At 43.2% G+C, this 144179-nt stretch overlaps 3 protein-coding genes across 5 annotated transcripts; 2 read left to right on the forward strand and 1 right to left on the reverse strand.

The window, feature by feature from the left end:
* Positions 1 to 18699: 18699 nt before the first annotated feature.
* LOC144604547 (dnaJ homolog subfamily C member 5) lies at positions 18700 to 51554 on the reverse strand. 3 transcript variants are annotated; one of them, XM_078419098.1, is made up of 6 exons: positions 51153 to 51554; positions 37356 to 37528; positions 33169 to 33285; positions 30972 to 31185; positions 28710 to 28884; positions 18700 to 23833 (listed from the first exon to the last, which is right to left on the reverse strand). In XM_078419098.1, exons 3-6 carry the CDS (start codon positions 33273 to 33275, stop codon positions 23742 to 23744), a joined length of 588 nt encoding a protein of 195 aa, XP_078275224.1. In that variant the 5' UTR covers positions 33276 to 33285; positions 37356 to 37528; positions 51153 to 51554; the 3' UTR covers positions 18700 to 23741. The 3 variants fall into 3 exon arrangements, with proteins under 3 accessions (XP_078275224.1, XP_078275223.1, XP_078275221.1); XM_078419097.1 differs by lacking the exon at positions 37356 to 37528 and having other exon boundaries at positions 51153 to 51546; XM_078419095.1 differs by lacking the exon at positions 51153 to 51554 and having other exon boundaries at positions 37351 to 37528.
* Positions 51555 to 52139: 585 nt separating this feature from the next.
* On the forward strand, positions 52140 to 75008 carry LOC144604548 (glucose-induced degradation protein 8 homolog). The gene is made up of 5 exons (XM_078419099.1): positions 52140 to 52325; positions 65926 to 66053; positions 66346 to 66542; positions 68806 to 69003; positions 70292 to 75008. Exons 2-5 carry the CDS (start codon positions 65936 to 65938, stop codon positions 70463 to 70465), a joined length of 687 nt encoding a protein of 228 aa, XP_078275225.1. The 5' UTR covers positions 52140 to 52325; positions 65926 to 65935; the 3' UTR covers positions 70466 to 75008.
* Positions 75009 to 77370: 2362 nt separating this feature from the next.
* On the forward strand, positions 77371 to 118338 carry slc17a9b (solute carrier family 17 member 9b). Its single transcript, XM_078419358.1, has 13 exons — positions 77371 to 77784; positions 81594 to 81791; positions 89336 to 89475; positions 97755 to 97854; positions 100008 to 100138; positions 100262 to 100358; positions 103282 to 103378; positions 104596 to 104683; positions 107062 to 107096; positions 107177 to 107292; positions 108378 to 108433; positions 112446 to 112475; positions 117688 to 118338. Exons 1-13 carry the CDS (start codon positions 77663 to 77665, stop codon positions 117828 to 117830), a joined length of 1353 nt encoding a protein of 450 aa, XP_078275484.1. The 5' UTR covers positions 77371 to 77662; the 3' UTR covers positions 117831 to 118338.
* The last annotated feature ends 25841 nt before the right edge of the window (positions 118339 to 144179 follow it).

The following is a 144179-nucleotide window of genomic DNA, read 5'->3' on the forward strand; positions in this document are numbered from 1 at the left end:
CAGACTTGCGGGAATGTATCCTTCTCTTGTTGCTCCTCTGATATCTGCATTACAATCTTCCATTTTAAAACCAGCATCGCACAATGTCTCATTTGAATCTTCCACTTCAGGAAGCTTATCCGAAACACCTGGAAACACAGCACCTGACCCGTGTGTTGGTAGGGCCCAGTCAACAGCTGGGGGAGATGCAGCACTGGAGTCTTCCATTGGAGGGACGTCAACTGTAGTCACCTCTGACTCAGTATTAACCACCTCCTCTTCAGGCACATCATCCACAGCGCTTGCAGTTTCAACATTGGGTTCTCCCATTGTAGGGACTTCATTTGCAGTGCTCCATGTCTCAGCACTGGAATCTCCTTCAAGCTGAGGTCCTAAAGATCCAGAGGCAAGTTCTTCCTTTTCGTGGATGTCATCCACAGGGTTGGAGGACTCAATATTGGCTACATGAACCACAGGTACTGAAGACTCAACACTGGGTACTTTCTCTTCAGGACTGCCAGACACAGAAGCCAAAGACTCAGCGCTGAGTGCTTCCTCCAAATAAACTTCATTCACAGTAGTGGACGACTCCAGATTGAGACAATCTTCAAGTAAATCATCCACAGAACGTGACAACTCAACATTGGACTCTTTCCTTTCAGGAGGTTCAACTGAAGACTTGACACCAGACTGCTCTTCAGTGGGTTCAGGACCAGCGCCATCAGACTCCACACTGACCTCTTCCTTTACAAGATCTTCTCCAAGATGAGTGGAAGACTTGGCACTAGGATCATCTTCAAGTACATTAACCACAGAGCTTAAAGGTTGAAGACTGGGCTCTTTCTTTCCAAGAGTCACAACAACCAAAGACTCAACACTGGGATGGTCTTCCATAGTTTCATCCCAGGCATCACCGGACAAAGCACAGAGTTCATTTGCAGGAATGCCATCCACACCAATAGATGGCTCAGTATTGGGTTGACCTCCAGGGACATGAACTACAGAACTTGAAGGCTCAATGCTGGACTCTCTCCTCTCCAGACCACCAGCTCCAGCAGCTGAAGTCTTTGCCCTTGCCTGCTCCTCAGGAGCTTCAATCCCAACACCATTAGACTCAGTACCAGGTTCTTCATTCAAAAGGATCCCACCCACAGCAAAGGGTTCAACCTTGAGCTCTTCAATACCAATGGGCGATTCTCCATTGAGGACCTTGTATTCACAGGCTCCAATCCCGACAACTGAGTATTCATCCCCAAGGTCTTCCTTTTCAGGGATGTCTTCAACAGCATTGAAGAACTCACCATTGGGATCCTCTGCAAGGACCTCATCCCCTGCTCCTCCAAACTCCATAATGAACTCATCTTTTGCAGAAACCTCTTCATCAGCTTTGGAAGGCCAAGCTCGGAGGTCCCTCTCGGGAGTGTTTCTCACAGCACCTGAAGATTCAGCACCCAGATCTTCATTTTCTGGAACATCACCCACAATACCAAAGCGCTCCGCACTGACACCTTCCATGGCAGGGACCATACCTACAATATCAGGAAGTCCAGGGTAAGGCTTTGAGGATGAAGAAAGGTTTTCTTCCAGGGCAGGGACATCAACAAAAACTTCTGAAATATTAGTAGCAGGCAATTCTGAGAATTTATCTTCATCTTCACAATCCTCCTTTCCATTTGCTGCAGCCTCTTCATTTCCTGTCTCTGATTTTTCTTCATCTTTAAATCAACAAATTTGGTATTAGCACTTAATAAGATTCAGATAAACCAATTTTATTAAGAGAATAATGTTGGTATCATGCATGTAGTTATGTACCTTCACTTTACTCATGTGTCGTGCTTTGTCAGATATGTTAAGTTGTTGCAGTAAGAATTTCATTGTTCCGTTGTCAGTATATATGACAATTAAACAGTCCTGACTCTCTTGAAAAAAGTTTGAAATCAATGATAACTTCTGATTGTCCTGAATATATAAGTATTTAGAACCTTTGATAGTTTTTCAAAAATTTGGTTTTAGATTTAATAAGAGCAATATAAATTGGATTGATTGATGGAGAAGCAATTATCTACTGTCTATGAACATTATCTGATGATATTTTAAGTATAATAATGAATGTTCATTATTAATTTCTTCCTACAAATGCATGAATCGTTTAGATCCAGACCCTTTTGATCGAAAAGCAATTTAATCAACATATACCAGGAGTTTAGTTTAGTTTGGTTTAGTTCAGAGATACAGAGTGGAAACAGGCCCTTCGGCCCACCAAGTCCTTGCGAACCAGCAATCCCTGAATATTAACACTATCCTACACACACTAGGGACAATTTACATTTATACCAAGCCAATTAACCTACAAACCTGTATGCCTCTGGAGTGTGGGAGGAAACCGAAGATCTCGGAGACACCCGAGGCGGTCACGAAAAGAATGTACAAACTCCGTACGGACAGCACCCGTAGTCGAGATCGAACCCGGGTCTCTGGCGCCAAAAGCGCTGTAAGGCAGCAACTCTACTGCTGCTCACATTGTCTCTCATAATGTATCACAACAATTTCAATCCATAGAAAAGCCGGTCAATAAAGTGACTGGGATATTGAAAACAGTTAGCATTGTAATGTAAGAAAATAACTGCAGATGCTGGTACAAATCGAAGGTATTTATCCACAAAATGCTGGAGTAACTCAGCAGGTCAGGCAGCATCTCAGGAGAGAAGGAATGGGTGACGTTTCGGGTCGAGACCCTTCTTCAGACTGATTGTAATGTATTGTAAGGTATGAACAACATACAATGTATTGTAATGTATTGTAATATAACAGGTATATAACAGAGCTTTATTTGTCATTCGGTACCGAAGTACCGAACGAAACTACATAGCAGTCATAGAAAAAAGAACACAAGATACATGACCCCAACACAAACATCCATCACAGTGACTCCAAACACCCCCTCACTGTGATGGAGGCAACAAAACTTCCACTCTCTTCCCCACGCCCACGGACAGACAGCTCGTCCCCGACCGACCCGCACAGTCCCCGCAAGGGGATGGAAGTCCCCGCGGCCGAATCGCACCGAACAACACAAAGACCAATGTTTTCTCTCAGTGTAGGTGGGTTGCTTTCAATACAGAAACGAGGTCACATTTTGCCTTTGCCAAAAGCAAAGCTCAACCGAAAGATATCTTTACCTTTGAGGAAACCAATGGCTTGGAGAAGTCGCTGTTCTTTCTCAAGATCTATATTATAGTGATCCATGTTTTCATAACCCTGCTCCAGTTCTCCACTAGCTGAGGCTCCAGTGGCTTCTGAAACTCTATAAGAAATAAGAAACTTCACTAACCGGGCCCAGCCCAGCTTCTTCAATTGTTAAAATATTGAATAGTCACGGATACTTACTTTGCTATCAGCGTCCTTGCATTCTATAAAATAAATAACAAGACGAAAATTAACTGGGCTTTTTTTTTGCTCCCCCGACCGGAGAACTTGCAAGTATTTTAGTTCAGTTTATTGTCACGTGCATCGAGGTATGGTGAAAAGCTTTAGTTGCCTGCTAACCAGTCAGCGGAAAGACAATAGATGATTACTATACATTAGTGGCGGGGGTCGGGCAAGCCGCCGAGAACAAAGGGTGACCCGGCATGGTAGGGTCACCATGAATAAAGGGGGCCCATTGGGGACTAAATTGAATACTACGTCGGCGCCCTATATGTGGCGACTCTTTGCATACCTTGTGTGTGCAAAACAAAGAATCTCACCGTGAGCCATCACATGTGATAATACGTGTCATTCATTCATTCATTCAAATGATCCGTCCACAGTGTACAGATACATGATAAAGGGAATAACGTTTAGTGCAAGGTAAAGTCCAATTAAAGTTCGTCTGAGGGTCTCCAGTGAGTTCCAGCTGCTCTTTAGATGTTGATAGAATGGTTTAGATGTTGATAGAATGGTTCAGTTGCCTGATAAATGGTTCATAGAGTCAGAGTGATACAGCGTGGAAACAGGCCCTTCGGCCCAACTTGCCCACACCGGCCAACATGTCCCAGCTACACTAGTCCAAACATCTGCCGGTGTTTGATCCATATCCCTCTAAACCTGTCCTATCCATTCACCTGTCTAACTGTTTCTTAAACATTGAGATAGTCCCAGCCTCAACTACCTCCTCTGGCAGCTTGTTCCATACACCCACCACCCTTTGTGTGAAAAAGTTACCCCTCGGATTCCTATTAAATTTTTTCCCCTTCACCTTAAACCTATGTCCTCTGGTCCTCGATTCACCTGCTCTGGGCAAGAGACTCTGTGCCTCTACCCAAACTGAAGAAGGGTCTCAACCTGAAACGCCACCCATTCCTTCTCTCCAGAGATGCTGCCTGTCCCGCTGAGTTACTCCAGCTTTTTGTGTCTATCTTCTATCCCTCTCATGATTTTTTCCAGTAGTTCATGAGTAGTTCATTTGCCTGATAAATGTAATAAGTGTAATGTTTGAGTACCTGTACAAAGACTGCCATTTGGGGTTCCTTCATTGACTGTAGCACAGATTCTACAAGCTTGGACATGGATTGTATGTGTTCACTGTGACTTTTTATCAAAGCCTTGCACTGGCTTATTTTCCCATCTTGTTCATTTGTGATTATTTGCTTCATCTCTTGTTTTTTCCCTTCTAAAACTCCAAACAGGGAATCAAATTGTTCATACAGTTCTTGCCTTTGGCCTCTGCAGTTGTCCTGAAAGACAAAATGGGTTCAGTAGATTGTCAAGCAAAACATATTTTGTACAGGTTCACTAATGCAATTCCGATGCCACACCCATTTAGGACAAGTAGCTCTGAGATATCCCAGTCAATTAGCGTAACATTTCAACAGAATGGTCGATGCATTGAAACGACTCATCTGTAATACATCGGTCCTGTTGTTAATGTGGGAGGCTTTTCTGAAACCTATTTCAGGTATTTATAAACTATCCTGAGTACAAAAAAGGTTACACTTCTTTGAACGAGTGGTAACTGAGTTTTCAGATGATTTAATAGCCATAATTATACCGTAACCCCCCTCTGCTCTAGAATAAAAATAATTAGTGTCATCAACATTACATTATTTTTCCAACAAGGCCCAGATTATGATATAATTTGAGAGCCTTAAGTCTCACTCTAGAGCAACTGAATGGTGGTGCAGCGGTAGAGCTATTGCCTTACAGCGCAGGAGTCCCAGGTTCGATCCTGACTACTGGTGCTCGCTGTACATTCTCCCCATGACCTGGGTGGGTTTTCTCCAAGATCTTCAGTTTCCTCCCATGTTCCAAAGACTTACTGGTTTGTAGGCTAATTGGCTTGGTATAAATGTAAAATTGTCCCTAGTGTGTGTAGGATAGTGTACGTGTGCAGGGATCGCTGGTCGGCGTGGACACTGTGCGGCCGAAGGGCCTGTTTCCACGCTGTATCTCTGAACTAAACTGAAAACTCTAATCATTTTTATTTTGCTCTGGGGATTGATGTGACAGCCGCTGACTCTCTCTCTCTCTCTCTCTCTCTCTCTCTCTCTCTCGAGCGCAGCCAAATTGGAAGTCTTCATTGCAGTTGTTTCATAGTTATAGAGTCATACGGCACGGAGCCAGGCCCTTCAGCCCAACTCATCCAAGATGACCCATTCAAGCTAGTTCTATTTGCCCACATTAGTCCCATATCCCTTCCTATCCACGTACCTGTCCAAATGTCTTTTGGATGTCACTATTGTATCTGCCTCAACTACTTCCTCTGGCAACACATTTCGTCTATCCACCATACTCTGTGAGAAAAGGCTTTGTCCCCCAGGTTCCTACTGAATCCTTCCCTCTCACCTCAAAATTATGTCCTCACGTTCCTAAGTTCATAAAGTATAGGAGCAGAATCAGGCCATTCGGCCCATCAAGTCTTCTCCGCCATTCAATCACGGCTGTTCTACCTTTCCCTCTCAAACCCGTTCTCCTGCTTGATTCTTGATTCCGCTACTCTGCAAAGAAGACTCTTTGCATTCACCTATCTCTTCCCCTCATGATTTTACACACCTTCCCAAGATCACCCCTCAGCCTCCTGCACCCCAAGGAATAGCGTTGCTAGCCTGCCCAATCTCTCCCAGACGCTCAGGCACCTCGAGTCCCGCCAACATCCTCACAAATCCTCTCTTCATTTTCATCTCTGAAGGCATGGATTAGAGACCAAGAGTGGGTCAGCTGGAAAACGGACTCAAGTAAATTGTTACCTCAATATTTTTGCTAGTTTCTTCCAGATGTGTGATAAACGCTTCGATGGCATCATTGGCTGAAACAAGTGCTCCAATTCCATCGCTTAGTTTGCACTAGGACACAAAAGCAACATAAATGAGCTCTAATTTTAAATTCAAGGCTAGCTGTAAATGATTAAATATTTTGGAGATTGGAGCAACGATTGTTTAACATGCGTCACCACCTTTTGTTGTTTGTAGACAGTTAGAAGTGGGGCAACTTCACAAGCCTTGTGTACACCAAACACTTTGCATAATGAACAGGTTGGTATCTCACATGAAATGCAGTAGATATTAATATTTTCCTCATCATGCTCTTCGCATGTTGGTTGTTCCGGTTTTGCTGTGGACCTAGATTAATTGGTTAAAAATCATTACATTATTTATTGCAAAGATCAATCAATTTAAGCATAAAGATCGAAAAGCTTTGCGAACGGCTAATAATTAAAAATACCTGGGGATTTTTCCATTAATGCCATTGATTATCATAATTAATTGCTATCTTGTATACACTGGAATTTAGAAGGATGAGAGGGGATCTTATCCAAACGTATAAGATTATTAAGGGGTTGGACACGTTAGAGGCAGGAAACATGTTCCCAATGTTGGGGGAGTCCAGAACCAGGGGCCACAGTTTAAGAATAAGGGGTAGGCCATTTAGATCGGAGATGAGGAAAAACTTTTTCAGTCAGAGTTGTGAATCTGTGGATTTCTCTGCCTCAGAAGGCAATGGAGGCCAATTCTCTGAATGCATTCAAGAGAGAGCTAGATAGAGCTCTTAAGGATAGCGGAGTCAGGGGGTATGGGGAGAAGGCAGGAACGGGGTACTGATTGCGAATGATGAGCCATGATCACATTGAATGGTGGTGCTGGCTCGAATGGCCGAATGGCCTACTCCTGCACCTATTGTCTATCATTGCCACAATAGACAATAGATGCAGGAGTAGGCCAATCGGCCCTTCGCGCCAGCACTGCCATTCACTGTGATCATGGCTGATCATTCACACAATGATAGCAAACTAAGTAGTATAAACCACAATTTTTGAACTAACATTAGGACATTTAAGTTGAAAGTAGAAATAAAGAACCGCAGATGCTGGTTAACACGAAAAGACACAAAGTGCTGGAGTAACTCAGCATGTCCAACAGTATCATTTTGTGCTAAACATTATTCCCTTTTTCCTGTATCTGTACACTGCGGACGGCTTGATTGTAATCATGTACAGTCTTTCTGCTGACTGGGTAGCATGCACCAAAAATGCTTTTCACTGTAACTCGGTACATGTGACAATAAACTAAAGTAACTAAACTAAACATGCATAGGGAAGCATTCCGACCTGAAATTTCACCTAAGTTTAGTTTAGTTTATTTGAGAGATACAGCGTGGAAACAGGCTCTTCGAGTCACCGAGACTGCACCGACCATCAATCACCCACACACTAGTCCCATCATGGAACAATTTACAGAATCCAATTAACGTACAAACCTGAACATCTTTGGAATGTGGAAGGAAACCAGGGCACCCAGAGAAAACCCACGTGGTTACAGGGAGATGTACAAACTCTGTACAGACATCACCCATAGTCAGGTTTCTACCCTGGTCTCTTCTGCTGACTGGTTAGCACGCAACAAAAGCTTTTCACTGTACCTCGGTACAGGTGACAATAAATTAAACTGAACAATACATGATTACAATCAAAGCTGGAGTAACTCATGAAATGAAGAAGAGGATGAAGACACATGGCATCCTAACACATGGCATCCCTGTGTGGTACCTCAGCTGCACGGAGGCAGAAAGGAAAGCTCTTCAGCGGGTAGTCCATGGAGCTCAGAGGACCATCGGAACACAGCTACCAGCCTTGGAAGGCATCTACAACACACGATGCCTCAGAAAAGCCACCAGCATCCACAAAGACTCTTCACACCCCTGCAACAGTCTGTTCGAACTCCTTCCATCGGGCAGACGATACAAGGCCTTCGACTCCCGCACCTCCAGACTCAGGAACAGCTTCATCCCCAGGGCCATAGCTGCTATGAACCGGTCCTGCTGAGCCGGATGGTTACATCGCACAGTGATCCGGCACAGATCTACTTGCACTTAATCTGTCTTAAAACTGTTACAATTTGTTTCGTTGGGTTGCTGTTGTTTAAATTAATTCAATTATTGCATCGTATGGGAGGCGCATTCCCAATCTCATTGTACCCCTGTACAATGACAATAAAGATATATTGTATTGTATTGTATTGTAAGAAGAAGTAGAGGACCCGAAATGTCACTCATTCCTTGTCTCCAGAGATGCTGCTTGTCCCGCTGAGTTACTCCAGCATTTTGGATCTATCTTTGGTTTAAGCCAGTATCCGCTGTTCCCTCATGCACATATGATTACAATCAATATGCCTACAGTGTAGAGATAGAGGATAAAGGGTATAACGTTTAGTGCAAAATGAAGCCCAGAAAAGTCAGATTACAGATAGTTTGAGGTTCTCCATTAAGTTAGATGTTAGCTCAGGACTGCCCTCGAGTTGATAATAGAATGGTTCAGTTGCCTGATAACAGTGGGGAAGAAACCGGTAACATTGATTTGACGTTTGCACAAAAAAAAAAGAAATATCTTTCTTCAGTGTTACTGACTTTATGTAAGAGTATAACCTACCGCAGGGAGTCTTGTTTGTAAATGTCAATGATGTTTTCCACCAGCAAGTTTCTCTGGAGTCCATAAACTCCATGCCTGTCCAGAACGATCTCCTGGCGACACGTTGGACACCGGAAACTACATCCCGAACCCAGAGCCGTGCCACGAGACTGTCAGCAATAGAAAATTCACAGTCGGTAAGGCAAGCAATTTGTCAGACACTTAACCAAAACGGAATACTTTTTTTTCCTAAGGCAGAGATAGATAGATTTTTGATTAGTACAGGTGTCAGAGGTTATGGGGAGAAGGCAGGAGAATGGGGTTAGGAGGGAGAGATAGATCAGACATGATTGAATGACGGAGTACACTTGATGGGCCGAATGGCCTAATTCTACTCCTATGCCCTTATGGGTATAATAAAGTATAAAGGATTTTGGCATCAATTCATAATTTCAGAAGTCATTGGAGCATAATGAGGCCATTCGTCCCATCAAGTCTACTCCACCATTCAATCATGATTGATCTATCTTTCCCTGCCAACCTTATTCTCCGGTACCCGTACTAATCAAATTGGGCCGTACCGTATCAAATGTTAATTTTCAATGATTTTTTTGTAATCTCTGAGCACCAATTTTGTTCAGTCTTCCACCATTTAAGAGAGTTCAATAATAAATCTGGTGACCTGCACTGCATTCCCTTAATGACAATTCAATCCTCCCGCTATTACCAACACCTCCCAGTGATAAAGACCCGTGTAGTGCTGCCTGGAAACAGGCCCTTCGGCCCAACTTGCCCATACCGCCCAACATGTCCCATCTACACTAGTCCCACCGGCCCATATCCCTCTAAACCTATCCTGTCAATGTGCCTGTCTAAATGTTTCTGAAATGTATCATATGTCTTACTAATTGCATATCAAACCCAGCATGTTCATTTTAATGATTTTTGTACAAAGTCCCTCTGAACACCAAATTTCTTTTTCCATTAACCACTTAAAAGGAGACTTATCTTTCTTTTTCCCTGCCAAAGTGGACAACTTCATATTTATCCACCTTATATTTCATTAGCAATGTCCTTGTCCATTCACTTAGCCTATCCATATCCCATAAAATCCAGATGTTGATTGATTCTTGTGTAAATGTCCAGCGACTGAAGTTCCACAGCCTCCGTGGATGGACAACTTGAGAATTCACCATCCCCAGTCGTACAAATTTCTTCTCACCTCAGTCCTGAATGGCTGGCCCCTTGTTTTGCAACCATGATATCCTAGCCTGGGGTTGCATTAGCTTAGTATCAACCATTGTTGAATTCCCAGCCTGAAGTGTAAGTTTAGCTGAGTTTAGAGACAGAGCAGGGAAACAGGCACTTTGGCCCACCAAGTCCACGCCGACCAACGATCCCCGTACACGAGTTCCTTCCTACACACTAGGGGCATTTTTACAGCAGCCAATTAACCTACAAACCTGCACATCTTTGGGATGTGGGAGGAAACCGGTGCACCCGGAGAAAACCCACGCAATCACAGGGAGAACGTACAAACTCCATACAGACAGCACCCATAGTCAGGATCGAACCTGGGTTAATTGACTTCTCTAAATTGTTGCTAGAGTGTAGGGTGGAACTAGTGTATGGGTGATGGTTGGTTGGCATGGACCCGGTGGGCCAGAGGGCCTGTTTCCATGCTGTATCTCTAAACTAAACCAATATACTCATCACCCTATCTGTGAAAACGTAGCCCCTCTGGTTCCTGTTGAAACTTTCCCCTTTCACTTAAAAAAAAACTTGGATTAAAGGAAATAGCAGCAAATACAGTAAGCTCTCATGAGGCCAATATGTTTCAGAGATCTGGTCTGATGGTTAAATATTTATCAGGACACTGGGGTTAACTCCACTGCTCTCCCTTGAATTTGCATCAGGGGATGTGGTAGAATGTTCGTGTTTGGCAAATCAAGAGTTAAAACTTGGTACACTCTTGTAACTCTTGTACAAACTTGGTACACTCCATTGAGCTTGGCTGTATGTTCCCTCACTGATTCTGAATGTACTTATCAGCAGCTGCAGATCACCACCCCCTGTATATTAAAAAAACGAATGAACTAAAGGAAATAGCAGGTTAAAGGTTATCAGGCTGGTCTTGGTTTCCGTACTTTGTATTCTAATGCAAACCAAAGCATGACTTCAGTCACGTAGACTTGTATGTTCTAAGGTATTTATTCACAAAATGCTGGAGTAACTCAGCAGGTCAGACAGCATCTCAGGAGAGAAGGAATGGGCGACGTTTCGGGTCGAGACCCTTCTTCAGACTGAGATGCTGCCTGACCTGCTGAGTTACTCCAGCATTTTGTGAATAAATACCTTCGATTTGTACCAGCATCTGCAGTTATTTTCTTATACATACTGTATGTTCTAAGGTGTGCGGTACAAGACATCGCTGAACTACCTGTAGGAAGGTCTGGCTCCAGCACACGTTAATAAAACCTTGAAACCTCAAAGTCTGGTTCCGGCAGTGTTTTACTTTGATTAAATTCCCTGACTGGGGATCTTGTACATCCATCCAGCAGAACAAATGGAAGCCTGGTTGAACATCTGATCCAAAGGCCAGCTTCTTTGAATGCTCCCTTCCTGCCACCACACTGCACTGGAATGTCAGCCAAGACCTTTGCCCATCAGACCTCACCCATACACTAGTTCTGTCCTGCACACGAGGGACAACACTTACAGAAGCCAATTAACCCAGGTTCAATCCTGGCTATGGGTGCTGTCTGTATGGAGTTTGTACATTCTCCCAAAGACCCGCGTGGGTTTTCTCTGAGATTTTCGGTTTCTCCCAAACCTACAAACGTCCATTCCCTTCCACCTGTATTCCTTCCTCTGGCTTCACTTTTTGCACCTCTTCTCTGCTTATGCTTTATCTCACACGTTTTGTCTTTTCATTAGTGGCCTTTGTCCACCCATCTGACAATGATCCCCCCCCGGTCCATCTGTATCCACCTATCACTCGGCAGGTTTGTTCCACCTCTACACCACTCCCAACTTCCTTACCCCTACTACAATCAGTCTGACGAAAGGTCCCGACCCGAAACATTGCCTATCCATGTTCTCTAGAGACGTTGTCTGACCCACTAAGTTACTGCAGCATTTTGTGTCTTTCTTTGTAAACCAGCATCTGCAGTTCTTGGTGTCTAAATGCTAACTACGTGGAAGAAGGAACTGCAGAGGCTGGTTTAAACCGAAGGTAGATACAAAAAGCTGGAGTAACTCAGCGGGACAGGCAGCATCTCTGGAGAGAAGGAAAAGGTGATGTTTCGGGTCGAGACCCTTCTTCAGTCTAAATGCGAAAACTACTTTGGATTACATTTGGAAAACAATGATCTGAGGGCTTGGAATTGATTGAAATGTTAAAGACTCCACGGGCACGTTACACATAAACCCTTGGATACTTGATGTGCTTCTGTTTTTACTCTTCATCCCATTTCCAAGTTTGTCTCACTTGCAAATGTTGATATTTTGGCTGGAGTTCAAGCTATTCATATGGCTGTGAGCAGTAATTTCAGCAGCCAACACTGGGGGCAGTATTCTCCACTTCCCTCCCATTCCAGTAAACAACCGTTCAGCTTCACTCTGCTAGCTAGCTAGCTGTCTTATGACCAGTTTCACATGTACTCTGCTAATACCCCTTTAATCCCATGAGCTTTGATTTAGCAAACAAGTCTGTTACGTAGCACATTCTTAAAGGCCTTTTGAAACTCCCAGTGTACATCCACCTTTTGTTACTTCATTGAACTCAAACATTTGTCAACTATGATTTACATTTAATAAAACGGGTTCATAAAAGATAAACAACAGTAGAAACAAGGAATTGCAGATGCTGGTTTATAACAAAGATAAACACAACGTGCTGGTGTAACTCAGCAGGTCAGGCAGCATCTCTGGAGAAAAAGGACGTTTCGGGTCCAGACCTTTCTTCAAACCTATTTTTCGGGTCAGGCCTGAAGAAGGGTTCCGATCCAAAACGTCACCCATCTTTTTTCTCCAGACCCGCTGAGTTACTCCAGCACTTTGTGTCTATCTTTGATAAACAACAGTGTTCTTCCCAGATGCAATTTTGTCTCCTTTTAAAAAAAAAAAGTATCCCAACTATTGAAGTCATGCTGACTGGTTTCTTATTACTACATATGTTCTCCACACCATCTGGTAAACAAGGGTTCCCTGGAAGAATTGTTGCAAAATCAAGTATCCATTTCACTAATACTAAAGACAAGCACATTCTGCCAACCAGTCATTCAAAACATGTGAACTATATTAAACTCAGCATAAGTCCTTCAAAATGAATGGATATAAAATAATAAAAACCCACTAGAATTTTAAAAAAAACTTGTGGCAAAACATAGGAGAAATGTCAATCAAATACGAGGGGAACGTATGCAGATATTAGGACAAGTTAAAAAAATAAAGCTTGGTGAGAGAAAAAAGTTTGAAGGAGTTTCTTGAGATAGAAGAGAGGTAGTGAGGATTAAGAAGCAAATGTTATGTCTGAGTAACTGAAGGCATGATAACCATTAGTGGGGATATTAAATCTTGAGATGATCAAGATGTTGCCAGAATATTCCAGAGGAGCTATCTCAGTGCACTCCAGGGCTGGATTTTATACATGTATAAGAATCACGGGGTATATTTAGACTTTAGAGATACAGCGCGGAAGCTGGCCCTTCAGCCCACCGGGTCCATGACAACCAGCAAACGCTGCCCGACACACGAGGGACAACTTAGTTTTAACGTTGCCAATTAACAATAGACAACAGGTGCAGGAGTAGGCCATTCGGCCCTTCGAGCCAGCACCACCATTCAATGTGATCATGGCTGATCATTCTCAACCAGTAGCCCGTTCCTGCCTTCTCCCCATACCCCCTGACTCCGCTATCATTAAGAGCTCTATCCAGCTCTCTCTTGAAAGCATTCAGAGAACTGGCCTCCACTGCCTTCTGAGGCAGAGAATTCCACAGATTCACAACTCTGACTGAAAATGTTTTTCCTCATCTCCATTCAAAATGGTCTACCCCTTATTCTTAAACTGTGGCCCCTGGTTCTGGACTCCCCCAACATTGGGAACATGTTTCCTGCCTCTAACGTGTCCATCCCCTTAATAATCTTATTTGCTTCAATAAGATCCCCTCTCATCCTTCTAAATTCCAGTGTACACAAGCCTAGTCGCTCCAGTCTTTCAACATACGACAGTCCCGCCATTCCGGAAATTAACCTAGTAAACCTACGCTGCACGTCCTCAATAGCAAGAATATCCATCCTCAAATTTGGAGACCAAAACTACACCGTACTCCAGGTGCGGTCTCACAAGGGCCCTGTACAATTGTAGTAGGTCCTCTACAGTTAATTAACCTACAAACCTGCACGTCTTTGGAGTGTGGGAGGAAACCCACGCGGTCACAAGGAGAACGTACAAATTCTATACAGATAGCACCCATAGTCAGGATCGAACCCGGGTCTCTGGCGCTGTGAGACAGCAACTCTATCGCTGCGTCACCCATCAGGAATAAAAACCTTGCTTGACTGAGAATGTAGCAAAGGCATTTGGGTGAAAGGCATTTGGGCCAAGTTACCACTCTCAGTGGAATTTGGAATGGTTTCAGATACATGAACATTATTAAATAGGAGCCTATTCATGGAAATATTTAAACCTATAGGTAAAAGATGTTTATACCATGAAAACCTGCCATTAGGTTAATAACATGCATCACCAAGAGACTTAAGAAATCCTGAACAATTATTATGAAGAATAATAAATAGTGGATTTCCACCCAGAAATGGTGTCTGACTTGGACAGGTAAATATTAGTCTAAAAAACCACAACATCCTAGAAATCCTTAGTTTCAGAGTTTTTAATTTCAAACAGTATGTCTTACCTGAAAGATATCATTGGCACATTTTCTACAGAGGTTATGTTGACACGGTAATATCACAACAGGCTTTGAAAATATTTCAAGACATACTGGGCAAATTAGCTGTTTCTCCAGATTATCCATGGTTTGCAAATCCCTGTATATTGAACTGTACTCCATTGGGATCGACGTGACAAGGAACCGATTATGCAGGAAGACTTCAATACACAATCGTGGCCTTCAGCAAGTAAATTTTCCTGTTGCTCTCTCGGGTTCTCCCCCTTAAAATAAATATTTTTAGCAAAGGTATGGAATTAAAAGCTTCGTGGTGCGTTGCTGTGCCTCGATCTGTCATTATGTTTAAATTTAAATCACAGGCATCATATGTTGAGCAAGACGACATGCCATTGCCCATATATGAAAAGTCTAGAATAGTGTTTAAGAAACACTCTGCTCGAGTTACTTTCATTCATATCACAAGGGACAAAAACATTTAACTTCATGACAAGTAAGCTCACTGGTTTTAGACCTTACTCAGACCTGTATTGAGAACGTTTAACTCCAAATGAAACCAATATTAAAGGGGTTAGACTCTTACACAATTTAGATAGCTTTTACACAAGTTTCAAATCCCAGTCTGTGGTGAGAAAGCAACAGGAGGTTCTTAAAAAACTTTTAAATTAGGCTGTGATCTAAAGGAAATCAAATCTTGTTTCTTTCTCTGATCTTGTGGGCTGTCAGTCCATAACGCTAACAAATGCAGAAAGCAGCAGCAACCATGTTTTTCAGTCTGGATTAACCCTTAAAGCATTTGGAAATGTTAATGTTCAAATTGTGGTTTATCATCTTCTCATAAATAAAACTGCTCCGGCACCCATGAGGTTTTGGTGCTGCTGAATAGCAGAAATTCCTGGACCGTTGGATGTTGCTGCTATTAATACCCCAGCACAATTTTCCTTTTACATATCACAACAGTATAGACACAAAAAAGTTGGAGAAACTCAGCGGGACAGGCAGCATCTCTGGAGAGAGGGTCTGAAGAAGGGTCTCGACTGGAAATGTCACTCATTCCTTCTCTCCAGAGATGCTGCCTGACCTGCTGAGTTACTCCAGCTTTTTGTGTCTATCTTCGGTTTAAACCAGCATCTGCAGTTCCTTCCTTCACAATAGTATAGAGTAATTTTCAGTGAACCCAGTAAGTTTAAAGGGAGCAGCAAATAGAATCTGGTAATCTTCAGCTTGAATGTTTCTGTTTGTCAATATCTCAAGGTTACAAGCACTCTGGTTGACCAGGGACAAAATAAACTTACAGCTTTTGTAAAGGGCTGTGCGTTTGAAAATCCTGTGACTGAAATTCTGTCCCCAAAGTGTAGAAACAAGAATGCTGATGCAGATGCTGGTTTACTCAAAAGGACACAAAGTGCTGGAGTAACTCAGCGGGTCAGGTAGCATCTCTTGGGAACATGGATAGGTGACGTTTCAGGTCAGGATGTCTGAAGAAGGTTCCAACCAGAAATGTTGCTAATCCATGTCATGCCTGAAGGAGGGGCCCGATCTTAAACATTGCCTGTCCACATGCTCCAGAGATGCTGCCTGTCCCATTGAGTTACTCTAGCATTTTGTGTTGTATGAATGCTTTATGTTCTATAAATATGAATGTTGAAAATCTAATTTTAAGTAACTTCTACTAACATGCCCATCCCTTTCGTCCCTCCTCCACCCTAGCCATTTAACCAGTCTCACATTTCACCACATTGTACCACATCACATCTTCCCTAGCCAACAATTGGCCTACCAGGGCACCTCCATACCAAAGGTCATTTGTTGCCAGCCCAAATTGATCCTGGTCTTTGCTCGCCTCCGGCTCTTCACCCTGCCAACCCCCCCCCCCCGACTTTTAGTCTGAGGAAGAGTCCCGCCCCGAAACATCATCTATCCTTTTTGTCCAGAGATGTTGCCTGACCCGCTGAGTTACTCCCACATTATGTTTCTACCATTAATACAGAATTGTTTTGGCTGGGCATTGGACAATAAATTGACACAGAAATCTAGCCTGGTATTTTTCAGAGTAAGAATCTTGTTACAATTGTGATTAGCTGCCAACTGATCAAACAATTAAGAGAGTTTAATGCCGAACTTTAAAATTGTTTTTTTGATTTAGGGTGGTTGTATAAAATAAAATTGTTGTTACCTCTGAATGGGCAGTGAGTGGAAATTGATTCTCTGAATTCAATCCTTGCTACATGTGTCAATCAGGGGCAGCACAGTGGAGCAGCAGTAGAGTTTCTGCTGACAGCGCTTGCAGCGCCAGAGATCCGGGTTTGATCCCAACTATGGGTACTGACTGTACGGAGACTGTACATTCTTCCTGTGACCGAGTGGGTTTTTTCCGAGATCTCCGGTTTCCTCGCACAATCCAAAGACGCACAGGTTTGTAGGTTAATTGGCTTGGTATAAGTTTAAATTGTTCCTAGTGTGTGCAGGCGTTCTACCAATCGGCAGTGGCCAGTGCCATCTTCTTTGCTGCTGTGCGCTGGGGCAGCAGGGCAAAGGCCGCGGACCCTAGCAGGATTAGCAAGCTCATGAGGAAGGCTGGCTCCATCCTGGGGGGCGGAGTTGGATTTATGGGAGGTGGTTTTGGCGGGGAGGATGCTCCTCAAACTGTAGAGCATCTTGGACAATACCACCCACCGCCTCCATGACACACTGGTCAACCTGAGGAGCACCTTCAGCAACAGACTGGTTCCACCAAGATGCATTACAGAACGTCACAGGAGATCCTTCTTCCCTCTGGCTATCATATCATATCATATCATATATATACAGCCGGAAATCGGCCTTTTCGGCCCTCCAAGTCCGTGCCGCCCAGCGATCCCCGTACATTAACACTATCCTACACCCACTAGGGACAATTTTTACATTTACCCAGCCAATTAACCTACATACCTGCACGTCTTTGGAGGTATCAAACTGTACAACTCCTCCCCCTTCTGTCATGGGGTAGATCGACTCCCCTCCTCCCCCCACCCCCAACCTTGCACATCCCCAATCCTTTCCACTTGTCACTTAATTTCATGTTTCATGTATCTTGTGTTTTATGACAGTTGGCATACCAATTTCCCTCCTGGGACAAATAAAGTTCTATCCTATCATATCGTAGGATCATGTTAATATGCGAGGATCGCTGGTCGGTGTGGACTCGGTGGGTCGAAGAGCCTGTTTCTGCACTGCATCCCTAAACTAGACAAAACATTCAGCATTGGTTGAGATATCATTTGCTCACCAAGATCCGTGATGGTGTTGTTCTCACTGCATATTTTCAGTTCAATTTCAGCAAGTTTCTGAATCTTAATAGTCAAGGTTTCTTAAGCATCAAATGCTGAACTACACACGTTTAAGCAGCAGTATCAAGAAATAATGAAGAACAATGGAGGACCTGTTGCTGGGGAGAACAAAGGATGCGCCCGCAGGGGTACTTTGTAACTTTGTCTGAGCCCTTTATGTGGCAACTATTTGCATACCCTGGGTATGCAAACAAAGAATTTCACTGTGACTTGATACGTGACAATAAAGTATTCCGTATTCCATTCCAAATAACCAATCCAGAAAATCACAAAACCCACTGCAAAGATTATTTACATGCCACAAAGCTTGGTCTTTACATGGAAATGTGAAACTAGAAGCATTTCTTCCCCGTGGTTCCTCAAATGTCTACAAGAAATTCCTGTAGAGAGAATAATAGGATGGATTAATGAGTGCAAAATGATACCTCGTTGAAACTTTTAAATGAATCTATAACTAGCTACACAATCTCTACTCTATCAATCCTAAAGCAAAAAAAAAAAGTCAGAGGAGTGACTTAACAATGCACAAAACTATAGTATACAACCAAAATCTTGGAATATAGAAGCCTGCTGGCACACAAATAAAGCAAATGTACACAGCCAGTGTTTTAAGCGTCGGAAACATTTATTTTACAACTGCAAATCAAATAAATTACCAATGATTTTCAGCAATACAGTACATAAATAACCATGCTAAAAACATTACAATTTATTGTATGTACAGGAGTCCATGGGCTTCAAGTCCTGTAGTTAACATAACCACATCTACTTACATAGAATTTCAACTATGGTCCTTTTAAGAATACCAAAAAGGTTGCATAACAATATTTGATTCTATTTTTACACTAATAATCAGAATTTTAAGAGTCTATCAAATTTTGAAGACAGTTCACGCAATGCATTCTGGCGTTACAATATTTTACCTGCAGCCAAATCCAAGTTTCTCAAATTATTTATTGTTCAGTCGGTTTAGTGTTATTCCTGTAACATGCGAGAGCAATGTGCATTAAATAAATTGCAATATTATTCAATTGTAGTAGTTTTTAAAAATAATATGATACGCTCATTTGATGACTGGCACAACAAATGTACTGAATGATAAAAAGCATTTCTGTAAATTTCGGCAATGCATCACATTTGAAAAGTATGTTAAGGTATCTCTGTTTTATTTAGCTAAGACAAAATTAATCTCTGGTATGTCAGACTGACTTTTAGACAACACATTCACAATCCAACTTGGAGCTTGACACTGAATTAGTAGGTGCAGTGGGGAAACAAAACAACAGAAGCATTAACATTCGATGTAATAGAAACAAGAGTTGTTTCACTATCCAGTTTTGTTTTTCCCTCAATTAGTCACTATTATGAAAATGTTTAACAAAATAGGGCATTTTATCTTGCACCATTAGTAAAATAATTGTTTACAAAAATGGCAAGTCTGAATTCTATCTTCAAAGTTGTAGTGCCGCAGAAACAGCAGTGGTCATTAAATTGAAACCATATTAAATTAAAACTAAATATGGCAACTTGCAACGATGGACAACTAAATATACTAAACTAAAAACAATTTTTAATAGCATTCAAAACCACGTGAATGTTTGACCATTGGAGAAATCAAGTGGGTTTCAACATGCTGTGGATTTGAACAGTACCTTGGGTCACTGTGTTTTACAATGACCAGAAACACAGAACTTCCAGAAAATCCAAAACTACAGACAGCATCTGTCCTCTTTGTTCAGACACACATCACTATATATAATTGAAGTCTAACAGGGAATGCTTTAAATGTATTGCAAGATTCTGTGAATCATTTAAGTTCATAAACCAATGAACTTGTAAAGTACTGTTCTCCTTCACTGTACCAATAGTTATTAAAAAAGGTAGTTTAATTCAAATTATAATACCAAATATAAACTTCGCTCATGAAACTAACCATATGAATGGAACATAATTTACAAGAAGTATCATTAAAAAGAAAAACAAATGACTTCTATACAGTGTGTACAGGTCACCCAGATTCATTACAGAACAAAGCAATTAAATTTTACATTAGCCTTACATTTGCACATTATTGGAATAGGCATTATTACTGTGTGGCTGATGAGACACTTATCTACTTGACCAACCCAAGCTATGCTAGCATTGCAAATTCCACAGATAAAACTTTCATTTTGATAAGTAAGTTATTCACAATACAAAAAAAAATGGAGTTGATGTTACCATACCAGTTTTATATGGTAAATATCAGAACATGGAGGAATGTATGTTAAAGTTGGGACAAGGAGTTTTGGGGTCAATACATTCATGATTCTGCAGGCATAGCTTTGAAAGTTGTATTGAAAATGGAAATGGTAAGCCAATTGCCATGCCTCAACCACATTAACACTTCTCAAGCATAGAAAATAGAAATTATCTTTTACTCAAGAACCAGCAGCATCAAAAGATCTACAAAGTTTGCAGCCATCAATCCATTGCAAATATGAAGCGATAGGGGATAGAGTAGGAAGTTCTATTCTGTAGAATAATCAAATAAGGAAAGCTTAGATAGTTATCCACCAGGGAGAGCGAGCTTGGTTAAGTATTTCTTAATTTTACTGGTTTTGAATATTAATTCTATTTCTGTCCCTTAAATCAGATACGGCATATATTTTTAATTCCATAGGTGTGATGCCCACAAATATTATTCTACCTTGGGCATTACACCACCAATCAATCAAGCAATCTGGCTGGCTCAATCAACTCAATTATACGTTCATGTAATTTCTTGAAACCGGCTTTCACTTCCTTAATTTCCCTCCGGGGATGAATAAAGTTTTATTGTATTGTATCGTAAATTGTAATAAGGTATTCATTCAGATGTCAACTGTGAAAAAAAATCTACAGACTTTACATATGCACTCTTGGGCAGAACTACTTCAGTGATTTGCACATCAGCTCATGAGGTTTGCATGCATGTTGAAGAAAGGAGTAAATATCAGAACCACTTTTTGAAAATCTTAATGCTATCACGAAGTATAGTTAAGAAATAAACTGGATGTTAAATCAGGCTCAAGTAGATAAAATGGAGGTTAGGATAAAAATTCAATAATTCATCGTTTCTTTTCAACCATGGGAACAATATTAGATTTAAGGATATGTTAAAGGAAAAATAATTATTCATTAATGCTTTCTGACTGAAAAATGACAAAATATAATCCTTATGATTTAAACACTGATATACAAATAATAGAGCCTTCAAAAACACAAAATTTGGGTTGGTAACAAATGAATTGCAGTAAACCAATTTCACATTTATCCAGCATACTATCTAAAGTGCTAATTGTAGCACAAATGATGATTGTCTATTTAGAGATTCTATATAAATTAAGTAACTATTCAGTGCAATAACATTGAATTATCTATCCATCCTAAACATGAAAATTCTTCATAATTTTGAAATTAAATTGACATCACCTTTGATGTTTGAGCTGCATTTGTCTTCTTGTTATCAATTAATTGCTACCATTCTGTTTAGATCACCCTACACTGACTGAAAACTTGTTTTTGATCTTAGGCTTTCCTACCTTCCTTGCCACAAATTCAACAATTAGTGAATTAGTGAACACTTGTGGTTCAGCATGGAATGGGACTTGGGAAAAAAACCTCTTTCAAAAGTACACTTGATTTAACAATGGTTAGGGTGCGATTTTCAAATATTGCAATTTGTGTGCCTCAAAGCGTAGATATAATATATAATTTACAAACCAAAGGACCATGAAAGCTAAGGATCACACCATATACGTGTTAGCATTGACTTTGATGGGAAACATGAGTGAACGGTAACAGAAAGAACCATGCAGTTCAATGAGTAAACTAAAATTGACAAAATCAACTTCATAACTTTATATTAAAAAAAGCATTTAGGCATTTCTTCATTAACTTCTCTTTAAAAGGTAAGGGTGCTCCAATACAACCATTCCTTATAATTGCAGCAAGTCTAATGTTTCAATCGCAACAATTGAACAAAGAAGGAAATGAATTTATAATCTAGCAAAATGGAGGAACTGTAAATGAATTTCTTCCCTTAAAAACATTAAAACTTGGTCCACTTCTAAAACTGCCAGTTAATGTAATTCAAAGCTTTCCACTATCAAAGCTGATGGCAATCCAATCACAATATAATTTTAACCAACATGTATTCCCAGTTATCTCAAGACTGCCACGCCAATAAACCCCAGCCCCTTAATGTTCAGCATGAATTATACTATTCTACACTTCCAGTAGTTGTCAAATTAAGTTTGTCAATCAGTTTCTTCCAACACTGCATTCAAGGCAGCGTTAGATCTATGCCACTATAATTCAGTTGAAGGTATCCATGTTCATCCAGTTACTTTGTAAAACAAAAAAACAACCACAGGACGTTTGCAAAAGGCAGAAAATGGGTATGTCACCTCCATCCTGGGCAGGGATCAAACCCTGGTCACAGAAATTAAAAACCTTTTGGAAATTATCTCAATATTTGGAGAAAGAAGAACCTTAATAAATCATTATTAGCCAATTCTGGACTCTAGCAATTTGCTGCCTTTGCTCAATTGTTTCTTCATTGTATAGTTAATACCTTGCACTTTAAGGTTCACTACTACTCGAGTACCACAGCGAAAAAGAAAATTAACACAAAGTGGGTTAATTGATTATAGAAGTGGTTTATAGGGCTGCTAAGAGCCACCTCTTTGAACCTGTATTTGTCAAAGTAATTAATCTGAAAATGCATTTAGAAAAGTTCATCTTTTCTAACAATGAAATAAATCATGGAAGTGTAAACAATTTCAAGCAAACCTACTCTTACAATGGTTATACTGGCTCTCTAATCAATAGTACTACCATGTTTATTATTTTACCTGTAAAAATATTTGAATGCTTTCTAAATCATGATTTTTTTTTCCTGTAAGTCTGTGGCAACGCAGTATTAAACAAATCGACCCTTCAGGTGGGTGGAGGGGAGGGTTATCCATTTGAATATTACATGGATGTCAGAAATTGGCAGTGAGAAACCATCTCAAAATACCACATTTAATTATACCAACAATGGGCAGTAATTCTGAGCTGCATTGGCCATTTCACCATAACTGAGAACTCCTTTCATGTGGATAGCGCACTGATTCCAGTCGAGTACATCTCGTGATTGCACAACACAATGACAAAGACAAAGTTTACCACTTTTGACTTGCTTCCCCATTAAATTAAAAAAAAAGCACTATAAACAAACTCATTATTGGCAACATTCTACAAAAGCCAATAAAACTACAGGTTAACATGACTGTCACTGAATTTCTAGCCATATTTAGATATTTATGTGGTAGTTTATGTGCACCGATTCTATTATTAACCAACAATTACATGACGTCATTCCATTCACACATCACAATATGTAAATAAAATAAAAGTGTCAAATGGCTTTAAATACTGTTTGCTACAGTACTTCGTTGTGACGTTAAATTACAGTGGCAAAAGGCATGATAAGGGAAGGTGGTCTTCTCAATGTTGGTGGCTGCTCTCGACAGGGCATGACATCTTGTGAAAATTCTATCTATAGCTTTAACTATCCCAGTGTTGAAATGAATTGTAAATATATTTTTTAATTACAAGAGCAAACTCGGTTAAATTAAATCATTCAGTGTGGTAGCTGGGGTGACTGTCACTGGTCAGCTGGGTTGTTTCTGTGGCTGATGTTGGCTGCACCACAATTGCTCCATCTCCCTCTGGAAGTGGGGGTGGGGGTGTGGGAAGGAAGAGAGAATAAAGACTCCGTTAAGCAAAACACTTTCAAAACTTCAGAAACATTATCTTCACTGCATTTTTTTAACATTGGCTAACCAAAATAATGTTATTTTAGTCTTTGGACTTTTACTTTAAACGTTAGAGATCCAGCACTGAAACAGGCCCTTCGGCCCACCGAGTCCGCGCCGACCAGCGATCACCCTGTACACTAGCACTATCCTACACATTAGGGACAATTTACAATTTCACCGAAGCCAAATAAGCTACAAACCAATATTTCTTTTAGAGTGTCGGAGGAAACCAGAGCACCAGACACACGCAGTCACGGAGAACGTACAAAATCCATACAGACAGTACCCGTAATTAGGATTCAATTCAGGTCCCTGATGTTGGAAGGCAGCAACTTTACCGCTGCACTACTGTGCTGCCCTGATTTTCGTTACGATTCTTTTCATTTTGACACTTGAGTTTATTTACCGAAAGGTAACACCATTTTGGTTCCAAGATATTAAATCAGCCATTTTAAAATATTTAAAGCAAATAAATCAAACCTGGTAAATAATGTTTCATTTACACATTTAAAATGCATTTACCATGGGCATACAATAAAAGGAAATATTAATGATGTATATAAAAAGAGAGCTACAAAGCAAATACTCAAGTTTACTACTATCAGCAGAAAATCCACTCTCACATTTGGACAAGACACCAGCAGAAAGAAGAATTTTGCATGTAGAAAAATATAAACCACAGGGATGGATCACAGGTGCCCACCTCTCTGAAAACGTGTCAATACATTCTCGAGTCCTACCTGGACCTGAAAATCCCTCCAGCTATGCGGGAGGAAATAGGATTTAAGCAGCATATGACCAAGAAAAGCATGCCATTACAAATTCACTCTCATGATGACCCACGGAAAATTGCAGGGAACGTTGGAGGTAGATGCGATAGTGGTGTTGATGAGACTTTAGGATAGACACATGGATATGCAGGGAATTGAATTATGTGTAGGCACATACGAGTTGGTCGTGGTATTATGTTTGACACACATTTTGTGGGACAAAGAGCCTGTTCCTTTGCTGTGATGTTCTGAAGTTATTGAGAGCAAGTTAGACATGCTAGGTGGCTAAAGTTCAAGTAATTTTAACCAACTTGCTGTAGAAAAATCTAACCGTGATAGTCAATCAATTATGGGACAATACACATTAAGAAAAATAATTTGAGGAAAATAACTCTCAAAAGGTATGAATTTTGTGTTCTACTACGACTACGAGAAATAGAAAGGGAAGTATATAATTTGGCCTCTCAAACCTGCTCGATGTCCCATCTCTTCCCACCCCATTTCACTCCAGCCTGAAGAAGGCCCCGACTCAAAATGTTGTCGGTCCATTCACTCTGCAGCCTGACCTGTAGCGTTCCTCTAGTCCTCTATATTTAGGCATAGTAAATTAATTGCTGTCATGCTTAAATTTAATTTGTCTGTTTAAACAACCGTTTAAGTGTTTCCCCCCCCAAAAACGACAAATATCAAAATTCAAGAAAATATAGCTGTCATTTGAAGGAGACTGATTTTGCAAATTCTTGAGCTTTCACTTTATATTCACATTTAAGTTACAAAATGCAGCCATCGAAAAACATGGATCGGCGGCACTCCAGTACTTCCAGCATGTGGACTGGACTATTTTTTTCCTTCTTTGTAAACGACGCCAAAATATGGCGACTGTGCATTTGTGGGTTGTGCAAAATAATTTCACTGTGCTGTGCATATGTGACAATAAAGAACCATTGAACAGTTCCTGACTTTTTATTGTATTTAGAATCCTTAACGTTGTTTTATATGAAGTCTTACAAATGACGAGTGAGGTGTATACATCAGGATTGTGTGCCTCAAGTTTTCTTTTGAAGCCAACAGATGCAGAGTGACATTACTAGACTTCAGTATTCACGAATGACTGCTCAAGAGACAGCAACTGCTAAGGTGGTACTGAAAGATGCACTGATCCAATTGTTCTCAGTCTGTTCAAGTTAGGAATCTAAGGATTAGTACTTGATAGATCATGTGGAACTGGTAGGTTTAAGGTCTTGTTTCTGTGTTGTATAAATCCAGGACTTTATTTTTTTTTGTGTGTAGGAAAGAACTGCAGATGCTGGTTTAAATCGAAGATAGACACAAAATGTTGGAGTAACTCAGCGGGACAGGTAGCATCTCTGGAGAGAAGGAATGGGTGGTGTTTATGCGAGTTTTGTCATGCATTTCACTGAAGAGATCCAAAGATTTTAAAATCTCTTCTTTTCCCTGGGCATTCCAAATTGCCAAATGGCAAGAATGCTTCTGCATGATGTGATTAGAAATGTTCCATTGCATTTAAGATGCAGTGCACAGAATGATTTGTGGCAACTTGACTCTATTTTTCATATTAACATTGTGTCCTGAATACAACATTCAAGAATTTGAGAAATTGGTCAAGGGTATTATTTGAAACTCATAAACCATTGAAATCTATAAATTAATTGTTAAGTGTCAGCTTCCACAACTTACATCAGTGACATCTTGTATTTTTTAGTCTCAGTGGAAATGTTCACACAGTTATGACAAAGGTCACGAGCAGAATAGTCCAAAAGTCCAATAAAGCTGCATCATGAATTGCGTATGAAAGCAAGTGCATTAAATGCTGCCTTTACCATTCTATCCACTTGTATTGCCACTTTCAGGGAGTTATTAACATGGACCCCACAATCCCTCTAGATATCAATGCCGTTGAGGGCCATGCCATTAATTTTTCCCTTGCTTTTGACCTTCCATAGTGCAACACCCAACACTTGCTTGGTTTAAAACCCATATGCCATTTCTCAATCCCTGGAATATTTTGTTGATTTGAACAGTAAGGTCATCAATACTGCAGCTGTCGTCTTTTGTGTCTGTGTAAAACTGTGAAACCAAGTAGGCTGTGGTTTATTTAAGGGATAGAATGAACTAAGTAATCAATTTTTTACTTTTGCCAACACCGACAGCAGTTATGTGGCTAAGATCAGAAAGGGTTACTAAGCCAGTCATGTTTTAATTATGATGCAAGCCCAAACAAAATGTTGAAATCATTAACTTTGAACTTCCTCTAATGACAAGACCGGATTGTACCAGTAGTTCCTTTTAACCAACGTTTTACAATAACTAACACTCCAGAAATCGAGAGTGGGGCACAGACAGGAAAGTGCAGAAGTTAGAAAAAAAATAATTGCTCAAACATGCGATTAATATATTTAGGAAGTCTATTGTGACCGTTTTAATATTAAACGGGTCCAAAAATGTAAGATTTTGACAACTGGCAGCATTGCTTTTCCAAGTGTCACAATTCTTCCACGCATTTTATGAACAAAGGTGGTGCTGACACACATGCATGTGCACACGCAGACACGTATGTACACGCATAGAAGGCCCTAGAGTCACATCTATGTGTAGTTTAACAGAATAAGCTCGAATGATTTTTATCATTGGAGGTCATTGGCGAGAGTGAATGATGTTGCTAACTGTAAACTCAGACCACCCGTTCAATATAATACTATATTTATTTTAAAATGTATGCTTATACTGTTGAGGGCCTATTAAACATTACCTAAATTGCCCATGCACCAATTGGCAACAATTTCATAGCCTGGATTCTGAAAGCACAATGACAAAACTATTAGGTTTTGTTGTAATTAAACTATAAGACTGACACCATTTTAGGTCATGTCAGTTTACTGACAGCGATTCAGCCTTCCAACACAGTGTTGCTTTGCAACCTTCCTCTCACTCAGGGAAAATTAGATCAATGGACAAAACATTCAGGTATTGAAAGATATAATTAAGATGTTAATTATTACTATGTGTGCTCTGAAATGTTTTTTAATAGCATACTGTGCCATTTCTGGTTAACAAATTTTTCCACTAAAAAATTATCTTTGTGGATTAAATGTGATCTACATTGAACAATACAGCTCAGGAACAGGCCCTTTGGCCCACAATACCCATGACAAGCATGATGCCAAGTTAAACTAATCTCCTCTGCCTGCAGGTAAATTGTTATCCCACCATATCCATGTGCCTATCTGAAATCCTCTTAAATGCCATTATTGTATCTGCCTTCACCACCACCCCTGGCAGCACGTTCCAGGCACCAACCACACTCTGTGTAAAACAACTTGCCCCCCACAATTTAAAAAAAAGTATTTTTCAATTTCCAATTGAAGTTTATTTTAACATTTAACTGTGCATTTGTAATGAATTTGTACAAACAGGAAAACAGGTGATGAGTTTGGGAGCTAAATATAATGGAGCCTCTGCAAATGATATCAACAACAAGCCGACAGAGGCCACTGGGTCTTTAAGGGCAGCCTTCGTTAGAATCAGTGCCAAGAGTTAGTGTGCTGCAAGGACCAAATCTATGCGCAAATCATATTCTTTGCTGAAAAAAATCAATTCATCTTACAACTTTTTTAATACTTTCACTGATTTTAGTTTGTTTGTTGTGGAAAAAGGCCCTTCGACCCACCGAGTCTGTGCCGACCAGCGATCCCCGCACACTAACCTCCACACACATGGGGCAATTTACAATTATTCCAAACCAATTAACCTACGTCTGTGAAGTGTGGGAGGAAACAGAGATTCCAGAGAAAACTCATGCATGTCACGGGGAGAACGTACAAACTCTGTACAAACAGCACCCATAGTCAGAATTGAACGGACGCTGTAAGGCAGCAAACTCTACCGCTGTGCCACCATCCCTTGTCATAATGTAACATTTTAAAAGTGCAGGAACTAAGTCTTTCATTGACAGAAAGACTGCATCTGCTGTGGTGCGAGTTACATGTCCCATTTACCTTTCTCTATGTCTGACTGTAGCTGTGCCTCCAGATCCTCTGGCGAGACATAACATTCTTGCTCCTCCCCTTCAGGGGGCTTCGGTTTACACTTGCCACAGCAGCAATTACAGCAGCAGCAGAGGCAGCAGCAGAAGTAGCAACCAGTGATCACTCCGCAGAAGACAAACAATGCCTAAAATTAAAAATTAAAGAATTCGTCATTAACCACGGAGAGCCCCACTCAAAGAATGCCAACTGAATGCTTATGTAATACAAAGTCAGGTACAAATTTTACATGAAAAAGGGCAGACATTTAGAATAACATTCAAAAACCAACCAAAATGCATAAATTCAGTCAATTGTAAAGCAATGACTAAAATTCAACGAGAGATCATATATTGCCTTTTCTTAGATATGGGGTGGTTGGAGTTAGGGAGTGGCAGCAAGACTCGATCCACAAAATCAACAGGAGGATTCATGCCCAGAATACGAGCCATTAAAAATGAATGCAAAATCCAGCTATTTTAAATTGTCTTAGTTGGTGATAGAAACATAGAAAAACAGGTGCAGAAGTAGGCCATACGGCACTTCGAGCCAGCACCACCATTTAATATCATCATGGCTAATCATCTAAAATCAGTACCCCATTCCTGGTTTTTCCGCCATGTCCCTTGATTCCGTTAGCCCGAAGAGCTAAATCTAACTCTCACTTGAAAACATCCAGTGAATTGGCCTCCACTGCCTTCTGTGGTAGAGAATTCTACAGATTCACAACTCTCTGGGTGAAAATGTTTTTCCTCATCTCAGTCCTAAATAGCCTACCACTTATTCTTAAACTGTGACCCCCTGATTCTGGAATCTCCCAACATCGGGAACATTTTTCCTGCATCTAGCCTGTTCAATCCTTTAAGAATTTTATGTTTCCAGATTTCCTCTCATCCTTCTAAATTCCAGTGAATACAAGCCCAGTTGACCCATTCTTTCATCATATGTCAGTCCCGCCATCCCGAAATTAACCTGGTGAACCTACGCTGCACTCCCTCAATAGCAAAAATGTCCTTCCTCAAATTAGGAGACCAAAATTGCACACAATACTCCAGGTGTGGTCTCACCATAGCCCTGTACAACTGCAGTAGGACCTCCTTGCTCCTAAACTCAAATCCTCTGGCAATGAAGGCCAACATGCTGTTAGATTTCTTCACTGCCTGCTGCACCTACATGCTTACTTTCAGTGATTGATGTATAAGCACACCCAGGTCTCGATGCACATCCCCTTTTCCTAATCTGACACCATTCAGATAATCATCTGCCTCCCTGTTCTTGCCACCAAAGTGGATAACCTCACATTTATCCACACTGTACTGCATTTGCCATGCATCTGCCCACTCACTCAATCTATCCAATTTACCCTGCAGCCTCTTAGCATCCTCCTCGCCACCCAACTTTGCGTCATCTGCAAACTTGAAGATGTCACATTTAATTCCCTCGTCGAAATCATTAATATATATTGTAAATAACTGTGGTCCCAGTGCCGATCCTTGTGGCACCCCACTAGTCACTGCATAAGTGTGGAACAAATTGTGTTTTGCATAAAGGGGGCTTTCTATGTTTGACTTCAGTCAGACTGAAAGATCACCTTTGTTCTCTTTTTCCCGGTTCCTTTGTTTATTGAAACCAGGTGAACAACACAGAGTTCATTTAGATTTAAATATTCCAGAGGAACCATTAACCCTCAGAGACAATCAATCTGCTATCTGGACTTCACTGAAATCTGGTACATGAGCCTGATTGACTTGTGATGGAGTAGGAGTAAAGAACCAGAGAAATAAAAAATCCAACATTTGAAATGGCCGATTGCTTTCTGGGAATCAAATCTTTGCTTACTGAGACAAACGGTCGAGTTTGAGGGGGGGACTGGGGTGGAGGGCCAGAGACACATTGAGAGAAGAGTAAATGGCATGAGAGGAACAGCGTTGCATTTACATACCTGATGTTTATAATAAATCCCATTATCTTTATTGGTTGAGAACTAAATAATAGCAATGAGAATTCCCCTGACCTCTGAATAAAGTAGGATGGGATTTTGTTTCTAAGCAAGGGCAGGCATGATTAATACATCATCAAACTGATTGCTCTTGACTTTGTCAACCTTGACTTTACGTTCAACTCCCTATTCCAATTACCTCAGTAATGCAGTTATCACTTGTCCATGATGAGAGAAAAAAAAGTTAGAACTGAATGGTTTCTGCTGAATATTTTAGCACCATCAAAAATCCTCACCTTTGCCCACCAGCTGGACAAGACGAAGTATGTATTTACGTTCTCCTCGCCAAACTGCTCTGCCACGTAGAGACCCAATGATCCATACTTGTCATAAATATTCCGCTTTGTGGCATCATTCAGAATTGCATGAGCGTTGTTTATCTCCTTAAATTTATCAGATGCTTCTGGATTATCTGGATTCTTGTCAGGATGGTATTTCAACGCAAGTTTTCTGCATGATAAGGAAACATGTTAGAATTGAGGTTTGTTTTTAAACAAGTGCTTAAAAACTGAACAGTTTCCACGTCATAGCAGCCATGTTAAAACGCCCATGTCAAAGTGCAATGTTAAGGATTCTTTCTGGAACACAACTTCAGAATACTATCCAATTTTGTTGTGCATTCTTGAGTTTTTGGCAAAACCTTTACTAAAACGGCTTCAATTGCAGTATATCATGTATGAGCGGGTAATGTCAGGGTTTGTAAGAGTAAACTAAACAACTTGTATTTACACGTAGTCACAAAATGCTGGAGTAACTCACTGGGACAGGCAGCATCTCCGGAGAGAAGGAATGGGTGACGTTTTGGGTCGAAACCCTTCTTCAGACTGATGTCAGGGGAGTGGGGGGGGAGAGAGATAGAATGTAGTTGGAGACAGTAAGACTGGTGGGAGAACTGGGAAGGGGCAGGGGATGGAGAGAGAGGGAAAGCAAGGGCTATTTGAAGTTAGAGAAGACAATGTTCATGCCGCTGGAGTGTAAGCTACCCAAGTGAAGTATGAGGTGCTGTTCCTCCAATTTGCGCTGGGCCTCACTCTGACAATGGAGGAGGCTCTGGACAGGAAGGTCAAATTGGGAATGGGAGGGGGAGTTAAAGTGCTGAGCAACCAGAAAATCTGGTAGATTAAGGCTGAATGAGCGGAGGTGTTCAGCGAAACGATTGCCGAGCCCGTGAACAAGCAAAGGAAATATTAATGGTGATCCAAAGCCCGTTCAAGGAGCTGCATATCATGGAGAGGAGGAGGGTATGAATTCTGAATCACATCAGCTTTCCAAGAGGAGCTGAAGGAAGGGAATGCATAAATAACAGAGGAGTTCAGAGCAGGATGAGGAGGTGGTTGAACAGATCCAAGGAGAAAGCATTTGCCAATATTAGGGAATAAAAATAATCAAGGATTTAAAAAAGTATATTTTTGAACATAATTGATGCACAGGACACTTGGGAACTGTGTTATGAAATAAACAATATTTACAGATAAGGAGAGAGGTAAGATGCACAGAATTATTTACTTTAAAGTGACTGGCATGAATAAATTTGGAATTAATGATGTCTAATGATTCAGAGAAGAGGCTATCTTTGTATTGTAAAGGATACAGGACCAGATGTGAACAAATGGCACCCTCTGGTGTTAAGTTTAATAATTTCAATACCCAAGATCACAAAAACATCCTGTAGTAATTGAGGGGTTTCTAGATGTACAAAATAGATACCAAATTAACAATTCTATTAGAAAATGATTAAATCTTTACTTGATTAATGAATCACTTCAGGAACCTTAGAGATGAAGTTCAACAGTGTTAATCTGGCAGACTCAGGACTTTGGTTGTGCTGGACTTGCAAATTTGCTGGACTCTTACATGTTATTCCAATTACTACTCCCATTTACTTTAAACAAAAAGGATGCTAAATTTTAGCATGGTAAATTCCAAAGGTCTTGGTGTGGTTAAAGGGAGCACGAGAACATAGGCCCTTAAAGGGCAACTTTTTTCCCCACACGAGAGTGGTAAATGTTGCATAGTATAATTATAATGTATAAAAGGCATTTAGACGTGTAAATGGACAGAAAAGGTTAGGGATATGGGTCAAATACAGGCAAATGGGACCAGCTCAGATGGACTCGGCATGAACAGACTAGGCCGAAGGGCTTGCTTTGAGCGATATACCTATGACTTTTCTGATCTCTGGAAAACATAGATAGATGACATTTCGGGATGGGTGCCGACCTGAAATGTCATCTCTCCGTGTTCTCCAGAGATGCTGCCCGACCCGTTGAGTTACTCCAGCACCCTGTGTCTTTTTCTTACAAAGTGTGGCATTAGAGGCCAAACTACCTGGTATAAAGGTATCACAATATATATCATGACTGCCAAACACATAGCCAGTTCTAATCAGATACATGTTGCAACACAATCTTCAATGCAGTTCTGTATACACACCTATATGACTTCTTAATGTCCTCTGGAGAAGCATTTTTGTCAAGTCCCAGAACAACGTAGAGTGATTCTCCCGAGGTGGATAGCGAACGCTGCCGTTGATCACCCATTCTGCACGAACTAAAAGAAAAAATAAATAAATTGATAATTAGATACCCAGAGGTTGCTTTTCAGAACACAGAATTAGTTAAATTAACTTTTTCCCCCCCCAAGGCGCAAGATCGATAGATTTTTCAGATTATAGGGAATCGAGGGATACGAGTGCAGGAAATGCTAGTAACCCAACACCCTCATTCATGTGTTAGTTAACAGCTCTCACATAACAGTTCCACTCAGATTATTTTAATAAACACATCAGATTATTTCAGAGAGACAGCATGGAAATAGATGCTTCGGCCCAACCAGTCCACACCAACCATCGATCACCTGTACACTAGTTCTAGGTTAATTGGCGTCTATAAATTGCCCCTAGTGTGTAGCACATAGAACTAGTGTACAGGTGATCGATGGTTGGTGTGGACTGGTTGGGCCGAAGCATCTATTTCCATGCTGTCTCTCTGAAATAATCTGATGTGTTTATTAAAATAATCTGATGTGTTCTTGCTGAATTCTGTATTCCTTAAACAAATCCAGCACAGACTCTCTATCATCACATGCTCGATAACCCAACTAAAACTCCAACCAGTCATAATCATTGTAAGTAAATGAGACAAACCACATTTGGTCTTTTTTTTTACGACTGTTCAGAAACTACCAAGGGTTTTCATTCACATTTTTGGATATTCAACCCAACTCCTTGCAGTATGTTAACAATAAAAACCACACGCATTAATTTAAAACATTAACCATATGGTGGCTCATATTCAATAATACAGAAGTAAAGGCCAAATATTCTGCATGCTATTATAGAGTCTAAAGCAGCCAGTAAGTGGTTCATTTTCCAATGGAGCTGCCAAAGAGATAACACCCAGCAGGGTAGCAACAGCGGAGAAATAGAAGCAATGCTTTAAACAATCAAATCCCAAGGGCAAAATCCATAACACGCAATGATTTCAATGAATAAAATGAGAGTAGCTCTTGATTGAACAGATCATGCCTCACATGCAAGGCCCAGCCAGGCATCAGATCATTAAAAGGTTTGCAGACAATAAAAGGAACAAAGCAACTATGAACAAGAGGTGTAGGAAGGAACTGCAGATGGTGGCTCACACCGAAGATGAACACAAAATGCTGGAGTAACTCAGCAGGTCAAGCAGCATCTCTGGAGAAAAGGAATAGGTGACGTTTTAGACCCTATTTCAGGCTGAGAGTTAGGGGAGAGGGATACTAGGGGTACAAGGCACCAATGGCCAAGGAGCCCACAGTGGCCCATTGTTGGCTGTGGAGGAGGTGATAGCGAAGGGATACGAACAGTGAAACTAGCAGGTCGACTAGGGTGGGGGAAGGACGGAGAGAGAGGGAATGCAAGGGTTACTTGAAAATAGAGAAATTGCAGAAGTGCTTGGAATTAACTTCCACAATGCATTTAAAAGTTGCCTTAACTTCACTTCTTTAAAAGATCGAAATACACTCGGCAATAGTGTCCCTGGAGTTCTTGCTCAATCTCTCCGAAATCGCAATTTAAAGCTACAGCTCCATAAACAGTGTGAACCCTATTATTCAAATGAAATATCGGGAAATAAAGATTTTCAGGCAGTAGACTGACAGTACAAGTCTGCAGATGCAAACACGTACAGCATTACCACTGTGCTTCCTCAGATTTCATCCTCCAGATCACCAAAGGACGGCTTTGCCTTACGTTGTTGCCTGCATTCTGGGATGCCTTGGCGATAGTGGAAGCCGAGGTTGGCATCTTTCATAATTGCATGAATTCTGTAACATTTCCCACAGGTTGAAAGACAGCAAATGTAACTTTACCACATAGGAAAATAAGGAACTATGGAGGAGTTAGCCTAATGTTGGTGGAAGGGAAAACACTGAAAGCTATTATCAAAGATGATTAAAATTACAGTGCATATAACAGTAGGGACAGGAAATTACTAAGGATTGAAGGTCGATTCATGGACAGTAAACAGAACAAGAATAAACAAATCAAGAGAAAAGCTCAGAAAATGTATGGTTAAAAGTTCAGTGCTTTGCTTGTTGTAAAAGCAATAGTGGACCTTTCTTACTCTGTTCATACCAATGCAAACTGTTACAGGGGGCTCAATGATTAGATTGACAAAATTCTGAAGTGATAGCTATAATATGATCACAGAATTGCTAAGGAAAAGCTTTAAAATGCATAAGACTTAAAACTGTGTATACTTTTCTTGAAATCGTCATCTTGCAATTATTTAAACTTTGTAGCACATACACACTTGACTCGTTATGTAATTCGCTGTTAGAATGGCTTAACTTAAAATAGAACAGGCTTACCGCCTAATTAGAATTAGAGACACTAACACTGTTAGTTAATTAATGTGCAATATGCAAATGTCCATGATCACCATCATAGTCTAACGTCAATCGATTGCAGGTCACTATCGAGTACTAATTTGAAATGTCTACTTAACTTGATATGAATCAAAGTAGCAAATTCAACGAGTGAAGGGCAAGAATCCAAAGCAACAAGTAGAAGATAAGTCACAGACACAAAGAATTACAGAGGCTGGAATCTTGAGTAAAATACACTGCTGGAGTCACTCAGCGGGTCAGGAAGCATCTCTGGAGAGAATGGAGAGATGACATTTCAGGTTGGGATCCTTCTTCAGACTATGACTTCAGATTCAAGCTTCAGAGTCTGAAGAAGTCCCAACCTGGGATGCTGCCTGACCCACTGTGTTACTCCAGCACTTTGTGTTCTACAGAAGACTGGGACCATTACTACAAAAAAAAAATGGTAACTGGACAATTGGTACAACTCATACTTGAATTGTGTGGGACTGGCATTTCAGCAAACTACATAACCAGGGAAGGAGAGAGAATTATAAATAGGAAAGGCAAGGGATTAAGCTGGGATGATGCGATAAACAAAAGAATAAAGGTTAGGAAAAAATGGGAAATGATAAACAAACTGACAGGAAGGGAGAGTAAAAATTTTAAATCAGCAGAATGTATTGAAGAGTACAAATAAGTAGAAATAAATATAGCTGGATAACTATTACAGACACAGCAGCAGGACCCCACAGATCTGAATTTTGAGGGTACATGAAGACTTTATAAAGTCAGTGGAAACAGATGGAGAAGTGGTTCTACTAATTAATAATGATTTTTGAGTAGTGTAAACCGACCGGTTACTCATATTAAAAAAAACAGGATGCAAAGACAACCTAAGCGGCAAAATAATAAAAGAAATAACTCATTTAGGGAGTGGTGTACAGGCCCTCCTTAACAGTAAACAGAGGATATGAAGTATAAAGGAAGTTTGTCAGAAACGTTTGCTAATAATCAAAATAATTTAAATCTAAATATGGACTGGAGGAAGAAAGAAAACCAGAAAGACCACACTGAGGTCATAGGTTTTTCACAATAGTTTATAGAACAGGGTGTTCTGGAGCCAGAGAGCAGGCCATCACAAAGCTCATATTGTGCAATGAAGGGATTAATTAATGACCCCTGTGGAGGAATGGTGAGCTCGCAGGGGTCATTAATTAATCCCTTGTTGAAGTGCAGCAGTCCTTCCAGTGAAAGACTCATGGCGTTGTTGGTAGGGAGTAAAGTGTATTGGATCATTCAAGCAAGTCTAGTGGGTAGAGATGATAGAGGTAGGTTAGAGAGCATGGGAGGCCTGACAGGTTCAATTGCATTTATTGCAATGCAACAAACCTCAGGTAAATCAGGTGCGCTTAGAGCATGGATCCGTACTTGGAATTACTATATTATTACAATCATGGAAATGTTTTTGAGGAAGGGCAGGCCCATATTCCAGGGTATAGAATTTCCACACATGCCGAGGGTAATGCAAAAGAAATGGGGAACATGCATTGCTGATTAGAGAAATATAATAGTAGTACTTAGATGGAATATCCTGGAGATATCAACCAGCAAGGCCATATGGGTAGAAATTAGGAATAGAAGAGGGCTAGGATCTTGCCGGGGTTATATTACAGGCCTCCACATAGTCAGTGGGTATCAAAGAACCCAAATCATATAACAGATATGCAATCCAGTCACACAAATGTGCGAGAGAAGAGAAGCAAAGACCTTGCCTGACGAATCTGCTGGAGTTCTTTGAGGATATTGATCACTTTAATTCTATGTAGTAATGGATATGAAACAGCATCTAAGAAATATTGATTTTCCAGTTGGTTTATAGAACATCCTTCAATATATAATTTAACCACAAGGAAGTAGATTTGTAATTTTTGATACGGGGCTTCCGCTGTATAGTACAAAAGCAAAAAGAGATCATAATTTAACTTTGACCAGCAGAAAATTGGCAAACACATTAGTTTTAATTTACAATCTTTTAAAATGTCATTGCCTTCAATGGAAAATTGGATAAGAATGAAATTGGCAAACCAATAGATCTGATCAGATACCCTAGCTTACTTAGATTAAAATTGCCTCTCAACACCACATAAATATTTAATCGAATGAACAAAAAGAAAAAATAGAATTCAAATAACAATCTTTGTGTAATGTTGGCATTAACAAATGACCAATCTGTAGAAAGGAACTGCAGATGCTGGTTTAAACTGTAGACACAAAAAGCTGGAGTAACTCAGCGAGTCAGGCAGCATCTCTGGAGAAAAGGAATAGGTGACGTTTCGGGTCAGGATCCTTCTTCAGACTAGTCTCCCTGCTCTAACAAATACACAACCTAGACAACACAAGCAAAGGCCATTTGGGCTCAAATCAGAATTAAAAATTGAATAAGGAGAAGGGTGTTCCTTCTGCCTTACATTTTCTGATTAAAAAGACAGATCAGTAGAACAAAAATGGAGGCAAAAATCCAAACATTTTCATGTGCAAAAGAAGGTATTCATTTTTCAAAATGAAAGCAGTTGGTGGTAGAATTTGAAAGGTAAAATCAAGTCACAATTATTTGCAATTTATGGATCTCACCATTGGGCTTCCGTTTACAACTTGGGTACCTTAGCAAACGCTATAATAAACATAACTTCTAAAAGGTTTCATAGATTGTTCCAGTCATTGGTGGAATTTAAAAAATCTTCTAAAATAAACTGCAACCTTGCCTTTAGAAAAAAAAGTGATATGCATTGGAGTTAGGCCTCACTTGAAGTGTGTTCAGGAAATTAACAGTATTTTAATGTATATCACTGGAAGGTTGTACCAATTGGTGGAATATTACACACGATAGAAAAGCTGCACAGAAGTGTGCAAAGCTGAGGGTGGCCTGTCACACACACATATTATATATATATAAAAAAGAAAGTGAGAATGGGTGGATCGGGTATAGTAACAAGAGTTTTCCCATGTTGTGAGTGTCTAGGAAAAGATGGAAAGGTTATGGTGAGTGGTAGAAGACGGTAGGGATATCGGGGGGAATATTTTGCAGAGGGTGGTTGGAGTCTGGATTGCGCTGAAGAGGTGGTGGAGGCGGATATTGTCAGGCCATTTCCGCATCTAGACAAGCACTTTAATCACCAAGGCCACCAATGTGATGGACTTGATGCAGATAAATGGGATTTGTACAGATGGGAACAATGACCAGCATGGACATGGTGGGCTAAAGGTCCGTTTCTGAACTGTATAAATCTATTTCATGGACGCGATTCGTGTGTATTTCTAGGATTTTTACAATATTGATCTTTTATCCGGTTGCTCCAAAAATGCATAATTTCAGCAAATCGGTAAAACTTGACCGAAGGATACCAAGCATTAAATTGTAAACAGAAAGATTAATCACAAAATAGATTAGAATTATCCCAGCAAATATTATAAAAACAGACAATGCAAGAAATACCTGGGTCACGTACTATCCAAAAAGAAGCAAAGTTAACATTGATCGTTCTCCAGCGCAGGAAACATTCAGAAACTGGCACGTTTAAACTTGCAGAGGGTGGTTGGAGATAGGAGAGAACAAGACTCCAAAGACGTACAGGTATGTAGGTTAATTGGCTGGGTAAATGTAAAAATTGTCCCTAGTGGGTGTAGGATAGTGTTAATGTACGGGGATCACTGGGCGGCACGGACTTGGAGGGCCGAAAAGGCCTGTTTCCGGCTGTATGTATATGATATGATATGATATGAAGATGGCGACCAAAAGTATATGTATGATAGGGATTGGTATAGACTAGGAGTGTTTAAAAAAAACATTTTTAGAGATATAGCGTGGAAACAGGCCTTTCGGCCCACCGAGTCCACACCGATATTTTCAATTTTACAATTTTTACTGAATCCAATTAACCTACAAACCTGTACTTTTTTGGAAAGTGGGAGGAAACCTCTGTGGTCACGGGGAGAACGTACAAACTCCATACAGACAGCACCCGTAGTTAGGATTGAACCTGGGTCCCTGGCGCTGTAAGGCAGCAACTCTACTGCTGCGCCACCTTACTACCCCGAGCGTACCGAGGCTCGTCAGCAAGGGCAGTTAATCTGTCTAGAGGTAGTGTAAACAGAGTACAGACGAAAGAGGAAAAATGCATCTGCTGGGACAAGGATGCGCAGAACACAGCAATTGCTGGAAATCAGAAGTGAAGGGAAGCACAGGGAAAGTCCAGCAGGTCAGATAGTTTCTGTTGAGAGAAAAACAGCCTGTAATAGCACAGGCTGATAAACCCATGTTGCCACTTTACTTCCTTACAAGACAAAAATAAATAGCAGGATTCTTTCACCATCTTCCAAATGTTACTGAGTATCAACATGCACAGCAAGAATAAATTTAACTGATTTTTCACGTGCAAAAACATAGTTTACTGATTTCATCATGGTTTTAAAAAAACAAAACTTTCTTCTGCCCTGTAATACACAAATACGATTGCTCTAGCTCTCTTTACAGAATACACATTCTCATTAGCTAATGGTGGACAAAACACATGTTTCAGTGTTGTGCTGTGAATATATATACATTTTATCCCAATTTATTCATTTAGGAGAGAAAAAAATGTAGGGTAAACTGTCACAAATTTAAAATTCATCAATAAATGGACTCCCAGGTTTAAAAAAAACCATTTGCATCAAGTTTCCTGCAGAAACAAATCAGTATAACTGGCATGGATCCAAATTCTGCAAAATACAGCCTAAAATTGCCAATACCATCAAAATAATGGAAGTTATCGTTTTGATTTTATTAAAGAGATGCTTGATATCATAACCAGTTTATCTTCTAGATTTTTCATGTCCAACACTTATATACATTTGAATTATTTATGCTTTCACTAATTTGGAAAGATTAATTCCTAACATATAACACAACTCAGGAGGATATGCAGCTCCATCCTTCCCTTATCTAGAAATGTATTTGGGAAATTATTATTCAGCCCTCATCACTCTTGTGTATATTGATCACAACTTGTGCACAAAAAATGTTCCTTGCATTGGGGTAAAAGAACAGAGGAATCGTGTTGATTACTATTGACCCATTTGCCACTATCTTCTTTTCTTTCATCAAAATCGTTGTTTGAAGAGGTCCATAAGATTTTCTCTTGACCATCTGCCTTCTCATAAAGGCACAAAGAAAGTTTTGAGAGCAACACTCCCAGAGGATTCCCGTACTGCCTGCTGGTTCAATTCATAGCCCTTATCACCCCGCTAGAGTTCAAGCTGCAGGATGACCACCTCAAGTAACCCTCTAGAAATTCCAAGGCTTCTGGATGCCCAGCAGTTACATTGAGAGTTGCTTCCCCGAAGGTGCTAGTTTGCTCAGCTGGTGGTTAACAAGGTTACATGAAACAGCCTAGAACCCCACATTGCATAAAAATTGCAGAAATGTGTCTTATCCCTTGGAACTCGTGCTTATAAACCTAATTTTAAATATATTTTTTAAAAGAATTGGCCATTGCCTCTGATGATTGATCTCCAATAACCACATGTGTGTGAAGCTACCTTTGATGTCTATTGATGGGCGTCCAGGAGCCATTGTCAAATGCTGCCTAAATACCAATGGTAGTCATTCTCATCTCAAGGAATTGGACAAGAAGCTAATACACCAGAAAAAAGGTCTGAAGAAGGGCTTCGACCCGAAACGTCACCCATTCCTTCTCTCCATAGATGCTGTCGGTCCCGCTGAGTTACTCCAGCTTTTTGTGCCTATCTTAGGAAAAACCCATTCTGGGCATCTGAGAATAAGTGCCACTTGATAGAGGTGTCAACTGCTTCCAAAACCTTTCAGATTGGGTAATAATTAATCATATTTGGTTTTGTCCACTTTTATGATTGAGGATTACTTGGGCAATATTCTACATTGTTATGTAGATGTCAGCGTCATAGCTATACTGGAATAGCTTGACTATTGGTGCTGATCTACAGTACTACAACTGGAAACGACGCCACCCATTACCTCTGCTATATGTAGTACTCTCAGCTGTTTCTTGATATCAGGTGGAGAAAAAACGAAGAGGCAGCGAATAGTTTATGATGGTGGGCATCCCAGGTGGAAGAGATCTATTCGACAATTCCGCTGAACATGGTCCGAAACAGGCAACACTTTAAAATTGGCAATGTTTTTCAAATCTATTCCATCTGTGACCCATTCTGCCTCTGTAATCCTTTTTAACCAAACCTTCAGATCTTTGCACTTTAATTCTGACCTCCTCTCCACATATCTTTTAAACAACTGGAGCAGCCTTTATTTCACTGACTCTGGGGTTCTCTTTTTTCTTTTGAATTACTCAATTCGGCCATTGACATCCATGCAATGTTATATGTAGCTTGATGTTTAGTTTAATTTGATAAAAGTTTGAGAGAAAATCCTCAACTTCCACAATCTTACAGATTGATCTCTTGGTTCAAAGAATTTAGCACACCCTTTCCCTCTCTGCAAATTTTCAGTGCCATTCCATATAACACATATTTCCAGGTTTGGCTACACAGTCTATGTGTAACAATTACCCAAATATAGTGTTCTGATGCTGAAAACAACCCTTCAATTCTGCCCAATAGCTTTATTTTTCTTACACCAAAACTTCCAAATTCAGGTTAGAATGGGAGGCTGCTGAGTAGAATAACAAAATTTCATATTTAGAGCTCCTTAATTCAGAATCAGAATCCATCTATGCTTTGCTCGCACATGGTAAAAACACAATATACAGCAGACATTAAAAAAACATTATAATTTAAACATGTAAAAAATAAAGTGCAAGAGTAACAAGGGGCAGCTTTGCTACATATTGCACATGGAGATATCTAAAGTGCACTTGGAGAGTTCATAAGTGCATGGCTTGCAGACCTGAAAGTCGTGGTGTAGTGCGACTGTTAAGTAGAACTACCGCTCATGGGAAGCTGTTTTTGTGTCTGGATGCAGAGGTTTTGATAGTCCAGTCACCTCCCTTTGGGGAGGACTTTTTGGGTACAGGAATAATAGTGGAGACTTTGAAGCAGGCAGCGACAGTGCAGAGTTACAGGGACTGATTTTAAATGTCTGTGTAGACTGGTGCCAGTTGTTCAGGGTAGAGGGGGAAACATTGTCCGGCCCTGGAGATTTCCGGCTTTTCTATCTCCTAAATAGCTTTTGCATCTCCTCCATTTCTATTGTTAGTGATGGGGAAATGACCAGACTGATGTTGGGCAAAGGAGAGGGTGAGTGGTGGAGGAGGGCTCAGCCTTTGCAGGCTGTAAGTGGGTGTGAAGAGGCGATTGGGGAGAAGTGGGTAGGGGAGGGGGAGAGTGTTGGGTTGTGTTTCTATCTTTTAAACCTGCAGTACAACTCATTCAGGTCGTTGGTCGGCTAACGATTGTCCAAGGAGTGGGTGGTTTTCCTCTTGTAGCTGGTGATTTCTTGTAAGCCCTTCCACACTAAAGACGAGTCATTAGCTGAGAACTTGCTCCTCAGCTTCTCAGCGTACTTTTTCTTGGCAGCTTCGATTCCTCTTTTCAGCTTGTACTTGGCCTGCCTGTAGAGGTCTGCATCCCCACTCCTGTAGCCCTCATCCACCTCCCCTCCCCAGGTACCTTCCCCTGCAACATCAGGAGATGCAACACCTGAACTCCATCGAGAATAAAAGAGGCAAATTCCCTCAGAGAATAAAAGGGTTTGCAATTTATAAAAAATGATTCCAGATTAGGAGAACAGTAGATACCGTGATATCGCTGCACCAACCCTGATTAGTATAGAAGCGTATTCCACCACTCTCAAAAAGAGTAAATGCACTCTCCCAGTTTTGTTAATTATGATTAACATAATTAACAAAACCTGATATATGCACGTACTCTCCACACGAGAACATTGGCATTTATATTTCCTACACATTAATTTCTATTAACAAATTGGTTCACTAAATTATTGTAGAAGTGAAAATGGGGAGGGGGGTCACTACAGACATACAATATGATCACAGTATATATAAGCACACATGATGCATCTTGGCAAAAATAACAAGGAAAACTATATAATTCAATTAACTAATGTTCACATTCAAAAAGTCATTAAATCACAGGAAACAATTAATAAGTGGTTGACTCATCCCTTTGGCGTTTTGCAAAACAATTAAACAACTGCAAAAGTGTTTCAATACTTAATTTTCAATCAATTCTAAGTTTAGTTTTGCGATACAGCATGGAAACAGGCCCACCGAGTCCATTCTGACAATCGATCACCTGTTCACACAATTTCTACGTTATTCCACTCCCTACACACTTGGGACAATTTATAGAGGTTGATTAACTTACAAACTCACACATCTTTGGGATGTGAGAGGAAATTGGACCATCTGGAAGAAATTCATGCGGTTATAGAGAGAAGTGCAAACTCCACAAAGACAAAACCCAAGATGAGGTTGGAATATGTGTCTCTAGCATTGTGAGGGAGTTACTCTGCCAGCGGTGCCACTGTGCTGCCCCTTAGGCATGCGGCACCTGGTATCCCCATGCTGACCCCCATCGATGTACTAACCAGGTCCAAGCCTATTCAACGTCTGATATCAGATGAGATATATTTTAAAATATAAGCATATTTTAAATGTGTTCCTCTTTCGTTTACTGCCAGGGAATTTGTGGATTAAAACAAAATAATTTTCTGTGGTTACTGTGACAAATAAGAACTGTAATGGTAGCAATTTTTTCCTTTTGGTTGAAAAATTAAACTGGCCTGTTGAAAGCCAGTAAACCCATGGTTATTATCACGATAGATCGCTTTAATATTAATGATTTTATAAACTGAAACTTCAGCTGACAACACCATTTCTGAAGAAAACAAACAAAAATTGACATGGTTTTATCAATTTATATATAGTAAGCTCAAGGGAAAGAGTGCCAAAAAGGTGGGTCATCAGGTACAAAGGGAATCACCTCCACACACAGCTAATGAAGGAATGCATAATATTTTGGTACTTAATGTGATTGATGTGGGTCATGTACCAGGCAGTGAGAAAAGATTAGTAATATGCTTTGTAGTGGAAGGGACAAGAGCAACAAAGAAAAAGATAATGGCACTCAACAGTAAAGGCACTAAAAGGCATCACAGTAAGCAAAAAAATGAAACTAGGAAAGAACAAGGTCGAGGTTAAAGCGATTCTTTTCAGCACATGCCAGCTCCTCCCTGAAATTAGTAAAGACTGACCAAGTGGACCCGTTGGGCCCAAACCACTCCTGCTTTGGTGCAGCACCCTCTCCTCCCTAGGGTTGCCTCTCCGGCATTGGTGCAGCACCCTCTCCTCCACCCTCCCTCCCTCCTGGGAGCAGACCTGCAGTTGCCAGAGCAACCAGCCTCCAGGCCCAGGCGGCCGCCATTGGTGGAGCGGAGGGGGAGGGGGGGAAGTCTTGTCCCGTCCCGGTGTGGGGATGTTCAGTGGTAAACGGCTGCGGCTCTCCCACTATTGCTGAGCCACTGGACACTGGGCAGCGTGGGGAAGGTGCTGAGCTGGCCGGGGAGAGGAGGGGGGACGGGGGAGCCAAGGGAAGGCCCAGCGCCAGGCCTCCACCAACGCCCGGCCTCAACGCCGCTGCTGCCACCTTTCCCCTTGGCCCACCCCAGGCTCGCAGTTACCCGGTCACATCCAGGCCCAGGCTGCTTCCCCCGGCACCAGGCCTGGCTCTCCTGCAACCAAGAGACAGGCAGCCAAGCCCTGCTCAACGGGCCCCAACTGCGCTGGCACGGACGCATTTGTTCTGCGCACGCACGGATGCGATGGCCATCTTACGCAAGTACCAAATCAACGGAGCCCCAACTGCCCATGCGCGGTTTTTAAACTTTAAAATGTGAATAACTTTAAATCTTTAACACCGATTTCAATGAAACTTCTTCCATATTACAACGGGGCAACAGTGAGTAAGGTGGGCCTAGAATTGTCGTGCTATCGCATACCGTTTTGGCTGCAGTTCAGGAACAAGCGAACAAACGAGAGTTTTAGTATATAGATGTCCAGTGCAGTTGCACTTGGTGAAGGTGGGGAATTGTTTTGGGCAAGGTTCAAAAGCAAGGCAGCAAGAAAATTCCCATCATCTTATTTTCAATTTAGATAACTGTAACCTTAATGACCCCTTGCTTCTGGAGGCACAAGAACATGCAAACATTGGCAGAATAGGAATATGCCAAGCAAACCTTTGGCCTACTCTGCCATTTATCATTACTGTTTTACCTGCTTAGAATATTCCCACTTATTTTTCCTTTATCAAAAAACCACTCCAAGTTTTGAACGTACAGGTTTTTTTCCCTTACACCCAAGAAAGACAACAATTCACTCCACTGAGTCTAAGTTGGCACTTAGAACAATTCCATTGATTACTGATGGTTTCTTTATAACCTACTCCTTCTCACATGCCTATTAAATCCATCCTGCTTGTATCACTCTCCACTTACACTAGAGACAATTTATCATAGCAAATTAGTCTTCCGAGTCCTACTACTTTGGCGGACAGCGATGCAGCTGGTAGAGCTGCCGCCTCAAAGCACCGGAATCCCGGGTTTGATCCTGACTTCGGTTGCTGCCTGTGTGAGGTTCTCCCTGTGACCACATGAGTGTCCTCTGGATACTCTGGTTTTCTCTGACACCCCAAAGACATGAGGGTTTATATGTTACTTGGCTTCTCTAAAATTGCCACTAATATGTAGGGAGTGAATGAGAAAGTGGGAAAACATAGAACTAGCATGGACAGGTGATCGATGGTTGGTGTGGACCTGCTGGGCCAAAAGTCCGGTTTCCATGCTCTCTCTAAAACTATGAGATTACCTTTATTGCACCTAAACCCACAAATAGACCAATCTGACTTAATCTGCCTTGATAAAATAACCTCACCCTCAAATATTAATCCAGTAAATTTCTACTGCATTGAGTCCACGCCTATTCTTTCTTGGATATTTCAACCAAAAATGCAGAGTCCTCAAGAATTCAACAAAGTCCGCAGCAATTGAAGTCTTCTTCACTAATCCCCTAATAATTAAAGGTAAAATACAACCATGTGTCCTAATTTCCAGTTGTACTGGCAAATTAGGTTTAAATCTTGACAATGTGGCACCCTCCTATGTGCCAATACTTATTAGTATCTCGATCAAAATGAATGATTTCATTTTCACACCCATCACACCCTTGCCACCCACTTGCCACTTCATCGTGCCTCACAGTCTCACCTCAGGGCTCAAATTTAATAGTAGTGTTTTGGAGAAAGTGGTCAGATATCTGAATTACTCACTTTCAAAATATGCCAAGAGCTAAAGGAAACTACTTAATCTAGCTTTATGATTTAATAAAATGCCAAGGAAAGATTCATTACTAAAGGAGCAATATCAAAGAAAATTTGTGTTGATCAAGGAAATTTAGGCAATCAAAGCTTCCTGCATTCACGAGCTTAACATGAGACAACCCGTCACTATTCTACTGAAATGGTAGTCTGCTTTCAAACCACAGAAGAGGATTTGAGCTCTTATTCTGGATTGATAAACCCGAATGTGTATGTAACCACAAAATAATCATTAACAACATGTGTAATACCCAAAGTATTATTTTTTAAATGATTTTGAATCAAGTACAAGACCCAAATTAAATCATGAAACATACTGATTGCTGAATTAATTCTGTATTAAATATATGTTGAACAAGTATTGTGTAATAAAGACATATTACATTTTTTACTCACTTCCTATCACATTCTTAACATTGTTCCCAAAGTTGCTTCCCTTTTCAAATAAATAAATATATATTTCATTTGGTGTTGCAATAAATAGGATACACAAGTTATTGGATTGAAAAAATAAGCAGAATAGCATGTTTGGAATCAAGTTAATTTACAGTTTGGTTGTGATATTATTCAGAATCACAATGGTTAAAGATATCTTTGACAACCTCATATTCAATTTACTCAGCAAATGCCGATCAACTTTTCAAAACAACGATTATTTAGCAGCAACATTCAAAAGACTTGGAATTAAAGTTGTTTGTTGACCTAAAAAATAATTTAAAATTATTGCACAGATATTATATTAGACACCAGCCTTGCACCCCAGATTCAAATTTTGTTTGGATACTGCTGAAAGACGTGCAAAATTCCTTACTGCATCAATAGGCATCTAAATTTTGATGTTGCAGTAGGTGGTTCATGCTTGTAATAATCTATTTGCTTCATAGTGTTAATTTGTGCCTTGCAATGATGCTGGCTCCAATTCTATGAGGGGACTGAATCCTCCCAAGATCAAAATGCTTATGTTAGTTAAGCAGAAACTGGCACATTTTGGATGTTATGCTGGAAGACAATGGTAAAGAAGATGGCCAAGCTTGGTGAAGAGGAAAAAGAGTGGACACCATCAAAATTACTAGAATATATGCATCAGGGCCAAAGTGCAGTTGCTGATAGATTGTCTTGGGAGGTCCAGTTGAATTAGATGATACTTGCTTGCACCCTGGAAACCTGTTCTTCCAGGAACCAGCCTAAATTGCAAATACATTTTTTTCTTAGGCAAGGCCTTGAAAACTGAACTCTCGGTGTTATCTCGCGATTTCTGTACTCGTGTGCTCAATGAATTACGTACCATGGCAACAAGATCTCTTTGAATATCAGCATTTCCCAATCTGTTACCATTTAAAAAATACTCTGTTTTTCTGTTTAGTGCACCAGATAGTTTCACGTTATATTCCATTTTCCACATTTTAGATGATCAATATCCCCTTGAAGCCTCTTAGTGTCCTCCAACAGCAAACTTGAAAACATGACATTTGGTCCACTGATCTAAATAATTTATTTAAAATGTATACATAAATAGATATAGGTTCCATGTTAGTTGTATATTAATCTTGAAAATCATTAAGAAAACATCTTGGTTAGCATTTCATTGCCTTATATTCCACATTCATATATACTCCTACACATTAGTGGCAATCAAAATACATTCACTTTGTCTTGTTCAAAAATCACACGGAAATGTGTGTACTTATAAGAATGTAGAGAGGCCTTGTGAGGGAATTAGGCAAGCCATGTTATTGGGCAAAATGGCAGATGGTGCACAATGTGGAAAAATGTGAGGTTTTCCACTTCGGCAGCAAAACTGAAGGCCATTATTTGCTGAAATGATGAGCGATTGGGAACGTTATGTTTAAGGGGACTGGAGTGCAGATGTCGACAAGTCCCTGAAAGCTGACACCGCTGCCGGAACCAGTTATGAACACCCGCTGTTCTTCACCTTTTTTACATTTTCTAGCTGATTAATTGATCTTTGTCAACCGTTTACAACATGAACCATGGTCTGAAGAAAGGTCTCAACCCGAAACGTCACCCATTCCTTCTCTCCAGAGATGATACCTGTCCTCCTGAGTTACTCCAGCATTTTGTGTCTACCTTCGATTTAAACGGGCGTCTGCAGTTCTTTCCTCCACATGAACCATGGTATGTTGGCCTTTAATGCTAGAGGATAATAGTTCAAGAACAAAGTGATCTAACTTAAATTATGTACGACTTTGGCTAGAGTAATCTGCAAAATGGTGTACAATTTTAGTCTTGTCATTTAAAGGATATACTGGCCAGACAGTTCCACAAAGTTTCAACACACTGGATCCTGGGATGACATATTTGTCATGTGGACTCATTTCAGTAAGCTAAGTCTATATTCCTTGGAATTTAAAAAATGAGTGGCTACTCCATTGAAATCCAAATTTCATAGTTCACAGGGCAGAAACAGAGAGGGTATTCTGCTTGGCGAAGTTAGAATCATACATTCATAAGTTATAGGAGCAGAATTAGGGCATTCAGTTCATCAAGCCCACTTTGCCATTCATTCATGGCTGACCTATCTTTCCCTCTCAACCCCATTCTCCTGCCATTTCCACATAACCCCTGACATCCTTGACAATCAAGAATCTGTCAATCTGCACCTTAAAAGTACCCAATGTCTTGGCCTCCACAGCTGCCTGTGGCATTGAATTCCACAGATTCACCATCAGGTGCCTGACCCTTTAGCCCACCATGTCTGTACTGAACATAACGCCAAGTTAAACTAATCTCCTGCCTGCACGTGATCCATATCCCTCCACTTCCATGTGTCTATCTGAAAGCCTCTTAAATGCAATCAGGGGTCAAAATCTTAAAGTAAGGGGCACGCCTTCTAGATCTTAAATTAGAAGTTTGCCACTTAAAGAGTGGCAAATCTATGGAATCTTTTACCCTGGAAGGCTTTGAAGAATCAGTCACCGAGTTAATTCAAAATTGATCGAGATTGCGGACATGAGTAAAACGAAGGGATATGGAGCTGGTGGGTGATATTCTCCCTCAACGTTTTCAACAATGCCTTATCCTATTGAATGGCAAAGCAGATTCAAGGGGCCAAATGTAAATTCAATTGTAACAGTTGGTATTTCTTAACTGGCAAATTTAGGAATAAGCTTCAAACAATGCATCATAAAACCAATGTCCTGTTTCTTCAACTCAGTAACACATTTACATATTGCAAATGAGCTGTAAAACATCCTCCAATCTCGACCACAAATTTAATACATATTGTAGCAGCAAGACTTCCAGAGAGCCTTATAACATTAGCAACGTAGTAGTTTTATTTTGGAAAGCCATTTCTTGTGTCATAATCTGGAAAGCAGAGAAGGCATATTGTGCTATATGTGCATACACGGACATACACAAAGCAAATATTTAATCTGTAAACTATTACATTAAGAGCAATTGAAATGTGCTTTAAAAATCCTTTAATACGATGATCAATGCTTAAAAATCGAGGGTGGCTAAGAAAAACCTTTACATTTGACAGACCATTGAGGGCAAATGATGAAACAACAACCCATTCGCAGCCCTCCCCCTCTCCCCAATAATGGATCCAACAGGGATTACTCAGCTCTCTGATGTTCACTGCTCACAGGAATGAAGGGATGCCCGACTCATCTGACCACTTGACGCATTTTTGCACCGTCTTATTCCAATCTCAACGCCGATCCAACAATTTGCAAGTGGCTGTGATCTGATTATAGTCGGGACTAGGGGCAGATTCGGTGCATGAGAGAGGGGGAGGGGAGGGAGGGAGGGAGGGAGGGAGGAGGGGAGGAGAAAAAAAAACCCTGCAATGCTGCTGCGTTTGATCCAGACCCTAGGGCTTCATATTTGCCCATTCAAAAACGAAAACCCTGTGTGCCATTTAACCACGGCTTTTCTCCCCCACTGCAATCAGGCTGGGGGGGGGGGGGGGACACACGAAGCGGGTCAAACCCCCCCCCCCCCCCCCCCACTGCATCCACACGGCAGATAAATAGGGGCAGGCTAAGCGGTTTAAAAGCCTTTCTGTTTGCAGATTTATAGCGCTGTCTGCGGCACTGCTGGATCAGACTCAACGCCATCATGTCAGCGGCCGAGACGGCGCATTGAGCAGCCGGCGCCAAGGGCAAGGCGAGGGGGGCGAGGGGGCGAGGGGGGCGAGGGGGGCGCGGACCAACGCGTTTTCTCGCCGCTCCTCTTACCTTTATCTCTCCCTCTCGCTCACTGGATGTCTTCGGTCGCGTTAGTCGGTCTTCCTCAACGGCTCGACGACATGAACCATCGCAGGCAGCTTTCCCTCACCCCCCCCCACCGTCGGCGCTTCACCTCCTCCTCCTTCTCCTCAGTGCAGTGTCGCCTTCACTTTCTCGTCTCTTCTCTTCCCCCCTCAAATGCCCGGTCCCACCTCCTCGCGGGAGCGCGCAAACTATGTCTCCCGGTCTCGCGCGCGCTCGCTCGCTGTCGATGAGGGATGGATGGGGGGAGAGAGCGCGCTCTCGCTCGATGGTTTACGAGCGCAGAGAGACGGGGGCGCGCACGCTGGCGACTTGAGGGGTGGGGGACGGGGGCGCGCGCTCGATGGTTCCCGAGGGGAGAGAGAGATAGAGACGGGGGCGTGCGCGCGCGCTGGGCTCTGAGGAGAGAAGGGGAAGCGCGAGCGCGCTCGGCGGACGCGTTGGTGGCTTTGAGGGGAGAGCGTGCGTGCTCGCCGCTGAGGAGGGGGGGGCGCGAGAGAGACGGGCGCGTGCTCGCCGCTGAGGAGGAGGAGGAGGAAGGGAAGGGAGAGAGAGCGCGCTGATGGGGGATGGGGGGGTACCGGCGCGCCCCGGAATTCACAACGGACAACCTATTCAGGGGAAAATAGCGCCGAGCCCAATCAGCCGCGGTTGCCAGGGGGTTGCCATGGGGTTGAGCCAATCAGGAGCGGGTGCCAGGTGGTTGCCATGGGGCTAAGCCAATCAAGAGCGGGTGCCAGGGGTTTGCCATGGGACTAAGCCAATCAAGAGCGGGTGCCAGGAGGGGGTTGCCGGGGTGTACAGCCAATCAGGAGCGGTTGGGCCGAAGGGAACTTGCAGCCAACGCGCGTGCGCTCCGTCTCCGGCTCTTCTCGCGCATGCGCTTGGCCTCCCCACTCAGTATCGACGGGTCGGGTGGGCGGTGACCGGCGATTGATTGACAGCCATGGACACCAACCGTGAGCCGCGTCGGGCGGGTCGCCGGCGTCCTGCGGCCAATCAGAGGTCTGGGCATGCTTGGTTGCACCGCGGCCCGTTCAACCGAACTTCCCGTCGCGCCGGCGGAAAGATCGCGAGCTTCTGCTGGCGTCCGCTCCGGGCCTCCCGACGCGCACCCACACACACTCTTCCACATTTGAGGTACGTTTCTTCTACTTTAAAGGCCGGTAAACTGCAGCTGACCTCCAGATATCGCGTTCAAATCAAAACCCGCTGACATCTGGCTGTCTCCGCGGCTCTGTTTTTTGTTGTAATGTTGTTTTCTGTGAGCGCCAAGTTGTCCCTTGCAAATAGGCCTCGGCGACGCATTATCAAAAATACTCTGCATGCACTTAAAGTTCTTTCACGATTTAGACAAACAGGGTTAAACTACTGGGTGTTGCTATCTTGCACTTTACGTGGAAACTTCATTTTGACCTGGCGTTGGGAGCCTCGAGCTTTTATGAAGCTGGAATTTTCATCTTGCGAATAAATTCACTTTTTTCCCCCCATAATTTCCACTACGTTAGCTAGTTTAATTGTAAATATAAACCCTGGATTCGTGTCGTTTATCAAATTAAGACTTCTAGGCTTGCGGTTTCGGGGTTCAGAAGTTTAAGTATTTTATGAAAGTGAAAATTGGCTTTAATTTCTGGAATCTAACGCTGCTAATCGGACACACCCGGTGATAATGAAGGGTTGGTAGTCGTATGTGTGGAAGCGAGACAATTCTTTCATCGCAGCAGTGTTAAAGATAAGCAAACCTTGCCCTAATTATAACAATATTTGGTAACTTCTTTTTCCCAGGCCTCCGTCTGTGTTTAAAGATATAAAAACACTAGTGTCAGAGTGAAAGCAATCCAAGAATGTATTGTGAAATGACAAAAGGAAAGCGACTGATCCTGATGGTTGGAGACAACAGCTAGTGTGACATTTATAGTTTAAGAAAATAACTGCAGATGCTGGTACAAATCGACGGTATTTATTCACAAAATGCTGGAGTAACTCAGCAGGTCAGGCAGCATCTCAGGAGGGAAGGAATGGGTGACGTTTCGGGTCCAGACCCTTCTTCAGGCTGATGTCAGGGGGGCGGGACAAATGAAGGATATAGGTGGAGACAGGAAGATAGAGGGAGAACTGGGAAGGGGGAGGGGAAGAGAGGGACAGAGGAACTATCTAAAGTTGGAGAAGGCAATGTTCATACCGCTGGGCTGCAAGCTGCCCAAGCGAAATATGAGGTGCTGTTCCTCCAATTTCCAGTGGGCCTCACTATGGCACTGGAGGAGGCCCATGACAGAAAGGCCAGACTGGGAGGGGGAGTTGAAGTGCTCAGCCACCGGGAGATCAGGTTGGTTAAGGCGGACTGAGCGAAGGTGTTGAGCGAAGCGATCGCCGAGCCTACATTTGGTTTCGCCGATGTAAAGAAGTTGACATCTAGAGCAGCGGATACAATAGATGAGGTTGGAGGATGTGCAGGTGAACCTCTGTCTCACCTGGAAAGACTGTTTGGGTCCTTGGATGGAGTTGGGGGGGGGGGGGGGGGGGAGGTAAAGGGACAGGTGTTGCATCTCCTGCGGTTGCTGGAGAAAGTGCCTGGGGATGGGGTGGTTTGGGTAGGAAGGGACGAGTGGACCAGGGAGTTATGGAGGGAACGGTCTCTGTGAAACGCAGAAAGGGGAGGGGATGGGAAGATGTGGCCAGTAGTGGGGTCCCGTTGGAGGTGACGGAAATGTTGGAGGATGATTTGTTGGATACGCTGGCTGATGGGGTAGAAGGTGAGAACGAGGGGGATTCTGTCCTTGTGACATTTATAGTGTTTAGTTAGCAGATTGTTATGATAGGCTGGAATGAGGATGAAGATCTTGCTATTAATACCCAGGCCACAGATTTTTGTTTTAATTGTTTTGTTTTCTGGTTATCACAGACGACATAAGTATTTATTATCTAACACCAGTGGTTTTTAAGAAGGTGTTGGTGAACTGTTGGAGTCCTGCATGTCTTGCCATCCAAGTGCCTGTGGGTAATGACCAGGACTCTCAGTTGATAGTTTCAGGGGAAGTTATTTATCATTGAAGTTTAAAATATGGTTTTGATGCTAGTAAGATAGAAGTGAGTTTGGTTATGTGAAGATAGTAGGTAATTATTAGTAGAGCAGTGTTTTTTTAGGGGAGGATCTATTCAGCGTGGTTTACGTTAGAAACAACGATAGAGAGTGGTGTCTGAAGAAGGGTCTCGACCAGAAACGTCACCTATTCCTATTCTCCAGAGATGCTGTCTGACCTGCTGAGTTACTTCAGCTTTTTGTGCCTACCTTCAATTCAAACCAGCATCTGCAGTTCCTTCCAGCACATTGAAGAGAGGAATTCCATTTTACAGGATAGATTTTGCCAGGACAACAGTTTCAGCACAAAGGATAAGTATGTCTGTCACAACGACTTATAAAAATGTGGGAAATGTTAGTAGTAGTTTAAACCTATCTAACAAAGAGAGCATTTTAGGGGATATTTAAGTTTCCATGGATTGTGACAAGTTGATTAGAATGTCTGTGAAACATAATGACATTATTGAGTTTACAATGGTTTCCTGCTGCAGTCTCTTATAACCAACATATTAACTTTATTTATGAATCTGACTTCATTGTCTAACTGCTTGTAAAGATTTTTCTAATTGTAATCTGATACTGATATAACTGAGTTCAATACAACTTTGAAAGGAAGAAGAGTGAAGTTGTTGCTGAGATTTTGGATAAAGGCACATTTCACAAATGTGACAAAAGATCAGTTGGAGCTGTTCGATGTGTGCAAATGATCCAATTCTGCTCCTTAACAGCTGATGATCTGAATGCCAAAAGAAGTCATCGATTTTCAAGTCTAAAACTATTGGAAAAAGGCGCAGTTATAACATAAATTGGTCATGCAAAAAATAACAAAAAGTGACAAAACGGATAGAGTTCCTCGCTGAGACAGCAATTTAAGCTGCTGCCTGACAGGTCTAGGTTCTGTTGCTGTCTACATGTCGTTTGCATGTTCTCCCTCAGTGTTCAGGTGTCCAACAATCTGGTGGTCATGGTTTTCAGTCTCCTGTATGATTGGAGTAACATGAGAGTGTGACCAGGGTGGTGTGGGACTTTGATATTGGCTGCCATTTTTGAGGCAGCACCCCATGTAGATCCCTTCATTGATGGGGATATGCTCGCTTTGTTCCTGGGTGTTCCAGTTTCAGAAGCCATGATACAACCAGTCAGTATGTTCTCTGCTGAACACTAGATGATCAATGGAGTATTCATCGACATGCTGAATCTCCTCTCGAAAGTATTTATTCACAAAATGCTGGAGTAACTCAGCAGGTCTGGCAGCATCTCAGGAGAGAACGAATGGGCGAAGTTTTGGGTCGAGACCCTTCTTCAGACTGAATCTTCTCAGGAAGTAGAGGCATTGATGAACTTTCTTTGTGATTGCATCGATGTTCTTGGTCCAGTATAGATCTTCAGAGATATATACATCCTGGGACTTGAAACTATTGACTCTCTCCATCTCCGTACCATCCATGAACAATTGGCACTTTGGTCTTGCTAACATTGAGAGTAAGATTGGTAGCTGGCACCATTTCATTAGATTTTCAATCTCCCTCTTGTATTCTGACTTATTATCCATTCAAGAATGGCCCTATAGTTGGCAAATGTAAAGATTAGAGCTGTGTCTGGCTGCACAGTCATTGGTGTCGAGAGAGGGGAGCACCTGACTGAGCATGCAGCCGTGAGGTGCTCCTGTGTTGATGGTTATGGAGAACAAAGTGAATCATGGCAAGTGAAGTCTGATACCCCTGGGGTTGGATATATAATCTCCAAATCAGTTCTTTTTTTCATGCGTTGAGCTTTAAATGGCCAAATTACTTGTTTATAAATATTTTGGAAATGTGGGAAACAATAGTATTATGACGAGAATTTGTCTCTCCACCTCCTGTCTTTTTTATCAGTTGGATTGCCAATCTGTTGATACAAAGTGATTTCTATCGTTTCCTTGCCAATTGATAGCAGGGCTTTCAGATGGTATTATCAGCAATCTAATTTGAGACAAAATAATTGTTATTTTTAAAAGGAAGGTTGTTGAGTTGTATTTTGCTGACACCTAGTAGGATATAAGAAAGATTACTGTCCAGGGGTCAGGTATTCAGATATTTTCAGAACTTGGAGGATTTACATAAATACGATATAAACTTTAAATCAATGGTCCTATTAATTTGTACATTTCTCAGTTTGACTTTATGAAGTAGCATTGAAGCATTCCTGTAGACTAGTTTGGTCTAACTCTATGACAGTCAATATAAACAATATAAGACACAGATGGAAGAGGAGAATTTTTGACATTGAGCATCACAGTTTATTTTACAAGATGTAACTTTTTAGATAAGACATAGCCTTTTGGAATTTTTCCATTAAAATGAATATGCCACATTTTTAATGAATTTGAATACAAAGTTCAACTGACTGAGCATTGCAAAGACAACTTTCAACTAAGCTTAATATCTTAGTAGGTTTTGAAAATTATGGTCCTAATTTAGTGTGTACCCTTATGTACCTTCTGTCCCTCCAATGACTTTGGTCATTGTGTGGCCTATTAGGTAGCTTAGTAGTATTTAAGGAAAATGTTAAGGGACATAGAATCGAGCCCTGTGGCCTTGTTTACAACACTTACAGCTTGAGACATTTTCTTTTAAAGAGGTAAATCTGAGATACCTGTACACTTTCCCTGGTCTAAATTTTGTTTTAAATTTAAATTTAGTTCAGGCATTATGGATGTCTGAAATGTTATAGGAATTCAGTTTGAACCATTAAAAATCATGAATATATCCCCTGAGATTTCTCCGGAATGAACAATTGTCGTCTTTCCAACTTCTCACTGAATCTCAGATGCCTTCGTTTAAGTAAATTTGTCTTTTTCTGCACCCCCACAATGTGTGAAACCTTGAATTAACACTCAGAGTCAACACATTAAAAATAGACAAAGTGATGGAGTAACTCAGCAGGTCAGGCAGCATTACTGGAGTACATGAATAGGTGGCATTGTGGGTCAGGTCCCAGCCTGAAATACCACCATTCCATGCCCTCCAAAGATACTGCCTGACACGCTGAGTAACTCCAGCACTTTGTTGGTTTTTGTAAACCAGCAGTTGCAGATCAGTCTGAGGAAGGGTCTCGACCCGAAACGTCACCCATTCCTTCTCTCCAGAGATGTTGCCTGACCGGCTGAGTTACTCCAGCATTTTGTGTCTAGCATTTCACACATTTACCTGGGATATAGATATGCTGGTGTCTTGTGCAGACATATCACCAGTTTCTGATCGAAGTGATCAATGAGAGTCCCTAAATGATTGAATCCTAATGGAGACACTGGTTAGAATCAAGGATCAATGCTTGAAAATGAAATGCATCAAAATAACAAAACTGGACATAATAACCACTTTTCAAAAGAGGGTATTCACAAAAAGCTGTAGTAACTCAGCGGGACAGGCAGCATCTCTGAAGAGAAGGAATGGGTGACGTTTTGGGTCGAGACCCTTCTATGAAAAGAGGGTGCTGTGTGCAGTTATTTGTATGACTTTTGTCATTCCCTTAAGATCCCTTAAGAATAGGAAGGCAGATTATTATTTGAATGGTGTCAAGTTAGGAAAAGGGGACGTACAACGTGATCTGGGTGTCTTAGTGCATCAGTCACTGAAAGGAAGCATGCAGGTACAGTAGGCAGTGAAGAAAGCCAATGGAATATTGGCCCTCATAACAAGAGGAGTTGAGTATAGGAGCAAAGAGGTCCTTCTGCAGTTGTACAGGGCCCTAGTGAGACCGCACCTGGAGTACTGTGTGCAGTTTTGGTCTCCAAATTTGAGGAAGGATATTCTTGCTATTGAGGGCGTGCAGCGTAGGTTTACTAGGTTAATTCCCGGAATGGCGGACTGTCATATGTTGAAAGACTGGAGCGACTAGGTTTGTATACACTGGAATTTAGAAGGATGAGAGGGGATCTTATCGAAACGTATAAGATTATTAAGGGGTTGGACATGTTAGAGGCAGGAAACATGTTCCCAATGTTGGGGGAGTCCAGAACCAGGGGCCTCAGTTTAAGAATAAGGGGTAGGCCATTTAGAACAGAGATGAGGAAAAACGTTTTCAGTCAGAGAGTTGTGAATCTGTGGAATTCTCTGCCTCAGAGGGCAGTGGAGTCCAATTCTCTGAATACATTCAAGAGAGAGCTAGATAGAGCTCTTAAGGATAGCGGAGTCAGGGGGTATGGGGAGAAAGCAGGAACGGGGTACTGATTGAGAATGATCAGCCATGATCACATTGAATGGTGGTGCTGGCTCGAAGGGCCGAATGGCCTACTCCTGCACCTATTGTCTATTGTCTATAATGTTGATAGAGGTTTGGGCAATCTGTAATGAACCAGTAGTTCATAAATGAAATAAAAGTCAAACAACTCTGTATAGGGGACCCTTATATTACAGTAGTTTGGGTAACAGAAATTTTCCCCTGAAGAGTTCACAAATTACTACCAACAGTACTGAGATAAAATCAAAAATTTAATTTTGTGGAATTTGTGTCAGTCCTTATCTTTTGTTTCAGCTTGCATGTCTTGACTGTGTAGATGATGTAGCTTCACATTACAGAAAGTTTCAGTTTAGTTTATTGTCAAGTGTACTGAGGTACAGTGAAAAGCTTTTAAGTAGTGGTACATATGTTTTTTGGAGATTGTTACCCTCTTTCTCTGAAATGTGGCGTCACCTGTATGTTGAAGAATAAACATTTGTAAATTCACGTTGTGAAACTTTTGTTTAAAGTGATTATTTGCTTTTACTACACTTCGAACAGTTTGTAGAAGCTTGGTGAAATAATATCCGTTTATTTTCATTGTAATAGAAAAGCATCATGTTCATTTAAAAATTTGATTGATCGTGTTTTTTCTGCTGATCTTAAAAATAATGCATTTACTATTCTGAATAATTGAAATAAAACTTCTGCCATTTAATACAGTAATAAATTCCAAAATATGCATGTGAGATCTTGGTGAAATAAAGAATTATTGATTTTATTTTCCTGATAAAATGATTTTTTCTTGCATGTGCATCTAATTTATTCTTGACTATATGTAGTTCAGGCTGTAAATAGCTTCCCGCTGCACATTGAACACTCGTTGACATGATCAATTCTTTTCAATCATGTACATAGGCAGAAATTAAGTCGACTTTCTGAGGCAGGATGCGGCATCTTTCATATAACTCCAAAATTTTGTATGGCTGATGGTGGATTCCACTTGCTTACAAAAATCACATTTAATGTATGAACAAAAGGCAAATTTGTAAGCAAATGGAATGAAATACTATGCACTGTGAATGGTCATGTGTACTATATATTAATGCAAGTTTAAGGAATAAAATATATTCTTGGAAAAATACTTGAGTAATTAATCTATAGAATAGCAACTGATGTTTTAACTCTACTCCAAAAGAACCGGCACCTAACATAGTTTTAAAAACATCTTTAATCTTGGATGAATTTGCATCTTGGGGGTATTCTGTAAGATATCAACTCTGAATTTCCAAATTAAGAGAATTGTTGGAATAGCACATGGCAAGCACATGCTCAGATGGACATGTGAGTAATTGGCTATAAATTATAGGTGATTTACATTTCAATAAAAATGATTAAAAAACACACGTACCGTTATTTTGTTTGAGTTAGTGTTTAAAATTATTATTAATAGACTGCTACTTTATGTCTTGGTTACACAAGTTTACTGAAACCGGGAGCAAAAAACAAAAATGCTGAAAGAACACAGCAGGTCATCTTTGGAGACCGAGAGATCGTTGATGTTTTGAGCTGAGACCCTGCATCAGGACTGAGTGTAGAGAGGAGATAGCCGGTATATGGAGGTCAGGGGGCACGGTGAGGAAACAGCTGGCACATGATAAATGGGTCCATATTAGGAGGGAGAGGGAAGGGTGGAGGTGGATACAGAGTCTGGAAGTGATAAATAGAGACATCAAGGGTGTTTATCGCCACCTTCGTCAGATTGCAGAATCTTGTAGTCTCAGAGGTATACAGCACATAATTGGGCCCAATGGCCCAAATCGTCCATGCCAATCAAGTTGCTTAACCCTAGGTCCCACTTGCCCAAATCACTCCAAACTTTTCCTATCCATCTACCTGTTTATGCATCTTTTAAATGTCATAATTATACCTGCTTATACCACTTACTCTGGCAGTCGTTCCATATACGCATCATTTTTTTTTGTGTGGAAATAGTTGCCCCTCTGGGCCCTTTTTAAAATCTTTTCCCTCTCGCTATCAACCTTTGTCCACTAGTTTTTGACTAGGAAAAGACTGGGTGTTCTGACTGCATCAGCTGCTCTGTGCGCATTATCCCCCTCTTCACCTGGTTCCACCCACGATCTGCTGACTTTTGTCTCACCCCTTGTCCTCACCTCTTTATACTGACCATCTTCCCTCTGCACTCAGTCCTGAAATACATCAAATATCCTGCACAACCCTAATCCTACCTCAGCAAGGAACACTATGACCAACCTCGGTGTTAGGCACTATCATGGACTTGTTTTCCCGTAGTGTTTTTACACACTTATCATTTGCACAGTCTTTTTCTTTTCAATGTCTTGTATAATTTATTTTTGTGTGTTGACCAAATCTGCCTGAGTTGTTACTGCAAGCGAGATTTTCATTTCACCTGTACCTTACCGTTACTGGAATGTATGACAAAAAACTCGACTTGAGTTGTATCCACAGATGCTGCTGACCTGCTGAGATCTTCCATCAATTCTTTTTGTTCGTGTTTTCATTGAGTGATTTGGTGATTGTTAGGATTTTTATCCAGCTTTCTTTAAGAGGCTCAACGATTGGGTGCTGATCGTTTAAATATGAAAGATTGTTTAAAGTCCTGTTTGTCATGCTTTGAAAATTATTTTACATTTGACATATACAAAATAAATGCTTCCTCTTGAGTGGTACTGGTTAAAATTAATTATGAATTTGTTCAACTTGTTATTATGTACCTTAAACATGAGAGGGCGTTGTGAGAAAATGAGTTGAATTTTGCATGCATTTTATGAATAAGCCAAGGTAAAGGATATGATAGTATTATAAAAATCAAAAGTCATGGACTTAATTCAAATTATGTAGTGAACTCTACAGGTTTACTTTGTTTGATAAACTAGTAATTTGGCACCATTGATTGCTGAGATCTCGTTTATGCAAGGTGCTGAAAGGATTAGAAATCAGCTTTCTGAAACCTATTTCAGAGAACTACATGGAGAATCATCAATTGCATTTTGGCAAAATGTAAGAGAAACAATTTTTAAAACTATTCATACCAGAGAATTAATTAATACGAGGAATAGGAATACTTTATTGTCACATGTGACTAGGCGCAGTGAATTTCTTTGCTTACATACACAATGTATACAAATAGCAGCCACCTACGGCGCATGACAAAGTTACAAATCGCACAGGCTCCCCCTTTTGTCCCCCCCCCCCAGCAGTTCTCCCATGCCAGGTCCCCATTGTCGTCGTCCCCCCCCCCCCTATTGTCCATTGTTCTCCCCTCCACCTCCCTCACGGCGGTCCCCCCACGTCGGGTCCTCCATTGTTGTTCCCCTACCCCCTCCCAACGGTCCCCCTACGCCGGGTCCTCCATTGTTCTTTGCCCCCCCCCCCACGGCAGTCCCCCCACACCAGGTCCTCCATTGTTCTTCCACTCTCCCCTCTCGGTGGGCCTCCATGCTCTTATTATCTCTTATTATCTTTCTCTGTATCCTCACCTATTACTACATGATATGACATGGAATTAACCATTCTAATTTACACTTTATTCTGACATGGCAAGTTCAGCTTTCAGCTTTTTACATCTCTAGTTGTACTTAAGGTGCTGGTGAATTGATGCCTTGAGCTGCTGCAGTTCTTGTGATGATTTTCCTGTGGCTTTAGATGAGGAATACTCAGATTTTGAAGTAATGTTATCTAGTCATAATGCTGTATGACTTTGAGGTGAACTTGCAGTAGTTGTTATTCCCACGAACCACGATTTGGCTGTGAAAGTACATATGTAGCAAGGGGTTTGCAAGAAAAGTTGGCAAATTGCAGGCATTTTATCTATGATATGGCAGCGATGATCTGTTTGTAATAGGTGTGATATATTATTTCATTCAAATTTATTTATTTGACTTGGGTAATGTGGAGATTGAGGGTCTAGTGACATTCTGCAAAACAAGAAAATTCCATCACTGATAAATAATTGAAAGGTTTGGAAGATTCAGGATGTAGGCACTCTCTGTAGAATTGCCAACCACTGACATGGTCTTGCACCGTTATATTTTCTACATTTAATTTTAGGATCAATAATATATAGACATCAATGAATGCTGAGGAGAAATCTTTAGATGTTATAGTCATCAATGACACCTACCAGCTTGTGCATGAATATTAAATAATTCTTAAAAGGGCACAAAGTGTCATTCTGTGTATCCTCCCCTATTGCCACATGATGTGACATGAATTAACCTTTCTGATTTACACTATACTGTCATGGTAAGATCAGCTTTTAATGCACATCTCTAATCTGCACATCTGACACCCGTCACATCCGCCACCTATCCACGTTCTCCATGTTTGCTCCCTGACCCATTGAGTTACTCCAGCACTTTGTGTCCTTTTGTGTATTAACCAGCATCTGCAGTTCTTTATTTCTATGTTGTATAATTCTTGCTGCTTTCTGCATTATCTGAGGATTTACAACAAAACAATGGAGGGCAGGTTCATTAGAAGGAAGGAATGAGTATGGTTGGACCAAGATGTATTTTGGCTTTTACTCGCAACCTTTGTGTGAGTCTTATGTCCAGCCAGTAGACTTTTTCTCGTTAGTCTCATTGACTTTAAATCTTAATTCCGTATGTTAAAATTTTTCCATCCAATTGCGGGCCATGAATTCAATAGATATTTGATTATTTTGGATCAAGCTGTGCTGTAAAACGGAGTGGTTCTTGCAGAACCTAAATAAGTAAATGAGTTGGTGCTTGATAACACTTTCCATACTTTGTTTATTGAGAGTAGATTGATTGTGTGATAATTGGCTGAATTTGATTTTTTTAATGAAGAAAGTATACCTGAGCAATTTTATATAACATTGGCTGTTGCTGTTGTGCCTGTGCTAGAAGAGTATGATTAATGACACAACTTTTTTTTAAAGAATGGGGGGTGTTGTCAGTGCTGTGGCCTATGCTGCTTTAACAGCACCTGGCTGTTCCTTGATATCACGTGAAATGCCTCAAGCTAGCATATTCTGGTTGATTTTGTGATGTTGAGGACTTGGTGAGGTGATGATCTACTTGATAATTCTGGCAGAAGATAAAAAATGCTTCATCCTTTTTTGTGCCTAAATGCACTCTTCTGTCAGTTATTTGTTTACTGGTATTCATGACTGACTGTAGGAGGATAGCAAAACTTTGCTCTGATCTATTTGTCGTGGAATTGCTTCGTTCCATCTATAATCTACTGACTCAATTTTGTGGGCATGCATTCTGACGTTGAAGCTTTGTCAGAATTGTACCACATTTCTGTGGCTGATCCTGGCATTCCTTACTAGAATGCCAGTACTACTTCTGAGGGTGCCTGAATGATGGTCAAGTTTCAAATCATCGAAGATTGATTATTTACCCCATTTATATACCACGTGAAGGGTGTCCTCAATGCAAATAGGGGCCTTAGTCTTCAAAGATTGCACACTAGTCATTCCTGCCAATACTCTAATAGAAGCTGCTTCCGTGATAAACTGGTGTGGTGAAGTCTAATGGCATTTTCCTCTTTAGTTCTCCCACCGCATACCGTTAGACCCGGTAATGTTGCTGCCGAGGCACAGTTAGTGATTGACATTGAAGTCCTTCATGTTCAGTGCTTTGCTTTTCTCAATGCTTCCAAATATTTTTCAACATAAAGGAATATTATTTCTAAACTGAAAGAGAACAGTAGGTAGTAATAAGCTGGGTGTTTTCTTGTCCAATTTTGTCTCGATAAACACAACATCTATTAGCAGTTGTGAAAAGTTTGGATAGAGTGACAATAGACAATAGGTGCAGGAGTAGGCCATTCGGCCCTTCAAGCCAGCACCGCCATTCAATGTGATCATGGCTGATCATTCTCAATCAGTACCCCGTTCCTGCTTTCTCCCCATACCCCCTGACTCCGCTATCCTTAAGAGCTCTATCTAGCTCTCTCTTGAATGTATTCAGAGAATTGGCCTCCACTGCCCTCTGAGGCAGAGAATTCCACAGATTCACAACTCTCTGACTAAAAAAGTTTTTCCTCATCTCTGTTCTAAATGGCCTACCCCTTATTCTTAATCTGTGGCCCCTGGTTCTGGACTCCCCCAACATTGGGAACATGTTTCCTGCCTCTAACATGTCCAGCCCCATAATAATCTTATACGTTTCGATAAGATCCCCTCTCATCCTTCTAAATTCCAGTGTATACAAACCTAGTCGCTCCAGTCTTTCAACATATGACAGTCCCGCCATTCCGGGAATTAACCTAGTAAACCTACGCTGCACACCCTCAATAGCAAGAATATCCTTCCTCAAATTTGGAGACCAAAACTGCACACAGTACTCCAGGTGCGGTCTCACTAGGGCCCTGTACAACTGCAGAAGGACCTCTTTGCTCCTATACTCAACTCCTCTTGTTATGAATGCCAACATTCCATTGGCTTTCTTCACTGCCTGCTGTACCTGCATGCTTCCTTTCAGTGACTGATGCACTAAGGCACCCAGATCACGTTGTACGTCCCCTTTTCCTAACTTGACACCATTCAAATAATAATCTGCCTTCCTATTCTTACCACCAAAGTGGATAACCTCACACTTATCCACATTAAACTGCATCTGCCATATGGATATGGAGAGGTTGTTTCCACAAGTGTGAGAGTCTAGGACTAGAGGTCATAGCCTCAGAATTAAAGGATGGTCCTTTAGGAAGGAGATGAGGAATTTCTTTAGTCAGAGGGTGGTGAATCTGTGGAATTATTTACCACAGAAGGCTGTGGAGACTGTCAATGGATATTTTTAAGGCAGAGATAGAAAGATTCTTGATTAGTACGAGTGTCAAGGGTTATGGGGAGAAGGCAGGAGAATGGAGTTAGGAAGGAGAGATAGATTAGCCATGATTGAATGGCAGAGTAGACTTGGGCCGAATGGCCTAATTATGTTCCTATCACATAACCTTATCACCTAATCCATTCCCTCTGCAAATAGAATTAAATATAATTTTAACATGTATTACATATGCACTTGCACAAAGAGGATTTTTTAATTGGTAGACTTTTTTATTCAAATAACTTACCAAAGATTGAACATAATGAATAAATGTTCTGAATCTGATAAACTTGCATGAATATTTTCTAAATTTAATAATTTTAATGACATCAACATTTTTAATAAAAGACAAGTAATTTACTGGCCTAATAATTATATATTTTATTCTAATTTTAGTGATTGTCCAACCCAATGCAAAGTTTTGACATGTTCTTATTACTGTGTTGCTGAACTATAAAAGTCAAAGACTTTTTGAGTTCAATAAAGTGAATGATTTTGGAGAACAAAATAAAATGTTAATAATAGAGATAGATTTGTGTGGTGGTATATCTCTTTATTTTCCAGACAGTATTTTTTTGTTCATTTTGACATTCTTCATTGGCTTTGCTTTGTCCTTTAGGTGTTCCAGGATGAGTTATACGGAAAAGCCAGATGAAATTACAAAAGATGAATGGATGGAAAAGCTCAATAATTTACATATACAAAGAGCTGACATGAATCGTCTCATAATGAACTATCTAGTTACAGGTAAGACTACTACTAAGAAACACGCAGAGTTTACACATTCCTGGTTTTGTAAGATCACATTTTGTTAGTAGTAAATATATTTGACAAAAAAATTAGCTCGTCTAAAGGGGTAATTAATGTTCCAAATACACAATTTGGGACAGCTGCAATTTTCATATTGAAAGGAGGCTTTAAAAAAAAAAAAAGTGAATGCTATGCCATACAGGAAGGTTAAAAACCAGTCAAAATAAAGCTGGGGTGTGAAAAGTTAATACAACTTTTTTTTGTTTGTTTCTGCATAATTTTGTTTCAGAAGGATTTAAGGAAGCAGCAGAAAAATTTCGAGTGGAATCTGGAATAGAGCCCAGTGTTGACTTGGACACTTTGGACGAACGTATTAAAATTCGTGAGGTGATATTGAATGGACAGATTCAAGAGGCCATTGCATTAATCAATAGTCTCCACCCTGAGCTGCTGGACACAAACCGTTACCTCTACTTCCACTTGCAGGTGCGCATCTGAGCATTCAAAATGTATCTTTATTTTAGAAACAGAAGGTAATGTCGTGGTTACCGGTGTTCAAAATGAAGCAGATGACACGGAGAATTCTTCAAGAAGTTAAAAGCCTTTATTTGCAAACAACGGCTGGAACAATCAGGATGTCAACCATCTAACTGCCCACTTAGTACACCGAGCAGCCTATTTTTATAGGATTATTCTAAACCTTATCTCCTTTGCATTACCTCATACCCACACTCCTTTCTTCAGTCCTTCATTTCTTTGTAGTACCTGTTTGTCCCTCCACCAACTTCATTTCTTTGTAGTACCTGTTTGTCCCGCCACCATTAAATCCCATTTAGTAATATATCCTTATCTCAATGCTCACATCCCTTCATATTTCGCCTCCCTTATTTCCTGCTAGTCCATCCCTCACATCCATCCATCACCCCAAGGCCTATGTTTTTCCTTATCTCTTCTCTTGCCACCATTAAATCCTACTCATTGATGAATGTCCGCATCCCTTCGGATTCTGCTACCCTTATCATCCTTCAAGAAGTTAAAAGCCTTTATTTGCAAACAACGGCTGGAACAATCAGGATGTCAACCATCTGACTGCCCACTTAGTACACCGAGCAGCCTATTTTTATAGGATTATTCTAAACCTTATGTCCTTTGCATTACCTCATACCCACACTCCTTTCTTCAGTCCTTCATTTCTTTGTAGTACCTGTTTGTCCCGCCACCATTAAATCCCATTTAGTAATATATCCTTATCTCAATGCTCACATCCCTTCAGTAACATGTAAAACTAGGCATATATTGTTTGTAAAATATAACTGCCATTTGACAAACTGGATTAAATATGCATTCGCACTTCATTTTATATATTTTAAGTAATCCATACTTGATAAATTGAACTCGGTTCAGTTTAGTTTATTGTCACGTGAACCGAGGTACAGTGAAAAGGTTTTGTTTTCATTCACTTAACGAGTAAAAATGAAATAGGCTTAGGCTGGTAAGATCATAGCCTGATAAACACGAGTTAGCATCATGAACCTGATATCTGCCATTAACAAGCAGTGAAGTTCGGCATTTCCGGATCTCTGTCAGCCAAATCGCCACCGAGCAATTTGTATACTGTAAATGGTCAAAAAGTATAAAAGGAATTGGGGGAGTGGAAGAAGTTCTGTCTGGGCTAATAGTAATGCCATTGGTAAATTGTTAGGCTCTCTTTTCTGCTGCAATTCCATTATACGTTTAAATTTTAATCGAGTCTAAATTCACCGATAGAAAATTATTTTCCTTAAAATGGCAGTTATCCAGTAACACATTTTTGTTTATGGTCGAGTATTCAACCTTGGGTTTGGGCTATGGCAGTATTAAGTGTTAATTATGTACCTGCCTGGGCTTCAGCTCAAAATGGGTTTGCGGGGCTGTAGACCGTGTGAGAAATAACAGCACACAAGAAAAACGGGTCAACTGGACTTGAATGAATTCAGCAAACAATTAGTTATCTTAATAAATGAGATTTTGGGATTGGGAAAATAAAAGATGAAAGACTGAGGCAGGAGGCATAATAAAATGTGTATACAATGTCAAATCATGTGCAAATCGGAAAGTAATGAAGAAATAGTTTAAAAGGGGGAAAGTGATAAAAGGGGACCTGATTTCAAAAATCTCCTCCCAAAATTCTTAAACTTGAAACTTGACACATGAGAGACACATGACAATCAGTGGCAGAGGATGATTGTCAGGAAAGAACAGGTTGTTAAATGTTCTACTCTTTGCCAACTGAGTATACATGTACTTTTCATATCTACTGTACAAGTACAAGAGCTGCAAGGCTGAATATTGGGTATTACTGAAATTCATTGGCAGAGTGCAGCACAACGAGTCTGAAGAAGGATCTCGACCCATAACGTCGCCTACTCCTTTTCTTCAGAGATGCTGCGTGACCCGCTGAGTTACTCCAGCATTTTGTGTCTAGCTTTGGTTTAAACCACCATCAGCAGTTCGTTCCTGCATAAGGCATAACAACTGTCGGATATACATATTTGACTCTGCCTCCTTTTGACAAATGTTGCAATCATTTGCTCATAATGAAAAGTAAATAAATTAAAGCAATTTTTTAGCCATTGAGTAAATCAAATCTTGTTATTAGCTTTATTATTTTTCTGAAGGGAATAAGGAAAATCAACTAGAAACAGTGTGCTGCATTATTGATTGTTTTGCTGAATAACTAAGCTAATGCCAGTAAATCTGCGTTCTGCAGCAACAGCATTTGATTGAGTTGATTCGCCAACGTGAGACAGAAGCGGCTCTGGAGTTTGCTCAGACTCAGCTTGCTGAGCAAGGTGAGGAGAGTCGAGAATGTCTTACTGAGATGGAACGTACCCTGGCACTATTAGCTTTTGATAATCCAGAAGAATCGCCATTTGGAGATCTACTTAATATGATGCAGAGGCAAAAGGTAATTTTTTCAATATTTGATGATCAGATGTTATTAGTTGCTGGTTCAAAAACACTTTTTTTAGTTTAGTTTGAAGATACAATGCGGAAGCAGGCCTTTTGTCCCACCGAGTCCCGCTATACACTAGGGACAGTTTACTTTTTTTTTTACCAAAGTCAATTAACCTACAAACCTGTACATCTTTGGAGTATGGGAGGAAACCGGAGCTCCCAGGGAAAACCTACACGGTCACGGGGAGAACGTATAAACTGCAAACAGACAGAGCCCGTGGTCAGGATCAAACCTGGGTCTCTGGCGCTCTAAGGCAGCCACTCTACCACTGCGCCACCTTAACAGACTGGTTGTCCAATCGTATTGTCCATAGTGGATTCTCTCATCATACTAGTTCTTATTTCTTGCCTGCTGTCTAAAAACAGGAGATGGAGGTATTCTGTTAGGTCTAAATTACAGAATTACCCAGGGTCTGGATTGTTGATCCAGAGATGGTTTTGAACCTATCATAGCTGAGGATTTTAAATTCACATAAAGATGGGATTAAAATCTGCCACAAATCATAAAGTCATCGGATCGTAGCCAAAAAAACCCCATCTGGTTTCATAATGTTCTTCATCTGCCACCCTTTCCTTGTCTGATCTTAAATTTTCTAGATGTGGCTGTTTTATAACTGCCCTTGAAAATTATCTAGCAAGCTATGCATTTCGGAGGTTAGTTTGAAGTGGACAATAGGTTCTGGCCTTCTAAGTAATGTTGAGAAATCTCAGATCCAATAAATTAAAAAACCTTTAATTCCCTTTTTCTCTTGGCATATTTTGTTCATTCGGACCTGAATTTAGGTCTTGTGTCTTTTCACTTCCTTTCATTTCCTGTTGCCAAACACATTTTCACAGTATGTAGACCAAATATGCCTGTGATTCCAGTCAGGTTATTTTAACTTCCGCTTAAGAACTTGTACCTATAAAATTTGAACTGAATATCTTTCTCATCCTATTTTCACACTATATTTTCAATGTTTCTGTCATCAAACTTGAATGATATGCTGGTAACATCTTTAACCAACAGAATGACAATCTTCTCCCAAAATAATAAATGCAAACTTTACTAATATGAAGCTAAATGAATTGCCTTATTCTTGATTCAATTTGTTGAATTAGGTACAGTCTTCTCATTGATGGTATCCACAAATTATTTCAACCCATGATTCTATGTATAAAGTCCGTGGGCACAAATGTAGATGCATGGAATTGGGTATAAATAAGTGTAAAACTTGATTTTGTTTTATTTTTTCAAGGTTTGGAGTGAAGTGAATCAAGCTATTTTGGATTATGAGAATCGTGAATCTACACCCAAGCTCGCCAAACTGCTAAAGCTTCTATTATGGGCACAGAATGAGTTGGACCACAAGAAAGTTAAATATCCTAAGATGACAGACCTCAGTAAGGGAACAATTGAGGAACCCAAATAAAGTCTGTATGTTGGGAATGAACAGGATTGTGGAGTGTCTTCCTGTACGTTAACTGCTTACAGTGTATCAGAAAGGACTGTAATAAATTCACTAATAAATGACAGAACACGTGAAAACAACTCTATGGTTAAGAATAATCACATTTAAGGCTGGGATGAAGTCCAAAGCATTGCCAACGCAGTACATCAGGGAACGCCACCAAATGGTTGCTGAAGGGTCAAGGGATTGCAAGATTCACCCCAGTCCTAAATTCATTTTTTTATGGTAACTTATAACTTTACCAATTCCACACGTTGGACTGAAAATACAGATCATTTGGTATTTACTTTTGCCTGCTGTACAGAGTTTCTATTTGCAGTTTTTTTTTTTTTTTTTTGCTTCATATGCTGATGGTTCTTAACAGTATGTTTATATATTTTCAGAACAACTTTACTAAACACTTGTCTTTTCTCTAATTCGCCATTTTCGAGTCAAGATTCTTACCAATATCATCAGAAATGTTATTGTTAATATGGTATCCTACTGACTGCTGTTAACATTATCTGGAGCCAGTTGTGGATGCAGTATGGATACTAAGAATGTAATTAGTAGAAAATAATTATTCATCTTTTGTCAGTCTCATTAAAAATTTCCCTTGTTTAGGAAAGAGTTCAAATGTTTGTTAATTCTCATTAAGTAGCCTTGTACTGAATTAAAATCCACAAGCTTGTAAGGCATAGTATTTAAACTCAACTTTGTATATTTTGTGGGAATGGCTCACTTAGAAATGAGGAGTTGTTTGTATATAATGCAGGAAAAAAAACGGTATAATGGTTTCCCAATACTAAAGTGCTTTACACTTTGAAATTCAACTAATGTGCTTTTAAACATTGTGCATCGTGTGTGTCAAGATTTGTTTTGTTTAATGTTAATTTATCATTGCATATATTAGCAAATACTTTGAAAATCCACAAATGAAAGTCATTGGCATCTAGTTAGTTTTATAGGTCAATGCAAACTCTGTATCTAATACCTTTTTAAACAAAGAACTTCACGTACTTATTTAATTTTCCAGTACTTTTTATTATTAACTTAGAAAAAGGAAAATTCCATATGCAATCTTCTGTAAATATTCCCTAGATGGACTTTAAAAATGTAACTGAGGTACAGGTGAAAAATATGCTGGTCCGCGAATGGTGAAAATATTGTGTAAAAAAATAAATGAGGGCATTTATTTACTTTCCTCAGCCCCCTATTTGTTTTCAAGGTTCTATGGCAATAGATTAACAGTTTGTGAACACATATTTGGAGCAGTTTAGCATAACAGTAAGAAAGTGCAACATCACATTATTGGTAAACAGTTATGATCCAATAAGGTTTTATTGGAAATCTCTGAACCACGTTAACATTTTTGTTTACTCTTACATGCTTTCTCCTATAAGTATAAAAAAAATCTACTGAAACCCTAGCAAATGCCAATCAAATGTGATGTGCCCTATTATAGTAACCTACTTACTACAATACCAAATGGCAGATAGTGGGTCTTCAGTTAGTTACATAGAAGGCTCCACCAACTCTAATTCCCTTCTGATTTCACTATATAAATCATTCTCATGGTTCTCATATTTTGATCATAAAGTTATCTCGGCCAATGCAGCAAAAGGTTTGGGGATTTTCGTTTGCCATAATGCTCTTTAAGATGGAGCTAAAATCCAGAAGAATGTAATAGCCTGAGTTCCCCCATTATTCCTACTCCACCATGATCTGTCCGTGTCTCCTGATAGTTTTTATTCCAAATGAACTTCTTTGTATATAGTAACTATTTTGTAGAGATACAAATTCCAAAATTACAAGTTTAAGCATGTGCAAGTTTCAATAAATGGTGAATTACTCTGTGAAGGGACTTATCCGAGTGGAAAATTATAAGGAATTTTGTTGCCGAATAACTCCAGTTAGTAATGGCAATGTGCAATGTATTGCTTAAGCATGAAGCATTGAGGTTACATCTACTGATGATCTTTCCAAACACAATGTTAATGAACATCATTCAAATATCTTAATCATTTGGGCATAAAACTATCCAGTTTCTTCTTGAATTTACCAACATTAGTCTCTTCTACATTGCTGAGCAAACGTTTCAGATATTCAGCATCTTCATTAAAGGAACATTGGAACCTTATTCATGAATGCCTTTTTTCATTGAGGCAAAAAGCTTTGATTCAATGGTGGTATGGATAATGTGTGGGGAAATATACATTTTATAAATATATATATTTTTAAAAAACTGGATGGATGAATTTAGTTCCGTGTACCAATTTGGTGACTGGGTTGAAGCACATTGTTATAAATCTTTATGTTGTAGACTATTTTGACGTACGATCTGAACAATTAGAAACTACATCCTTAGAATGAACTGGTGAGATAATGTTTTTTGGGGGAAAAAAAGTCATGTTTATTTTGGTGACTACATTCTTCAAAATTTAATAGTAAATAAAAGATTACAATTCACGCAATCTTCTTTTGAATTTCATCTCCCATTGGATATGAAAACTTAAATAAAATTTTATTTGTGTTTACTTGGCCAATAACTATAATGTTTTACCGCTACATTCACTTTGATGCAAGGTTAGGATATAATTACATTTCTTGGCTCAAAGATCAATATAGCATTTTACTTTCTGTAAACGATACATCGGGATCCATTGTAAGCCTTTCCCCTACACTATAACACTTGCACTTTCTGTGGACGCTATGTCTGAGCCTGATTCCTAAGATTCAAGGGAGTTTTATTGTCATATGTCCCAAATAGACCAATTAAATTCTTGCTTGCAGCAGCATAACAGAATATGTAAACATAGTACACTGCAAAGATAGTTTGCAGCTGGGCAGACCCATTCCTTTAGGCCACATGCAATGCCCCTTAGGAGGATATTTAAACTCTTAGCTGTAGGTGATTCTTTTACAGAAGCTCATTGATAGCCATAGGAACCACAGAGAAAATCTGAGTGGAGTTGACAATGCATGGTCAATTTACTGCTGACCAATTCTGAATGGTAAACCTTTAAGTGGCATCGGGCCTCCAATAGATGTGCACGGTATGGCATTGCTGGTAAGCAACAACCTGAAACAGCTTTCAAAACACGGGTCCCTCAGTCTTTGAAGTAGCACCAACAACTTTGCAAATTGGCATTTGTCCAAATTAAATGACTGGATATTGGATTTCCCTTAAAATGCCAATGTCCCCAAAAAAGAGAAATCTTGTCTTTGGATGGAAGACTGAAATGCACAAAGAACCCTATAAATCCAGAAAATACCTGTGAAAAGAAACTATCGAGATGATGTTAATTTGACAGCAATCAGGTTGTGTTGCCTATAAAGCAGACAGCTCCTGCAGTGTAGAGCAGTACATTTTGTGTGTGCATAAAGTGATGTTCTGGCTTCGAAAAAAACCTTTCATTACACAGGCCTCGGAAAGTTTCTACATGTCTATTTAAGATTGGCTGCATCCTCCATGCGCCATAGCCCGAACCTGTCATTTTTAAAGAAAACTAATTTTGCACATTTGTTCTTGAAGCTATGCCTCAAATATCCCTGGTGAACAGACATGTGATGTATTTTGTACATACGGTGTGGATGGCTGAATGTGGTATGTAAAGGACACTAATTTCCTATGTGAATATAGATCTTGTGGGCAAATCAACTTGTATCAAATGCATTTTTTTACCAGATTGCTGCCTGGATTAGAGGGTTTCAGCTACAAGGAGTGATTGGATAGACTCGGATTGTTTTCTCTCTAATGTCAGAGAATGAGAGGGAACTTGATAGAAGTATATAAACTCATGTGAGGTGTCGACTGTCAGGAGATTTTTCCCAAGGTGGGATTGTCCAACACCAGAGAGGGATGTTATACGGAGATTATTATGTGGGGTAAGTTTTTCTTTACACAGGGTGGCAGGGGTCTGGAACACATTGCCACCATGGGAGATGTTAGAGAAACAGTTAATGATTCTGGTTTAAGATTCCCTGTCAGAGCTGCGAAAGAGAAAACAAGTTAGTTTTCAATTGCAGAGGTGAAGGGGAAATAGATAGATACAAGGGAATATTTATTTTGGTGTGAGGGTAAATTGGTCAATGCAGGTGTCAGGGGTTATGGGGAGAAGGCAGGAGAATGGGGTTAGGAGGGAGAGATAGATCAGCCATGATTGAATGGCGGAGTAGACTTGATGGGCCAAATGGCCTAATTCTACTCATGAATACAGCATTTAGAAGCAAAAGTGGCTGCTGTTCAGAGTACTATTTTCAATAAAATGTTAATAATGTAGTAACATAAAAAAAATCCCTGCATTTATCAAAAGCAGAACCAAGATTTTAATTTGCCAAATTTTCCAGTTGAATATCTAAATTTTAATTCTAAATCTGACAAAATGTTAAGGTTGGTTCTGTATTTCAGGAGTCTCCTACATTTGTCATTTCGAACCACTTTGTTCTATTTTCTAATGCAATACATTGAAATACAAACACTGTAATTGTTTGAATATATTAACAAAGTTCAAAAGGCAACATCTCGAAGTTTAATAGTTCGACTTCTGAATGTTATTTTTCAATAAAGTTATTTCAGTGAAAATTGAAGCGTTCTGGCTGCTTTCCTTGCTCCTAAAATTAGTTCCACGTGAGTTTTTAGGCTTTTTTTTTAAGAACAATGTCCTTTGGCACATTATCTGTTTGGCACTGGAGACAAAAGTAAAATGCATGTATTTAGTTTGTGACTTTGTTGACTTTCCTCAGGGTGCAGTAACGCATCTACAAACCCTTAAAAAGTATTCCAAAAGCTGCTTTGTTGGAGAGGTACGACTGTAATGGAGGTATTATTGAACATTAATTGGGTTAGATATATCCCCAGATGGCGATCTATTTTCCAACCTCTCCATGCTCCCGTAGTACCAAGTGGAGATAGACCACAAGATGGTGCTAGATCACAGGGCTCAGGTAAACATATTTTTTTAAATGAAGGATAGAGAGAACAGCAGATGCTGGTTTACAAAAAATGTAACTCAGCAGGTCAGGCAGCATTGACGTTTCGGGTCGAGAAGTAATGTCTCGAGTTCAGTTTAGTTTATTGTTGCGTGTACTGAGGTACAGCGAAAAGCTTTCGTTGCGTGCTATCCAGTCAGCAGAAAGACAATACATGATTACAATTGAGCTATTTACAGTGTATAAGGGAATAACGTTTAGTGCAAGGTAAAGCCAGCAAAGTCTGATCAAGGATAGTCCAAGGCTCACTAAAGAGGTAGATTGTGGTTTAGCACTGTTCTTTGGTTGTGGTAGGATTAGGGTTGCCAACTCCCGTATTAGCCAGGACATCCCATATTTTGGGCTAAATTGGTTTGTCCCATACGGGACCACCCTTGTCCCGTATTAGTCGGGTTGCCAACTTCCTAGCTCCCAAATAAGGGACAAAGAGTTACGGCACCCTTTGTCCCAGTTTTCCTTTTTATTGCCTTTCAGCAGGTGTCCTTTTGATCTTTGGACCGCATTAACATTTTCAAAGAGTAACTGAGTGGTAAATGATTTGCATGTGGTCACTAAAATGCTGGAGCAATTCAGCGGGACAGGCAGCATCTCTGGGGAGAAGGAAATGGGTCCTTCTCTCCAGAGATGCTGCCTGTCCCGCTGAGTTACTCCAGCATTTTGTGTCTATCTTCGATTTAAACCAGCATCTGCAGTTCCTTCCTGTGTATACCAATGATTTGCATGTGACAGGAACTTCCCCAGTCACAGGAAGAGTGAAAAAAAATTACAACCCTGACTTGTTCATTGTAGGAAAATTATGGACGTCTGTGTAGAGCAAGGGATGTTGCAATCTTCAGTCTCCCCCTTGTAATGTTTGTTACATTTATAGCTGCGGGTTTGTTTAGGTTTGTTATTGCCACGTGTATATAAAGTACAGTGAAAACGCTTTTTTCCCCCACGTGCTATCATTGTAATCCAATGATATTTGTATAAATATAATCAGACCAAACGTGGTCCAAAAGGAAAAAAAAATGCAGAACATAGTTCTCAGTCTGTAGAAGGGTCTCGACCCGAAATGTCACCGATCTAAGAGTCGAGTGTTTTATTGTCATGTGTCCCAGATAGAACAATGAAATGCTTACTTGCTGAAGCACAGCAGAATATGGAAACATTCTACCCTGTAAAGAATATAATAAACGAGCAAAAAAGTTCAGTGTGTGTGCGAGTGTATAATATATGCACACACACACACATACATATATACACACACACACACACACATATATACACACACACACACACATACATACACACATATATACACACACACATACATACACACACACACACACATATATATGAACAAACACACATATATACATACACACACATACATACACACAAACACACACATACATACAAACATAAAAACAAGCAAATGTTCTCCAGAGATGCTGAGTTACTCCAGCACTTTGTGTCTTTGTGCACGACATTAACCCATTGCGGTTCTCAGCGTTGCAGCAACGCCAGACCAAGGGTCTCTGAAGAAGAAGGGTCTCGACCCGAAACGTCACCCATTCCTTCTCTCCTGAGACGCTGCCTGTCCCGCTGAGTTACTCCAGCATTTTGTGTCTACCTTCGATCCTGTACCCAGCACCTGCAGTTATTTCCCTACAGAGCAAGAGCGTTTGTTTGTCGTGTCTCCCAGTCAGATTCTGACTCGCAGCAAGCACTGGAAGGACTTTAATTAAGGCGTTGTAAGCGTTGACAATTTCCCAATGTAAGCAAGTTGCAAAAGCCTTTGGGGTTGAGGTTGAGGTTGTGGTTATTGAGATGCAGCTGAAGTCCTTGCGGGAGGGAGGGAGGGGAGCGAGCTGTGGATGACAAGGGAGCCACGTCTGCAGGCTGGGCTCTCGCCGGTGCTGGGGTTTTTCCCTCTCTCCCTGCTTTCCCCGCCTGCTTAGAAATAACCACCCGGAAGTCCTGAGATTGATTTAGCAGTTAAAGTGACACGTAAGAGTAACAACAGATCCGCGGGAGCGGGCATGCCTGGCTGGCTTCAGATGGGACCAGACACGTTACATCTAAGCCGCGCTACATTGTCGCTGTGTGTTTCCAGACAGAAAAGTGGCCGAAAGTGAGTGACTCTTGTAGATCAGCAGGAAGGAACCCGGTGATTGTTTGGCTCTCCTTTGGAAAGTTTAACCAATGGCTTTTGCCGCGTACAATGAAGGCGACCAGAAGACCAACATGAACTTCACACGGCCGGGGGAGTCCCAGAACGAAGTGCCCATCAGCAGGACTCACCCCAATGGAACTTATTGGTCAAAGTAAGTAAGCAAGCAAGCAGCGCGCTCGCCACAGTTGTAAACTGGACGTCTGCTCACCCAGAGGGTTGTAAGAAGTGTCCAGAACAAGGGGCCACAGTTTAAGGATAAGGGGTAGGCCATTTAGAACTGAGGTGAGGAAAAACATTTTCAGTCAGAGAGTTGTGAATCTGTGGAATTCTCTGCCTCAGAAGGCAGTGGAGGCCAATTCTCTGAATGCATTCAAGAGAGAGCTAGATAGAGCTCTTAAGGATAGCGGAGTCAGGGGGTATGGGGAGAGGGCAGGAACGGGGTACTGATTGAGAATGATCAGCCATGATCACATTGAATGGGGGTGCTGGCTCGAAGGGGCCGAATGGCCTCCTCCTGCACCTATTGTCTATAGACATGGATCAATCTGCCTAGGGGATTGATCTACAAGGGTTACCGGTTAACAGCAGATAAAGTATCTTCTATTGACCGGCTCTCGAGTTAGAGTCACATGAAAACGCTATCGTTTGAGGTCTGACCTCCATACAGTGTCAAGGCTGTACACCCTGCCATTTGTGTAGGAAGGTTTGTGTTGACTGCAGATGCTAGTTTGCATCGAGTACAGACACAGAGTGTTGGAGTATCTCACGGGGTCAGGCAGCAGCTCTGGAGAAAAAGGAATGGGTTCCAACCCGAAACGTTACCTATTTTCACTCTCTGAGATCCTCCTGCAGCATTTTTGTGTCGATCTTCTCGACCTTTGTACCTGAAACCAAAGGTAATATCTCAAGAAGATAGACACACTATGCTGGATTAACTCTGCAGGTCAGACAGCATCTCTGGAGAAAAGGAAGAGGTGACGTTTCAGATCGAGGCCCTTCTTCAGATTCGCATATGGAGGGTTGCGATGCTGAAACTCGTTGTAAACACGATGCCTGAGCAATGCCTTGATGGAGGTCCTCAGAGTTGGAAAGGGTTACACTCGGGTAGATGTGGAGAAATAGTGAGATCAGAAAAATGAATCAGGTGCCATTAAATCCAGTGTCAAATTCAGGAGAAACGCCCTTACCGAAGTATGCTGAACACACTATCCCAGAGGACTATTGGGCGTGAATATTCCAGGTTTGAGGGATTTAATGGGAACCAGTACGAAGAAGAAAAGAACAGAAAGATTAATGAAAAAGTAGGAGGTTATTGTCAAGAGTTTGAGTTCATTTATTGCCAGAGCCAGGAGCAGGGCAAGGCACGGGTTCATAAGTTCTAGGAGCAGCATTAGGCCATTCGGCCCATCAAGTCTACTCCGCCATTCAATCATGGCTGATCTATCTCTCCCTCCTAATTCCATTCTCCTGCCTTCTCCCCATAACCCCTGACACCTGTACTAATCAGAATCTATCTATCTCCGCCTTAAATATATCCACTGACTTTGCCTCCACAGCCTTCTGTGGCAAAGAATTCCACAGATTCACCACCCTCTGACTAAATAAATTTCTCCTCATCTCCTTCGTAAAAGAACATCCTTTAATTCTGAGGCTTTGACCTCTAGTCCTAGACTCTCCCACCAGTGGAAACATCATCTCCACATCCACTATTCAGGCCTTTCACCATTGTGTACATTTCAATGAGGTTCCCCTTTCATTCTTTCTAAACTCCAATGAATATAGGCCCAGTGCCATCAAACGCTCATCATCTGCTAAATGTCAAATGCAGGTGACAGCTTTCATATTTGTTCACCACGACACAGCAAGGAAACAGGCCCTTTGGCCAGCTGAGTCCACGCCGACCATCGATCACCCATTCACACTAGCTCTGTGTTACGCCACTTTCTCATCTGCTCTGTCTGATGACGGGTCTCAACCTGAAACGTTGCCTATCCATGTTCTCCGAAGATGCTGCCTGACCTGCTGAGTTATTCCAGCATTTTTGTGTCTTTTTGTACATTACCAGCATCTGCAGTTCTTTGCTTCTACACTATGGCCTGATGTTAGTCCAGAAATGTGGGGGTTAAACTCCACCATCACAACACTTCATTGTTCCCTTGCTCCATAAGACAATTAAACACTCTTGACTCTTAAACATGGGAGAGATTACTTTTCATGACTCAGCTTAGGGGATTGTCAATATTTTATTACATCTCTTTCTGACCTGCTCTACAAACACGGATGAGGAGTTTCAACATGTGAATGAAGTTACTTATTATAACTTATTATAAGAAGGGACATCCTAGAGTTTAGTTTAATTTAGAGACACAGCATGGAAACAGGCCCTTCGGCCCACTGAGCCCACGCTGACCGATCGATCACTCATTCACACTAGTTCTATGTTCTCCCACTGGCTCATCCACTCCCTACAAACTAGGTGCAATTTACAGAGGGCCGATTAACCTACAAACCCGCAGGTCTTTGGGATGCGGAGGAAACCGGAGGAAACCCAGGCAGTCACAGGGAGAACATGTACAGCAGCCGAGGTCAGGATCAAACCAATGGGTCTCTGGCGCTGTGAGGCAGCAACTATACTGCTGCGCCACTGTGCTGGCCTAAAAATGTTTTAACTTTAAAAAATGAAAATAAGGAACACGCAAGACGTGGACCATATGTTCATAAGTGATAGGAGCAGAATTAGGCCATTTGGCCCATCACGCTTGTACTGATAGGTCAATAGACAATAGGTGCAGGAGTAGGTCATTCGGCCCTTCGAGCCGGCACCACCATTCAATGTGATCATGGCTGATCATTCTCAATCGGTACCCCGTTCCTGCTTTCTCCCCATACCCCCTGACTCCGCTATCCTTAAGAGGTTAATTCCGGGAATGGCGGGACTGTCATATGTTGAAAGACTGGAGCGACTAGGCTTGTATACACTGGAATTTAGAAGGATGAGAGGGGATCTTATCGAATATAAGATTATTAAGGGGTTGGACACGTTAGATGCAGGAAACATGTTCCCAATGTTGGGGGAGTCCAGAACCAGAGGCCACATTTTAAGAATAAAGGGGTAGGCCATTTAGAACGGAGATGAGAAAAAATCATTTGTGGTTCCTAGGTCGACACGGTAGTGCAGCGGTAGAGTTGCTGCCGTAACCAGCGCTAGAGATCTCGGTTCAATCCCAACTACGGGTGTTGTTTGTATGAAGTTTGCACGTTGTCCCTGTCACTGGACGGGTTTTCTCCGAATGCTCCGGTTTCCTCCAACATTCCAAAGATGTGCAGGTTTGTAGGTTAATTGTCCCTAGTGTGTAGGATAGAACTAGTACGCAGGTGATTGTTGGTGGGCCAAACGGCCTGTTCCCATGCTGTGTCTCTAAACTGAGCTGAAGTTTGTGGTTATAACTACAAATGATAGTTTTCATTTCTTTGCAAAACTATTCTTGCAATAGAAACATAGAAAATAGATGCAGGAGTAGGCCATTCGGCCGTTCGAGACAGCACCGACATTCAATATGATCATGGCTGATCATCCAACATCAGTACCCCGTTCCTGCTTTCTCCCCATATCCCTTGATTCCGTTACCCCTTAGAGCTCTATCTAACTCTCTCTTGAAAACATCCAGTGAATTGGCCTCCACTGCCTTCCGTGGCAGAGAATTCCACAGATTCACAACTCACTGGGTGTAAACGTGTTTCCTTATCTCAGTCCTAAATGGCCTACACCTTATTCTTACTGTTTGCAATCTTTTAATCGAACATAGGACTAGTATGTGGGTGATTGTTGGTTGGCGTGGTCGGTGGGCCGAAGGGCCTGTTTCCACACTGTATTTCTAAACTGAACTAAAGTAGTGTTCATGGTGCTATTGTGTTGCCTCCACAGTGGAAAAGTCACACTGTATATCTTGATTCCCACAGGTCGGAAGCTAAGTCATGGGTTCCCTTTTTGTTCTTGGGCACCTGCCTGCTGTACTGTGCCAGAGTAACTCTGCCCATCTGTATGTCTGCCATGGCAGAACAGTACGAGTGGGACAAGAAACAGTCGGGCATTGTACTTGGGAGCTTCTTCTGGGGCTACTGTCTGACGCAAATCTTAGGCGGCTACATCAGCGACAGGTAAGAAAGACATTTTGAAAAGTCTGCGTTTGAATTGATTGAATACTTTTGAATTGAGTACTTTATTATCACGTGTGAAAAGTCATGGTGAAATTTGTTGCTTCCCCCCCCCCCCCCCCCCGTCCCCCCGTCCCCCCCGCATCACACCAGTTCCCCCTTTGTTCTTCCCCTTCCCCCAGACAACACCTGGAGTATTGTGTGCAATTTTGGTCTCCTAATTTGAGGAAGGACATTATTGCTATTGAGGGAGTACAGCATTGGTTCACCAGGTTAATTCCCAGGATGGCGGGACTGACATATGATGAAAGAATGGGTCGACTGGGCCTGTATTCACTGGGATTTAGAAGGATGAGAGGGGATCTCATAGAAACATGTACAATTCTTAAAGGGTTGGACAGGCTAGATGCAGGAAAAATGTTCCCAATGTTGGGGGAGTCCAGAACCAGGGTGTCACAGTTTAAGAGTGAGGGGTAGGCCATTTAGCACTGAGATGAGGTAAAACCTTTTCACCCAGAGAGTTGCGAATCTGTGGAATTCTCTGCCACAGAAGGCAGTGGAGGTCAATTCACTGGGGGTTTTCAAGAGAGGGTTAGATTTAGCTCTTAGGGCTAACGGAATCAAGGGATATGGGGAAAAAGCAGGAACGGGGTACTGATTTTAAATGATCACCCATGATCATATTGAATGGAGGTGCTTGCTCGAAGGGCCGAATAGCCTCCTCCTGCACCTATTTTTCTATGTTTCTATGGCCCACCCACACCAGGTCCTCCTTTGTTCCTTCCCTGAATAGGCACATTCAGTAACTTATTTATTTAACAAGTGTGGCCACACCCCAGCACTTTGCTACGGGCCATGGATTTAATGGTTGCAATTTAGCCTAACTCATAAACCACCTCACTTGTGCAGGCATCAAGAAATGTGAGGTGAACAAATTATTTCCTGTTATCTAGCGAATTATCAACCTACCTATCTACCTACCTGCCTACCTACCAATCTATCTACCTACGTACCTACCAATCTACCTACCTACCTACCAATCTACCTACCTGCCTACCTATCTACCTACCTGCCTACCTACCAATCTATCTACCTACGTACCTACCAATCTACCTACCTACCTACCAATCTACCTACCTGCCTACCTATCTACCTACCTGCCTACCTACCAATCTATCCACCTACGTACCTACCAATCTACCTACCACTCTACCTACCTGCCTACCTACCAATCTACCTACCTACCAATCTACGTACCTACCTGCCTACCTACCAATCTACCTCCCTGCCTACCTACCAATCTACCTACCTGCCTACCTATCAATCTACCTACCTATCTATCTACCTACGAACCTACCAATCTACCTATCTATCTAAAATCTAAAGACGCCAAAGACTTACAGGTTTGTAGGTTAGTTGGCTTTGGTAAAACAATTGTAAGTTGTCCATAGTGTGTCGGATAGTGCTAATGTACGGGGTGATCGCTGGTTAGCATGGACTCGATTTAGTTTACTTCCGAGGAACAGTGAAAAGCTTTTTCTTTGCGCATGTTTCCACGCTCTGTGTAATCTCTCCAAAGTCGAATGACAATCTCTAAAGTCTAATGTACAGTATTTACTGAATTGAATTGAAATTCCTGTAGTTGGATTTGAACTCGTGTGTTGGGTTGAATGGTCCAGGCTGCTGGTGACCTGGCCTATCGTTGAGCTGTTGGTCACAAGTTTCACAAGTTATGGGAGTAGAATTGCTCCTATAATTCAGCCCATCGAGTCCACCCCGCCATTCAATCATGGCTGATCTCTGCCTCCCGATCCCGTTTTCCTGCCTTCTCCCCATTACCCTTGACACCTGCTCTAATCAAGAATTTGTCTGTCTTTGCCTTAAAAATATCCACTGACCTGGCCTCTGCAGCCCTCTGTGGCAATGAGTTCCACAGATTAACTATCCTCTGACTAAAGAAGTTCCTCCTCACCTCCTTTCTAAAAGAGCGCCCATTAATTCTGATTAAGATAAGTTGTGTTTCTTTCCGTACTCCTATCCTACGACTGTTGGCACCACAGAGACACACGACCTTATTGAGGTTCAGTGACGTCTATCAATGTGCACTGTGATGCAGAAGTCAGAAATGAGTAGCAGTTTCAAATAGCTGGAACTGGGTTCAGGATTGTGTGACTCCATGGTATTGAGAGTCATAGATCGACCATCTCTATCTGTGGCAGGAAGGGCAAGTTCCACACTAGCCCCACCAGTCCACTCAGAATTCATGGAGTTGGAATTCCCTGAGTTGTTCTATCCCTGAGGAACTGCCAAAGAAGAGAGGGACAGACGGGCCGTCGTTTCAACACTTCTATCGAAAGACCAATTACCAACTGTCCAACACCCCTCTGGAGTTCGTTGAAGTCAAAGCCAAGCTAATCTGTGTTCCAAGTCTTTGGTATTTTCCTTTAAACTCAGCTGCTCTGTTCCAGAGTATAGCTTCACTTTGAGGCACCAAAGTATTAAAATCGATTTGTTTTTTGTTGTTGATCTGGGGCTTTGTTCTGGATTATTCCAAGACTTCAGATCTGCAGAATAAGATGTCCATTTTAACACGAACTAAAACTTGCCATTTTCCAGGATGTTTTTGTATTGCACGTTATTTTCACTCTGTGTAGTTTGATAAATCAATATTTTGTTTGTGATTTTTTTTAATGTTTAGGCTAGCCCTGGGCTACCAGTCTTTATTAAGTAACTGCAAATATTTACACCTCACGCTGCCTCGGCAAGGCCAGCAGCATAATCAAGGACGAGTCGCACCCTGGCCACTCCCTCTTCTCCCCTCTCCCATCGGGCAAAAGGTGCAGAAGTGTGAAAACGCACACCTCCAGATTCAGGGACAGTTTCTTCCCAGCTGTTATCAGGCAATTGAACCATCCGATCACCAACTAGAGAGCAGCCCTGACCTCCCATCTACCTCATTGGAGATCTTCAGACTATCTTTGATCGGACTTATCTTGCACTAAAGGTTATCCTGTATCTGTACACTGTGGACAGTGTGGATTGTAATCATATATTATCTTTCCTCTGACTGGTTAGCACACAACAGAAAGCTTGTACATGTGACAATAAGCTAAACTCAAACTCAATATATTCTTTCCAACTGGTTGTATTTCCAAACTACCTGCAGAAATTAAACTGTATTCAGGATGTGAAAAGTGTGCAGCTAACTCTGCGAATTAGTGGTGCAAAAGGTGTGTCTCCAGGTACCTGGGCAGGAACAGGTGGGAGGGGGAGGGGGAGGGTGATGATTGCATTGCAGGTGAAAGAGATAGACATTCGTAAAGGTGTACAGTTTTGGACACGCCCTTTGGTGCAGGTTCTTGCCGACCAAGTTGTCTACCTGAGCCAGTCAATAGACAATAGGTGCAGGAGGAGGCCATTCGGCCCTTCGAGCCGGCACCGCCATTCAATGTGATCATGGCTGATTATTCTCAATCAGTACCCCGTTCCTGCCTTCTCCCCATACCCCCTGACTCCGCTATCCTTAAGAGCTCTATCTAGCTCTCTCTTGAATGCATTCAGAGAATTAGCCTCCACTGCCATCTGAGGCAGAGAATTCCACAGATGTTAAACTGTATTCAGGATGTGAAAAAACCTGAAAAAAACCCATTTATCTGTGTAGGGGAAAAAAACTGCAGATGCTGGTTTGAATCGAAGGTAGACACAAAATGCTGGAGTAACTCAGCGGGTCGGGCAGCATCTCGGGAGAGGTAACGTTTCGGGCCGAGACCCTTCTTCATCAGTCTCTCCCGAGATGCTGCCTGACCCGCTGAGTTACTCCAGCATTTTGTGTCTACCTCCCATTTATCTGTGTTTGGCCCACTATCCCTCTGAACCTTTTCTATCCATATGCCTTTTCAAAAATAGAGTCATACTGTGCGGAAAGTGGCCCTTCGGCTCAACCTGTTCTGCCAGCCAAGAGGCCCCATCTAAGCTAGTCCCTGCTTTTCCTGCAGTTGGTCCACATCCCTCCAAATCTTTCATATTATTATTTTTTATTTATTTTTCATATTATTTCAGATACAGCGCGGAAACAGGCCTTTTCGGCCCACCAAGTCCGCGCCGCCCAGCGATCCCCGCACATTAACACTATCCTACACACACTAGGGACAAATTTTACATTTACCCAGTCAATTAACCTACATACCTGTACGTCTTTGGAGTGTGGGAGGAAACCGAAGATCTCAGAGAAAACCCATGCAGGTCACGGGGAGAACGTACAAACTCCTTACAGTACAGCATCCGTAGTCAGGATCGAACCTGAGTCTCCGGCGCTGCAACTCTACCGTTGCGCCACCGTGCCGCCCTATCAATAAGCCTTTTCCTATCCATGTAGCTATCTAAGTGTCTTTTAAATGTGATAATTGTACTGGTGTTTCCACCGGTAACTCATCGCACATACCCAACACCTGTGTAAAAGAACATTTCACTCTTCACGCACTTTTCAAATATTGCTCCTCTCACTTTAAATCTATGCCCTCTAGTATTAAACTCCCCTGCCCAAGGACAAAGACGGTGAATGTTCATCTCATTTATGACCCTTGTGATTTTATATTCCTGTATTAGGACACCACTCGTGGGAAAAAAAGTCCCATTCTCTCCTAGCTCAAACCTTCCAGTCTTTGTAACATCCTTGATGTCAAGTCAAGTCAAGTCAAGATTATTTGTCACATACACATACACGATGTGCAGTGAAATGAAAGTGGCAATGCCTGCAGATTGTGCAAAAAAAAAGAATTACAGTTACAGCATATAAATTAAAGTTAATACAGAGAAGACAAAATTTAGTCCCTGGAGTTATAAAAGTTAATAGTCCTGATGGCCTGTGGGAAGAAACTCCGTCTCATCCTCTCCGTTTTCACAGCGTGACAGCGGAGGCGTTTGCCTGACCATAGCAGCTGGAACAGTCCGTTGCTGGGGTGGCAGGGATCCCTCATGATCTTGCTTGCTCTCGATCTGCACCTCCTGATGTATAGGTCCTGCAGGGGGGCGAGTGTAGTTCCCATGGTGCGTTCTGTCAAACGCACTACTCTCCGCAGGGCCATCCTGTCCTGGGCAGAGTTGTTCCCAAACCAGACTGTAATGTTGCCGGACAGGATGCTCTTTACAGCCCCAGAGTAGAAGCAATGAAGGATCCTCAGAGACACTCTGAATTTCCTCAGCTATCTAAGGCGGTAAAGGCGCTGCTTTGCCTTACCCACCAGTGCGGCAATGTGCGTTACCCATGCCAGATCCTCTGTGATGTGGACTCCCAGGTATTTAAAGCTGCTCACCCTATCCACAGTAGACCCATTTATTTCCAGTGGCGTGTACGTCCTTGGATGTTGAGCCCTTCTAAAGTCCACAATCAGCTCCTTAGTTTTTTTGACATTCAAGAGGAGGCAGTTGTCCTGACACCAGAAACAAAGAACCGCAGATGGCGGTTGACGCAAAAGGACACAAATGCTGGAGTAACTCAGCGGGTCAGGCAGCATCTCTGGAAGATATCAATAGGTGATGTTTCAGGTCGGGATCCTTCTTCACAACGATTCCAAGGGCATCCACGGTGTGACGGAAGCTGATTAACCTACAAACCTGCGCGCTTTGGAGCATGGGAGGAAACCGGAGCACCCGGAGAAAACCCACGCAGGTCACGGGGCGAATGTACCAACTCCGTACAGACAGCACCCGTAGTCAGGAATGAACCCGGGTCTCTGGCACTGGAAGGCGGCAACTCTACTGCTGCGCCACCATGCCATCCCAATTATATTTCTTCTTGACTTACATTTCTTCTTTCTTCTTCCTGAATGATATAGTCCAGGTTGCAATGGACGTAGTCGCTGTTGTAATATGTTGCACATACCTATAATCTCAATGATATTTTATTGTCACATGTACAGTGAAACTCTTTGTTTGTACGTACGATACACAAAATGTCACCACATTTCTCGTGCCGACAGAGTTACAAAAGTACTTGTTAGAGTTGTGCCCATCCCTCTTTGTTCTCGATGGTGTACAGGTTCACGAGTTATAGGGGTAGAATTAGGCCATTCGGCCCATCGAGTCCACTCCGCCATTCAATCACGGCTGATCTCTGCTAATCCCATTTTCCTGCCTTCTCCCCATAACCCTTGACACCCGTTCTAATCAAGAATGCGTCTATCTCTGCCTCAAACGTATCCACTGACTTGGCCTCCACAGCCCTCTGTGGCAATGAGTTCCACAGATTAACTACCCTCTGACTAAAGAAGTTCCTCCTCACCTCCTTTCTAAAAGTGCGCCCTTTAATTCTGAGGCTGTGACTTTTAGATTTTTAGATTTAGAGATACAGCGCGGGAACAGGCCCTTCGGCCCACCGAGTCCGCGCCGCCCAGCGATCCCCGCACATTAACACTATCCTACACACACTAGGACAATTTTTACATTTACCCAGTCAATTAACCTACATACCCATACGTCTTTGGAATGTGGGAGGAAACCGAAGATCTCGGAGAAAACCCACGCAGGTCACGGGGAGAACGTACAAACTCCGTACAGACGGCGCCCGTAGTCAGGATCGAACCTGAGTCTCCGGCGCTGCATTCGCTGTAAGGCAGCAACTCTACCGCTGCGCCACCGTGCCGACCTCTGGTCCTAGACTCTCCCACCAGTGGAAACATCCTCTCCACATCCACTCTATCTACGGCTTTCATTATTCTGTACGTTTTAATCGCTACCGCCTGTCAACCATCAAAACTCCCAGTGAGTACAGGCCCAGTGACGTCAAACGTTGATCATGCGCTAACCCACTCATTCCTGGGATAATTCTTGTAAACCTCCTCAGGACCATCTCCAGAGCCAGCACGTCCTTCCTCAGATGTGGGGCCCAATGTTCTCACAGCGCGGCCCGACCACGGGAACTCCGCGCGGCCTGACCACCAAGTGTTTGGTGCCGCGGTGCGTCCTGGGAGTTCTGATTGTCAGCACCGAACCTGCACTCGCTGGAGTTTAGAAGAATGAGGGGCGATCTCATTGAAACGTACAGAATAGTGAAAGGCCTGGATAGTGTGGATGCAGAGAGGATGTTTCCACTAGTTGGAGAGTCTAGTCTAGGATTAGAGGTCACAGCAAGGACTAAAGGACGTTCTTTTAGGATGGAGATGAGGAGAAATCTCTTTAGTCAGAGGGTGGTGAATCTGTGGGATTCTTTGCCACAGAAGGCTGTGGAGGCCAAGTCAGTGGATATTTTTAAGGCAGAGATAGATAGATTCTTGATTAGTATGGGTGTCAGAGGTCTTGGAGAGAAGGCAGGAGAATGGGGTTGGGAGGGAGAGATAGATCAGCCATGATTGAATGGCAGAATGGACTTGATGGGCCGAAAGGCCTAATTCTACTCCTATCACTTACGTTTAGCAATGTGTTGCACAAATAATGCACAATAATGAAGATCAATGCACAATAATGAAGATTGCAAATGGCCCTCTAAGTGCAATCGTGATACTAAAACAAGTGGAATTGTATTCAGAAGGTATTAATTTATCTTTCAACAGAATAGGTGGCGCCAAAATACTGATGTTCTCCACCTGTGCCTGGGGAATGGTCGTCATTCTCACTCCAAGTCTTGTCCATCAAAGCTCTGCCCCAATTGTCCTTTTGACAGGATCCAGGTTCCTCATGGGCTTGTTCCAGGGTGAGTAGCACAATCATTACTTTTACTTTACTTTAGAGATACAGCGTGGAAACACCGAGTCCGCGCCGACCAGCGATCACCCCGTACGCTAGCCCTGTCCTGCGCGCACTTGGGACAATTTGCTATTTTTAACCGAAGCCGATTAACCGACAAGCCTGTATGTTTTTGGAATGAGGGAGGGAAAGCAGAGCACTGGGTGCAAACTCACGTGGTCACGGGGAGAATGTACAAACTCCATACAGACAGCATCCGCCGTCAGGATCGAACCTGGGTCTCTGGCGCTGTGTGGCAGCGGTTCTACCACTGTGCCACCGCGCCACCCTCTCAGGCGTTGTTTTTTTATGTTGCTCGAGAGTTAGCTGTTGTAGCTGCAAATGATTGTTGTATTTCCCTGCAAAACTATTCTTGCAATTTTTGCAATCTATTCACAGAACATAGAACAGTACAGCACAAGAACGGGCCCTTTAGCCCTCAATATCTGCTCCGAATATGATGCCAAGACCATCACTTATCTACCTGCGCTTAACCCATATCCAGTTTTTGCTGGAATAGTTGTTTGTTAGGTTATTTCTATGTTGTTCTTTAGGTTATTTCAGAGTTTCAGGGCGGTACGATGGCACGGCGGTAGAGTTGCTGCCTTACAGCACCAGAGACCCGGGATCGATCCTGACTGCGGGTGCTGTTTGTACGGAGTTCTCACCGTGACCGCGTGGGTTTTCTCTGGGTGCTCAGGTTTCCTCCCACACTCCAAAGACGTGCCGGCTTGTAGGTTAATTGGCTTCTGTAAAAATTGTCAACAGTCCATAGTGTGTAGGATAGTGCTAGTGTACGGGGTGATCGCTGGTCGGCACGGACTCGGTGGGCTGAAGGGCCTGGTTCCGCACAGTATCACTAAACTAAACTAAAATGGTTTCTGTGCATCCACCCTTTCAATTCCCCTCATGATTTTAAACGCCTTGAGGAGTTTGAGTTTTTAATTGCAAAATATTCCAGAACTATTGCTCGGTATCCCATCTGTGAGTCTGTTCAAGAGCATCTTCCCCATCAATATGTCCTTAGCATAAGTTTGTTTAATCAGTTTGGATAGTACTTTGGCTTTGCACTTGGTTTTTCTCGGTTGAGCGCTTATTCTTGCACAAGTACTTTGTGTTTTAATTGTAATCTAAATTAAAGAATGGACTACTGCTTGGGCGCAAAAATAGAGACAAAATCATATTGTGCAGTGACCAGTTTATAGAACTGAAGCAACGAGACGTAGGAATCTGAGTCCTTGATTAGTGGTGCGAGAATGGATGGATTGGGATTTCCAGAAATACCCAAAATCCAATCACGCTGCCTGCTGCCTCTTACTTTTAGTTTAGAGATACAGCGTGGAAACAGGCCCTTTGGCCCACCTAGCCCGTGCCAACCAGCGATCCCCACTGTCCTACTCACACTAGGGACAATCTTTACATTTGGCAAGCCAAGCCAAAGGGCAGGCACGGTGGCGCAGCGGGAGAGTTGCCGCTTTACAGCGAATGCAGCGCCGGAGACCCGGGTTCGATCCCGACTACGGGGTTGCTGTCTGTACGGAGTTTGCACGTTCTCCCTGTGACCAGTGTGGGTTTTCTTCGAGATCTTCGGTTTCCTCCCACACTCCAAAGACGTGCAGGTATGTAGGTAAATTGGCTAGATATAATTGTAAATTGTCCCTAGTGTGTGTGGGATAATGTTAATGTGCGGGGATCGCTGGTCGACGCGGACTCGGTGGGCCGAAGGGCCTGTTTCCGTGCTGTATCTCTAAACTAAATTAAACTAATCTAAACTAAACAATTTACCTACACCCCTGCACATCTTTGGAGTGTGGGAGGAAACCGAAGATCTTGGAGAAAACCCTCGCATGTCACGGGGAGAACGTACAAACTCCGCACAGACAGCACCCTTGGTCGGGATCGAACCCGGGTCTCTGGCGCTGCAAGTGCTGTACATTTCTCAAACATTTGCCAGCCCTTTCCCTCAGGAGCTCATTAAAAGTGTCCAGCTGGTAATTCCCGCATGAAAACCGTGGGCGGCACGGTGGCGCAGCGGTAGAATTGCTGCCTTACAGCGAATGCAGCGCCGGAGACTCAGGTTCGATCCTGACTACGGGCGCTGTCTGTACGGTGTTTGTACGTTCTCCCCGTGACCTGCGTGGGTTTTCTCCGAGATCTTCGGTTTCCTCCCACACTCCAAAGACGTACAGGTATGTAGGTTAATTGACTGGGTAAATGTAAAAATTGTCCCTAGTGTGTGTAGGATAATGTTAATGTGCGGGGATCGCTGAGCGGCGCGGACCCGGTGGGCCAAAGGGCCTGTTTCCTCGCTGTATCTCTAAATCTAAAAAATAAAATCTAATCAAACCCAAGTTGGCCTTCCACCAGGGCACTGTCGGTATTTTCTTCCAATTTTAATCAAGTCTCTTAAACATTCCCCATATAAAGTTACATGTTTAACAATCATTAGTGAACCAAAGCACTGACATTAGTCAGGATCCTTTTCATGAAATTTTATTTTTATGGAAGTGTCACAGTTACTTCTCTTACTGTGGTGTCTTATGAAGTATGAAAAGAAGGAATAGTGTCATGAGGAATAGGAGCAGAATTAGGCCATTCGGCCCATCAAGTCTACTCCGCCATTCAATCATGGCTGAGCTATCTCTCCCTCCTAATCCCATTCTCCTGCTTTCTCCCCATAACCTCTGACACCCGCACCCATCAATATGTTGGTAATATTGCCACAGTTGAATGCGATACCTGTGGGAAAATGTTTTAATGAAGATGTTGTAATAAATGCTAAAATAGTCAGTTACAGTCTGGCTTGGTGAGTAAACTTGGTCAGATCTACCCTTAATGATGGCACGGTGGCGCAGCGGTAGAGTTGCTGCCTTACGGCGCCAGGGACCCGGGTTTGATCCTGACTACGGGTGCTGTCTGTACGGAGTTTGTCTTCCCGTGACCTGTGTGGGTTTTCTTCGGGTGCTCAGTTTTCCTCCCAAATTCCAAAGACGTAAGGGTTTATTAGGTTAATTGGCTTTGATATCATTGTAAAATTGTCCCTCGTGTGTGGGATGGTGTTAGTGTGCAGGGATCGCTGGTCGGCGCGGACTCGGTGGGCCGAAGAACCTGTTTCAACACTGAATCTCTAAACTGAACCAAACAAAGTTCTTGTGAAGGAAAGAACTGCAGGTGCTGGTTTAAATTGAAGATAGACACAAAATGCTGGAGTAACTCAGCGGCACAGGCATCATCTCTGGAGAGAAGGGATGGGTGACGTTTCGGGTCCAAATTCTTGTGACACTTCGGGTCGAGACCCTAAGAAGGGTCTTGCAAAATAACTTGCAAAATACATCATAGCATCACCACATCTTACGATAACTCAGGAAGTCAGTTCAATTGAAATCAATGGATTGAACTTCAGAGGCTGCACTGACGTGTTAATGCCATGCTGTGGTAGGGACACCGGATAAAGCTCCAGGCAGTTTCAATGTTCATTTTTAGTTCTATTTTTAGTTCATTTTTAGTTCTACAAGCTGCTCTGAAGATAGACACAAAAAGCTGAAGTAACTCAGCGGGACAGGCAGACAGATTTGGTCTCGACCCGAAATGTGTTTGTGTGTGTGCGTGTGTATGTGTGTGTGTGCATGTGAGTATGTATGTATGTATGCACGTGTGTGTATCTGCATATGTGTGTGCACATGTGCGTATCTGTGTGTGTGTGTGCGCACATGTGTGTATTTTCTATGTGTGCAGCTTGTTGACATTTCAACGTAATTCCATACCCAGGAGAGGTTTAATAGGAATCTATTCAGGGGCAACTTTTTCACACAAAGGGGGGTGGGTGTAAGGAACGAGCGGCTGGAGTAGGTTTTGGAGGCTGGGACAATCCCACCGTTTAAGAAACAAGACAGGCACATGGATAGGACGGGTTTGGAAGGATATGGGCCAAACGCAGGCAGGTGGGTCGAGTGTAGATGGGGCACATTGGGCCAAAGGGCCTGTTTCCACACTGTACTACTCTATGACTGTTCTCGTTCTGGCAAAGAAAGACACGTAGAGCTGGAGTAACTCAGTGGGTCAGGCAGCATCTCTGACGTCACCTATCCTTTTTCTCTAGATGCTGCCTGACCCGCTGAGTTACTCTAGTGCTCAGTGTCTATCTTTGGTCTAAACCAACACCTGCAGTTCTTTGTTCCTAAATTGTGTTCATTCTGGCAGTCTAGCTCGGAGCTTTCAGGGGCCTTGTATCCCCCCCACCCTCATACACCCTCCCTGAAGAAGGGTCTCGACCCAAAGCGTCACCCATTGCTTCTCTCCAGAGATGCTGCCTGTCCCGCTGAGTTACTCCAGCATCTTGTGTCTGCCCCTCCCTCGGTGTCGCTGCCCCAACCTTGTTTTGGTAAAGTTTGAGGAACAGCTCCTCGTCTTCCAAACACCCAAATTACACCTGGGCGGCCATGGTGGCGCAGCGGTCGAGTTGCTGCCTCACAGTGACCCAGAGACCCGGGTTCGATCCCGGTGCTGTCTGTGCGGAGTTTGCACGTTCTCCCCGTGATCTGCGTGGGTTTTCTCCGAGATCTTCGGTTTCCTCCCACACTCCAAAGACGTGCAGGTTTGTGGTTAATTGGCTCGGTGAACGTAAAAATTGTCCCTCGTGTGTGTAGGATAGTGTTAATGTGCGGGGATCGCTGGGCGGCGCGGACCCGGTGGGCCGAAGGGCCTGTTTCCGCGCTGTATCTCTAAACCTTCCAGGTTACATCTGAGTTCGACATTTCAGATAATTAGCCTCCTTATATTCAAATTCCAGCGCTTGCCAAACTGTATAAGTAAAAATAATGATTCTGCTTTTAGATCCTATCCAGACATGCCTTTTGGAAGCTAACAACACCTTTCAGTATCACTGGTGTAACTAAATCTCTGCTGCCTTTCAACCATTTCACTGTCTTTCCCCTTTGTTCTCTGCTCTTTTTCTGTCTTCATCTGCATTATAAAACTTGTCCTAGTTTCTTTGGCAATTCTACTTCTCATTGGCATTGGTTTATTACTGTCGTGTGGACTGAGATACAGTGAAAAGTTGTTTGTTTGAGTACAAGAGTCGAGAAGTCATGATGCAGCTTGATAGGAATTTTGCCTAGACCACATGAATTTTGCCTAGACCTGTGGAATTCTTTGCCACAGAAGGCTGTGGAGACCGTCAGTGGATTTTTTTAAGGTAGACACAAGATGCTGGAGTAACTCAGCGGGACAGGCAGCATCTCTGGAGGGAAGGAATGGGTGACATTTCGGGTCGAGATCCTTCTTCAGACCCGAACTCTCGACCCGAAACGTTACCCATTCCTTCTCTCCAGAGATGCTGCCTGTCCCGCTGAGTTACTCCAGCATTTTGAGTCAACCTTCGATTTAAACCAGCATCTGCAGTTTTCTTTCCTGGATATTTTTAAGGTGCAGATTGGCAGATATTTGATCAGATAAGGGCGTGTCCCACTTTAGGCGATTTTAAGGTGACTGCTGGTGACTAGGCTGTCACCGACAGTTCGCCAGGGTGTCGCGGGCACGATTGTGAGGAGTCTTCCAAGAAACGTAGTGGATCTCGGCGCGTCGCTGAGAAACCATCCGGAGTGAAATTTCTCGGCGACAGCTGGCGTGTCGCCAGGTATCGTTGCTTATTGTGGGCGCTGTCGCATGCTGTCCCCAGGTTTGCTAGGTTCTCTTAGATGCATTTAGAAGCACGTAATATTAAAATAAATAAAGTATTTTCAAAATACCATAAAATGCTCGTGTTTAACCAATTTATTTACCGTCTGGACATTTGACAGGTAGATTGGAGGCGACAGTTTGACGGTCAGGTAAGCGGTGGGAATTTTGCGATGTTTATGGCCATCAGCGATTACATTTAAAGTGGGCTCCCAACCCAGATATGCAACCCAGAAACCAGATATGCATCTCCCTTACATTTTCAAAGAATGCCCACACACTTTTCACAAAAATCCACTTAACCACTTTTTAAATGAATGTTTTTAATACAGCTATTAGTAAACTGGAAGTAAATCCAGTTTATGCCTTGTTACAGTGAAGCTTGGTTTTCAAGTAACCCATACAAGATGTTATAGTTCAAAACTCTCAAGTACTTACCGACTTGTCGGTGATTTCAGCTAAAATTAGGGCGCCGGAGAAGCATTGACAGCGTGGGAATTTCGCGATGTTTCCGAAGACGGTGTAATCTCCACCTGACTCGGCATTGTCGTGGTCATTGTCATCGGGTAAAAGAAAATTTTGGCGATCTGCTACGACTTTGACAGTCGCCGGCAGTCGCCAAAAAAATCGCCTAAGTGGGACAGGCCCTTTAGGGTGTCCAGGGTTATGGGAAGAAGGAAGGACATTGGGGTTGAGAGGTTAAGATAGATCAGCCATGATTCAGTCAATGGCAGAGTATACTTGATGGGCTGAATGGCCTAATTCTGCTCCTATAATTTTGGGAACTGGTGAGAAACAGGAGGAGGTTTGTTATTTCATTGATTTGCATTTCCCATTGTTTAATAATCTCCCGTTTTGAACTTTGTGTTATCAGCTTAGTTTTACCCTACCACAGTGCATATGCTACAGTTACATAATGCACAGTGCTATTGAGGGAGTGCAGCATAGGTTCACCAGGTTGATGGTGGGACTGACATATGATGAAAGAATGGGTCGACTGGGCTTAAATTCACTGGAATTTAGAAGTTACGAGAGGGGATCTAATAGAAACATATAAAATTCTTAAGGGATTGGACAGGCTAGATGCAGGAAAAATGTTCCTCATGTTGGGGGAGTCCAGAACCAGGGGTTGCACAGTTTCAGAATTAGGGGTAGGCCATTCAGCCCTTCGTGCCAGCACCGCCATTCAATATGATCATGGCTAATCATCCAAAATCATTACCCCGTTCCTGCTTTCTCCCCATATCCCTTGATTCCATTAGACCCTAGGAGCTATTGAAAATATCCAGTGAAAATATCCAGTGAATTGGTCTCCACTGCCTTCTGTGGCAGAGAATTCCACAAATTCACAACTCTCTGGGTGAAAAGGTTTTTCCTCATCTCCGTCCTAAATGGACTACCGCATATTCTTAAAACGTGATCCCTGGTTCTGGATTCCCCCAACATGGGGAACATTTTTCCTGCAACTAGCCTGTCCAATCCCTTAAGAATGTTATGTTTCTATAAGATCCCCTCACATCCTTCTAAATTACAGTGAATATAAGCCCAGTCGATCCATTCAAATCTCAATTCACAGAAGGAGTTCATTTTACAGCATTTGCACATTGGTCTTTATTTAGTGGGGTTATCTCCAAACCAGGTGAAATGCCAAGTCAGACATTAGCCCTGATGTTCATTGGCTTTGCCTTCAACCTTGAAGCTCTTGTCAAACTAGTCACCAAGCTGGGACCAGTGTTTCACAGTATTCCTTCTAATCAAATGATCACCATTTCAGTATTCCTTCTAATCAAATGATCGCAAGAAATGTTTTAAAAAGTTCGACATTCTGAGAGCAATTTTAATTCTTCCAACAATGCACAGCGGTGCAGCAGGTAGAACAACTGCCTCACAGCGCCAGAGACCCGGGCTCGATCTTGACCACGGATGCTTTTAGATTTAGATTTAGAGATACAGCGCGGAAACAGGCCCTTCGGCCCACCGAGTCCGCGCCGCCCAGCGATCCCCGCACATTAACACTATCCTACACACACTAGGGACAATTTTTTACATTTTACCCAGTCAATTAACCTGCAAAACTGTACGTCTTTGGAGTGTGGGAGGAAACCGAAGATCTCGGAGAAAACCCACGCAGGTCACGGGGAGAACGTACACACTCCGTACAGACGGCGCCCGTAGTCAGGATCGAACCTGGGTCTCAAGCGCTGCATTCGCTGTAAGGCGGCAACTCTACCGCTGCACCACCGTGCCGCCCCATGCTGCTGCCGATGTGGAGTTTGCACGTTCTCCCTGTGACCGCATGCGTTTCCTCCGGGTGCTCCGGTTTCCTCTCACGATCTGCAAGGATGTGTTGGTTTGTAGGTTAATCAGCCTCGGTAAAATTGCCCCTGGCGTGTAGGGAGTGGATGCGAAAGTGGGATAACATAGAACTCGTGTGATGGATGGTCGGCCTGGACTCGGTGGGGTGAAGGGACTGCTTCCGTGCTGCATCTTCCAATCAATGGTAATTGTTCTCAATCTAAATATAATAACAATGCACCGTAACATTTGTCTTTTCTTTTTGGGGGATTCTAGGTGTGTTTTATCCATCCCTGACGAGTTTATTCTCCGTTAAAGTTCGAGAAAGTGACCGAGCGTTTACTTCCAGTTCTGTCTGCACAGGATCCCAGGTTGGGTAAGTGGCAACCTGCCGATCAATTGCAGTAAAAAAATACGTATCTTAATCATGGATGGCAATATATGTCATGGAGTCATACAGTGTGGAAACAGGCCCTTCGGCCCAACTTGCCCACACCGGTCAACATTTCCCACCTACACTAGTCCCACCTGCCTGCACTTGGCCCATATCCCTCCAAACCTGTCCTATCCGTGTGACCTGTACCTGTCTAACTGTTTCTTAAACGTTGGGATAGTCCCTGCCTCAACTCTCTCCTCTGGCAGGTCGTTTCATTTACCCACCCGCCCTTTGTGTGAAAAAGTTACCTCTCAGGTTCCTTAGTTCATTTCACGGAAACAGGCACTTCGGCCCACTGAGTCCGAACCAACCAGCGATCCCCGCACATTAATACTATCCTACGCGCATTTGGGACAATTTATACTAAGCCAATTAACCTACAAACTTGTACTTCTTTGGAGTGTGGGAAGAAACTGAAGATCTCAGAGAAAACCCATGCGGTCATGGGGAGAACGTACAAACTCCGTACAGACAGCACCGGTAGTCCGGATCGAACTTGCTGTAAGGCGGCAACACAACCACTGTGCCACCGAACTGTTCCTATTAAATCTTTTCGCCCTCGCTTTAGAACTATGCTCTCTGGTACTCGTTTCCCCGACTCTGGGCAAGAGACTTTGGGCATCACTTATACTGACAGAAACTGAGGGCACAACTCCTAAAAGTATCACCAAGAACCTTTTTTGAAAAACAACAAATAGATGTGTTTGAAGCATTCAAGAGTGGCAGAGTGGTGCAGCGGGTAGAGCTGCTGCCTCACGGTGTCCGAGACCCAAGTTCCATGCTATCTGTGTGAAGTTTGCACATTTCCCCTGTGACCACGTGCGTTTTCTCCCACATCCAAAAGACATGCGGGGTTGTAGGTTAATTGGCCCTCTATAAATTGCCCTGAGTGTTTAGCAAGTGGTTGGAAAAGCGGGATAACATAGAACTAGTGGGAACAGGTGCTCGATCGATGGTCGGCGTGAACTCAGTTGGCCAAAAGGCCTGTTTCCATGCTGTATTTTTCAATCAATTAGCAGCCTTGGATTTACTATGGCCGTTATCAGTGGATAAGGCGTAATTTTATTATTTGTTTGCGGGCTATTGACATAGTTGTCTGGCCTGATATTTATTGTCCACACATCGCTATCCATCGACACGTGTGTTTCGCTGGTAATAAGCAAATAGGCTAATTCGCTGTTTCCAAAGCTGTGGAGTTGTTTTTCACGGCACGGCTTTCGACTAAAAGGTCAGTTACGTTCATAAGTTCATAGGGGCAGCATTGTGCCAGTCGACCCATCAAATCTACTCCGCCATTCATTCATGGCTGATCCAACCCTCTCCCTCCTAACCCCATTCCCCTGCCGTCTCCACATCACCCCTGACACCCTTAGTAAACAGAAGCGTATCTAGGCTTGTAGACACTGGAATTTAGAAGGATGAGAGGGGATCTTATCGAAACGTAAAGGATTATTAAGGGGTTGGACACGTTAGAGGCAGGAAACATGTTCCCAATGTTGGGGGAGTCCAGAACAAGGGGCCACAGTTTAAGAATAAGGGGTAGGCCATTTAGAATGGAGATGAGGAAAAACCTTTTCGGTCAGAGAGTTGTGAATCTAGGGAATTCTCTGCCTCAGAAGGCAGTGGAGGCCAATTCTCTGAATGCATTCAAGAGAGAGCTAGGTAGAGCTCTTAAGGATAGCGGAGTCAGGGGGTATGGGGAGAAGGCAGGAATGGGGTACTGATTGAGAATAATCAGCCATGATCACATTGAATGGCGGTGCTGGCTCGAAGGGCCGAATGGCCTACTCCTGCACTTATTGTCTATTGTCAATCTCTGCCTTAAAAATATCCATTGCCTTGGCCTCCACAGCCCTCTGTGGCTAATGTTGTTAGTCATTGTTAACTAATTTATGTGCGGTGGAGGGGAGGAATTTGTAACTTTGTAAGCGCCCTTTATGGGCAAATATTTGCATACCTAAGCACGGTAAGCTTGCAAAGAAATTCACTGTGACTTGTCATGTGATAATAAAGTACTCAGTTCAATTCAATATGTTATCTGCTCCATTGCCGACGCGTTGGAATAAACTGTAAAAACATTTTTATTCCTGTAGAGCGTTATTGCTCGGAGTGGTGGGGTCGGTGTTGTTGCACAAGTACGGCTGGGAGAGTGTTTTCTATTTCTCGAGTCTCCCCTCCCTGCTGTGGGGGTTCTGCATGTGGAAATATTTCCTTAAAGGAGAAGGTAAATATCCATGAATTATGATTTCCGCCTCTCTCAACCTTTCTCCTCTGCGAGATTTGCTATTCCATTATGTGGTTGTATTTGCATATTTTTGAATCGGGCAAAACATTTTCTATGCCATAGACCAGATAATATCTTTGGAAAGCTTGGGCAACAGTCTAGTGAATTCGAAGAACAGTAAAGTTCCGTGGAGAAAGTTGTTCAGGAGCACAGCTGTCTGGTAAGTCGCTGCGGTCTTTATGGATTTACCTACTGTCCTCTTGACCACTCATCTCGAAGGGCCGAATGGCCTCCTCCTGCACCTATTTTCTGTCTCCCATCCCAGAGTTCCTCACCTACCTCATAACCTCCCCTCTTTCCCCTCCTGCGGTTCCCCTCCACCCGTATCCCTCCCTCCGGCTTCACATTTCTCTCTCCTTCTCTGACAACCTTTTGCCTCCTTTGCCTTTTGTCACTTACTCCACCCATCTGACAGTCAAACCCTTCCCACCGCCCTTCACCTGTATCCACCGCCCCTCACCTGTATCCACCGCCCCTCACCTGTATCCACCGCCCCTCACCTGTATCCACCGCCCCTCGCCTGTATCCACCGCCCCTCGCCTGTATCCACCGCCCCTCGCCTGTATCCACCGCCTCTCACCTGCATCACTCGCACCTCACCTGTATCCACCGCCCCTCACCTGTATCCACCGCCCCTCACCTGTATCCACCGCCCCTCACCTGCATCACTCGCACCTCACCTGTATCCACCGCCCCTCACCTGCATCACTCGCACCTCACCTGTATCCACCGCCCCTCACCTGTATCCACCACCCCTCACCTGTATCCACCGCCCCTCACCTGTATCCACCGCCCTTCACCTGTATCACTCGCCAGGCTTTGTCCTCCCCCCCAACTCTCTTTGACAGCTTTCTCCCCCCCCCCCACCTACTACAATCTGACCTGAAATGTCATCGGTCCATTCCCTCCGCAGTTGCTGACTGACTCGCTGTGTACCTCCAGCACTTTTTGTGTTGCTCAAGATTCCAGCATCAGCAGTTCCTTGTGTCTGCCTCCTTTGTTAACTCTTTTCATGCCTCGACTCACGAGACGATGTTTTATGTTCCTCCTTTTATTACTGGAGAACGCTAGGAGTTCTTTCCTGGTCTTCCAGGAGTACAACTGGATCTTTAACAATCACCTAAAAGACTGGAGGATGTTAAAGTCTTAGTTCAAAGCTCTTCAGCTAAATAACACTTCCGACAGTCATCATTCCCTTACTTCCTCAATGAAGTATCGACCTGGATTGTGTGCTGTTGCCTTTGAGTGGGATTTGAACCGCTGGCGAGTGATACAGGTGGATACAGGTGAGGGGCGGTGGATACAGGTGAGGGGTGGTGGATACAGGTGAGGGGCGGTGGATACAGGTGAGGGGCGGTGGACACAGGTGAGGAGCGGTGGATACAGGTGAGGGGCGAGTGATGCAGGTGAGGGGCGGTGGATATAGGTGAGGGGCGGTGGATATAGGTGAGGGGCGGTGGATACAGGTGAGGGGCGGTGGATATAGGTGAGGGGCGGTGGGAAGGGTTTGACTGTCAGATGGGTGGAGTAAGTGACAAAAGGCAAAGGAGGCAAAAGGTTGTCAGAATGTTCAGATGAGAAGAATGATCTGTGGTATTGCCTGTGGTATTGTAGACAAATTTTGGCCTGATGTTGTATCACTTACAGGAAGTATTTGTGATTAATAATTTTTTTGGCTTTGAATTGACAAAACATGTGACAGGAAGCACTCCGAAGGTGAATGCTGCTGTTATTTTTCTTTTAATGACTCAATACAGCCCGAGGCTGTACAAGGCTCTGGTGAGGCCGCATTTGGAGTACTGTGAGCAAATTTGGGCCCCATATCTGAGGAAGGGTGTACTGGTTCTGGAGAGGGTCCAGAGCAGATTTTTCCAGAATGATTCCAGGATTGAGTGGGTTAGCACATGATGAGCGTTTGACAGCACTGGGCCTGAACTCGCTGGAGTTTAGAAGGTTGAGGGGGGACCTCATTGAAACTTGCAGAATAATGAAAGGCATAGATAGAGTGGATGTGGAGAGGATGTTTCCACTGGTGGGAGAGTCTAGGACCAGAGGCCACAGCCTCAGAATTAACAACGGGCGCTCTTTTAGAAAGGAGGTGAGGAGGAACTTCTTTGGTCAGAGGGCAGTTAATCTGTGGAACTCATTGCCACAGAGGGCTGTGGAGGCCAAGTCAGTGGATATTTTTAAGGCAGAGGTAGACAAATTCTTGATGAGAACGGGTGTCAAGGGTTATGAGGAGAAGGCAGGAAAATGGGATTAGGAGGCAGAGATCAGCCGTGATTGAATGGCGGAGTAGACTGGATGGGCCGAATGGCCCAATTCTACTCCTACAACATGAATTTGAGATTAAAATCTGAATTTAGTATGCAATGATTCTGGACATTGAAACATGGAGTGAGTACCTCAGCTTTCATCCTGCCCTGTTGATCACCATTGAATGCTGCACGTTTCAATGAGACCTCCTTGTTTTCCTCCAACAGCCAGGAGTTGGTGTTATTTCTATTTTAATGACTTGGTTAAAATCTGAATGTATAGTAGGCAATGAAATACAGATTGTACGAAAAAATATCGGTATGTCGTTGGTATTTGAAAACTATATCTTTGATTACATTTGACAATTTTGGGGGCATTCTGCCAATTCTGAAGATTTTGACTTGTGGTTTGTATCTGATGCTTTTTGTCCAGGGCTTTCTAAAGTTGCTATTATTACATTGAATGTAGGTTCCCTGCCACACTTTTGATTCAAGAGTGTTCAGTTACCATATGAATGAAACTAGAAACGGAACAATGGAATCCTTATTTGCTGCAGTTTTGACACTTCCTCCAATTGCCATATTTCTTTCCCCTCTCCCATGATTGGAGAATCATTTTTCTTTCACCAGGGCTCGCTAGAAATTCCCTGTTGTGACCACTCTGTGCGGTGCGATTAAGATATTTTTTTAATGTGGTTGTTTCTACCATGTGGCAGTCATTTTCACATTCTTGGCCTTGTTACATTTCATTGCCTGCTCGTGTTATTAGTTGTGTTACTTGGTCTACGGCATGTGATTCCTTCGTCCTTTGTGTTCCTTCCTCTACAGGGCTGTCATTGTCGCCCACGTTTGTCTGGCCGGGACTTTCTTCTGCCTTTTGTCGTGGATGCCAACGTTCTTCCATGACTTGTTTCCTGATTCCAAGGTGTGTCGTCTCTGGCTGATCAACCTTAACCTGGTGGCGCAGCGGGTAGAGCTGCTGCCTCACAGCGCTAGTGACCCTGATTCAATCCCGACCTCCGGTGCTGTCCGTGTGGAGTTTGCACGTTCTCCCCGTGACCACATGGGTTTCGTCCGGTTGCTCTGGTTTCCTAAGTTCATAAATCATAGGAACCTATGATGAGCGTTTGTCAGCACTGGGCCTGCACTTGCTGGAGTTTAGAAGAATGAGGGGGGACCTCATTGAAATGTACAGAATAGTGAAAGGCCTGGATAGAGTGGATGTGGAGAGGATGTTTCCACTAGTGGGAGAGTCTAGGACTAGAGGTCACAGCCTCAGAATTAAAGGATGTTCTTTTAGGAAGGAGATGAGGAGGAATATCTTTAGTCAGAGAGTGGTGAATCTGTGGAATTCTTTGCCACAAAAGGCTGTGGAGGCCAAGTCAGTGGATATATTTAAGGCAGAGATAGATAGATTCTTGATTAGTGCGGGTGTCAGAGGTTATGGGGAGAAGGCAGGAGAATGGGGATAGGAGGGAGAGATAGATCAGCCATGATTGAATGGCGGAGTAGACTTGATGGGCCAAATGGCCTAATTCTGCTCCTATGACATGATGTTATGATCTTATGAACAGAATTAGGCCATTCGGCCTATCGAGTCTACTCCGCCATTCAATCATAGCTGATCATTCTTTCCTACTCAACCCCATTCTCCTGCCTTCTCCCCATAACCTTTGACGCGCTTACTAATCAAGAACTTGTCAACGTCCACTTTAAAGATGCCCAATGACTTGGCCTCCACAGCCGCCTGTCTCCATAAATCCCACAGATTCACCACCCTCTAACAAACAAAGTTCCTCGTTATCTCCTTTCTAAAGTTTCCTCCCACGTCCCTGGGATAAGCAGGTTTGTAGGCGAATTGGCCTCTGTAAATTGATCACTGGTGTGAAGGGAGTGTGTAGAACTAGTGTGTGAACGGATAATCGATGATCAGCCATGATTGAATGGCGGAGTGGACTCGATGGGCCGAGTGGCCCAATTCTCCTCCTGTGACTTATAAACTTACAATTGGAGATTTTACGTTGATTTGGTATTCTTGGTGTCTATTTTTAGACTAAAGCTTCCATCTAGGATTCGTGAGCTTAAGTTGAAGGAATGGAAGGATTTTCTTGTGAAGTGACGTCTCTATCTTCTGTTTTCCAGGGTTGGGTATTCAACGTGGTCCCGTGGGCTGTCGCCATCCCATTCTCACTGTTTGGGGGCTTGCTAACTGATCATCTGATCAAACTTGGTGAGACACCACTCTACAATGACTATCCGAGCAAGAAATTGTAAAGCAACTCCATCGTCTTCAACAAAAGTACTGCAAGGCCATTTTTATGGGTTCTCATGGAATAGAGTCAAAGAGAGTCATAGAGTCATACAGTATAGAAACAAACTCGTTGCCCCAACTTGCCCATACTGACTAACACGTCCCATCTTGCCCGCGTTTGACCCCCTTAACCCGTCCTATCCATGTACCTGTCCAAATGTTTCTTGAATGTTGCAGTATTACCAGCCTCAACACCTCCTCCGGTAGCTCGTTCCATATACCCACCACCCACTGAAAAAGTTACCCCTCAGGTTCCTATTAAACCTTCCACCCCCCCCCTCATATTAAACCTATATCCTCTGGTTCTCGATAGATTCTCCTTCTCTAGGCAAGTGACTCTGTGCGTCTACCCGATCTATTCCTCTGATGGTTTTGTACACCTCTCTAAGATCACCCCTCATCCTCCTGTACTGTGGGACTGTATCAGTAATGTCACAAAATTGCAGATGTCCCAACCTTGATGTAAAAATATAAGCTGCAGGCCTAATTTTAAATTAATAGATTTAAATCTGCAGCTTCCTGGTGCATTTTAATGGTGGCAGCGCGGTGGCGCAGCGGTAGAGTTGCTGCCTCGCAACGCCAATGACCCGGGTTCGATCCTAACAACGGGTTCTTGAATGTACGGGGTTAGTACGTTCTCCCTGTGACCACGCGGGTTTTCTCCGGGTGCTCCGGTTTCCTCCCACACTCCAAAGACATAAAGGTTTGTAGGTTAATTGGCTTCGGTAAAAACAAAATCATCCCTATTGTGTAGGATAGTGCTAGTGTGTGGAGATCGCTGGTCGGCACGGTCTCGGTGGGCCAAAGTGCCTGTTTCTGCGCAACATCTCTAAAGTCTAAGCCCTAAACATTTTTAAGTTGCCATAAAAATGCTAAATTCAAAAAAATATATATTTGATAATCAAGTTATTCTGATAGATCTGAAAGATCTACCTCATTGGAGACCTTTGAACTATCTTTAATCGGACATTATCTTGCACTAAATGTATCCTTGTGTAGGAAAATAACTGCAGATGCCGGTACAAATCGAAGGTATCGCCAAATCCTGGAGTAACTCAGCAGGTCAGGCAGCATCTAGGAGAGAAGGAATGGGTGACGTTTCGGGTCAAGACCCTTCTTCAGTCTGAACAAGGGTCTCGACCCGAAACGTCACCCATTCCTTCTCTCCTAGATGCTGCCTGACCTGCTGAGTTACTCCAGCATTTTGTGATACATACCCTGTATCCTTTAACTGTGCGCTCTGACTGGATAGCACGCAAATAAAAGCTTTTCATTGTACCTCAGATACTGTAACAATTATAAAACTAATCTCAGTCGTTCTAATTCATTCCCATTCATCTTGAATAGATGATAAAATTATGGTGTGCAAATCATTTTGTAGCTCTTTAAATTAACTGCATTTTCAAATGTTGGGATTGTTTCTGGCAAAGCTTTCATTTCTGAAGTGCTTTGAGTTATTGGCTGCTTTGAATTGTCCCTCTTGTGTCAGATAAGTTGGGTGGAAGGGCCTGTTTCCACGCTGTATCACTCTATGACTATGAAGATACACCGATCAGCCTAAACATTATGACCTGATGAGCCAAAACATTATGACCACCTGCCTAATATGCTGTTGGTCCTCCGCGTGCAGCCCCATACGCAGCAGGGTGCGATGCACTGTGTATTGTGACACATTCCTCCCGTGACCACCATTAACGTTTTCTGTGACTTGTGCCACAGTCGACCTTCTGTCGCTTCGGACCAGATGGGATAGCCTTCGTTGCCCTCGCGCATCGATGAGCCTTGGACAACACCCTGTCGCCGGTTTGTGGTTTGTCCCTCCTCGGACCACTGTCGGTAGGTACTCACCACTGCTGACCGGGAGCACCCCACAAGCCTTGCCGTTTCAGAGATGCTCTGACCCAGTCGTCTGGCCATAACAATTTGGCCCTTGTCAAAGTCGCTCAGGTCTTTACTCCTGCCCATTTCTCCTCCATCCAACACATCAACTTCAAGAACTGACTGTTCACTTGCTGTCTAATATATCCCAACCCTTGACAGGTGCCATTGTAACAAGATAATCAATGTTATTCACTTCACCTGTCAGTGGTCATAATGTTTTGGCTGATCGGTGTAAATCTTTGAATAAAACTCCAAAAGATCTATAAAATTAAAAGAAAGTTCGTTATTTGATTTATTCTTTTGTTTGAAGTTATGTGAAGAAATACTTAGACTAAAACAGTTATGAAGGTGATAAATCTGTACAATCACTTCTCAAAACCTATGTTATAATATTTCCATTTATTTGCACTTTACAGGGTTTGACACCGCTAAAGTGAGAAAGTTAATGCAGGTATGGTGACTGACAAACTGTAAAGAGTTCTGCTGTTATGGGAAATGAAGTAAAAGTAATTGATTTTTGTTTTTGTACAGGTGTTTGCCATGGGGTTATCTAGCATCTTTACCAAATTATTGAGTTACTCAGGCAACTATTACCAAGCCATAATATTTCTGTCTGCTAGCTTAGGACTTCAAACCTTCAGTCACAGGTAAATGGAGATTAGTTGTGTTAATTTTATAGATCTTGAGTCATCTATGTCATTGTATATCCAGATTTTGTAAAGCAATTTAAGACCCCTAAAAATGTAATAAAATGTGTATAAACGCGTGACACGATCTGTTTTATATGAACTTGTTTAGTTTTGTATCAAAGATAGACACAAAGTGCTGGAGTAGCTCAGCGGGTCAGGCAACATCTCTGGAGACCTAATCTGAAGAAGAGTCACAACCCGAAACGTCACCCATCCTTTTTCTCCAGAGATGCTGCCTGACCCGCTGAGCTACTCCAGAACTTTGTGTCTATCTTTGGTATAAACCAGCATCTGCAGTTCTTTGGTTCTACTGTTTAGAGATGCAGCATGGAAAAAAAAGCCTTCAGTCCACTAAGTCCACGCCGACCATTGATCACATAATTCACACTAGTTATGAGTTATCCCACTTTCTCATCCACTCCCCACAGACTAAGGTTAATTTACAGAGGCCAATTATCTTACAAACCGGCACATTTTTTTGAGGTGGGAGGAAACTGGAATACCTGGAGGAAACCCACGCTATAACAGGGAGAACGTGCAAACTCCATACAGATGTATCAAGTTAAAAATCTTAAATTGTCCTCTGGAGTTTGAATTGCTGACCAGATTGCTGAAAAGGGGTTTTGACCTGAAAAGTCACCTATTCTGTTCCTCCAAAGATGCTGTCTGACCCGCTGAGTTACTCCAGCTTTTTGGGCCTATCTTGTATTTACAGTGTCTGCTCTGTTTTAGTGTTGCAGAGAAACACTTGATTGGTACGGGTGTCAGGGGCTATGAGGAGAAGGCGGGAGAATGGAGTTGTGAGGGAGAGATAGATCAGCCATGATTGAATGGCGGAATAGACTTGATGGGCCGAATGGCCTAGTTCTGCTCCTTTCACTTATGAACCCTTTCCTAATCGCTAGGCTTACTATTACATTTTTGCTTTATCTGACTATAAATAATTGTTAACATCTGAACATATAACTTATGAACTAATGTTTACTACATGTGAAAATGAATGTGTAATAAGTTAACAAAGTACACCATGTTTGTTTAAATAGCGGTGTTTCTGTAAATGTCCAAGATTTGGCGCCATCATGTGCCGGCTCACTATTCGGTAAGTAATGATTAGAACTGTGTTTACATGAATCAAACACATTATGTCGCGACGTTAGCAGAGTTAACTGTTATCCTCAACTGATAAGATAAACAAACTTTATTATTTTATTAATGCACTGATTTTTGTTTTGTTCCTCTCTTTACAAAGATAGCTGTGTGGCACATGCTGGGGGTGGTCATATAGATAGCGGCTTTAGCCAGTTCTTGTAAACAGATTGTTTTATTTGTGTTATGAACATTGATAGCACCTCATATTTCGCTTGGGCAGCTTACACCCCAGCGGTATGAACATTGACTTCTCTAATTTCAAGTAACCATTGCTTTCCATCTCTCTCCATCCCCTCCCCATTCCCAGTTCTCCGACTACATTTTATCTCTGTTTGCTTTGTTAATACCTTCTCCCAACTAACAATGATCTATTCTACATCTTTCTTGATCTCCATTCCCTTTGTCCTGTTTTCACACCTTACACTTCATTTTCTATGCACTTCCTTATCCATGTACCTCCCACTCCCCTGACATCAGTCTGAAGAAGGGTCTCGACCCGAAACGCCACCTATTCCTTCTCTCCTGAGATGCTGCCTGACCCGCTGAGTTACTCCAGCATTTTGTGTCCATCTTCGATTTAAACCAGCATCTGCAGTTCCTTCCTACACGTTTTATTTGTCTCGTGGTTCCAGTCTCTGAACTTGTGCTGGAAGTGATGGGTGTGTGTTTGCATTTAACCACGTTGACACATGTTGTGGTATTTCAGTACACGGAACCATTTGTTCAGACCCGACATGCAAATCCAACAGACTTGAACTACGGGTTGAATCTCTTGCGGTGAACAACATCCACTTATACAACATCTTGTGCCGGCACGGTGGCGCAGCGGGTAGAGCTGCTGCCTCACAGCGCCGGACACCTGGGTTCGATCATGACCCCGGTTGCTGTCTTTGTGGAGTCTGCACGTTCTCCCATTGGTTTCCTCCGGGTGCTCCGGTTTCTTCCCACTGCCCAAAGATGTGTGAGTTTGTCAGTTAATTGTCCTCTGTGAATTGCCCCTCGTGTGTGGGGAGTGGATGTGTAAGTGGGATAACCTGGAACTAGTGTGAACGGGTGGTCGATGATCAGCATGGACTTGGAATGAACAACCTGTTTCCATGCTGACTCTCAATCAAATAAGCCGTGTGATATTAATAATTAATATATTCCTTTATTCGTCCCACACCGGGGAAATTTACGGTGTTACAGCAGCAAAGTGGATAGCAAGAGAGCAAGAGATCATTCATTATAAAAAGAAGATACATAAATTGTCATCAGTTTTCTGTGTGTTCTTAGCTGTTATTGTTGACTCGTCTGCTGGGAGCAGTGCTGGTTGTGCAGTCTCACAGCAGCGGGAAGGAAGGACCTCCTATATCTCTCCTTCACGCACTTGGGGTGAAGGAGTCTGTCACTGAAGGAGCTACTCAGTGCAGTGACAGTGTCCTGCATGGGGTGGGAGTTGTTGTCCAGCAGCGATGTTAGCTTTGCCATCATCCTCCTCTCTCCCACCGCCTGCACTGAGTCGAGGGGGCAACCCAGGACAGAGCTGGCCTTCCTGACCAGCTTGTCGAGTCTCTTCCCTTCCGCTGCTGAGATGCTGCTGCTCCAGCAGACCACTCCATAGAAAATGGCCGATGCAACCACTGTGTTGTAGAAGGTCCTTAGGAGTGCCCCCTGCACTCCGAAGGACCTGAGTCTCCTCAGCAGATAAAGTCTGCTCTGGCCCTTTCTGTATAGCGCATCGGTGTTTTCAGTCCAGTCCAGTTTATTGTTGAAGTAGACACCCAGGTACTTATAAGAATCCACCCTCTCGATGTCCATTCCCTGGATGTTCACGGGTGTCGGGGGGACCTGGCTGCGCCTGCGGAAATCCACCACCATCTCCCTGGTTTTCCCCGCGTTGATCCGGAGGCAGTTCCGCTGGCACCAGTCCACAAACTCCTTGATCAGTTCTCTGTGCGCCCTGTCCTCGTCGCCCGTGATGAGGCCGAGGGTGGCAGAGTGGTCAGAGAACTTCTGCAGATAGGAGTCTGCAGAGCTGTGCCTGAAGTCCGCAGTGTACAGGGTGAACAAGAATGGAGCTAGCACTGTTCCCTGCGGAACCCCAGTGCTGCAGACCACCCTGTCCGAGACCAGGTCCTTTGTCCTCACGCACTGTGGTCGGTTGGTGAGGTAGTCCAGAATCCAGGATGTGAAGTGGTGATCCACTCCTGTGCGCTCCAGCTTGCCCCCCAGAAGCCCCGGCTGGATGGTGTTGAATGCACTGGAGAAATCAAAGAACATGATTGTCACAGTGCTATCCGGCCTCTCCAGATGTGAAAGAACTCTGTTCCGCAGGTAGATGATGGCATCCTCCACCCCAATGGGAGTCTGGTAGGCGAACTACAGCAGATCCATTGATGGTCTCACCAGGGGGCGGAGATGGGCGAGGACCGTGGGCGAGATGGGAGAGGGCGTGCAGCGTAGGTTTACTAGGTTAATTCCCGGAATGGCGGGACTATCGTCTGTTGAAAGATTGGAGCGACTAGGCTTGTATACACTGGAATTTAGGATGAGAGGGGATCTTATCGAAGCATATAAGATTATTAAGGGGTTGGACACGTTAGAGGCAGGAAACATGTTCCCAATGTTGGGGGAGTCCAGAACCAGGGGCCACAGTTTAAGAATAAGGGGTAGGCCATTTTGAATGGAGATGAGGAAAAACTTTTTCAATCAGAGAGTTGTAAATCTGTGGAATTCTCTGCCTCAGAAGGCAGTGGAGGCCAATTCTCTGAATGCATTCAAGAAAGAACTGATAGAGCTCTTAAGGATAGCGGTGTCAGGGGGTATGGGGAGAAGGCAAGAACGGGGTACTGATTGTGGATGATCAGCCATGATCACATTGAATGGTGGTGCTGGCTCAAAGGGCCGAATGGCCTACTCCTGCACCTATTGTCTATTGTCTATTGACCAGACGCTCCAGTGTCTTCATCAGGTGTGATGTCAGTGCCACCGGCCTGTAGCTGTTGAGTTCCTTCGGGTGCTGCATCTTGCAGGAACATCGCAAGGCCATTCACAGGAGTGTTGACAAACAAAAATATATGGCATTCATAACTTAATAAGTTCGAGGAGCAGAGTTGTATCAGCCATTCGGCCCATCGAGTCTACTCTGCCATTCAATCATGGCTGATTTATTTTTCCCTCTCAACCCCATTCTCCTGCCTTCTCCCCTTAACCCCCGTACTAATCTAGAATCTATCAATCTCCACCTTGAAATTTCCCAGTGATGTGGTGTCTACAGCCGTCTGTGGCGATGAATTCATTTGTCTCCAGCGGTAACGTTTGGTCTGGATTCCTACCTCCTGCTGCCCGTGTGGCCAGCTAACTTGCAATAGTCCAATTTGCACTTTGGGTCCATGTTAAATTTTTACACACAACAAAGAGTTGTAGCAGCTGAAGTGAAATCGTTGATAAAAGGCAGTTCCTCCCCCGATATCTCCACAACGCACTGGAAATTGTGGCACAATTACTTTTTCTTAATGTCTCCATCCGGGCGGCACGGTGGCGCAGCGGTAGAGTTGCTGCCTTACAGCGAATGCAGCGCCGGAGACTCGGGTTCGATCCTGACTACGGGCGCCGTCTGTACGGAGTTTGTACGTTCTCCCCGTGACCTGCGTGGGTTTTCTCCGAGATCTTCGGTTTCCTCCCACACTCCAAAGACGTACAGGTTTGTAGGTTAATTGACTGGATAAATGTAAAAATTGTCCCTAGTGGGTGTAGGATGGTGTTAATGTGCGGGGATCGCTGGGCGGCGCGGACCCGGTGGGCCGAAGGGCCTGTTTCCGCGCTGTATCTCTAAATCTAAAAAATCTAAATCCCGATATTCAGTTTCCGGCTGAGAATGTAAAATGGGTGTCGAGTGGTTTGTTAATTAGGGAACCGCTTCTTGGGAAATAAATTTAAGGCATGTGTATTTTTACCTTTTTGTTTTTCCATTCCCTTAGGTATTATGAATACAGGTGGCGCCTTGTGCGGTTTGTATGATTTTTTATTCCATAGTTGGCTTGATGTGGCATGTTTGGTTCATATGTACACAGTGTTGATATTTAAGAATAGAAAAATACCTGAGAAGTAGCCAACAAAAATACATTTAAGTTGTTTGATGGCACGGTGGCGCAGCTGGTAGAGTCACTGCCTCTCGGCACCAGAGACCCGGGCACAATCCTGACATCGGGTGCTGTCCATGTGGAGTTTGCATGTTTTTCCATGATATTAGACAATAGACAACAGGTGCAGGAGGAGGCCATTCGGCCCTTCGAGCCAGCACCGCCATTCAATGTGATCAAGGCTGATCATTCTCAATCAGTACCCCGTTCCTGCGTTCTCACCATACCACATGACTCCGCTATCCTTAAGAGCTCTATCCAGCTCTCTCTTGAATACATTCAGAGAATTGGCCCCCACTGCCTTCTGAGGCAGAGAATTCCACAGATTCACAACTCTCTGACCGAAAAGGTTTTTCCTCATCTCAGTTCTAAATGACCTACCCCTTTTTCTTAAACTGTGGCCCCTTGTTCTGGACTCCCCCAACATTGGGAACATGTTTCCTGCCTCTAACGTGTCCAACCCCTTAATAATCTTATACGTTTCGATAAGATCTCCTCTCATCCTTCTAAATTCCAGTGTATACAAACCTAGTCGATCCAGTCTTTCAACATAAACATAGCACAAAAAGTAAGGAAATTTGTGTTTGGTAGATTATTTCTTTGTTGTAACAATGCTTCTTGGCAATAAATCTTATACCGTTGGAAAGCCTGTTTATTTCCCTTTTAAATGGTGCCACATTTGTAAGGAACATGCTTTTGTGGGATGAGCAGCAGAGCTGAGTATATGGGTTGCGCCCATGAAAAATGTGCCAAATCTTCTCTGCCAATGCCAAACAGCTTATTCTGCCATTGACTCTTGTTCGGTGTTGTTTGGTGGATTGGATGATTGAAGTCTGAAGAAACAAGACATATTGGCAATTTAACAATTTATTCATTTAATAAACAGGAGCCTCATTAGCGTGTGGAAGAACCATACACAGCCACAACAGCCTGGCACCTCCTCCTCATGCTGGTCACCAGCCTGGTCACACACTGTTGTGGGATGGCATCCCATTCTTCAACCAGCATTTGTCGCAAGTCAGCCAACGTGGTTGTGTTGGTCACTCTGGCACGAACAGCACGCCCAAGCTGATCCCACAAGTGTTCAATGGGGTTGAGGTCAGGACTGCTGGCAGGCCATTCCATCCTCTCCACTCCCAAATTCTGGAGGTAGTCTCTGAGAAACCCTGCTCTGTGGGGGCGAGCATTGTCATCTTGGAGGATAGAGTTCGGTCCCAGACTGTGGAGATATGGGATTGCCACTGGTTGCAGAATCTCATCTCGATATCTCTCTGCATTGAGATTGCCTCCAATGATGACAAGCCTCATCTTTCCAGTGAGGGAGATGCCGCCCCACATCATCATGCTGCCTCCACCAAAAGATGTTACTCTATCGGTGCAGCAATCAGCATAGCGTTCTCCGTGTCTTCTCCACACTTTGACCCTATGATCCAACTGCCGTAGGCAGAATCTGGACTCATCGCTGAACATAACGTTCCTCCACATGTTCAGGTTCCAGTGCACGTGTTGCCGACACCAGCGCAAACAGGCCTGACGGTGAAGGGCAGTCATGGCAGGCCTCCTGGCAGCCCTATGAGACCAGAGATCGGCTGCGTGCAGTCTGTTCCGAATTGTCTGGGCAGAGAGCCGTCGGCCATATCGTCCTGCAAACCTTGACTGCAAATCTGTAGAAGACAGCCTACGGTTCCTAAGTGCTGACAGGGTGAGGAAACGGTCTTCTTCGGGTGTCGTCTTCTTGGGACGCCCACTTCGCGGCCTGTCTCTGTCATCCCCCGTTATATGGAACTTGGCCTTCACTTTGGAGATGGTACTAGGGCTCACTCCAAATAATGCCGCAACTTGGTTTTGCGGAACACCAGCTTGAAGTTGCCCTATCGCACGGGCCCTATCCAGATCAGTCAAACGTGGCATGCCGATTCTTGGAGCAGACACCTACTGACCACTGTAGCAGGGCCCATGCTCACAGATGCTGCCAATCAGGTGCCAATCAGTGACCTGATTGTCAGCACCTGGGGGTACCAGAAGCTCAAAACAAGAGTCAATAGCAACAGCAGAATAAGCTGTTTGGCATTGGCAGAGAGGATTTGGCACATTTTTCATGGGCGCAACCCATATACTCAGCTCTGCTGCTCATCCCACAAATGCATGTTCCTTACAAATGTGGCACCATTTAAAAGGGAAATAAACAGGCTTTCCAACGGTATAAGATTTATTGCCAAGAAGCATTGTTACAACAAAGAAATAATCTACCAAACACAAATTTCCTTACTTTTTGTGTTATGTTTATATATGACAGTCCCGCCATTCTGGGAATTAACCTAGTAAACCTACGCTGCATGCCCTCAATATTGCTCCGGGCTCTCCGGTTTCCTCCCACATCTTAAAAATGTGTAGGTTAGTTGGCCACTGTAAATTGCTCTTAATGTGTCTTAATGGGAGTGGATGGAAAAAGTGGGATATTACAGAACTAGTGTGATCATGGTTGGCATGGACTTGGTGGGCCGAAGGGCCTGTTTCCAAGCTGTACTTCTAAACTAAACGTACCCTATTATTATGGTTTTGGAATTTGAACTCTTAGAAGACGAGCACAAATTTGCCCTTTCTCTGAAACATAGAATCTGCACGTTGAAAGAGGAATGAAATCCAATTTACAAATACACAGTTTCTATCCCACACAATGTCCTGATCCCAATCACCCCCCATCCCAGCACTCTTCTGCTTCCTGTCATGTGTAGTTTGATCTCCCTTTTTAAAAAGTGGAAACAATATTGAAGGACTTCAAGGTTCACAAATATCACAGCTTCATGTATTAACAGATTACCTTCTAAATGGTATATTTTATTACCTGTCATATGCATGATTACATCAGGGCGACGCGGTGGCGCAGCGGTAGAGTTGCTGCCTCACAGCGCCAGAGACCCCGGGTTCGATCTTGACTACGGGTGCTGTCTGTACGGAGTTTGTCCGTTCTCCCTGTGACTGCGTGGGTTTCCTCCGGGTGCTCCGGTTTCCCACCACACTCCAAAGATGGACAGATTTGTAGGTTAATTGGCTTTGGTTAAAATTGTATATTTCCCTAGTGTGTGTAGGATAGTGTTAGTGTACGAGGATCACTGGTCGACGCGGACCCGGTGGGCCGAAGGGCCTGTTTCCGTGCTGTGTCATTTAAACTAACCATTTCGGAGCTCATCTAGATATAGATACGATAGCTTTGAATTTATTTTTCATGTAATATTGGTTATTTTTTGGCACAATGCAATTGAAAACGCACTTTAGATAGAATAGAATGCAATAATGACCAATAGACGATAGGTGCAGGAGTAGGCCATTCGGCCCTTCAAGCCAGCACCGCCATTCAATGTGATCATGGCTGATTATTCACAATCAGTACCCCGTTCCTGCCTTCTCCCCATACCCCCTGACTCCGCTATCGTTAAGAGCTCTATCCAACTCTCTCTCGAAAGAATCCAGAGAATTGGTCTCCACTGCCTTCTGAGGCAGAGAATTCCACAGATTTACAACTCTCTGAGTGAAAAAGATTTTCCTCATCTCCGTTCTAAATGGCCTACCCCTTATTCTTAAACTGTGGCCCCTGGTTCTGGAACTGTATTATGGTTCTGTGGAAATTCGAACCTCCACAGTAACGATAGACACAAAGTGCTGGAGTAATTCGGAGGGTCAGGCAGCATCTCTGGAGAGAAAGGATGGGTGATGTTTCAGGTCGGGACCCTTCTTCAGACTGCAAGAAGGGGGCTGGGGGGGCCGGGAGTTGTCGAGGTGAAGAGTTAGAGGCGTGAAAAGACCAGGGCCGACCACAAATGACCTCGGGCAGGGGCGATGCCAAAACAAATAGAAAGATCTTTGTTAACTTTGTTTTTTTAAGTTTGCTGAGATCCGGGTTGATACCAGAGGATTTGGAAAACCGCTTGTACAAGAAGAGTTACTAAATATTAGTAACTACAGGCCAAGAATGGCACAAAGTGCTGGAGTAACTCAGCGGGTCAGGCAGCATCTCTGGAGAATATGGATAGGTGACGTTTCAAATGTATTGGGAGTGGATGATAAAATGCGATAACATAGAACTAGTGTGAACGGGTGATCGACGGTCAGTATAGAGTCAGTGGGCCGAAGGGCCTGTTCCTGCACTGCGTGTTTCAATTCAGTTCAGTGGGATGCTGTGTGCTGGGATATTAGAAGTATTTATATGTTTATGGTATCTGATCCATTGCCTATGCATCGCATCGCTGTTTCCATACTGCATAAGCTCATAAATGTTAGGAGCAGAATTAGGCCATTCGGCCCATCAGGTCTACTCCGCCCTTCAATCACGGCTGATCTATCTCCCTCTTAACCCCATTCTCCTGCCTTCTCCCCATAACCCTTGACACCCGTACTAATCAAGAATTCATCTGTCACTGCCTTAAAATTATACATTGACTTGGCCTCAAGTCAATGTCGTGGCAATGTATTGCACAGATTCACCACCCTCCGACTAAAGAAATTACCCCTGATCTCCTTCCTAAAGGAACGTCCTTTAATTCTGAGGATGTGACCTCTGGTCCTAGACTCTCCCACTAGCGTGGAAGCATCCTCTCCACATCCACTGCATCCAAGCCTTTCAGTATTCCGTAAGTTTCAATGAGGTTCTCCACCCCTCCCCTCATCCTTCTAAACTCCAGCTGGTAGAAGTCCAGTGCTTGGTATCTCGAAAAGCAGAAATCTCCCCTGCATCTCGAAAACTAAGCAGCCAAACAGAGTCTTGTAAGTATAAGAAATAACTGCAGATGCTGGTACAAATCGAAGGTATTTATTCACAAAATGCTGGAGTAACTCAGCAGGTCAGGCAGCATCTCAGGAGAGAAGGAATGGGTGATGTTTCGGTTCGAGACCCTTCTTCAGACTTCAGACTGAAGAAGGGTCTCGACCCAAAACGTCACCCATTCCTTCTCTCCTGAGATGCTGCCTGACCTGCTGAGTTACTCTAGCATTTTGTGAATAAACAGAGTCTTGTTTTGAGTAGGGCTATTTGGATTGCTTCTGCAGTCTTTGAGGATGTTAACTTTGCCTTCTTTCATTGCAGGGGTGGCCTTTGTGTACCTGGCAGGTTACCTCATAGAGACCTCGGGCTCGTGGCCGTCCGTGTTCAATTTCATCAGCATCGTCAACACCTTTGGCCTTTTCTTCTTTCTCTTGTTCGGTCAAGCAACACAGATAGACATTTGAAAGATCTTTTCAGGCCATGTTGAAAGCTGAAGTAACTCACAAACAGCCTTCAGGGTCGAGGGAAGACAGTGCTTTTACGTTGGGCGGCGCGGTGGAACAGCGGTGCCTTACAGCGCCAGAGACCCGGGATCGCTACCGACCACGGGTGCTGTCTGTGCAGAGTTTGCACATCCTCCCCATGACCGCCTGGGTTTTCTCCGGGTTTCCTCCCACCCTCCAAAGACGTGCCCATGCGGGTTTGTAGCTTAATTGGCTTCTGTAATTTGCCTCTGGTGTGTGCGATGGGATAGAATAGAACTGGTGTGATCGCTGGTCGGCAGGGACTTAGTGGGCCAAAGGGCCTGTTTCCACGCTGTATCCCCAAACTAAGCTAAAACTAAAACTATGTTGATATTCAGATTTCATTTGTCTAGAAACAAGCAGCACTTAATCTGATCATATTTCCTTTGTTTATGAACAGAAACGCAGAATAACAGTATTTTGTATGCACAAAAATGTTTACTCTTTTTTAGTGATTTTATTTTGTTGGACAGATTTTTACATGACTATTTATCTGAATGTAAAGATATGAATGTGTGACCAAAATAAAGTGACTTCTCAGTACAAGATACACATATCATGTATTCTTAAAGACGGGTTCCAATTTTTAGGGAATCAAGATTTAGTTTCGGGAAAGGAGGGCTGGGCTAACCTTTCATTTTATCAGCTGTCTGAAGGGGAAAGTTTAAAAGAGATGCACGGGGCAAGTTTTGCCAGGGGTGGTGGTGGAGGCAGACTTGATAGTGGCGTTTAAGAGGCTTTTAGTGGCGGCACGGTGGCGCAGCGGTAGAGTTGCTGCCTTACAGCGAATGCAGCGCCGGAGACTCGGGTTCGATCCCGACTACGGGCGCCGTCTGTACGGAGTTTGTACGTTCTCCCCGTGACCTGCGTGGGTTTTCTCCGAGATCTTCGGTTTCCTCCCACACTCCAAAGACGTACAGGTATGTAGGTTAATTGACTGGGTAAATGTAAAAATTGTCCCTAGTGTGTGTAGGATAGTGTTAATGTGCGGGGATCGCTGGGCGGCACGGACTCGGTGGGCCGAAGGGCCTGTTTACCGTGCTGTATCTCTAAATCTAAAGAAGAGCACATGATAGAACAGGGAATAGAGGTACTGTTCAAAGATGGACACAAAAAGCTGGAGTAACTCAGCGGGTCAGACAGCATCTCTGGAGAAAAGGAATAGGTGACGTTTCGGGTCAAGACCCTTCTTCAGATCTGACGAAGGGTCTTGACCCGAAATGTCTCCTATTCCGTTACTGAGTTACTCCAGCTTTTTGTGTCTATCTTCAGTGTAAATCGGCATCTGCTGTTTCTTCCTGCACAGAGGGCTATAGATCACGTACAAGCAGATGGGATCCTCGGGCCAAAGAGGACGTTCCTTTAGAAAGGAGATGAGGAGGAATTTCTTCAGTCAGAGGGTGGTGAATCTGTGGGATTCACTGCCACAGACGGTGGTGGAGGCCAAGCCATTGGGTATTTTTAAAGAGGAGATTGACAGGTTCTTGATTAGGAAGGGTGTCAAAGGGTTAAGGGAGAAAGGGGTTGAGAGTGAAAGGTAGGTCAGCCATGATTGAGTAGACTCGATGGGCCGAATGGCCTAATTCTGCTGTTATGACATATGAACTTATCAGTTTAAATAGGCATCAACTTTGTGGGCTGAATTGCCTGTTCTTGTGCTGTACTTTTCTATGCTCTTCGTTGACTGAAAACTTTTTTTTCAGTTGGCAAATTTAATCTTAATATTAGTATCTAATGTTAGTTACTTACTAGAAAGCTATTTATTCACAAAATGCAGTCTGAAGAAGGGTCTCGACCCGAAACGTTGCCCATTCCTTCTCTCCTGAGATGCTGCCTGACCTGCTGAGTTACTCCAGCATTTTGTGAATAAATACCTTCGATTTGTACCAGCATCTGCAGTTATTTTCTTATACTAGAAAGCTATACATTTTAATGTATCATTCTCTCCATTAATAGCAGCACGCTCTCAAATTAATGATCAAAGTTTTTATCTTATTTGCTTAAGTTCCACAGTTCTGACCAGATCTCAAAGTTTATTTTCATTAAAGGCATCCACATTGCTGCATATCTTTCTGCAATGGATGAGAAATCTTTGTATCAGGTTTTTGTAAGTTAGTTCTGATGTTAAGACCGTTTGGCTTAAAGTAAGCTGCCCTCATTTATCTAACCAGTTTTTACTGGTATTGCATTGATATGTGAACACTGAAATGCAACTTACTTATAGTTTTTGTGGTAGGTGTGCCATTATAGGCATCCAGAACCAGGGGCCACAGTCTAAGAATAAAGGGGAGGCCATTTAAAACTGAGGTGAGAGGAAACTTTTTCACCCAGAGAGTTGTGAATTTGTGGAATTCTCCGCCACAGAGGGCAGTGGAGGCCAATTCACTGGATGAATTTAAAAGAGAGTTAGATAGAGCTCTAGGGGCTAGTGGGATCAAGGGATATGGGGAGAAGGCAGGCACAGGTTACTGATTGTAGATGATTAGCCATGATCACAATGAATGGCGGTGCTGGCTCGAAGGGCCAAATGGCCTCCTCCTGCATCTATTTTCTATGTTTCTATATAAATGGAATTTCAGCATGAGTTTTGTGACTTGAAATGTCCCATTTTTGGGACTTATTTTGCCACAACATCTTTCTACCATTTTCGTTTACCTTTTACATTGCGAGTAACGAATGCAATTATACGGAGGTTCAGATTAAATATAATTAGAATGCTGGACACAAAATGCAGGAGTAACTCAGCATCTGTGGAGAGAAGGAATGGGTGACGTTTTGGGTTGAGACCCTTCTTCGGACTGAAAAAGGGTCTCGATCCGAAACGTTACACATTCAGTCTGAAGAAGGGTCTCGACCTGAAACGTCACCCATTCCTTCTCTCCAGAGATGCTGCCTGTCCCGCTGAGTTACTCCAGCATTTTGTGTCTATCTTCGATGTAAACCAGCATCTGCAGTTCTTCATACATAATTAGAATGTTTATTGAATTACTCACATGGGCAAATGGAATTATCTTAGATGGGGCATCTTGGTCAGCATGTATGAGTTGGGCCGAAGGGCCTGTTTTCGTGCTGTACGACTCTGTGATTAATTTGTTTAAATTAGCAAAACTATAAACTTTATAAATTCTTGTATATTCAGAATCTGAAAGATTTAATTTTTTATATAAGTATATTATTTAACTTCAAGTAGTATTGCAATTAAAAGATGCTTAAATATTTACTTAATCTCTAAATCGAGACTCATGCAGAATGAAAAAAATCTCTTCGAACGGAATTGAAGAAATTTAAACTATGCTTATTTTATATATTATGGCAATAAAGTTTGTACATTAATATTTTTGCTTTATAGAACCCTCTCTTTCCATTAAAGTGGACGTAATAAATTATAGATTTTCAATTGGTCTTGGAAGTTTCATTCAGTTTATTTTTAGTTTATTGTCACATATACTGAGGTACAGTGAAAAGCTTTTGTTGCATGCTAACAAAAGTCAAAGGAAAGACTATACATGATTACAATCGAGCCATTTACAGTGTACAGATAGATACATGATAAGGGAATAACGTTTGGTGCAAGGTGAAGCCAGTAAAGTCCGATCAAAGATAGTCCGAGGGTCTCCAATGAAGATCCTCCTCCAACCTCCTCCAACCTCATCTATTGCATCCGTTGCTTCAGATGTCAACTTAGTAACATTGGCGAAACCAAGCGCAGGCTCGGCGATCGCTTCGCTCAACACTTGCACTCGGTCCGCGTTGGCCAAACTGATCTCCCGGTGGCCGAGCACTTCAACTCCCCCTCCCATTCCCAGTCTGACCTTTCTGTCATGGGCCTCCTCCAGTGCCATAGTGAGGCCCACCGGAAATTGGAGGAACAGCACCTCATATTTCGCCTGGGCAGCTTGCAGCCCAGCGGTATGAACATCGACTTCTCCAACTTTAGATAGCTCCTCTGTCCCTCTCTTCCCCTCCCCCTTCCCAGATCTCCCTCTATCTTCCTGTCTCCACCTATATCCTTCCTTTGTCCCGCCCCCCTGACATCAGTCTGAAGAAGGGTCTCGACCCGAAACGTCACCCATTCCTTCTCTCCTGAGATGCTGCCTGACCTGCTGAGTTACTCCTGCATTTTGTGAATAAATACCTTCGATTTGTACCAGCATCTGCAGTTATTTCCTTATACTATATGTCTCCAATGAAGGACATTTTTATTATTTGCTGGTGCGGAATGTTTTACCTTTTACATCTACAGATGAGATAAGTACTTAAACCCAATAATGCCAAGAAAATCAACTCAAACATATCTTAAAATCAATGTGAAAGTTTGTAATATTCCCTGTGAAACCACTGCTGAAAGAGTGTGTGGAGTCAACTACAGGTCCACCTGTAACTGGTGGTCTAACACCTCCTTTAATCCAGACAGAATTACGAGAGCGCGCTCGAAATTCCCACTCTCGGAAATGTGTCCCCAGGCCGGGTGAGGCGGTCGATCCCGACCTCATCGGGACTTCCGTGGCCGATCGGCGGGTGGACGCTGCCCCCTGCAGCCGGGGCTCTGGAACTGCGGCCCGGCCCCAGCCGGCAGATCCGTCCCCACAGCCCGACTCCCAGAGGCCGACTTTGTGGGCCGGTATCTCGGCCCCCACAAGGCCGTGACCTCTGTCGGTCCGGCAAAATGGATACCACGACAAGGCTCTGGAACCAAGGGTGCCGGAAAATCGGTGGTGGACCTGTACTCATCGGGAAACAATGCAGAGGTGATGGATCTAGCCTTGTCTCTGTCAACGCCAGCTGTATGAGAAGGCTGAGGGGCTTGCTGATGGTCACACATATATCAGGTACACCGAATCCACCAGAAACACTTCACATGACATCTGTTCTCACTGATCCTAATGTCCAATAATATCATGTTAATAAATATACTCAAATGTTGATACAAGGAACTGCAGATGCTGTTTAAAAAAAAAAAAACAATGGAAAAAGACACAAAGTGCTGGAGTAACTCAGCAGGTCAGGCAACGTCTCTGCATGACTTTGGGAGAGATGGATAGATTCTTGATTAGTACAGGTGTCAGGGGTTGTGGGGAGAAAGCAGGGGAATGGGGTTAGGAAAGATGGATCAGCCATGATTGAATGGCGGAGTAAACTTGATGGGCCTAATGGCTTAATTCTACTCGTACGATTTATGAACTTATGAATGCCTTATGATCACAAGTTTTGTTTAAACTTATGACTTGGATAGTAGGTGACATTTCAGGTCAGGATTCTTTAGACTAAAATGTCCGAAACACAAAGTGCTGGAGTAACTCAATTGGTCAGGCAGCATCTCTGCATGACTTTGGCAGAGATCGATAGATTATTGATTAGTATGGGTGCCAGGGGTTACGGGGAGAAGGCAGTGACAAGTTCTGGGCAGTGCCAAGTTCTATTCCTGAGTAGCTGCGCTGGGCCTAACTCAGTGCTGACATCTGCTGGTGGGTGACCACTTCAACCATTCAATGATACTTTATTGTACCAATAAACACACCAACAAATGGCCCTGTTTCCTTTAGCGTCGTTACATATTTATTTTGCACAGATAGGTAGACAGTCAGAATCGTTTTCCGAGGGTGGAAATTTCAAAAACTAGAAGGCATAGCTTTAAGGCAAGAGGTAGGGGGTTGCCAACTATCTCACTCCCAAATACGGGACAAGGTGACGTCACCGCCCCGCGCCCCACGTGACCTCACCTAGCTAGCGGCCACGTGCTCCCGCTCCGCCAATGGCGGCTCCCGGGCCGGAGGGGGCGGGTTGCCACGCAACCTCCGACGAGGGCCGCTGTCGACCGGGACAGTGTAGGCTAACGGAGTGCGTTCACCTAACAGAAGTTGCATAGCAACCCGGCCCTCGGGCCTGATACGGGACAAGGGCGGTCCCGTGCGGGACAAACCAATTTAGTCAGAAATACGGGAAGTCCCGGCTAATACGGGACAGTTGGCAACCCTAGTGAGAGGGGCAAGGTTCAAAGGAGATGCGCGGGGCAAGTTTTTTAACATGGAGAATGTTGGGTATCTGGAGCGCACTGCTGGAACATATCTGGTGGAGACAGATATGACAGTGACTTTTGAGGGGCTTTTATATGGACACGTGGATATGCTGGACCAGGCCCCCGTGTACACCAACTATGCACCAGCTTCTCGTTCCCACCCAGCAAACAGCTAACAATGGCCTGTTTTCTTTATCATCGTTTCTTATTTGCATATCTTTCATTCATTTGCTCTATATATCTCTACATCATCATCTATACCTCTCGTTTCCCTTTCCCCAGACTCTCAGTCGGAAGAAGGGTCTCGACCCGAAACGCCACCCACTCCTTCTCTCCAGAGACGCTGCCTGACCCGCTGAGTTACTCCAGCTTTTTGTGTCTATCTTCGGTTGTAACCAGCATCTGAAGTCCCTTCCTACATACTTTATTGTCACATGTGACGAGGCTCGGTGAAATTCTTTGTTTTTGCATATAATGCACAACGCACACAAAGATTTGCCAGGTTTCTGTTGCCGACAACATTACAGAAGTGCTCATTAGAGTCACGTGCAGGAAGGAACTGCAGATGCTGGACACCGAAGATGGACACCAAGCTAGAGTCACTCAGCAGATTAGGCAGCATCTCCGGAGAAAAGGAATAGTTGGCCTTTTAGGGTCGGGACCCTTCTTCGCATTCTGGAGGACATGGTCAGGTGATTTAGAAACTTAGAGATACAGCGCAGAAACAGGCCATTCGGCCCACCGAATCTTCGAAATGTCACCTATTTGTTTTCTCCAGAGATGCTATTTTACACAGGGTGATGGGGTGTTGGGAATGTGTTGCCAGGGATGGTGGTGGAGGCCGAGAAGATAGTGGCGTTTAAGGGGCTTTTGGACATGCACATGGATATGCAGGGAGTGGAGGGAGGAGAGGATTAGTTTATGCTGGCATCGTGTTCGGCACGGACATAGCGGGCCGAAGGGCCTGTTCCTGTGCTGTACTGCTCTGTGTTCTGCCATGTTTCCGGTTTCATTTGTTGCAATAAAAGTTCAGGAGGGAATCAAGGTAATTGGCCTGTGTGGGAAGGAACTGCAGATGCTGGTTTAAACCGAAGATAGACACAAAAAGCTGGAGTAACTCAGCGGGACAGGCAGCATCTCCGGAGAGAAGGAATGGGTGACGTTTCGGGTCGAGATGCTTCTTCAGATGGGTTCTCAGACGGTAATTGTCTTCTTTGATTAACCAGCTCAAGTCACTAATGAAATCAGTTCCATTGACTGGAGGGAATTATGTTTGCCCTCGACTTTAATAATGCCACACACGAACAAAGTGGCCCACACAAAGAACTGTGATGATTTTCATCTGACAGTCAGGCAACGACACGTTTAACCTGAAGGAAACTGCTTTGACGGCTATGCTTCCAATGAATTATTTAAACTAAACCCTTCCCCGAGCCATCCTCCACCTGAAATCAACTCGTCGCTAATAATGATCAGAAATCATTTCTTTCAACGATTATTTCAAAGGCTTCCTCTGTATTTCTCTAATAATTACAAGTTGGAGCAAGCATTTGCACGCAGCATTTGATGGGTACATGGACTAAAATGAGTAACGCAAGTTGAAGTTGCAGATGGAGTCAATTTTTTAAATGTGAGATAGACACAAAATGCTGGAGTAACTCAGCGGGACAGGCAGCATCTCTGGAGAGAAAGAAAGGGTGACGTTTCGGGTTGAAACCCTTCTTCAGACTGATCAGTAACTCAGCGGGACAGGCAGCATCTCTGGAGAGAAGGAATGGGTGACGTTTCGGGTTGAAACCCTTCTTCAGACTGATCAGTAACTCAGCGGGACAGGCAGCATTTCTGGAGAGAAGGAATGGGTGACGTTTCAAGGTCTGAAGAAGGGTCTCGACCCGAAACATCACCCACTCCTTCTCTCCAGAGATGCTGCATATTCGGCTGATTTACTCCAGACTTTTGTTTCTATCTTCATCTGCAGTTCCTTCCTGCACTATTTTGATGCAACGGAGGGAAATTATCTCGAGTCCTATTGCACTTCTTTCAAAGGTGCTTTCAGGTTTGATCGCAAGTAGCTGCCAAGATGTAGAGAACAACTTTCCTTCAACTCCACTGCAGTTTCTGGCCAATGTGACCTGAAACACAGGTCACACACAGCGGTTTGACAGCATTAGTACCAACTGGACAAAGTGGACCCATTGGGCCCAAACCTCTCCTGCATTGGTGCAGCACCCTGTCCTCCCCCCCCCCCCCCCATCCCCTCTCTCCTCAACCTCCACTCCCCTCCCCCTTCTCCCCCACTCCCCCCTTCCCCCCTCCCTCCTCCCCTCCCCCTCCCCTCCTTTTAAACTTTAAAATGTGAATAACTTAAAAAATATAACACCGATTTCAATAAAACTACTTGAATTATCACTAAAGTGACAAAGGTGAGTAAGGTGGGCCTAAAATTGTCGCGCTACCGTGTACCGTTTTGGCTGAAGTTCAGTCACAAACAAGATAACAAACGAGAGTTTTAGTATATAGATGTCCTTTGACACCCTTTCTACAAATGTATCCTGACGTGTAGAAAAGATCAGAGGGATTTGAGGTAGTAGCTCCAGCACTGTGCTGAATGTCAGTATACGTCTGTGCAGAGACGGACAGCATGGTGGCGCAGCGGGTAGAGCCGCTGACTCACGATGCCAGAGAGCCCGGTTTGATCCTGACCTCAGATGCTGTCTTCGTGGAGTTTGCACGTTCTCCCTGTGACCCCGTGGGTTTCCTCTGGGGCCTTCAGTTTCCTTCCACATCCCAAAGATGTGCGGGCTTATTAGATTAATCGTCCCCTATCCGAGAGGCACGGTGGTGCAGCGGTAGAGTTGCTGCTTTACAGCGCCAGAGACCCGGGTTCCATCCTGACTACGGGTGCTGTCCTTCTGGAGACTGTGACCGCGTGGGTTTCCTCCGGGTGCTCCAGTTTCCTCTGAAGATGTGCAGGTTTGCAGGATAATTGGCTTCTGTAAATGATCCCTAGTGTGCACGATAGAACTAGTGTAAGGGGGATCGGACTCGGTGGGCCGAATGGCCTGTTTCCGCGCTGTATCTCTAAACTAAGCTTGTAAATTGCCCCTAGTGTGTAGGGAGTGGATGAGAAAGTGGGATAGCACAGAACTACTGTGAAGGGGTGATCGAGGGGCGGCGTGGAGTTGGTGGGCCGAAGGGCCTGTTTCCGCACTCTACTTCGAAAGTCTGAAGTCACTTGAGTTTGCATTAGTTTTGAATTGCTTTCAATGTCCCTCGATATCCCAACAACAACCTCCTTGTGCCGGCACCTGTACAGGTGCTGCTGAGCTCTGTCCCATCCCCTTTAGGTTCTCTTTATCTCTTAGTCAATCTGCTGCGGTTCAGCCCAACATGTTCCCGCTACGAGGCTTGGCAGGGAGATGATTGCAGATCCTGTGTTTGCTGGGCTGCTGCCTGCATTTCAATATCAGATGCCTGCTTGAGATTCAGTCACATCTTCCTTTGAGCAATCTCCTTTGAGCTCACATCCTCAATTCAACAGCTAAGCCATCCAGCAACTTGATTTGAAACACTGTGAACCATGTTCGACAATCTGTTTGAAATCTGTCACGTACCGCACAGTAGTTGCATCTGTGTGCTGACTCCACATGTTCACTTCGTGACGCTGAATTATGGAACTGCGGATTGATTGCTTTGATACTTTATTCTCCGTGGATTGTCACCTTGTCGTGGTGGAGAAGCTTATGTGGTCCTGAGATCCTGAGAGCGATGCCGTCTGGAGCTACGCTCCTGGTAGGGTCACCCATGGCGGTAAGGTCGAGGGGGAGGTCCCTGACAAAGAGCGATCCAACCAAGACCCCAACGGTGGAGCAGGCGGAGGGAGGGTGACGGCTGACTTTAGTGGAGCGTCACAACGGCTGGGCAGGCGGATGGATGAAGGCTGCAGCAGAAAAGGGTCCCCGGTCGTCTTGGACTCCACGCCACTGGATCCTGACCCAGATCTGTCAAGGACCTTGTGGTGGCTGTCTGTGCACCAGTCTCCCCACGTTAAACAAAGTCACGCACAGGCGTCCTCTACGGAGAAGACAGTCAAACTCGCTTCCAGTGACCGCCGATGATGATGATACTTTATAATCACAGGAGACATTGATGCTGGTTACCCAGCATAACCAACTCTCCCAATGCCATGTCGCCTGGTGTGGCCGGAGCCAGCAAGGCTTATTTTCGACTTGTGTACGGTGGCGCAGCGGTAGAGTCACTGCCTGACAGCACCAGAGAACCGGGCTCAGTCCTGACTACAGGCGCTGTATGTACGAAGTTTGCACATTCTCCCTGTGACCACATGGGATTTCTCCAGGTGCTCTGGTTTCCTCCCACCAGTCGAACTATAGATTGCAAAGGGCAGTGAGCACAAGGGTCAGGAAATCATGTTTAATTAAGTCTTCATTTATTGTTTTAAAACCATTTCTCAACTGTTTCTATTTTAAATTTAAGGCAATTTATCTGCAATGTTTAATCATTGTTTGAGTGGCTGTTCCTCGTAGGTTTAGGTTCAGTTTGATTATTATCACGTGTACTGAGGTACAGCGAAAAGGCTTGTTTTGCACGCTATCCAAACAGATCAGATACATCAACACACTCAAGTCAAACTCAAGTACAATAGGTAGAGCAAAGGGGAAGATACAGAGTGCAGAACATAGTCCTCAGCATTGTAGCGCATCAGTTCCACAGACAAAGTCCAATGTCCGCAATGGGGCAGAGGTGAATCGGACAGCACCCTAGCTTATGGAAGGACCGTTCAGAAGCCTGATAACGGAGGGGAAGAAGCTGTCCCTGAGTCTGGTGGTGCGCGCTTTCAAGCTTCTGTATCTCCTGTAGCACACCAGTTCCATAGACCAACAAATGTAGTGGCAGCATGGTGGCTCAGCGGTAGAGTTGCTGCCTTACAGCGCTGGAGACCCAGGTTCAATCCTGACTACGGGTGCTGTCTGTATGGAGTTTGTACGTTCTCCCCGTGACCTGCATGGGTTTTCTCCAAGATCTTCTGTTTTCCTTCCACACTCCAAAGATGTACAGGATTGCTGGTTAATTGGCTTGGTATAAATGTAAATTCTCCCTAGTGCGTGTGGTATGGTGTGAACGTGCGGGGCTAGCTGGTCAGCGTGGACTTGGTGGGCCGAAGGGCCTGATTCCGATCTGTATCTCTAGACTTAACTAAACTAAACAAAACTAAATGAAGAAATTTTGAAAAAATAGCTTGTGATGAAACCAATAAAGCCACACAATTAAATAGTTTATATGTTGGATGCACAAATGGTTGATTATCTAAAAATATGAATTTTAAATTCTAGATTGACTTATTTTGTTTTATAAATGATCCACTGGGATAAAACTGGGAAGCGGGATTTCGCAGTGTTTTCGGGCTAATACTGGATTTTAACGCCATTTTCTGGTCCTAATCTGCATACTTTCCCGATTTAATTGGTGCGAGGAACAAGGGCCGGACTCTCACGAGTTGTATTATTCTTCATCTTTGCAGGGGAAGAGGAAATAAGCTTCTTATCCCAGAGTGAAGAGCGAGGGTGTTTAACGCACACTGGCACGCTCTGACCTCTGTGTAACCGTGAGCCCATGGGGCCGGGGGAAAGCACAATCTACCTGGCACCGTGGCCAAGCTCATTTTGTTCCATTCTCTCTAGTTCTTCCAAAAAGTAAAGACTGTTTCCCACAACATGCGCCATTTTAATCCCACACCACTGAGTGTATCCTCTGCATTACCATCACGTTGATTGTGGGCGGCACGGTGGCACAATAGACAATAGACAATAGGTGCAGGAGGAGGCCATTCGGCCCCTCGAGCCAGCACCGCCATTCAATGTGATCATGGCTGATCATTCTCAATCAGTACCCCGTTCCTGCCTTTTCCCCATACCCCCTGACTCCGCTAACCTTAAGAGCTCTATCTAGCTCTCTCTTGAATGCATTCAGAGAATTGGCCTCCACTGCCTTCTGAGGCAGAGAATTCCACAGATTCACAACACTCTGACTGAAAAAGGTTTTTCCTCATCTCAGTTCTAAATGGCCTACCCCTTATTCTTAAACTGTGGCCTCTTGTTCTGGGCTCCCCCAACATTGGGAACATGTTTCCTGCCTCTAACGTGTCCAACCCCTTAATAATCTTATACGTTTCGATAAGATCTCCTCTCATCCTTCTAAATTCCAGTGTATACAAGCCTAAAAGCACAGCGGTAAATTGGCTGCCTTACAGCGGCAGAGGCCCGGGTTCGATCCTGACTATGGGTGCTGTCTGTACAGAGTTTGTACGTTCTCCCTGTGACCGCATGGACTTTCTCCGGGAGCTCCGGTTTTCTCCCACACTCCAAAGATGTCTGGGTCTGGCGGATTTTTGGCTTCTATTAATTGTAATTTGTCCCTAGTGTGTAGGACATTGCTAGTATACGGGGTGATCGCTGGGCGGCATGGACTTAGTGGGCCGAAGGGCCCATTTCCATGCTGTATCTCTAAAGTCTAATATCGTTATCACATTTTAAGAAGCTAAATATAATTTACAGGCTCTGGGAAAATTTAGCCAAATGTATTTAGTTGAAAGGTCTATGTTGCTTCTATTTCACAGTATAACAACTTTAACACAAAAAAAATGGAAACATTAAAATGAATTATTCTATTAGAATGTCACAGTGGCACGGCGGTAGAGTTGCTGCCTTACAGCGCCAGAGACCCGGGCTTGATCCCGACTACGGGTGCTGTCTGCGCGGAGTTTGTACGTTCTCCCCGTGACCTGCGTGGGTTTTCTCAGGGATCTTCGGTTTCCTCCCACACTCCAAAGACGTGCAGGTTTGCAGGTTAATTGGCTGGGTATAAATGTAAATTGTCCCTAGTGTGTGTAGGATAGTGTTAGTGTGCGGGGATCACTGGTCGGTGCGGACTCGGTGGGCCAAAGGGCTTGTTTCTGCGCTATATCTCTGAACTAAACTAAACTAAACTTGCCTTAGTTCTTTACATTACATTAAATGTTTCAATACCGAATTTCTTGGTTATTGGCAGTGATTAATTTATTGAATTTATGGATTTTTAATTTATTAATATTCTATAACATTAATTAGAAATATTAATTTCTGCTATAAAAATGCAATATTTATTGCACTAATAATAAATGGTATGATATTAAAATGGACAAATTCAGTCTATTGTATGAAAATTGACTGCAGGAGGTCCTTATTCACAAAATGCTGGAGTAACTCAGCAGGTCAGGCAGCATCTCAGGAGAGAAGGAATGGGTGACGTTTCGGGTCGAGACCCTTCTTAATTCTGATGTCAGAGGGGCGGGACAAAGGAAGGATATAGGTGGAGACAGGAAGATAGAGGGAGAACTGGGAAGGAGGAGGGGAAGAGAGGGACAGAGGAACTATCTAAAGGTGGAGGTCCTTAGTTTAGTTTATCGTCAGGTGTTCCGAGGTACAGTGAAGAGCTTTTGTTGCGTGCTAACCAGTCAGCGGAAAGACAATACATGATTACAGTCGAGCCATTCACAATATATGGATACATGATAAGGGAATACATTTACTTGTTGAAAAAAAAAATTTGTAAAGGATTTAGTGAAGAAAATGAGTGATTTCTTTACAATCTTTTTTTTTCCCCCCATGGTTTATTTATACAACCGAGAGAGTTAATGGATCAGGTAATGGCAGCCAATGCAGATCTAACGGGGAACTCTGCTTCTTCCAACTGAGCTCTAATGGCTTCTGCATTTCCTGCGTGTAGATAAAGACCCATAATGTGTGCGTGAGTTTGCCATCTGCTTTACTGCTTGCGAGCCTTATGGAGAGGCAGGCTGTCCAATCTGTAAGTGGTCAGGACTCAGTGAGTTCCGCCCAGAGGACTCTGTGTCGAGTCAAGATGGCAGATGGCATGAACGTCACTCTGGCCTTATGGACAAGATCACCATCACCTTCAACCGACAAAAGAAAATCTGCGTTGTTCTACGGGAATTCTTACCGACATCTAACGTGCATCAAGTGTTTCTGATGCTCTCCCCGCTGCAGTGAGTGACTGCTCCACGTCTGCCATGAATTTGCAAATCTAATGTTGTTGCCATTGCCAAAATGCAAAATGCAAAATGCATTCCCTTTCTGAGACGTGCTGGCACCAAGATCTCCTTAACATTGAGCTTGCTGGCAGGCGTGTGAGCAGTCAGGATCACGGGCTGTGGCGTGATTGAGGGAAGCACGTGTGTGCTCATACCGTAATGTGGAGGATTAATGGTTGGTGTTTAGGGTTTATTATTGTCATGTTGATCGAAGTACAGTGAAAAGCCTGCCTTGTTTTGCGTGCTATCCAAACAGATCAGATGATAGGTAGACACAGAATGCTGGAGTAACTCAGCGGGTCAGGCAGTATCTCTGGAGAGAAGGAATGGGTGACGTTTCGGGTCGAGACCCTTCTTCAGACTGATGTCAGTCTGAAGAAGGGTCTCGACCCGAAGTGTCACCCATTCCTTCTCTCCAGAGATGCTGCCTGACCCGCTGAGTTACTCCAGCATTTTGTGTCTACCTTTGATTTAAACCAGCATCTGCAGTTTTTTTCCTAGATCAGATAATAGTATACATAAATACAATCAAGTCAAGCTCAAGTACAATAGGTAGAGCAAAGGGGAAGATACAGAGTGCAGAATATAGTTCTCAGCATTGTAGCGCATCAGTTCCAGAGACAAAGTCCAATGTCCGCAATGGGGTAGAGGTGAGTCGGACAGCACCCTAGCTGATGGAAGGACCGTTCAGAAGCCTGATAACAGAGGGGAAGACGCTGTTCCTGAGTCTGGTTGTGCACACTCTCAAGCCTCTGTACCTTCAGCCGGAAGGGAGCGGGGAGAAGAAGGAATGACGTGGGTGGGACAAGTCAGATCTCAGCATCGAGAGTCAGAGAGTCATACATTACAGAAACAGCCCCTCCAACCCACCTTGTACACGTCGATTAAGATTTCCCATTTGACTGCATTTGGTCCATATCCTTCTAAAACGTCCCTATCCATGTACCTGCCCAAGTGTCTTTTAAATGTTTTTATTGTACCTGTCTCAACTATCTCCTCAAGAAGCTCATTTCATCTACCCACCACCTTCCGTGTGAAAAAGTCACCCCTAGGGTTCCCATTAAATCTTTGCCCTCTCATCTTCAACCAACGTTCTCTGGTTCTTCATTCCCCTACTCTGGGTAAAAGACCCAGTCAATTCCCCTCGTGATTTGAAGCACTCCTACAACACCACTCCTTAACCTCAGTAGTTGCAGTGCATGAGTTCCATAGACAAAGTCCAATGTTTGCAATGGGGTAGACCCAGACTTCAGAGTCTAAAGAAGAATCCCGACCTGAAACAGCGCCTGTCCATTCCCTCCACGGACGCTGCCTGACCTGCTGAGTTCCTCCAGGGCCGTGTTCTGATTGAGATTCCAGCAATCACATTTTCATCTGACTCCCAAGAAACTTTCCATTCCTTGAAATGGGCTGCACGGTGGCGCAGTGGTAGAGTTGCTGCCTTACAGCGAATGCAGCGTCGGAGACTCAGGTTCGATCCTGACTACGGGCGCCGTCTGAATGGAGTTTGTACATTTTCCCCGTGACCTGCGTGGGTTTTCTCCGAGATCTTCGGTTTCCTCCCACACTCCAAAGATGTACAGGTATGTAGGTTAATTGGCTGGGCAAATGTAAAAATTGTCCCTGGTGGGTATAGGATAGTGCTAGTGTGCGGGGATCGCTGGGCGGCATGGACCCGGTGGGCCGAAGGGCCTGTTTCTGTGCTGTATCTCTAAATCTAAAAAAAAATCTAAATGAGGATTGACATGATGTTCTTAACCCTAACCCTAACCCTAACCCTAACCCTAACCCTAAAACATTAAAACATGTTTTTTTCTTAATGTTTTAATGTTTTATGCTTTATTCTTAATTGTTTACTGTATGTCGTGTCGTTACTTGCAAGCAAAGCACCAAGGCAAATTCCTTGTATGTGCACATACTTGGCTAATAAAATGTATTCAATTCAATCCAATTCAATTCTTCTCACATTTATCTGTGGGAAAGACAGTCAAACAATAACACATTGTATTTGTACCACTCAACTTTCAATGGGGTGGCAGCGGTAGAGTTGCTGCCTTACAGCGTCAGAGACTGGGGTTCGATCCTGACATTGGGTGCTGTCTGAATGTTCCTACATCTCTAAACATTTCCTATCCATGTAATCTTTCAAGAGACATAGGAATAACCCTAGAGGCATCAAGGTGGCTCAGCAGTAGAGTTGCTGCCTTACAGCGTCAGAGACCGGGGTTCGATCCTGACCACGGGTACTGTCTGAATGTTCCTACATCTCTAAACCTTTCCTATCCACGTAATCTTTCAAGAGACCTAGAGGTGTCATGGTGGCGCAGCGGTAGAGTTGCTGCCTTACAGCTTCAGAGTCCGGGGCTCGATCCTGACTACGGGTACTGTCAGTGCGGAGTTTGTACGTTCTCTCTGTGACCGCGTGGGTTTTCTCCGGTTTCCTCCCACACTCCAAAGACGTGCAGGTTTGTAGGTTAATTGGCTTCAGTAAAAAATAGTAAATTGTCCCTGGTGTGTGTCGGATGGTGCTAGTATACGGGGTGATCGCTGGTCGGTGTGGACTCGATGGGCCGAAGGGCTGTGTTTCTGTGCTGTGCTGTATCTCTAAAGTCATCACACACAGAAATAATTTAAAGTACTATTTTATTTTGGAGTTTAAAAAAGAACGTCGTTGAATATCATTGACCATATCTGCTTGAAATGAAACGATGGAAATTATGACATTACTTTACAATAGCAAGTCTCCAGATCTAAGTTGAGACCACTGGAACCTCTCTGCTGAAACTAGGCTAATTAATACTGGTGAAATGACAAAAGCAGTTATTTTCCTTCAATAAATGTCCTTCATTAATTTTGTGCCTTTCTGATGTGCTAATATGCATGTTAATTAAAGTGAGGGGATTCCTTTTGGCCACCTCGATTCATGTACTTCATAATGGAGGGAATTTCTTTAAATCAAGTCTGATTAATGAGATGTCTATATCCGTAGAATTGTAAAGAAAATCAGCGAGACAGACTAAAGGATTAGACCCGACACCAAGCAGATACATCGCCTTTATTCGAATCCGTACCCCTTATTGTGCCTGTTATTGTTGAGGATGTTTGTTCAAAGACAGGTGCAAACACTACCGAGTACGATACCATTGATGTATATAGACGCTGGGAAAGTAAAAAAGAGTTTTTGCACTGTTTTTGTTTTGCATATATTTTTTATTTTGAATAAATTTGACTTTTGGGGGAACAAAAGATATCTCAATATGTTTAAGGAACAATTAGCCAGGTGCATGGATAAGACCTGGTTTAGAAGGATATGAGCCAAACGCAGGCAGGTGGGAGTAGTGCAGATGGGACGTTGGCCAGTGTGGGCAAGTTGGGCTGAAGGGCCTGTTTCCACGCTGTTCCACGCTATGACTCAAAAAGACAGCAAAAGACAGAGAGGTTTACCAGGATGCTGCCTAGTTCAGGGGGCATGAGCTTCAGGGGACAATGGACAGACTTGGATTGATTTCCCTGCAGCCTCAGAGGTTGAGGGGAGACCTGACCGAAGGACGTAAAATTATGAGAGGCACAGATAGGTGGAGAGTCAGGGTCATTTTCCCAAGGTGAAAGTTTCAAAAACTAGAAAGCACTGCTTTAAGGTGAGAGGGACAAGGTTTAAAGGAGATGCGTGGGGCAAGTTTTTTAACACGGAGAATGTTGGGTATCTGGAGCGCACTGCCAGGGGTGGTGGTGGAGACAGATATGACAGTGACCTTTGGAATGTTGGGTATCTGGAGCGCACTGCCAGGGGCGGTGGGGGAGACGGATATGACAGTGACCTTTGGAATGTTGGGTATCTGGAGCGCACTGCCAGGGGCGGTGGGGGAGACGGATATGACAGTGACCTTTGAGGGGCTTTTATATGGACACGTGGATATGCAGGAAAAGGAGGTGTATGGATCATGTGGAGGCAGCTGGGATTAGTTCATCCTGGACTAGGTACACCAACTATGCACCAGCTTCTCGTTCTCACCCAGCAAACAGCTAACAATGGCCTGTTTCCTTTATCATCATATCTCTCATTCATGTGTTCTACATCTCTCCACATCACTGTCTATATCTCCCGTTTCCCTTTCCCCTGATTCTCAGTCTGAAGAAGGGTCTCGACCCGAAACACCATCCATTACTTCTCTCCAGAGATGCTGCCTGTCCCGCTGAGTTACTCCAGCATTTTGGGGTCTACCTTCGATGTAAACCACCACCATCTGCAGTTCCTTCCTGCACGGTTTATCTTGGCATGGTGTTCAGCACAGCCATTGTGGGCCGAAGGGCCTGTTCCAGCGCTGTACTGTTCCCTGAACTCCCTCCCCCCCTTGACTTACTCCAGCACTTTGTATCTCAACTGGTTAAGATCCCTTTCAGTTTTTGTTACAGGGCTCGTACTTGGGAGCATGTCGTTCAGTCACTTTAAAATAATGTTATACATTTGGCAGCGTGCAGACACAATGACATCTGTGCAGTACATCACATGCGAGAGATTGCCAGCAGCAATGTGAGCATGCTTGCTGCATCTCCGACCTGCAAATGACCCTCCAAGCGCAAATGTTGGGACAAGCTGGTGTCCCGGACACAATACCCCACTAACTTCACCGCCCTCCTCACTGTGTAGGAAGGAACTGCAGATGCTGGTTTCAACTGAAGGTCGACACAAAAGGCTAACAATGGCCTGCTTCCTTTATCGTTGTTTCCTTTTTGCACATCTTTCATTCATTTGCTCTATAATCTCTCTACATCACCGTCTATATCGCTTGTTTCCCTTTCCCCTGAAGCTGAAGAAGGGTCTCGACACAAAAAGCTGGGAGTAACTCAGCGGGACAGGCAGCGTCTCTGGAGAGAAGGGTCTAGACCGGAAATGTCACCCATTCCTTCTCTCCAGAGATGCTGCCTGACCCGCTGAGTTACTCCCAGCTTTTCGTGATTAATTTGAATGTTTGTGTACCTTGTTGTCACTATGGTGTATGGTCTTTCCGCTGACTGGTTAGCACACAGCATTAGCTTCTCACTGTACCTCGGTACACGTCCTTTTCACACCTTACATGCTCTTTGTACCCTTCCATATCTCCAGTTTCCTTCTCCCCGACTCTCACTCTGAAGAAGGGTCTCGACCCCGAAACATCACCCATTCCTTCTCTCCAGAGATGCTGCCTGTCCCGCTGAGTTACTCCAGCATTTTGTGCCTACCTTTGATTTAAACCAGCATCTGCAGTTCTTTCCTACTGATTTAATCTGTCTGGGTCTTATTCATTTTTGTTTTAGTCCGAAGAAGGATTCTGAACCGAAACATCATCTGTCCATTCAACCTACAGATGCTGCCTGGCCCGTTAAATTACTCCAGCATTTTGTGTCTATCCCCCTTCCATAATTGCTCACCAGCTCGAACATCCATTTCCACAGTGGATGAGTAGGAAAATGAGACCACAGTAGACAATTCCCAAATGTCAATGCATGTGAACAGCAGTGAGGCTGACTTTGTTAGTGTAGTTTAGTTTAGAGATACAGCGTGGAAACAGGCCCTTTGGTCCACCGTGTATGAAAGCACTGGTTTAAATCGAAGATGGACACACAGTGCTGGAGTAACTCAGCGGGACAGGCAGCATCTCTGGAGAGAAGGGATGGGTGATGCTTTGGGTCGAGACCCTTCTTCAGACTGCCCATCGTTTTTCAGCCCACCGTGTCCGCATCGACCAGCGATCACCCCTTGCACCAACACTATCCTACACACACTGGGGACAATTTACAATTATTGCCAAAGCCAAATAAACTACTAAACCTGTGCGTCTTTGGAGTGTGCGGTCACAGGGAGAACGTACAAACTCCGGACAGGCGGCAGCAGTAGTCATGATCAAACCTGAGCCTCTGGCACTGTCAGGCAGCAACTCTACCGCTGCGCCACCGTGCCGCAATGAACAGTTTAGTTTAGTATAGTTCATTATTCTTGTCACGTGTACCGAGGTACAGTGAAAAGCTTTTGATGGCGTGCTATCTAGAGAATAAAAACTAAACATGAAAACATTTAGCACAAGGATGTGAAGCATAGGACAGTTCTAGTGTACGGGGTAATCGCTGGTTGAATGGGCTCAGTGGGCTTAGGGGACTATTTCCACGCTGTATCTCCAAAGTCATCACACACAGAAATAATTAAAGCTACTATTTTATTTTAGAATTTTAAATAAAATTAAAACAAGGATGTCAAGTTGAATATTATTCTTTACAACTGCATTAAATGTAGTTGTGAGAATTAGTTGGCATGGACTCGGTGGGCCAAAGGGCCTGTTTTGTCCCTGTATCTCTGAAGACATAGAGTGACGCAATGTGGAAACAGGCCCCTCGGCCCAACTTGCCCACCCCGACCAACTACACCACACTAGTCCCACCTGCCCGCGTTTGGTCCATATCGCTCCAAACCTTATCCATGTAGCGTGAAGTAGACAAACATTCAGAGTCAAGTGCAAAGTATTTAATTGTCATATGTACCGACAAATGGAACAATGAAATTCAGGTACGAATGAAAGGCAAAGCATGAATTTACAATCTACACTATTGGATGACTGGGGAGGCACGGTGGTGCAGTGGTAGAGCTACTGCCTTACAACGCCAGAGACCCAGGTTCAATCCCGACTACGGGTACTGTCTATACGGAGTTTGTACGTTCTCCCCGTGACCTGCGCGGGTTTTCTCCGAGATCTTCGGTTTCCTCCCACACTCCAAAGACGTCCAGGTTTGTAGGTTGATTGGCTTGGTTATAAATGTAAAATTGACCCTAGTGTGTGTAGCGTGGTGTTAATTCACGGGGATCGCGGGTTGGTGCGGACTCGATGGGCCGAAGGGTCTGTTTCCACGCTGCATCTCTAAACTAAACTAAACTAAGACTATCCTAGGAATCTACAAGCTCAGAGATAAGGCAAATCCTCTGCTGAAGCAATTTTAAATCTAGTATTAAAATATATCTACTTTCAGGGTCATTACTTGGAGTACTGTGTCAATCTGATTATTTATGCTGTCATATAAAAAAATACTCAGAGGGCAGTCCATTTGCACAACCACTCCATTGCAAATAGACTAGTCCATTTGCTGCATTATAAAGATTTATTTATTTATTCAATAAATAAATGTTGGTTTTGGGTGGCACGGTGGCGCAGCGGTAGAGTTATTGCCTTACAGCGCCAGAGACCAGGGTTCAATCCCGACTACGGGTGCTGTCTGTACAAAGTTTGTATGTTCCCCTGTCTGTATAGAGTTTGTACATAACCCGCGTGGGATTTCTCTGAGATCTTCAGTCTCCTCCCACACTCCAAAGACGTACAGGTTTGTAGGTTAATTGTCTTGGTACAAATGTAAAATTATCCCCAGGATAGTGTTAATGTGCGGGGATCGCTGGTGGGTGCGGACTCGATGGGCCGAATGGCCTGTTTCCGCGCTGTATCTCTAAAACTAAAAAACTAAAACTAAGCTAAATAAAACAGTGTTACTGAACAAAAACTACAACATTGTTCTTTTTTTTTAGATTTAGAGATACAGCGCGGAAACAGGCCCTTCGGTCCACCAGGTCCACCAGGCCCAGCGATCCCCGCACATTAACACTATCCTACACACACTAGGGACAATTTTTTTAAACATTTGCCCAGCCAATTAACCTACATACCTGTACGTCTTTGGAGTGTGGGAGGAAACCGAAGATCTTGGAGAAAACCCACGCAGGTCACGGGGAGAACTTACAAACTCCGTACAGACGGCGCCCATAGTCAGGATCGAACCTGAGTCTCCGGCGCTGCATTCGCTGTAAGGCAGCAACTCTACCGCTGCGCCACCGTGCTGCCCCTGCGCCACCGTGCCTTTCAACTCTTTCACCACTCTTTCAATGTGAACAATGTGAATTTCCAGCATTTGCTGTTTTTTATTATTTATACAATTTCTTCTACACTAAAGGTTGGGCAGGCTAGAACTTTATTCCTTGGGGAGCAGGAGGCTGAGGGGTGGTCTAATGGAAGTGTATAAATCATGAGTGGAATAGACAGGAATAATCATGCATGGAGTCTATTGTCCAGGGGTCAAACACATCCATGCCAACCAGATGCCCCATCTAAACTAATCCCATTTGCCTCTGTTCGGCCCTTTTCTATCCATACACCTGTCCAAGTATCCTTTGATGTTGATATTGTCCCTGCCTCACCTTCTTCCTCTAGTCGTTTGTTCCATATTCCATATTCTCTGTGCGAGTAGTTGATAGTGAGGTAGATTTTCAAAGTCTACAGAGAGACTTGGGCCTTTTGGAAGGGTGGGCTGAAAGATGGCAGATGGAGTTTAATGCTGATAAGTGTGAGGTGCTGCATTTTGGTAGGACAAATCAAAATAGGACGTACAGGGTAAATGGTAGGGAATTGAGGAATGCAGTGGAACAGAGGGATCTGGGAATAACTGGGAATAACTGTGCATTGTTCCCTGAAGGTGGAATCTCATGTGGATAGGGTGGTGAAGAAGGCGTTTGGTATGCTTGCCTTTATAAATCAGAGCATCGAGTATAGAAGTTGGGATGTAATGTTGAAATTGTACAGGGCATTGGTGAGGCCGAATCTGGAGTATGGTGTGCAGTTCTGGTCGCCAAATTATAGGAAGGATGTCGACAAAATGGAGAGGGTACAGAGGAGATTTACTAGAATGTTGCCTGGGTTTCAGCACTTAGGCTACAGAGAGAGGTTGAACAGGTTGGGTCTTTATTCTTTGGAGCGTAGAAGGTTGAGGGGGGACTTGATAGAGGTTTTTAAAATTATGAGAGGGACGGACAGAGTTGACGTGGGTAGGCTTTTCCCTTTGAGAGTGGGGAAGATTCCAACAAGGGGACATAGCTTCAGAATTGAGGGACAAAGGTTTAGGGGTAACATGAGGGGGAACTTCTTTACTCAGAGGGTTGTGGCTGTATGGAATGGGCTTCCGGTGGAAGTGGTGGAGGCTGGCTCGATTTTATTATTTAAGAGTAAATTGGATAGGTATATGGATAGGAGGGGATTGGAGGGTTATGGTCTGAGTGCAGGTAGATGAGACTAGGTCAGGGAGAATGGTCGGCGTGGACTGGTAGGGCCGGACAGGCCTGTTTCCATGCTGTAGTTGTTATATGTTATATATGTTATATGTTAAAAGTTGCCCCTCGTGTTCCAATCAAGTTGCCCCATAAAAGTCAAAGATGTTCCTTCAGGGAGGAGATGAGATGGAATTTCTTTCGTCAGAGGGTGGTGAATCTGTAGAGTTCTTTGCCACAGAAGGCTGTGGAGGCCAGGTCAATGGAGATTTTTTTAAAGCAGAGATAGATAAATTATTGATTAGTACAGGTGTCAGGGGTTATGGGGAGAAGGCAGGAGAACGGGGTTAGGAGGGAGAGATAGATCAGCCATGATTGAATGGCTGAGTAGACTTGATGGGCCGAATGGCCTAATTCTGTTACTATTACTTGACTTTATGACTAGAGGGCACAGGTTTAGGGTGAGAGGGACGAAGTTTAAAGAAGATGTTCAGGGAAAGATTTACACAGAGAGTGGTGGGGACTGGGAACTGGTGGTGGTGGAGGCAAATACGATAGTGGCATTTAAGAGGGTTTTGGATAGGCACATGGATATGCAGGGAATGAAGGAATATAGATACTGTGTAGGTAGAGGAGATTAGTTCAACTTACCATTATGTTCGGCACAGATATTGTGGGCCGAAGGGCCTGTTAATGTGCTGTAAATGAAATATTCTATGTTCTTATTAAATCGTTGTGATATGTTATGTTTAATTACACAGTTGTGTGCTAATAGTTCTTGGGATATATATATAACATCTTATTAAATGATATGTAATTTTGTTAAACTCTATTAAAATAATAGTCTGATAACTTACTTTTTGATCAGTCAGAACGATTTATGGTAGTTCAAAGGTAATTTCTAAAATATTTTAAATAGCATGATTTGATTTCCCTTTATTGGATTTTGTTAGTTTAGTTTAGAGATACAGCGTGGAAACAGGCCCTTCAGCCCACCGAGTTCGTGCCAACCAATGACCACCGTATACTAGCACTATCCTGCACAGTCGGGATCATTTACAATTTTTACCGAAGCCAATTAACCTCCAAACCTGCATGTCTTTGCAAGTGTGGGAGGAAACCAGAGCACCTGGAGAAAGCCCATGTGGAGAACATGCAAACTCCGTACAGACAGCACCCACAGTCAGCATTGAACCCGGGTCTCTTGCGTTGTCAGGCAGCAACTCTACCGCTGCACCACCACTGTGTTTTAAAGTGGAGTCCCCGACCAAAATGTTGCCTATCCATGTTCTCCAGAGATGCTGCTGACCCGCTGAACTACTCCAGCACTTTGATTTTATTTTTTTGTAAACCAACATCTGCAGTTCCTTGTGCCTCTATCATGTTTTAATGGTCACCTTTGGGGAATTGTAAATCATTAGAATTGAGTGTCACAGTTGTCAGGGGTTTAGTTTAGTTTAGATTAGGGAAACAGGCCCTTCGGCCCACCGGGTCCGCGCCGACCAGCGATCCCTGCACATTAACACTATCCTACACCCACTAGGGACAATTTTAACATTTACCCAGCCAATTAATCTACATAACTGTACATCTTTGGAGTGTGGGAGGAAACCGAAGATCTCGGAGAAAACCCACGCAGGTCACGGGGAGAACGTACAAACTCCGTACAGACGGCGCCCGTAGTCAGGATCGAACCCGGGTCTCCGGCGCTGCATTCGCTGTGAGGCAGCAACTCTACCGCTGCGCCACCGTGACCGGGTTATGGGGAGAAGGCAAGAGAATGGGGTGAAGGTGGGGAGATAGATCAGCCATGATTGAATGGCGGAGTAGACTTGATGGGCCGAATGGCCTAATTCTGCTCCTATCAAGTGTGAACTTGAGAGTGCAAGGCTGCAGCTTGGATGTGAAGTAAACACAGGATAAACAACCAGACCCTGGAGTTTTGACACCATTTCCCAGAGGTACGTGCGACTGTCTCGTGGTGATATTGCTGTGCTGATTTTTGCGAGTGTGTTTTTCCGGGGTGGAAGCTTGACAATATGATTGGAAACACTTTAATTTTAGAAATGAAAAAGGCATTATCTGCTCTCCTTGCCACATATGGCTTGTCTAAAACTGCAAAATGCTGCACATATTGTACATTGTTGGACAATTCTCTAAAGACAGACCACACCTGCTCTACGGGATTTAAGAGAGATTATCTAAAAGAGGAACCGTTTGCATCTGGGCTGGAGATTATAATTCCTATTCATTTTAGAGAGGAGAAAGCGGAATAATAACTCTGATATAAATTAACTGGGGCGCGTGTGCGTGGCACAGAATATTGAAAATCCAAGCTGTCATTGACTAAGGAAGTCAACAGCATCCTCCCAGCATTGAATGTGCAGAGTGTATGTTGTAATAAAACCATGCAAACGTAAAATCTACCAGATAAATAAGATGTGCTTCATGTTATTGCAAATTTATTAAATACCAATGCAAAAGAACAGGAGCAAAATTCAGTACTGGGAAACATTTTGTTTAAGTTAATGTACACTCTTTGAAAGTCAAAAAAGGCAGTAAACGAACACTCCAGACACAGAGGTTAGAGATACCAGACAGAGAGAGAGAGAGAGACAGAGAGAGACAGAGAGAGAGATAGACAGAGAGAGACAGAGAGAGACAGAGAGAGAGAGACAGAGAGAGAGAGAGAGAGAGAGAGAGAGAGAGAGGAGAGAGAGAGAGAGAGAAAGGGAGAGAGAGAGAGAGAGAGAGAGAGAGAGAGAGAGAGAGAGAGAGAGAGAAAAGGGAGAGAGAGAGAAAAGGGAGAGAGAGAGAGAAAAGGGAGAGAGAGAGAAAAGGGAGAGAGAGAGAGAAAAGGGAGAGAGAGAGAGAGAGAGAGAGAGAGAAAGGGAGAGAGAGAGGAGAGAGAGAGAGTAGAGGGGAGAGTGAGAAAAGGGAGAGAGAGAGAGAGAGAGAGAAAGAGAGAGAGAGAGAGAGGAGAGAGAGAGAAGAGAGAGGAGAGAGAGAGAGAGAGAGAGAGAGAGAGAGGGGAGAGAATGGGAGAGGGAGAGGAGAGGGGAGGGGATAGAGGGGAGAGCGAGAAAAGGGAGAGAAAGAGTGAGAGAGGGAGAA

Source organism: Rhinoraja longicauda, chromosome 22, assembly GCF_053455715.1.
Source record: "Rhinoraja longicauda isolate Sanriku21f chromosome 22, sRhiLon1.1, whole genome shotgun sequence".
Classification (NCBI taxonomy): Eukaryota; Metazoa; Chordata; class Chondrichthyes; order Rajiformes; family Arhynchobatidae; genus Rhinoraja; species Rhinoraja longicauda.

Coding starts and splice junctions, on each gene's coding strand:
- LOC144604547 (XM_078419098.1), bottom strand. CDS start 33,275: ATGGGTGATCAACGGCAGCGTTCGCTATCCACCTCGGGAGAATCACTC. Junction 31,186..33,168: donor GACATTAAGAAGTCATATAG/GTGTGTATACAG, acceptor CTTATCATGCAG/AAAACTTGCGTTGAAATACC. Junction 23,834..28,709: donor ACAGTCAGACATAGAGAAAG/GTAAATGGGACA, acceptor CCCCACTTCCAG/AGGGAGATGGAGCAATTGTG.
- LOC144604548 (XM_078419099.1), top strand. CDS start 65,936: ATGAGTTATACGGAAAAGCCAGATGAAATTACAAAAGATGAATGGATG. Junction 66,543..68,805: donor ACCTCTACTTCCACTTGCAG/GTGCGCATCTGA, acceptor TGCGTTCTGCAG/CAACAGCATTTGATTGAGTT. Junction 69,004..70,291: donor ATATGATGCAGAGGCAAAAG/GTAATTTTTTCA, acceptor TATTTTTTCAAG/GTTTGGAGTGAAGTGAATCA.
- slc17a9b (XM_078419358.1), top strand. CDS start 77,663: ATGGCTTTTGCCGCGTACAATGAAGGCGACCAGAAGACCAACATGAAC. Junction 100,139..100,261: donor ATATTTCCTTAAAGGAGAAG/GTAAATATCCAT, acceptor TCTATGCCATAG/ACCAGATAATATCTTTGGAA. Junction 100,359..103,281: donor TTCAGGAGCACAGCTGTCTG/GTAAGTCGCTGC, acceptor CTTCCTCTACAG/GGCTGTCATTGTCGCCCACG.